The sequence below is a fragment of the Phalacrocorax carbo genome, chromosome 8 (genome assembly GCF_963921805.1).
Source record: "Phalacrocorax carbo chromosome 8, bPhaCar2.1, whole genome shotgun sequence".
NCBI lineage: Eukaryota > Metazoa > Chordata > Aves > Suliformes > Phalacrocoracidae > Phalacrocorax > Phalacrocorax carbo.
Genome location: NC_087520.1, coordinates 20356100 through 20500278, shown reverse-complemented (window position 1 = coordinate 20500278; position 144179 = coordinate 20356100). Strand labels below are relative to the sequence as shown.

At 37.2% G+C, this 144179-nt stretch overlaps 1 protein-coding gene across 2 annotated transcripts; it reads left to right on the top strand.

Moving 5' to 3' along the window:
* Positions 1-43817: 43817 nt before the first annotated feature.
* Positions 43818-114084, top strand: GABRG2 (gamma-aminobutyric acid type A receptor subunit gamma2). 2 transcript variants are annotated; one of them, XM_064458962.1, is made up of 10 exons: positions 43818-43936; positions 67818-67966; positions 69607-69674; positions 70653-70873; positions 75246-75328; positions 76029-76166; positions 107042-107194; positions 109237-109442; positions 111260-111283; positions 112768-114084. In XM_064458962.1, exons 1-10 carry the CDS (start codon positions 43830-43832, stop codon positions 113041-113043), a joined length of 1425 nt encoding a protein of 474 aa, XP_064315032.1. In that variant the 5' UTR covers positions 43818-43829; the 3' UTR covers positions 113044-114084. The 2 variants fall into 2 exon arrangements, with proteins under 2 accessions (XP_064315032.1, XP_064315033.1); XM_064458963.1 differs by lacking the exon at positions 111260-111283 and having other exon boundaries at positions 43880-43936.
* Positions 114085-144179: the final 30095 nt, after the last annotated feature.

Here is a 144179-nt window from a genome sequence, read left to right as displayed (position 1 = left end):
CTGCATAAAGATTTTGGGAATACCCAAGACACAAATGAGTATGACTTATTTCAAAATGACAACATTTCGTATTTTAAACTAAAGTTCAACCATACTTAAGGTAAAATCTTGCTTTTCAGTTTATTGTTTTTCTTCCTACTTGGATATTTTAGTAAAATTTTTCCCAACAATAAAACAGAATATTGTATGAGCTAGCCCCAAGCATCATGCGTGGCACTGAGAAGCCTACATCTTGCATTACTTTGGCTGTACTTGTTCTTCCATCACAAATTCCTGCTGCATTTGTGACTGGCAGTAGGAATGGCAGAATACCAGAAAACTGGCAGCATTATGATCATTGTTCCCAGCCAAGTTGTAGTATGGGTGTGGGACTGTGTCAGCTAACTTGCTGATGCTTGTTCAAGCTCTCAAGACTTAGAAAAAAGGCTCAGCAAGTAAAAAAGCCCACAGGGTGCCATGGAAAGAAGAGAGCAGATATGCAGCCTATCTTTAGAGGGTTATAATTTCCCTGGCGACCCCAGAGGTTCAAGTTGGACAGAATTTGCTTTAACCAAGAAAGCCACCAACTTAGCAGTCTGAATGTAAGTCTGAAGAAGACATACTTAAAAGGTATAATGAATGGGTGTATGCAAAAAGATAAGCCTTATGTGTATTATGTCTCACTCCAAGTTCTGTTTCTAGAAGTTTTTTTCGCTACTCTGAAAAAAACCTCGGTTTTGAAGCCTACATGCCATTTTGGTCATTCTGAGTTGCTCACTGCAGAAGATAAAATCTAGGGATTCTGACTCAGACCTCTATTCAAATTCAATCTTAGCACAGACACTTTATCATTAAACTTGGCAATCTTATAAAATTTGGCATTGATAAGACTTTGTGTTGTGGAATAACAGATATGTCTTGAAATGTGAAGACAAGGCAAGCTCATGAAAGCACACCACAAACATTTAGTTTTTAGGAGTTGAGTTAGACTAAGACAAACTGGAATGATGTTATGCTACTTGCTATACGAACACCCAGTTAGAGTTCCAGCTTTAGACTGGCTAGATAAGTGAAAGCAAAGGGTAGTGTGTGAATAGATGAACAGAAAACTGATCTGGACACGTCTCAGTAGAGCAAGTGGAAAGGGAGAACTCAGTGCATGGTGCCTTTATCCCCATTCATTGCTCTAACCTAGGTTGCCTTTTACACTATGGACAAAAACCAACAATAAAACCAAGGAGTCTGACAGGCTGACTCAAGTAACAAGTTGAGCAGCTTTCAACTATGCTTCCAGTTCTCTATTTTTGGCACTATCTGCTATGGACAGAAACAAAAATACTCAGCTGAGAGTTACGTCAAAAATTTCTGCCTGTACATCTCACTTTTAGACACATTGGGTGAAGCAGGACTCATTTAAAGGGGAGTAGGGTGTGAGGTGGAATCACCTCCAAAAGTGACCAAAGTAGAGTAAAATGAAATGAAATAAAAGTGCAAATCTAATCACAACATGAGTACATGGTAAGCTGCAGACTTGTGAGGAGTTATTGATGCAGACTTGGAGTCTTTAAAAGGTTCACTGCTTTTGTCAAGCTAATGGCACAATTAAGTAAAAGTGTTTCTATAGATATGAAACAATTTCATCAGCTTATGCTTTCTGAAGAATCAATTAGACAATGTGGGTTTTGTTCAGAAGTCTAAAACATAGCATATTGCACTGCCCTTTGAAAGCCAAGCCCACCTCATCTCGTTCTTGCAGACATTTCTACTAAATTAAATGAGGGAGAAAAGTTCGGTAGAAATCACACTGCATAAAATGCTCTTTCAGCAAAAGATTTTCTCCAAAATACTTTGAGTCAAAGTTTTCAGCTTTATTTCTACCACACTGAAAACAGAAACAACAGCCAGCCTGGTTCAGGCCACTATTTATAAAATGATACAGCAGTGACACTTAGACCTTAAGTGTTGTTTATTGTCATGCAGGAGGTGATTATACAGCAAATACCTTGTCTTGACACTGCTTGTGGGAATTGGAAGATTCTGCTTGTCTCAGCTTCTTTCTAGTTGAATTCTATTCTTTATAGAACAGAAAAGCCTAAAGCCAGTCTGGCTGCAGTCAGGATGCTAGTTGAGGAAAGACACCGTTACCTACAGGGTACACTGGAAAGAATAATATTCTCTTTACAGAATGTTAACTGTTGTTGGAAGAGTCATCAACAGCCATGTTTTCTTATGCTTGTTCAGCTCTAAATGCAAAGTCTGGAGTGGCATTTGTGGACCAGTTTTTCCTCAATCTTTGCTGCAAGGTTCTGAGAATCAGTTGTACAAGTGCTTTGAAAATGGGCAGAAATAATTGATGCTTGGTAAAGAGGAAGGTGACAAAGGGAGAACAAAGATGGATTACCGAGTCAAAAGGGCAGACTAGGAAAAGGTCCTTTGCCCAAATGGAGAACAGAAGAGCACAAAGAAAACTGTCCTAATAAGAAATAAAAAACACCCCTTGCTTTTTATGCTGCTCAGTAGAAGATACAAAGATTGTTATAGGATGAACTGGCACGTGAGCAGTACATGATAATTAAGTATTGATGGAAGTTTGTAATTAGTAGATCCCACTCTAAGACTAGTTTTGAAACGAAAGTCATCTGCTTTGTTCTAGAATTGGTTGAAGTGACCCTTTTCAGTACTAGAATTAGACAAGTTAATTGTAGCAAATATTAGTTCAATTAATTCTTTTAAATTAATTTAATAGATTAATTAATTGAACTTACATCTAAGCTATACAAATTTGCTCATTTTAAATTTAGCAGGTGGTTTATGTACCATAATTACACTGAATGAAAGGTAAACATTTAAGTTCATCATCTAGACACCTTGGATATATTGACTTTGTAAACAGAATGACACAAATGTACCCTAATTCTGTTGGTAGTGGTATTCTCCTAAAATGCCTGGAGAGGAAGCATCTGTGCCTTTCAAATTGAGATGACTAAAATTAAACAAATAAATTCTACTGTAAGTCACTCCCTTCAAGAACAGATATGGAAGAGGCTCTCCATTCCTCATTTAGGCAATCTAGCAAGTTGTAAGGCCTAAAACTTGGTATGAATAAACATTAAGGAAACACATATCAGTTGTACCACACCCTTGTTCAATGCTAGAAAAATTATACTTCATGACTATCCTTTACTGCATTTCTGACTCAGAAAAATGTATTATCACTACTTCTCAAAAACAGAGCTGTGGTTGTTGAAAAACCATGTGTTGATGGAATGGTGTAATCTGCCTGGTCTGGATTTAGTCCTTCCTTCACCTTGTCCTCTTATTTAAGTATTAGACCATTAGAGAGCCAGCCAGACCATGAGCTGCTGTAGCTCAGTCAGTTCTCTGGATTTCAAAGAAAATGAAAGTAGAATTTGGCCTACTGTGTCTTAGCTGAAAATCACCAGCTGTCTTCAAACCCTGACGTTAGCAACATATGCCATTTTTATTTATCACAGCCACCCTTCTGGAATATGCCAGAATGAAACACATGAAGACATTTTGGCCAGGGAGTTAAAGACAGCCATGGAAAAAGTTAGTGAACAGATTTGGCTTGTGTTAAATCTGCTTTTTACCTTGCACATCTCATTATGCAACCTAGTTGGTGATTATCTAAATAATGATATACATCACAGGATTCCAAAAAGGGTGGAGAATCTCAATATAAAGCCATACACGCTTCTTTTGACAGCTTTCAACACTGAGACATCAGGTACAAGCAGCTTTGTGATAATGTCCATCTGTTAAAATAGCCCCTCAGAGATTAGCACAGCTGGATGTGAAACAGCAGTCCCCAGGGAGCTTTTATTTACACCTGTGACTGAAGTGCCCAGCAGTAACATTGTGATAGAAAACTGCTTTTGCCATAACTGCCATCTGTTTCTTTGCCAAGTGTCGTTCCAGTGATTCAAATGGATCTAAAACTTTCCATACTTTTGTACAAAATATGAAAGTCTTTAGTTACAGCTTGTAGAAATAAATTAATGATATTTCATTAGATTACAATAACTATTTTAACAAGCTGTTTAAAGATGACTCCTCTATATTAAAAAGAAAGAAACCAAAGAAATAGAATAAAAGCCTAACAGTCTCTCCCTATCAACATGCTACAGGCTGCTGTACCCAGCCAACCCATTCTTTTATTGGTGACAGCTTGAATTAAAACACGTTCATCTGTTTGTTGAGAACATTTTGTCAGCTTAGATTAAGATTCTGTTTTGTCATCCTTACCCAGACCAGTGAGTACAGGCATGCATTCAGCTGAAGAGGTGAAATAGGACTGGGATCTACAGGACTGGAATCTGTAGGACTTCATTGTAAGTCAAATACTGAATTCAGCCCAGCCATCTTTTCACGGTGTAAATACTCACTGCATACAGATTTGACTTTGCAAAAAAGAGTAGTTTTGTGCCTAAGTTACTGCATAGTAATGTAGTCAGAAAGAAGATACATTTGTGATCAGCTTAGTATGTCACTCAGTCTTTCCCCCGAGACACCCACTCAAAGGAAAATTGCATCAGCTTTAACAAACACCTGAAGAGCATTAGAATACTTTTTTCTGGGTATCCAAGTATGGTTCTCACTCTGTAAAATTATTTGCAGAAGAAATTCAACTTGTCTCTGCAACATTCTAAAGTTCATGCAGATAAATACGTCCCAAAGTTTTTCAGTAATATGGTGACATCATTCAAATAAGGAAACACAGAACAACAAATGCAGGGAAATTTCCCTGTACCTCTTTTCCAACTTTTTGGTTTGTTTTTTTTTTTTTTTTTTTTTTTTCTTTTCTTTTCTCTTTCTGTTCACTCCATTAGGAGGAGCTCTTGCAGTATTTGGCCTAGACGGCTCTCTGGTTTACCTAGTAACATTCTAACTAATCATTACCCAGTAGAAAGGAACATACTCAGCTTTAAATGTTCAAGTGAACACGTTTCAAGAAGCTTGACTTAAACCATACAGCTGCCATTAATATTACCCACAGATAATAGTTTGACCAGTAAAAAGCAAAACCCCTATAACAAATAGTACTGCTAATATCTCTGTGTTTCAGGGCATATGCACACCTTCAAACATTCCCACAACATACCAGCCTTAAAGCATCATCATATATATATATATATATATACACACACTGGGAACACACAAAAATGCTAAATTATGAAATATAGGCAAGTCACTCATGAGCCACATGTGACCACGGTGAAAATGTATCTTCACTGAAAAGTCATGACGCGTCCTGGCATTGCAACAAATACTATGGCATTGCATGGTCATTTCTGGTACCTGTTCTAACTGTCATATTCCTTGATGGCATTAATTCACAAAGTTTAATGGACAACAATATAAAGGTGGTTCTGAGAGGTGAAATGGAATTAATCCAACTCTTACCAAACAAAGCACTGGAACATAAGTGCAAAGACTAATTCCTGCACACACTAAGCATAACACAGGGGATCACTACAGAGTGAATGTGGTGACAAGACAACATTCAGTACCAGAACAGATGATTTCAGTACTACTGACATCAGTAGACTTAAATTAAGTAATGGGTACTGCTACCCCGTGTATCTTCTACTTATTTGACTGACAAAATCTGTCATTTCACAAAGAAGGAAAACCCCCCAAAATATTAAGCTTTGAGCACCTACTGCAAGGTACTTTGGATGGATAACTTATGTAAATCAAAGGACAAAAGCTAGAAGCCTAATTCCTTTAACAGTCAACTGAGACATGTAAATGCCAAAGCACACACTTTATTGCTACAGAATGACTTAAATTCCCTAAGGAAGGGAGCGTAATCCTCCTTTTGAGCCCAAACTACAAAAGTTTTAGATGCAGCAGAAGATAAATTTGATTTAATGTTTTCAAAATAATTTTCATAAATAGTTCCACTTTGGGAGTAGTTATGTTCAATGGCACACCTCCATGGTGATTCTTTTAATGCAAACTCCACTTGACAGTCACACACCATTAGCTCTTTCAGTAAAGTAAGATTTACTGTACTGTTTGGAGAAAAATAGGATACAGTGTATCATAGACCTGTCCATTCTGATGAAAATGTCTAATAAGGTGACATCTCAGCTAGTGCTTGAGCTTTCAAAGTTTCTCATTTGAAGAAGCTTACATTTTAAGGTAGTCAAAATAAGGATCAATAATAAGGAAGAGTAGTGTTAAAAAATATTTTTCAGTGCTGGAAGCTTTTATACATAAGTTCCTAGGTTTCTCCCCCCCACCCCTCATGTCAATAGGTACTTTAATTTTAGCCTCAGATCTATGTTTCAGTATTTATGATGTGAAGGGAGAACCTTCATCCTGAGCTAGATTAGCAGAATGATGAATAAGTGGGGAAAATTGCAGGTGAAATTTGATCTAGCAGTGCAGTAGCCTTAATCATAGAACTATCATAGAATGCCCTGAGTTGGAAGGGACCCACAAGGATCAAGTCCAACTCCTGTCCCTGCACAGGACAACCCCAAATTCACACCACGTCTCTGAGGGTGTTGTCCAAGTTGTTCTTGAACAGCATTAGGCTTGGTGCCATGATACCACCCTGGGGAGCCTGTTCCAGGGCTCCACCACCCTCTGGGTGAAGAACCTCTTCCTAATATCCAACCTAACCCTCCCCTGGCACGTCTTTCTGCCATTCCTTTGGGTCCTGTCATTGGTCACCAGAGGGAAAAGATCAGCGCCTGCCCCTTCTCCTCCCCCTGTGAGGAAGCTGCAGACCGTGATGAAGTCTGCCCTCAGTCTCCTCTTCTCCAGGCTGAACAAACCAAGTGACTTTAGCTGCTCCTCGCATGGTTTCTCCTCTAAACCCTTCACCAACTCTGTGTCCCTTCTCTGGACACTCTCTAGTAGCTTTATATCCTTAATACACTGTGGCACCCAAACCTGCACACAGCACTTGAGGTGAGGCCGCACCAGCGCGGAGCAGAGCAGGACAATCCCCTCCCTCCACCGGCTACAATGCAGCGCTTGATGCACGCCAGGGCACGGTTGGCCCTCTTGGCTGCCAGGGCACGCTGGTGGCTCATGTTCAACTTGCCGTTGACCAGAACCCCCAGGTCCCTCCCTGCGGAGCTGCTCTGCAGCCTCTCGCTCCCCAGTCGATATGTACATCCAGGGTTGCCATGCCCCAGGTGCAAAATCCGGCACTGTGTGTGCTTTCATAACTAACATCTGATTCATTCACACAACTTTCCTGTGATTCTAGAGGAAACATTTCTAATAGTATTCTTACTTTTCCCTAATTGCAAAGGTATAATTTGATAAAGAAAGAACTGACAACTTTTGAATGGCCACATGATCTAGACAATTTCTTCTTAGATATTATTGGCTTACACATTGTGCAATACCATGTTGGGACTTTGAAATCCTTCTCTGTGTGCAGTGCAGGAAGGTCTATGTCTTATTCTTGCCAACAGCCCTTCCACACTACCTCAAATGATGCCTTAAATATTGTTCCTGGGAAATTTCTACAGGCTAAGATGGAGGAGGAAAAATTAGATCAAGTATCTCTCAGTGCTTTTCACCCTCTTCAGCTCCTGCCATCCAATGTATTTTACTAAACCTCCGAGGATTTCACAAATTTCAATGATTTAATCCAAAAAGAAATGCGATGGAGGGCAAAATTTTGTCAATCCCAGTCTCTGATTATGTTGTTCTTTTTTTCCTGATAGATGTATGGGTACATGGTGAATAAATTGTGGGTGTTCTTCTAATATATCTATAGGTTTTTTTACAGGCATTTTGATTGCATTTCTCCTTCTTCTACAGACTAAAGCAGAAGTAACATTTTCCAGCAAGGAAATTCTAAAAATGAAGTCCTCAATACTGAAGATATAATTTAAAGAGGCAAGAATGTTCATATTTTATCTGATCTCTAAACAATCCTGCAGAACACATATGAAAAGTTTTAAAAACAATAAAACTAAATCCTTTTTAAAGGGCTTCAGTTATTATCCTAGCAAGGACAAATAAAGAATTAGTTAAATTCTAACCCCCCTACTGAATTAATTTCCTCTTGTTGGTTCACAGCAAGTTTTAAATGAAATTTTAACATAAGTTTGTTGTCTAGTGATATAAATAACATTATGTACTTTCAGATGTCCCATTCATTTTAAATACTCTAAATACATTGGCTAGACATAAATTATTCATGCAATACAGTAATCTTAACATCATTTCTTGCATGAAAAGTTATGAAGAATGGGAATTGCCTAGGTGCTATTTTTCTCCTTGACTCAGTACTATTCCTTTAAAATCCAGGGTAATTTTATGCTTGATTTTTTTCAGGGCTAACATTTATATTAAATAAGTGTTTCACATGGACAAGTCTAATGAGAGATCATATCTTGAGAGACAACTTAAAAGAACAGCCCAGTCATTTCTGTAACCAGGGCTCTTCTCTAATTAGATTTATATATAGTGTATGTAGTGCCATTGTCAAACATCAAGTGCTATGGAAGTAAAAGGGCTAGCCATAGTAGCATTAGAATAATTACAATGTTCCGATTTATCAAAAATCCTCCAAGATGACGAGGACAATGATACACTGCTGCTTCTTGACAATTAAAGCTTTTGACAGAGAATGATAAACCATAGTATATTGAGAGCCTCCACAGAGGCTTATAAGAAAACAGTTTAGCAACTTACTGGAAACATTAGGACAATTCAATGACTCTCGAAGAGCAGAGGTGAAGACAGTTACAGATGATGTTTTAAAACTTAATTCAAAATAACTTTACATAATGGTACTTCATATTTCATCGGTTTTGAGTCTGAAATGTTTGAAGACAAGATAAGAGTGGGATAATATTACCCTGCAAGCTGCTCATCAGTAGTCACAGCATTTTAGGAAACCACTCTTGTGTTCTTGGTAACTATTTTGTGAAGAAAATTTCTCTCTTCAATAGCTTTCATACCTCAGAATTGATTTGGTAAAATTTAAAAATGAACATTTGATAGATTAATCCATCTTCAAGTATGTAAGAATTTGAACAATCATGCAAATATGAAAATATGAGGTTAGATAGAAGTGTGAGAAATCAAAGTGGTCTGCCTGAAGAACTAATTATGCAAATAACATCACACTCAACAAAATACCAGGAATACCAGGACAGTAGAAAGATGTCAGTGTTTTGTATTCAAATAATGATATTTATTGCTGAAAAATTACCTCCCAGAGACAATGATAGCCATTTAATAGTGCATTTGTTCAAATCTGTAGATTAAAGGCTGACATCACAGTGCAGGATGTGATGACTGATCTCTTGGTTCTGACTGACAGATTATGGAAAGGATGACTGCAAAGTGAAAATAGAGACAAGCATCTTATATTTGGTGAAAAGAGGAAGAAGCAGCAGATCAAGAAGTTACAAGGTAATGAAAGCAATTTGTGAGGCAAGCAACTTTTTACAGCAGTGTTCTGGATAACTCAAAGTATTTTAAGCCAAAGAAAAAGCAGATTACAGCAACCAGCTGCTAGAGGAAGAGTGGAGAAAAGCCTTACTGATTGCATAGATAAGAAAAGCCTATCTTACACATCTTTGATTATTATATCATTGTGATAACCTAAATATGAAGTCCTAGATATAAGTCTGAGTAAAAAAGTAATGCACAGGAGACAAATGAAAGAGCTGTAGTCTTTGAGAAAGGAGACAGCAAAAGGGAAAACATGTATGATTTTGCCTACAGAGGAGATGGATTCAACCGTGAGTAAAAGTCAGAAAAACATGTCATGATTTTACATTGAGCAGGTGGAATCATGTCTCACTGTCATTCTAGAGGTGGGTTGAAATGTTTGTGCTTGCAAATAAGAACCTTCAGAAATATGGCATGAAGCTAGAAAAGTAAAATAACAAAAGTTTGGGGAAATATGAAAAGAGATGCTAAGAAAATGAGTGACAGCAGACAAAGTCAGGAGAAGATGACTGAAAAATAGCACGATAAATTTTTATTACAAGGAACCAGAAGTAAATAAAAAATATTTTTCTCTGTCATATTCTTATACCAGGATGCCAGGAGAGTAAAGATGCTTATTTATGCTGATACTACACAAGTTGCTTCCTACCAACCAGCTTCATTTTTCTACTCCCTTCTTAATTATAATACTGAATGACACTTATTTCAAGCCAGGTCATCTAATTTCTGCAAAAATCTAATCAAAGGTTTTGACTTTAAGTTCTTTTGTTATATCAAATATTTTATGCTGTTTTATAGAAAACAGTGATGCAAAATATATCATCAGTCCCTGTGTGTACATTGGCAGTATCACAATTTATTCTAGTAGACATACATATGAGTTACTTACACCTATACAAGATGAGGAGACTTGCTCACAATAAATACACAGAAACCTTAAAACTAATTATTTCAAAACATTTTATTAAACCTAAACATTTATAATATTTTATAAGAAATAACTATCTGATAATTCTATTGAGTGCTTGTCTTCAAGTGCAAGAGAAGGGACATTGCCCAGGGGACTTTCATTGCAAATGAAATGGCAAGGGCTTGCAGTAGTAGACCAGGCTTAAAAAAACCAACCAACCAGAAAACACCCAAATCCCAACAAATCTGTTCATCCAAATTAATATTCACAGAGGGTCTTAACACATACTCCTATTTTGTGATTTCACATTCCTAAAAAACCCCAGCAAAACCATCCTGTATGACTTAGTATTTCATAGAAAGGTTTCCAGAATATTTTTAATGCTGTAGATCCAACGTATCCCTGACAAACTTTCGTTCATTAATTCAGTGGCAGATTCCAGAAGGCCAAAATGACATTAGTTGAAAGAGATGATTAGTCAAAATAAATGAGAACTGAAGAACTGAGTTCCATTAATGTCTGAACACTTGATACTCTGAAAAATATTTTGACATCTTTAGAGGTTTTTTGCTATTAAAAACATGGTAAATTCAATTGCCAGGTTAACGTAAAATAAAAGCGAAAACAGTATTACTCCAAGAAAAGTTCATGAACAATTGAATCCCATTATAGCAAAAATCTGGAAAGTCTTAGATACATGTATCTAAAACCATATAAAGACTTGAAATCTCTTGGAAGTCCCATTTGTTATAATCTTAGAGGTAGCCTATTTGAATTAGATCTCAAAATACTGAACTCAGTCTTGGAAAATGTAGGCCTCTTCAGACATTCAGATGTTTTTTGTAAAAACAGTGTTAACTGTTCTGGCAGCTGGACATAATCCTTTACAAATCTAATGGAGATGAATGGGATCAAATTGGATTCAGCTGAAGGGCTGCTTCTTCACCACTATGATCTCTAGGCACAAGTGATAGATCAGTATGAATTGTCTGGCTCTGGCTATACTACTCAGCATTTCCCTCATCCTAAACTTGACCCTGGTGGCAACATGTAAAGTTTTAGAAAATGATACTGGCCAGCTCATACACACACTAGATTTAAAACAGCGTGACAGAAAATGGGTTGGTCTCTTATAAAAATCTTATGCAGAGTCCAGTAATGACTATATGCATCCAGAGAAAGAAAGCAGAGTTACAGCACAACCATGAGCAGAAAGTAGTCAAAAAGGAAAACAGGCACAGCTCTACGCATTTAAGACAATCATGGTTAAAACATATCTGGCATCCAAGTTTTCAATATTTACTGTTTCCAAACCTACATATAGGGATATCATTTACAAATTTCAAACCTCATCTATTAATCAAAAGGAAAATTTTCTTAGTTTTCTATCTTTTTCTCAGATTTTCTTAAAAAGACGATCAGTTTGTGCTGTAGAGCAAATTATTTTTAGTTTTCCAGCTATTAAGTTCTGATAGAGAAGGTATGTGTTTTTCAGAAATGATTTAAAAACAGATTATGCATTCATGTAATTGTCTTATTTCTAATTTAATTCTAATTAAAAAGGCCTAAAATTAATCAAATATTCCTAAAACTGTTTTTCATTTGAATATTCCTGTTGCAATTGTTTTCAAATGGCATTCCAATAGATACATTATTAAATTTTGAAATTTCTTCCTTCTGGCTTGCACAGAGCACTTGGCAAACCACTGGGATACAGAATTTCCATTACATTCAATGATTGTATCATTGCTGGGTAATGCTGCCGCTGTACAGCCTTATAACAATTTTAAAGATTTAAATTTTTTTGCACGAGGCCTCAGATGGGTCCTATCATGTCCACTGTACCGATGACTAAACTAAACTAGTAGTAGTTTGTTGTGTTATTAAAGCTAACCAATGAGTTTAAGTTGGAGCTAAACGTGAACTTGGTGATCTTAATCCCACACTTCCACAGCCAACCACTCTTCCAGGAAATACATAACAGTAATGCAGCTCAGCATTTCTTCTAGTGCTGTTTCATACATTTCAATGCAATCACATACATTTCCTTCAAACATCCTACGTAAAAGCTTGTTGCAATGAAAAGGTTAGACCATTGAACACACCTTGGCAAGACACCTACTTTAAGCTTTACTTGAAAGTGAGTGCAAAAATAGGAATGGGAACAGGAAGCGTGTTGATTTAAATGCAAGTGTTGCCCATGGTGTTTACATCAAAAGTGACAGCAAAATTACTGAGTTACTTCAACATTCATGCATTTGGATATCTTCAGGGCAGTCAGTATAACAGAAACAATGCTTGTGCTAGGCAGTTTGTGTACAGATATTAATGTTCAAGTGATTCCTAAAGCAACAGTACATCTAGGGTTTTTTCCTGTAGTGTTTTTTTCAGTAGAGGAAAATGGATTTATAATAGAATACATTTTACAAGAATGGTAAGGTTGATAAAACTACAAGTCACTATTCTTATGGTCAGATCATAATGTACCTCAACCAAACCACGGTAAATCAATCACTTATGAAACTCAGGTAAAGTTTCCTTTATTTTTTATTAGATTGTGCTGCTGAATCCTTGAAGTAATATCACAAGTCTAATTTGCATCGGTATGCAAGGTATTGTCCCATTTCCCATCCCTTCAGCAAATACATTTGGCCATTGTTTTCAAACCAGAAGCTACAGAATTCTCCAAGAGCATTTTTATTTTTAAGCATTCTTTGATTTACTATATTAATGATAAAACTTGGATATTTTACTTTTTTAAGATTTATAATCATAAGCTTAAAGATAAGTCTAAAAAGCATTACAGAGGGAGTTGTTAGCCGTTGCTGATCGCCTGGTATTCCTTGCTAAGCAAAGGACTTGATATAACAAATGTATCCTGAATTTAGGTATTGAGAGCCACTTACCCTATTCCCCAGTCAGAAATGGCTGTCTAATATTCTTGTCTCAAGCTTATCTGCATTATTTTAAAATACAGGTGTACTGGGTGTAGATGTCAAAGGTTTGGCAGGAGGGGTGCCCTCCATGAGGAGGCCAGGCCAGTTCCATTGGGCTCCAGCAGAGCCCTGCGGGACACTGCAGAGCCAGTCTGCAGAGCTCCAGGGGTGCTGCAGCTGCCAGAGCTGTGGCTAGAAGTGGAAGCTTTTTACCTTTCTCACTACCTAAATCTATTTTAATGAGCAATAAATTTTCCCCAGGTTGAGTCTGCTTTGCCCATGACAGTAACATGGAAGCAGTCTCTCCATCTTTATCCTGACTTACAAACTTTTCCATCCTGTTTCACCCCATCCAGTTGGTGAGGAGGAAAAAGTGAGCAGTTGGGTGGACACAGTTTCTGGCCAAGGTCAACCCACCGCAGCAAGTCAGATTTTCTACTGCTTGATTGCACATAAGAGCCATGGCCTGACACCCTAGCATAACTACATTCAGTCATTGCACCATTTTTGTTTGGTCTTTTAAAATTTTGTCAACACGTAAATTACTGATCACAATGAGCAATGTTTTAACTACTACTACTGTAAGTTTAACAAACAATAGAGTGAGACTTCTTAGGAGGTCTAAACAATTCCACTTGCTTGCTATGGATCAGGAGAACAGCCTTCATTTGGGCTTCATCTCATAAGAGCAAGGAACACTAAGCATTCAGATATACTCTGAGTGCTTCCATATGAAATCTGAGGAGTAAGTGAATTCATAGTAGATTAGACACAGTTGAGAAAACTAAAAGAGATTAGAGATATTTGAAAGAGAATATTTGGGAAGATTTTTCATGATCTTCAGTAGTGAAAAAAAAGCTGTTTTAGCTATCATATCAGATTAGATTTCACCACAAAAAATACACAATACATAAACCAAGATAAGCACAGAATTACCTCTGAAATTATGTAATGAAGTTGTTTAATTTTTAAAATGTGAGAATGCACTTATGACTTCTATTAATTTAATCAGACTTTTTTTTTTCCTGTAATAGTAGCTTCAAGGAAACGATTTTGCCATTATTTAACATGGATCATACAGTTTCATTTTTGAAACTACAGTTTTGCTTTTTAACTACAGTCTGCATACTATTTATATTTTTCCCAAAAACCACTTTTGCCACAAAGGCTAGAGAGAAGAAGCTGACATAATATCTGTTTGTAAAAACTACAATCAAACTTCTCATGAAACAGAGGTAATTGGTTCCATCCACCAGTATAAGGTTTTTCAGCTGATCCCTGAAATACAATGCCTGTGTGTCTTCTGAATGCCTGTGTAATCAGGCTTTTTAACATGCAAACCTACTGCTATGATAATGACCACTTCTGTTCAACAGACTGGCTACTGCTTAACTAAGTAGCCCTGTGTAGCCACAGGTCCATAGAAAAGTGTTATTTGCTCACACTGTACTAGTTTCTCTGTAACACTGTATCAGTTTAAAAAGCTACAAATACCAAACTTTGCAAACAATTGCCAAAGAAACTAACTCTGCTGCCAGTTTTTTTTCAGAGATATGCTACCACTGAACCTTCTTTCATTAAGTCATAATAAACTAGGTAATTATCTTTAGAAAGCAAATTAAAGACAGATTTTTAAGAAACCAGTGAAGTGTAATACATCACTCTAAATAAGCCAGTCCGGATCAGAAGCATTAGCTGCCCTCTGTATGAAGGGAAAGAATAGACCTGTGAGCTAACTAAAAAAAAATAACACAATATAAGTAAAACATGTCAACAAAAAACTTTTTACTGTAGGCTCCTATAGTTTTCCCGATATGCTATTACTAACAAACATCGAATGACAACTGACCTTTGAACACTGGCATCCTTTTAACAGCCTCTAGCAAAGTTCCCCAAAGCCCCACACTGCATTCACAGCACTTATCTCTCTTCTCTTGGCAGCTAAACCCAGACATCCATTTATTCATGAGTTTGTTCTGGTACCAGTCTTTTATAGACTGTGATGATTTAGTTCACACCTGAGCACACGCTCCCCTTCACTGAGGAAACAGTCAACCAGCTGCAGACATGATCTTCTGATTAGACACTACTACTTAGAGGTCAGCCTCTGTTTTCCACAAGTATTTCTATAAACCAGAGCTCTACAGAAGTTAGTTCTATTGCAAATGATCACAGACTGGATTTCAAAGGTATTTGGGAGTCTGAACACATATATATATATATTTAGTGCACTTTCCAAAGTTCTTTCCCCCACCTGCTGCATCGTCAATTAAGTTAGCAGTAAACTGAAGGACCCAGTTAGTGTAGCTAACTGCAAACAAGTGGTACTAATGTAAGGTCCTTTTCAAGACCTTAGAAACAAAAGAAAAGCTCATATTTATTTCATACTGACCTTATAATTCAACAAGAAGGAGTAGATACTCTGTGACCTGAGCAAATTCAATTCATGAGACGTTGAAAGGAAAGCAGTAGTTACAGTATTAGTGAAAAGGTGTCAATTTATCTGCTCTTCCTTTTGGTGAATTCTATACAACATCTCCATGTTTTGAATCTGAATATCTCTATCCCCTCTAATGATGGTTTGTTTAAAGAGCTACCCTTACTTTTCTTCTTCTTTATTCAAATCTACATGCTAGAGAATAAAAAGAGTTTCAGCTGGTCAAATTCAAGATAGCCTTAAATGTGTAAAAAAGAACTCTACTGGTTTCACCATAGTTTTCTTTGCTTATAGCGCTTCAACGTTTGGCTTGCAGTAATTTTTCAGGGTAAAACACATGTGGAGAAAGGCTGTATTATCCACTGCTGAACTAAAAATCTTTGTCATCTCTGTTTTAAGAGAAAATAAGATGAAATGGCTGCTATTAACTTTGTTGACATCAGCAGCCTCATGGACTATGGCTGGAAACTTTCAGAGCTAATGTAAGAAGTAGTTAAACTTTCCACTGGTGAGAGAACATAAAGAGCAATCTGAGGATAGAGTTCATTCTGATATTCAGTGAATACCACCACTGATGTTTCTTTACTGTTTACACATTAGCACCAAATAAGTAAATAAATAACAACTGTAAATAGAGTAAAATCTATGTCTTTCTGAAGTGAATTAAGAAATGGCTTCCTGGGAAATGTGGTAAGGGCAAATCCTGATATAACAAAGAGCAAATATTCAAACTTGCCTTGGCATAGAATGTTCAATAAATTTTATTTCAGCAGGTGAGGGGCAATTCAAAAGTGGAAGGCTTGAAAATTTATTTTCAGCACAGTGGATCCAGTGCTGTTCTCATTCGTGGTATTTTTATTACAAGCCTTTCAATTGACTCAGATGCAGAAGAGAATCCACTCTAAGAAGGAAGTTATGCCCAGTGTATTTGTGTCCATGTCTTTTCCATGTGACTAGCATAGCAATAATAAATAAACAATGAATTTGTCCCATACTGTTCATGACAGGAACTCACCATGAATTGAAATTGTAGACTTTAAAGAATAAATTTTCAGGACAAAATATTTTCTTCCTGTAATACTCAATTATTTATCCCTTCTTGAATTTCTTTATTATTAAACATTATTTCTTAAATCACATCCTTAACCATAAAAATACATTTCTTGAATGTTTCTCAGCCTTATTGAACCTTTTCCTACCTTTGGACCATTTCCATGCTAAGTGGCAGATAAAAGTATTTTTTTCCCACAAGTCTTCTGCTTAAGTTCAGTAAATAATTTAATCCAAAGTATCCTAGAGGAGCACTTATGCAAGTTGTCTTATAAATACGTACTATTTAGTTATTGATACTTGTAACTTTTGGTCACTATATTATAAGAATTATATGGAAAAGACAAGAAAAATTCCAAAGTGCAAGCAGTCACTGGACAAAAACAATTCTTCAGGAAGTGACCTTTAATATCTAACAATAATCCCCCCCAAAGGAAGCTAAACTTCAATTTAAAAGTTAAAGAAAAATGGATTACAATTCAAAGAATTGTCTCATTGCACGCATGGCTTTATTCTACCAAGAAAAAGTTTTGCCAATGGAATGAATGAATCAGGCAGATGCAGAAATCAAAATAATCTTTTGGATGTCTATTATTTAATAGAGTGGAATGTTCTTTCGTCAAGGTCACCTAACTGTTGTATATCATTGCTGAAGGGGAACATTAATTAAAATCACTGATGATGAATACTGCATCTTTAGATGTTAATAAATTAAACTAAATGCTTGTTAGATTTTCCAGAAGTCAATCACAGCTTTAAATTAAATATCACACTAAATACCCCAAACTGGAACACAGTGCTTTACTGAGACCAGTACTAGAATACAAATTCAACAGAGTAGTAGATTAATACATCATTCTAAGATGATTTTTTAAACTTATTTTTCTCTCTTCATTGGGATAACTCTATTTTATTTTTTTCCTTTCATACAAAAGAGTCATCAGTATTATCAATGTTTCCCATTAATCACATATCTAATGAATGGTATATCCTTGTTACCCTTGGGAACAATACTGTCATGTGTTTTGTGATATTGCTATGGAACACCACAGTTTCCATTTATGCCCCCTGCCCTTGGAACAATTAGTTTTAAAGCCAGCACATTTTGTCCTCATGTCTCTTTCTACTAGAGTGAAGATCGTGGGATCCTTCTGGTTACTTGGTGTTTTTTTTTTGTTTGGGGGTTTTTTGGTATTTTTTGCTAAGATATGAGACATGCAGCAGGGTTCATTTAATTCAACTATTCAATTTTTCATTCAGTACTCTATTGTGATAAGCACAGGATTTAATTTTCTAGAGCATAAGTCGTTTTCTTGCACTTACTGCCATATGTGCAAGCCCAACAACCAGGGAGTGACAACCACACTGAACTAAGCAACATGCCCTAACATAAAACCACCAGACATGAATACTATAAAGATTTAGAGGTTGTGTATGTTCCCACTAGTAATAAATAGCATCTTTCTCACATGCTAAGACTGCTTCACTCCAGTTTTGCTGTTTAGATGTCAGAGAAAAAGGCCAAAAGTCAGGTTATTAGTTTATGCCTTGAGGAGCCTGATTTCAATTACATTCTCTGCTGTTGACTTCCTGGTGACTGAAGGCAAGACACCGGCCCCAAATATCCAGTATTAATCTGTTGCCTAGCTCCTATTGATTTCGGCAGATGAATAGACTATTAGATGGTAGTATCTTCGTGAATATGGAGCTAAGATCAAAAATGTCCTGTTTTTTGCTGTGTGTCGTGGTTTAGCCGGCAGCTCAACCCCACACAGCCGCTCGCTCACTCCCCCACCGGTAGATGGGGGAGAGAATCAGAAGGGTAACGCTCGTGGGTTGGGATAAGTTTAATAATTAAAATTAAAAGAAACAACAACAGAAATGCAATGTAAAGGAGAACAACGAGCAGCGCAAAACCCCGGGGAAGGGGGATGAACCACCAAAACAAATGGCACACGATGCAGCCGCCCGCCGACCCGATGCCGTGCCACTCCCGAGCTGCCACTGCCCCCCCTCAATATACTGGTCATGGTGTCACGTGGTATGGAATGAACCTGCCATTGGCCAGCCGGGGTCAGCCGCCCCCGCCATGGCCCCACCCCTCCCAGCCCCCCCCCCACCACGCGGCAGAGTGCGGGAAGCTGGAAAGGTCCCCGACCCCCCACGGTGAGGAGAATTAACCCCTTCTCAGCCAAAACCAGCACACTTGTTATAGCCAGTATATCCCATCTGCACATAGAATTTATTAGAGTATTGGAGCCCCGGTGAATGTTACAGGTAGTTACTTTCCCAGTTTTTTTTTTTTCATGTTCTGTTAGTACCTGGGATCTAAAGTAAAATCTTAATTCCAAGTCCAAAGCAGTGAAAGAGCATAACAAAAGCCAGGTTCTGCCTTAACAGGGAGGTATCATGAACTGAAAAGATTTTACTAAGCTTTAGGAACTTTAAGTGTCTCAGGTACTTAGATTTCCTAAGTAACTTCCAGTGTATCACTTTGTTCATTGAGGTTATTATGCAATGAAATAAAAATAGGGTCTATTTCTAATTTCCCATCCTCCTCAACCCTAAATACTGGCTGTAAATCAGTCAGGCTCACCTTCTTCATTCATGTGCCTTACCTCTTGGCTATTCAGCCTCCCTTCTCATTTTGTTAGTTGTAATTTTTTTTGTTTTATCCTAATGATATCGTTTTAGTATTTTAATATTTTTCCCTCTTCTTTCTCTTAATGAGAAAAAGAAGTATCATTTACCTAGTGGTATCAAAGAACATACAGTTAAGAGAATTACCTGCAATTTAAAGAACAGAGTAATTAATTACCTGATTCTACATTTGTCTTCCTTGTACATCACCTCCAAAGTTCAAGCAAGATTGAAGATCGTCTGAGTGCAGTACAGCTGGGCAAGTACTCAGGCAACAAGGGCATCACTGAGAGCAAGAACAGCTATATAGGATATGATGGAATTCCAACTTCTGTGCACTGGATATGTTTCAGAGCATTGTGAAAATTTCAGAACTCCTTGTTAAAGATTTCAAAGATCTGAAATCTCAGCTAGAAAACCTCACTAATGTTTTTTATTAGAGAGTGGGATTTTTAAGAAAGTACTCAGGAGTAAACTCGGAAGCAATCAAAGTTAATGAGTTTTGCCAATTCCTTCCATAGCTGTGCTCAGTTCTGAAAAGTTTATCCCTACTTCAGGGCTTCAATTTTCAGCTACATAAAATTTCCTGTCACCTTTTACTACTATCATACTATTTTACTGTATTAGACCTCTGGCATCTGTGGCAACTAATAGTGCTGGTCCTATACTTCTTAGAAATTAAAAAAAAACTTTTCCAACAACAAGAGTTGGAAAATTAAAAAAAGAAAAGAGGGAAGCTGGGGAGAGGCAAAAATAAGGTCAGTTGTCAGATAGAGCCTCTTTTTTCCCCTCCATCCTTTGCATGGTCCCCTGAACCATTGTTTGGGATGCTGTAACAGGCCTTGCATAGAAGCATGTTTTCCTTACTGAACCGCAAACTTCTGATCTTGTCAATGTTTGCTGAATGATGTGCTATTGAATTTTGTACCAGCCAGGCTCAGCTCATCTCTACTCTCAGCTAGAGGTCTCCTAATAACTCAGAACTTGAAAGTCTTTGTGCATTCAACCTATTCTGTCTTCCCATCCACCAGAAGCTCAAACTATCCCCATGAATTCCTGCCCAAGGACAGGGCAAAGCAACAAGTACATGTCAAATCTCTTCGTTTCCTCGTTCACTGCATAAGAAGAAAGATAGTAAGACAGGAAGACCTCAAATTGTTCATAAATAGAAATCTGATAGAAACAAATTAATGTGATTTTCAGTAACTTATCTAAGTCCTCAGATAAGTCACTGACCATCTGGCACTTGGCAACATAACAACTCATGAAACTACTTTGGTGAAGCTGTGGATTGAAATATTACATTCTTTCTCTCTTTTCCTTTTAACTGACTCATAAAGCTGAACAGCTTACAAATTCCGTCACAACAAATGCAATAATGACTCCTATCCTCGTCACCTTCTTAAATTCATTTTTATAATAGTACTTTTCAGCAATCCACAGTGACATGTTGTAGGTGGGCTAGTAGCTCAGAATAATTTTGCATATCTTCTGATTTCATGAAGCATTTGAAATAGAAGCCTGTAGGAGGGAAAACCCTTTGCGGATACATTATTTGCAGGTCATGCTGTATATGCCCCTATATAATTGCAAGATGACAATGTTAACAGTGCTAAAATTAGGGATAACATTTAGAAAAAAAAAATCTGCATAAGAGGTTTAGCAGTTTCAGCTTTCCAGAGTATCATGTGCTTGGCAGTTGATACCAAGAATACAGCAGATAATTTTAAACATAATCTAAAATTGAACTTGAGCTACAAAAAGAACAATCAAGAAACATACTGCTGCAGACATTTGAACAATAATACTATGTTCCCAGCCAACAGAACAGATTTTTTAATATGTATGTATTTCTCTAATTTTTAAAAGAACTGATGAAGTTAGGTATTGACTAGTCAGTTCTGAAGACGTAGACTTAATAAAGCACTTAGAATTGATAGAAATTTTCTCTGATGAGTATGACAGCACTTGTCATTTTGAAATTCCTTCCATAATTTTTGGAGTTTTCCAAAAGCTTGTGTTGAAATACATTATTAAAAATAAAATAAAATTGTCTTTAAGGGAAAAAGCAACAAAGGTTGAGTAAGCAACAGAAAAACAAACATATTGTAATTGAAATGTATAAACGGGAGTAAAGATGTGCAGACTAATAGATAATTTAGGAATATGTGATAAAAAAGGAAAAGTCTCACTGGTAAGCAGAATACCTCACATGTTTTCTTAAATTAATAAAATTTTATGTATTTATAACATTATATACGTATTTTCCTTCAATTCTTTATTAGGCTGGCTGAATTGCTCTCTTGTGTGCAAGTCTTTGACCTAGTAAAGCTGGAATTCCTCCCTACTCTACTTCTGGGTTAGGAAAGCTCCACTTACAGACTACCAGTCCTCTGCTTGCCCACTTGACAGTTTCGCTACCGTCCCCCAAGAGTGAAGCATTTCATTCATCTTCCCTGATGGATGCACAATCCGATACGTTGTCAGCTTTTGGTCTCCACCTGCAGATACTGGGAGTCAGTACTGCTGTCATGATCACAATTGTCTTTGTAAATGTTCTTGTAACCTGTGACTGGTATCTTAGATACCTAGAAAAGGGGCAACGAATGACACTGAAGTCAAACTCCTGCTAGTGCAAACAAGGCCACGATGTTACTCCACATACTCCATTGTTTTTTTTTTTTTTTAGTAGGAAGTACCTCACATAAGCCTGACTCTTATTTTAATATAAATACTGAATGACAGACACAAACCTAGGTTTCTGAATGTTGCAAATGTTATTGCTACAGGCATGAACATTTAAGATTTAGAGTTCTGAAAAATATAGTACAAACAGCTTCCTAGCATTTTTGTAGGTAGGTTACCCTCATATGATAGCAATCAGTTCTCAAATTGACTCGAGAATTTGAAAGAAGTTCCTTGTATAATACCAGAAATTCTAGTCTTTTCAGCAAAGAACAAAATAAACATCTACAAAACAGGAATACAGTGCTCAAAGATCATAAAATGTATACAGATGAAGCTATGAATATGGTTCCCTGCTAACAAAATACTTCTCTGGTTTCCTTCCATGATTAAGTCTCACTTCTCAAATTAGTAGAGAGAATCTATCACTGTAGCAGCTAAAGCCTTTTATTTGCAGAAAGTAAAATTCAACACTTGTGCATCAAAGGAAAACAAATCCATGCTTGAAAAGTCCTTCATAAACTGAGTTGCTGCCATTTCTTACACATACTTATCACTAAGAGTGTTAAGAGACCATATATTTTGTGTTTAATGAAAATTAGTCATATAACAATTTATTAAAGGTGCCATAACATCAAATACTGCTTATGTTTTCTTAATGTCTTCAATCATATTGAACAAGAGTAGTAACAAGATAGACTTTCCTTACATTGAATGGCATTTAGATATAGTGTGAATAACATTTGAGTGGGAGGTCTGAGTGAAAAGAATAACGCTTCCATTTGCTCACATGAGGCTTGTAGAATAACTTCAAAAAATTGAGACACCACCTGATGTCACAATGATGGTTGACAACTCCAAAACAAGCCAATATGACCACTTGAATTCACCTTCCCATTTTACTAGCAAAAATAATTATTTGCACTTATTGTCAGGATTGCCTTTGGGAGCAAAAAGATTCCTGACTATCAAATAAAATAATGAAGAAAGATATACTACAAGTGATGGACACATTTAAGAAGCAGGTAGAGAAGGAAGTAAAACTGCAGACCGATTTTCATACACCTGGCATAGAAGCACCAAGTACAGAACTTCTGTCATTATGTCTTGATTTGTATTCTTCATGGAAAACAGAAAATTACATGCTTGTTGTGAAGAACAGCTCATTTAATCATCAAGATTACTTGTAAGTGTCACTTAATAATGCTACCAAACTGATAGAGGAAATGGTGATTTGATTATAAGTGGCAAATCTGCATCCAGTAACTCCTGTCATGATGTCATGGTTTTATTAAGAGGATCCAGCTTGATTTTGAGATAGAGAGAGGCCACTGTAATCCTAGGCACAAGAGGAAAACACAAATGGTTAACTAAGATTTCTCTAGCACTTAGAAGCCTAATCTGATTTAAATTCTTGCTAGTTAATTTGTCTGTATTGCACAGTGCTCACAGCTAAGAAGAGAGCTGGCACATGCAGTTCATGTGTACATCAAGAACTGGTTATTCTTCTGAGGTCTTACAATATTCTTTGAAAAAATAAAGAAAAACATGTTTTTAACTGTTTTACAGACAGGGAAATAAGACGTACAAAGTCTGTGGCAGACGAGGTAGCACCCAAGTTCCTACTTGTATATTATCTCCTTCGTCTGTTAGTCTTGGATCAAGCCTAGACGTAGAACATCTTTGTTTCTATTGATTAATATAATAAACTGGTATTTACCAGATACATTCACAGAAGGTAGGAGATTCAAGTTCTGTTAATTTTTCTAGATTTATCTGATTCAGTCTGGGTATTAGAAACAAAGAGATTGTCAGCAACACTACAGATCTGTTCTTCCTCGGTTTATTAATTGTTTAAAAGAATATACAACAATCAATAACAGCACACGGGAAATGGTGAGTGAGCACTTTACTCCATGTAACCCCACAACACACTGGTTAGAAGGCTTTTTTAGGTGCTGTAGGTTGAGATACCCTTATGCAGTAGAAGGAACTGAACCTAGGTGTTACACAATGCTGGATAAATCAGTTTTAGACATCCCTTTTTTTCTTTCTTTTTTTTTTTTTTTCCTTTTTCCCTGAAGAGAGAGAAAGGGTCTTCCCTGTGCTTTTGGCAATTTGTGATTTTAATTCTTCATTGACTTTGCTGTTGCTTCAAAAGTTTGATAATTTTTTTTTTTAAAAAAGGAAATATTCAGGTTATATGAAGATTTCATTTGGACTAAATCAAATTTTCTTATCTGTTAGATAGCTGAACTGAAACCATCACTTATTTATACAGTTTTACTAATAAACTTGTATACAAAGGAGTTCTCCATTCATTGAAAAAGTGACCAACTTCAAAAGAATATAAGCATAATCTGAAAGTAGGATAGATGAACAGGAAAAAAAATAAAGCAAATTATTTAACAGATTAATGTTTTATATCAACTCACATGTTCCTTTGTATTCATTGTGAATGTTTCATGTTAATATTCAAAGTTGGCTCATAAAATATTTTGATGCCTGTAATTCCTTCCAATAGTTTGGTTTTTTTCTTGAAGCATATGACTTGTCATGAAAATTCCAGTACCCAATTTCTATTCCCATTGCACATAATCTACATGTTTATTTATATTACTTTTTTTTTTTGAAATTGTAATTAATATAGGATACTTTGAAATGTTTAGAAACTTTCTATTCTTACCATCCTGCATAATATCAGTCATTTGCACCATAATTTCTAATGGCGCTCATGTAAAAACGGTAAATAATCATGGGGAAAAAAATCACCTTTTTGCTAAACTCCATTATACTAGACCAAAAAGAAAAATCCTTGTAGTTAATCCATGTCTTCCTTGTTCTCATTATTGAACCTTATTTTCCAAATAGTGGAAAAGAACCTATTTCTAATGTAACTTAATCAATACCAAGGGAAAATATAAAAGATGAGTGAGAAAATAAGCGAAAAGGTAGGAATTCAAACACAACTAGAGAAGTAAAACATTAGCAGTGTTATGAATCAATATCCAAGAATACGCAGACTCAGTACATTACTCTCACTTTTCTTGCTCATAGCAGACAGCCTAATCAACAAGTAATACATACAGAGCTATGCATATTTACTGTCATTGTGTTTACGAGCCCTTTAACCCATGATTAATATATTTACAGCTGTATGATTTCTCTTGGGTCAGTGCAAGCCTACAGGAAAAGAAAAAACTGGTTGATTTGGCACTAGAGATATTCCTGACTGGCAGCTACTTGATGTATATGGACACAGTAAAAATTTGAAAAGTTTCCAGAAACATAGGAACAGAAAATAGTACAGAAAACTTTCATGGCATGCTTTTTACCTGGTTTTATTTCACCAGTTTTCTTGTGATGTCCACTCAGCCAAGGGGAATAAACTTCATTAAAATTAAAGAATAGAGTATATGGTTCCTAAATTATAAGACATTTATAAAAGATCATGCATATTATTTTTGTATCATGATACCAATGGCCTATTACAATGAAGTACTTTTCTCGAGAAGCAAGATACAACTACGATAGCTAACACAATTTAGATAGTTACTGAATGGATGATAACTGACCATTTAAAGGCCTTTTTCCACTCAGACCTAATTCTAGGATCAGTAATATAATGGAAGACTCTTCACCTTGCCTTGAAGCTTGCTTATTGTATTTCCACAAGAGTTTCTCTCCCTCTGATAAGATTAGCATACATTGCTGGTTCAGCAGAGCCTGAAAGAAGCCTATGGGAACATTGCTATCAAAACCAGTTATATTTAACAGATAATGTTATTTACAGTTGGTTCAATTGATATGGGAAAATTATCAATTGACTTCAGTTTTTCCTTTCTACCACTAGCCTAAATAAGAATTATTTTGCAACAAAATAAAATTGTCCTCACTGGAAATGAGTCATTTACATTATTGTGGCCTTCTAGGAGGTAAGCATCTGTACATAAAAGTATAGTTGAAGATTTATATTTGTCTTAATTATGATATATTTCTCCTTCTAGTCTTATAAAACTATATAAAGAATAAAATAAAATAAATATTGCACAAAGACTAATAAATCAGGTCAGATTTAAGATACATTTAAGCCCTATACTAATTCATTATGGACAGATTTATTTATAGATTCATCTGCAATTTGATGAACTTGATCACTCATTCGGTGCACATAATTCTGGAATTGATACAGGCATCTTTCAGCTAAGCTAAGAGAAGTTAATAATCACATGGAAAACCAACATCACTTCCTTTAATCTACTCTGGGACACCATGGATAAAGAAGAGATATTTCAATGTTAAAGAGCACAGTATTGCCTAAGAAAGTGAGGGTGAGTATAGAAAAAACTTTCCAAAAAGCTGCAGAGAGAAAAAAACCTTTGGTTGAGTCTAGGCAGTGAGTTGTGTGCTTTTAAAGGTTCATTTCCTGAGGTCTTTCTTCCTATTATGCCTCTTATGCAACATAATTCCCCCCCAAATTAATGGTGTGCTTGATTTTATCAGGGTGGCTATGTTTTAGAGGTTCTTGCCTGGTCTTTAAACAACAGAATATTTACAGCAAGATTTAGGAAGACATTTAGAATTTATTGCAGGAATATAACCCAGTAAGGCTAGAGAGGTTGTTGAATGCACGTGAAAGTATAGCTCTTAAACTGGACTTACCAGCCGTACTCTGTCAGTGAGTAGGCAAGTAGGCCAACAAAATATATATAAGAAAGAGTATGGAGACTGTGAGAGACATCGAAAAACTGCTTGAAAATCTGAACAATCCTGCCGTTACAGTGTTAAGCTTACGAACACTAGAGGTTCAGCTGAAGTGAGGATCTGACTGCAGTCTGAGTATAGCACAGCTCTATTTTATAATGTACTTTATTTTAGCTCTTAATGTATCTAGTACATGAACCAATGAACTATACTTCATCTAGATAAACCCTTTGTCTATGTTTTGTCTGAATCAAGCTCTCATCCATGTTTGCCTATGCTTTTAAACAGATATTGTTGGCGTAAATGGAAGCGAATCCCGTGGAAAAGTTTTTTGATTTTTTTCCCGGTGCAGACAAAGCTTCTAAAAGTGGAGAGACAGTTTCTTTGGGCAGCTAAATCTGTCAATGATAAACCTCATTCACAGCACTGTTTAAAATCATGGTCCCTTAAGAAATGACATAATTTACTGATCCATTATCTATTTGAAAATACTTCTTTGAAGAAATACAATAAGAACATGACATTAAACATAACTTAAAAAACAACCATAAAATGACATAAATAAATAATTTACGCATTCATTCTCATTACACAGATGAACATGACCCACCATAGTTGCTCACAAAAGAGCTTTGATTCCTATGACATTTTGACTAGCATATTGAAAATGACATATTCTTTGAATGGCAGAGACATCAAAGGGTGAAGGAAAATGGCTATTTATAATGTAGGGGAGCATTACTTTGTTCAAAGCTGTGAATATAATGAAACTATCTGATTTTCCATATGAAATAGGCACAGTCATAAAGAGGTTGATGGCTATATTCTGAACAGCTGCTCAGGTCTTATCTAATTGGGAAGATGCACTGCAGCCAAAATAATTGGCTCAGTGAAATATATTTAATACTTGTATTAAAAATTGCTTTAGACAGGAATAGAGAGATAGCATGTCTTAGATGAATAAGTAAGAAAAGTTTCTTAGCTAATAAATTAGTAAAGAACATCTGACTTAACCAAATTTTATCATCTAAAGATGTAACTCATGTTGTGTTTTGGGCCTTAATGGACTCACTAAAACATTCAATCATTGGTAAGTAAATGCATATTTTAGAAATCCTTTTTCATTTTACCCTTTCTTCATCCTCTGTTCTTACTTATATCTTCAGTATATTTGTCCAGACTCAGAAAAGGATTCAAAGACCTAAAGGGAACTTTTGTTTTAGGTGTAGGCACCTGCGTTTCGATGTGTGATTCTTGACACCAGTCATTCAGCTTCTGTGTGACGTTGATGGGGCCCCCATGCTGTCAGTGAGACATTTTGTTTTTACCCCCGGTACCTGTTTTGACCATGCTGATCAGTTCTGTACCTAGTCTTCCTAAACATCATCAGAAGTAGTACACTTTCTGTTCTGCTCCTAGTCTCATCTTAGCTAATCAGGCTGGTAAATGTTTTTGCAGCATATGTAATAAGGATAATTTTGAAAAATTTCAGATATGGCTGATTTCTCCTTTAAATCAAGCGGGCCTGCATTTTTTTGTTTGAAAAAACAGCTTTAAAATATTAATTTCTGTTACAGGTTCAAGGCCCGCTTCTGCCTAAATAAACTCAAATCTACATTGCATACCTCCAAAGAGCATATCCTAAACCATTGCCTAAAAGCTAAGTACTTCAAAATACGTCAGTGTTTTGGATTGCAACTTTCTCAGGCATGGTACAATGATTAACCACTATCCCAGACCATTGTCAGAACAATTGCACCTCTGGTACTACTCTTTACATTTTAAACATGACCTACATTCTTTAAACTTATATGTATGACTGTGTTTTAAAATTATGCCAGTGACAATTTAATGATCACCTGAGGATCTGTCTGGTTTCCATTTTACATAATGACACAAAAAAGCCAGCTTTTGTCTAGTCCCAGATGCTATGTTGAATAACCTTTCACGGCGCAAAATATGCAAGTGAGTCTACTTTGGTTTTCTTTTCACACAATAAAATAAGAAGTGCTGTCAGAATTCAATTGGAAGTTTCTTGGCAATGTTACAAACTTTTGGGTAGTAACTGAGCTCCTAAATACAGAGTTAGATATTGGAGAAATCAAGCATGAAGTGTGGTAGACAGCTTCAAGCCAGAAACTGGAGACACTCCTCTTTCCTTTGGAGACACATTGTGGCAGAGTGTCTCTGATGGATATTACTGTGAATTTAACTTGCAAATGACTTGTTCAGATCTGGTCATGTAAAATCTTGTTCTTTCAAATAAATAAAAAAGTATTAAAAAACCTCAAAGATCAGATTCTCATAATTATTGTAGGTATCTTTGCAATTCCAATTTAACTAATTAGCAAGTTTAGTGCTGAAATTGGTAATATTTAGCAACGTGATTTCCAGTTTTCATATCCATACAATGCAGAGAGAATAACTACCATTTATTAAGGCTATCTAGTTACTTCATTACTGTAGATGAGCTTGGATAAGAGAGTATCAACAGAACATTTCTACTATTAAAAAGGTTCCTATTTACCTTTTTAGTTTCCCTCCTACCACTTTATATAATATAATATCTAAAAATGCTAACTTAGGCCATCTGTTCTTATTCATATTTCCAGCACACTTTTTTTTTTTCTGTTTCATTCCCCTAGTTTAACTTATTTTAGCAGTACTGGAGCTCGTTCTGTGACATTTTGCTACAGGGAAAATCCATGTTTATTTCCATACAGTTTAATAGACTCAATCAAACAATGAATATGCAAATTCCGGAAATAGCAAGACTTTTGAAAAAGAGAGCTGTGAAAAGAAAGAAAACTGTCTACTTATAAATACAGAACTGATATATTAGAAAGCAGCTGTAATGAATGTTATGACACAGAAGAGTATTATAATTAGCCTCTAGACACTACAGAGGAATATACAAGACACTGCCCAGATCAACAATTAGAATAAAGAAAATATGATTTCATTATACTAAAAAACAAATGGGACAGAACTAGAACTCTGTGAAGTTTTACAGATTAATAGTTTATTCTCTGGCAAAAGGAGAATGGAAGTGATGAGAAATATTTGCATATATGGATGCCATTTCAAGAAAAAAAAAAGGAGAATTTTCTATTTCAACATTTTGTTTTCTATGTTAGTGAGAAAAATGAAAGCAAGTGGCAAAAAAACCTGGCCTAAGCTTGGATAGCATTACCTTTGGGATCCTGACACCAAGAATTTCCCAGCTGCTTAAGCAAATTTCTGTCAATACTTTGAAGCAGTGTAAAAGAACCAGGGTTGTGAACATGATCTGATAGAACACGTGAAATTTCAGTTAAACGATCCATAAACAAAATGGAAGGAAGTAACTAAGCAAACATGTTGTTATGTATAAATAACTCTGGGTCCTTGTGCAGTTATTTGTGAGTTTAAAAGAGCCTAATTTATTTGTTTTCCCAGGATTTCCTTTCACAGATGCTGCAAAGATATTTTTTTCTCCTCTTTCTCTCTGCAGGATTGTGACTGCAATGTCCATTAGGGAGGATTATTTTGAGAAATAGTCTCCCCATCTGTTGTGTTAAGTAGTATTTTTCCTATATGCAAAAACTGCCCACATATTCCATTACTGCTGTGCAGCAGCCGCCTGGAATGAACACCTAGGAAATGCAACTGAGTGGAGCAAATAAGAGCAATGTTGTTTAACTGAAAGTAAGGATGGTCTTGCATTCACATAGAAAATTATACTCATAAAAACAAAGAGTGCCTCTATTAATGCGCTGTAACCTGTGGCTTAAATCCCTTCCTATCTCAACAAAGTGCTGAGCCTGCAAGAAATGCCACTTTTTCTTCTCCTCTCTGGTGAAGCCTTAGCGGGGATGAGTGGGAGCTGGCAGCACAAGGGCACAGTAGTGACCTTTCTCACCCTTCAGGGAGAAACTGTCCAAGAAGTGCTGGGGCAGCTGCATGTTTCCCTGCCTGGGTACTTCAAAGCCAAGCTCTGTGCAGTGAATCCTAGTTTCAATAATGGTGAAGGTGCCTACTGCTAAGCACCCAGATACAAAAGCAGCAGGTTAACCTTTATTCCTGGACCCACCCTGACATCACTGTTGTTGATGTCATCTGACAAAGATGAAAGTGTACAGGCCATTAGTTTTTTGGCTTGTTCTTTGGGAAAAGTATGAAAAATTACATCAATATTTGCTGATTGAAAAAGATCAAAAGTGTCAGGAAAATAAATCTTGGTTTATAGCTTCTGAGACACTATTCTAAAGAAAGAGGTGTGTAACATTTATCCAATAATTAAAAAGTACCTGAAAGGCTCCTTCTAATGTTTTCTTGCTGTATCAATTCACTAGTGAACTCACTACTGTGTCAGAGAACTGTACACTTCATTTCAAGTGGACAAATTTTCAGATTCACTCATTTTAATTTCTACCTGGTTCTATGTATCTGGCAGTGACAGTAGGTCCAGAGGTATTCAAAAGGAAGCTTTCTCATAGTGGTTAGTTTAATTTGATTTTTCTTGTTTTGCTTTATCTTTTATTAATATGTACATTAATATTCATTTTAGTCCAAGCCCCTGGAAAAATAGCACACACATATCAAGGCCTTCAAATTTCAAACTAGTCAATGCCACCTAATCATGACTATCACATGATCAATTTTAATAATAGCACAAGTGTTTAATAATTACCATTGCTAATAATAATCAGTAACCTAACATGACTAGACATTATAGTGCTTTCTACGTTTAAATTTGTTTGAATACACTTTTTTATTTATTTTTGCTTTAAAATGCAGTTTAATCTACTGAGGTTCTAATGGGATTGTGTTGAAGCATGAACTCATTAGTTGTAACAGCCCCACTGCTAATAAAGACTTTACTGTAAGAGAATGGGGAAACTCAAATAGCTTCCTTTGAAAATAAAGGCAGTTTACAGATTAATTTTTTTTTAACCATGAGAAGGTGCACAAAGCACCCAGCATACAAAGCGGGCACAAATAAATAAATAAATAAATAAATAAATAAATAAATAAATAAATATGCCTGGAAAGGTGCTACTGATGGTATTTTACAATTAATTTTATTAATTTTTTTTAAATGCAAAAGAAAAACTAATTATAGTTATTCTCTGGTTACATTTTACATTTTGTTGCTAATACAATTCTATACTACAGGAGACTGGCCACAGCACCATCAAGTTTGTGGACAACACTGAACTGGGGCGTGCTGTCGATGTGCTTGAGGGCAGGGCTCCCATTCAGAGAGGCTTCAATGAGCCAACAGGAATACTGTGAAATTCAGCAAGAACAGATGCAAAGTACTGCGTATGGGATTAACTAATCCCCCACCAAAGTAAGGACTGGGACCTGACTGCAGGGAAGCTGAAAGAAGTGGGCTTACTCTGTCCTGGCAGTGATGAAGGCACACAGTAAGGAGGTCATCATTTGCCTTTCCCTGGCCCTCATCAGACCACATCTGGAGCACTGTGTCCTTTGTGGGGGCCCCAATATGAGAAAGTTGTTGATAAACTTAAGTGAGCCCCCAGAGGGCCATGAAATTGGCTGCACACGGAGCAGCTCCCCAGAAGCCCCAGGGAGGTGGTTCAGAAGGCCGGAGAAAAGGGTCATTAATCAAAGCAGGGTGAAAAATAATTCACTATGAGCATAATTAAGGATTGGCATGAATTGCCCAGAGAGGTTCTGAAATCTCTATCCTTGAAGCTTTTCTAGACCTGGCCAGGCAAAGTCTGGTTTAAATTCAGCGAGTGCTGGCACTGCTTTTTTGGAGGCTGGATGAGAGGCCTCATGCAATCCCTTCCCACCTGTTTTCTGATTCTATGAGGACATCCCAACAGTGTACCAGGCCTCAGGATTCAGCCTGATGATAAGTTACATTTTTCTATGCCAGGTTTTAGAGAGATTCTGTGTTCTCAGTCCCAGTTCTGAGAGCTTTATAGTGCTGAAAATAGTCAAATAATAAATTCCTGCAATTTCTGTGCTTCCTGTCACTGTATGCCCTCAGAGCAGCTCCTGAAGCTCATTTCATCTGAGAAGACAAACTTTGGTAGCCAGTTAAAGGCAAAGATATAAGTATAAGCCTTTACAGCAGAGGAAATGTTTTTTTCAGTATACACTTGACTTACTAAGTGACATATATGCATGACACAGAATTACATTACATCATTTTCCTTTGATGAGTCACTGTTTAAAATATATTAGGAAGTTTCTATTTTGGGGCATTAGGATTCTTGAAAAATTAAAACCATAGAGAAACATTGAGACAGAAATCTGTTAACATAGGTAAAAGCTAGGACCTAGTTTGCAACTGAGATCATCACACATCTACACTTCAGTGGAGAAGGGATGATTCAGATCTCATTTTTCTGTTATTATATGGTCCATGTCACTTGGAGATGCAAAAGAGGACACTATAAGAGAATGATGCTACTCTTTAACATTTACAAAACAAACACACAAAAAAGATAAGCAGACAAACAGGAAAGAGGAATGAAAGCCTTACAGGTCTCTTGCAGTTGCAGCAACTTGAAGAGATTTTCAATGCAGTTACAGTTCTGAGGATGCTGTAAGTAATACACGACCAAACACAGAAAGTAATAAGGTTTTTCTTATGAATATTTTCCTGAAAGTCATTACTTAGCGGTGGACTTCCATGTCAGAAAACTGAACTTGAGAGACAGACATGAAAAGAGGCTATAAACTTTATATAACATCCTTGGAAATCACTTTCTTTTCCTTCATTTTCTTTTGATCTTGTAAGAAATACTCCTAATTTCCCATTACCTTTTCTCCATTTGCTTTTTAAGTCACATGCCTGATTTCTCATTACCTTTAATATGTGTGGTTTTCCTCATTATTTTTTTCTTATCCAAATCATGAAAAATGCATGCATTTATTTTTGTGGCATCAGACGTTTTCATTGCCCTTTAACCTATTTAATGAATGAATTTCTATCAGTTCTTACTGACAAAAAGATACGTAGGAGATTGCCTTTTGACTTTTGTGTTTAAAAGCTCAACTGAACAATTCTCTGTTTAATTTCAGCCCACTATTTAACATACATAGCGCTTATCTGTCAGTCATAGAAAGCAACATTGAAGGGACCTCATTTACATATTTGACCTCAGCAAACTGTTCAAGTGCTCTGGGATTCCTACCATAGAAAATTTTTCCTAGTTATCCAAAGATAATTAATCTAAGAAGCTGTGATAAATCTCTACCATCCTACAAAACAGAAATACCTGCTATTCCCTTCCTCCTTCCACCAGTACATATTTGAAAACTTGGCGTAACTCCTCCCGGGCTAAACTGCATTTTTCCCATTTCTTCACTTTTCCTTTGAAAACATTTTTCAAGACTTCTGATCATTCTTTCTGGATGTTCTGAGATCCACTTCTATTTTCTTAAAGGTCTAACCCTATTCCTTACAATGCTCAACACCATCCTGCCTCTGGCTTGACATCCTTACAGAATATAGTAAGGACATTATTTATACTATCACCCAGATCATTAATTCATTTATTTAGTAATAAAAAGTGCAGAATAAATGCCTGATGGATCCTACTCATTGCCCACCTGCATTTTAAAAGCAAACCATTGAAAATAACTGAGAACAAATTTCTAGAACTAGCTGATATATACCTAGTTTGCTCATGAGAATATCATACACAATATCAAAAGTCCAGAGTCAAAATGTGTGCCTGCGAGCACACATGGACTGTTAGCAGGTATAATTTCCAATGTGTATCTGCATCTGCTGTATGGAATGTGATCCATCAAAATGCTGAAAGTTTGTTTACAGAGATTAAAAAAGCTTGCCCTGAACAGAAAACATGGTCATACTATGAGACTTCTTCTTCAGCATTATATAAAGGCAAAAACATGAACAAAAAATATGTCAACCTTCTAACTCAAACATAGACATGGAAACAAGATGTTGAATACTGTATTGATAACTATTTATACTGTTGTTTATGATTACTCTTGTATAATTAATATAATGCTTTAGAACAGATGTTTTCTGTTTTCTCTTCTTTCTTAAAAGGAGAGAATTGACCGTGTTCTTTCTGCAGGAAAACCATTCTTTGTGGCCTACTACTTCCATTAATGTTTTGGAGGAAGTTATCAAAAACCATTTGTAATGAGTGGACAGGATGGATGTAACATTCTCTTGGCAAGGCTGTCTGTAAGACTTTCACAGCATAGGCTGCACAGACCTCAGCACTCTGGAGCCGTTCCTGATGCAGGCATTCCTGCTCCACTCAACCCGCACAAAAACATTTGTGCCCAAATGTGTTCTTACACAAATGGCAGGAAGTCCTTCTTCACATTTACTTGGGGAGGAGATATTTCTGTGCTGATGGGAATAGACTTTGAATATTGCATATGACATTGCAAATAATGATACATCAAAATAGATCTTAAGATTATGTAAACTGTCTAAAGGAAATACTGAATCTGGCATGGAAATAGAGATGTTTTAGCTCTGTGTTAGTGAACACTAAGTAAAATGTCAAACCTACATTGTATGTCAAATCAGATTTTTTATACAAAAGGGATGACAACCACAGAAATAGTCAATGAGTCTGATAGAAAAAGTGGCATGCTCTGAATATTTGCTGTAATACAGATGTTGGAGACCAGTGTCTTAAAATACTCACTGATGAACAAAGTCAGGTCTTGCATTGCTAAATCTCACCTCTTTACTTTTAGATTTTACCCTTCTGGTATGCAAGAAAATCAGAAACAACCAAAATTCTGTTTGAATTATTTGTCTGAAACAAAAAAGTTGTCTTTACTGAGAAAATAATGATTACAATTTTTAAAACTGACATTCCGTGGTTGAACTGTTTCCTGTCAAGTAGTGGTCTTTTCTTGCATTAATAAAAAAAAAGCTGCATCTCCTTGTGCAAAGTCAGACCTGAACTTAGATAACCATGATGTTATAGACAGCATTTAAACATGCTCTTAATTCTCATCAAAGTTTGTGAGACTTGAGCTTGGGCTTTATTCTAAGCATATTCTAAGCTTTCTGTGGCTTCTTGCTAGGAATTTGCAGACTTCACTCTTCTGAAAATTATATATATTTATGGAAAAACCAATAAAATACTTTCTGAAAGAAGTAACCACTCTTAAGACACCTGAGGTCTTTTTCTTGCGCAGAAACCAAGTATCTGGTGTTGATATTGTTCTTATTGTATTATGGCTTGGGGAAAACTAATAAGTGAATGAACCATGTACACCTGTGTGCTGGTTTTGGCTGAGAAGGGGTTAATTCTCCTCACTGTGGGGGTCGGCTACCTTTCCAGCTTCCCGCGCTCTGCCGCGTGGCGGGGGGGGCTGGGAGGGGCGGGGCCATGGTGGGGGCGGCTGACCCCGAGTGGCCAATGGCAGGTTCATTCCATACCACGTGACACCATGGCCAATATATTGAGGTGGGGGCAGTTGCAGCGCGAGCGCGGAGGCGGCGCGGCGTCGGGTCGGCGGGCGGCGCGCGGCTGCGGCGCGGGCAGTTTGTTCCGGCGGTTCGTTCCCCCTCTCCCCTCCCTTCCCCCCTCCCCCGGGGCTTTGCGCCTCTCGTTGTTCTCCTTTACATTGCATTTCTACTGTTGTTTTCTTTTAATTTTAATTATTAAACTGTTCTTATCCCAACCCACGAGCGTTACCCTTCTGATTCTCTCCCCCATCTACCGGTGGGGGAGTGAGCGAGTGACTGTGTGGGGCTGAGCTGCCGCTAAACCACGACAACCTGGTCTACAAGAATTTTCATTCTACATCTGGAAATAAAAATAATACTGCAGGTGCATATTTTAAATGAACAGATTTAGCATCCTGAAGAGTGATTTTTTTCTTTTTTGTAAGATTAAATAAGAAAAAGTCTTAATTTTTAAATTTCCCAACAGCATAAAAAATACTGCTTTATAAGGAAAACTTAAAGATTGAACAACTAAAGAAAAAATTCAGGACTCTATTTCTCACTTTATCACTCACCTATACCTTAACATAAAATAGAGTGATAATAGATGCTTTTAATAAAATGGCAAAGCGGACGTTAGCAGTATGAAATAACTCAGTGTCAATAGCTCTCTGTTATATATACAGTGCTTTAGAACATTAAAAAATAATTTATGGAGCACATTAATCCTGCCCATTGTGAGTGTACACAGATGAAAATACATTTGCAAGCATATTGATCCATCAACTGTGCTGTTTCTTAGACGATTTCAAGAATACCCCTTTGGTTTCATTCCAATACACATATATTCAAGTACCAGAATATAGTTATTGAAATGTACCTTTTCAAAATTATTTCCTCAAATTTCTAATGTGTCTTTCCCTTTGGTATTCCATACTGCTTCTGTACACATTGTATTTCTTCCTTTCTGATGGCTAAATAGAGAATATACACAAGTACATGTTTAGTTATGCCATGCAAGTACTGAAAGTTAACTTCCAAAAGAAGTATGCAACTAGGTTGAATGACTACTGGTCATAATCATACTTGAAACAATTGAACTGAACTCGTCCCACTGAAAGTACATATATGTGAATAGGGTTCCCTCATTCCTCCATGTAAAGATTCTGGCATCATCCCAGAAGTGACAACAGCATTGCCTCTCTGCTGTCCCTCACTCTCTACTGCCACAAGTGAGAGACGGACAACTCTAGCATTCTCCTTTCCCCTCCAGTTTGGGGCTTGACTACAGGAAGCAGAGACTGCCTTGCTGGGATGGTTTCAAAAGCCCCTGGTCTTAAACTTAGAGATTTAGCACAAGGTATGGGGAGAAAGGTATAGTTTGAACACAGGGTTTTGACCTAAGCTCTTTATACAGTATAAACACATTCAAAATACTGTGCACAAGAAACACGGCTAAATATATATGAATATATATCAATATACGGCTCCTGAAAAACATGCTTTTTTGAAACTCTTGCTGAGTAGGGACTTCTCTTAGGCGTTAATAAAACCGTTCAGAAAACAACCATTATTTTGTTCCTCGGAAAGTATCTTAGTATGGTCATTTCTTCACATAAGAATTTAATGTAATGTAACTGGGTCCTCCGGGTTATACTACAGGATAAGAAAGCTTTCTCAGGTCAGTAGCAGGGAGATGCGGAATGCAGTTTGCTGAAAGAGCTTTATGATAAGAGAATCCTAGAGTTTGCAGCACAAAATAGCATTTGTTAAGTCTGCTGCTGGCAGGAGCTTGTAAATCTAAGTACAGTGAGAGAGCTCCTAGCCAAAAACTTGTGTTCTTTACTGTTTTAGCACAAGATCAAAGCATGTAAACAAACTCAATATTTGGGGTTGCGTTTTGGTTGTATTTAGGCTACCAGCATTTTTCCTGTAAGACAAATACTCAGTGATTGCTTGGAACAGAAACCTGATGAAACAGTTTAAATAAAAAATCTTTCTGAAAAAATTCTCATTTTGCATAAAACCATGAAATACCACTGTATGCATATTGTAGGAAAGAATTCCTATTTTTTTTATTGCTAAGCTCCAAAAAAACCTTTAAAAATTATCTCCCAAGCAGCACAAGATTTTGGCTTTTTAAAAAATGCAGTAGGTTGATTGCTCTAAGAAGTTGGCTTCAGATTGATGGCTTTCTTGAAAGAACTATTATTTTTTCCTTTTTAGTCTTATTTTTTCTTTTATTCTGACAGCTCAGATGAAACATCTTAATTATAATAAATAGCACTGAAACAATGCTTAAATGATACTTTTTCAGTTAAATAATACAAACCATTGGAGTCCTACTTTGCCAGTGTAGAATATCTAGACAAAAAAAAAAAAAAAAAAAGAGATAGGCAATTTGACGGACTCCTTCATCCAATGTTTACCAGGGAAGACTAGCACTGAGATTCGATATTAAGAAATGACTACTTTTAGTTATATAGCAATAAATAATTAGATTTCAGTTACATTGGCCAAAATAGACAGGCCTGTATTTGAATACATATGCACTACAGTTCTGAGTTCATCTACTTAGTACAGATATGAATGTATAAATTCATGCAGTTGCAATAATGTTCAGTTAGACTTGATTAAAAAAACTCTTTGAAAGGCCCAGCTTTTCTGACTAAGACATCAATAATCCTCTCTAAACTATGATTTTAGTCTAGCACTAAAAACTACTTTCTACTCAGCCCACCTCCATACCACTCCTTCACAAAATATCTCTATTTTGTGTGCATGAATTAAAAGAAATCTAGACGTCTGGGTCTTCTAAATGAAATGTCCACCCACAGTCCCTTGACTTGGCAGTAAATGTCAGACCTGGCAGTTCCTGCTCTGGTACAGAATTTGCTTTATCAGTGAGATAAGAAACTAATAAACTAAGAGGAAAACACACACACCCTCCCATACATAACCACAAACACAAATGTTCATTAATAAGTGTAGAAAAACATGAGCTACCTTTCTTCTAGGAGTTTTGCAAGATTCACTTCTAGTTGTTTCCGTTTTTTAATATACATTTATACCCCTACTGATGAGCAGAAACTGTATTAGAAGATCGGCCATGGGAAAAGTGAGAGATTGTATTTAATCCTAGAATTCCATCTAAGAAATGTTTTATATTTGATGCCATTTTCCTCAGGAATTCAGCATTAAAATAATCCCCAGGGCTATAATATGCTGGGAGAATCTTGGAGGAAACAAAAATGTTGCCAATAATATTACTACCACTATAAATCCTATATTTATATATTGCTATAAACAAGCTATTTTAAAAAATATGTGGATTCATGCAATTCAAAAGGCTTTATTTTTATAACCAGGATATTTTAGTTCTGGATTAAAAAAATCTGAAATATTTAATGTATTTTTCTAAGCATCAAAACATTACTTGATATGTAATTAACAGTCTCCTAAGTCATCACTAGAGAATTTAGCTACCTAAACGTTTCCTTCTTTTGCCTTTAAGAAACCATTCTTAACAGGACCCATAAGAACCAGTTACCTCTTACCCAAATCTTCTGCCATTTGAGAGACAGTGAAATTAACATTTCATTTTTTTGGTTTTTTTTTTGTCGAAGGCAACACAACGAATTACAAGCTGAAACAGAAAGAACTTCCAGATACGAACATGTTTTTTTAAAAAAAGTAATCTTTTAGTGGATAACTTGGCAACATATTGACATTGACAGTGTTCTTTTTTTTACATTATCTATCTTTTATATTACTTCTATTTTTGAATTTGCTTTTTCACATGTATCTTCTGTCCTCTTTGTTAGTGTATGACATAATTTTGATACACAGGAAAAAATAATTTTAGAGTAAGGGAGAGCGATGTTTTTGGGGGGCTTAAAGATACAGACACCTACAGAGATCAATGGGAGCTGAGAACCTGCTTGTAAATGGACAAGCTGTCTCCTGGAGTGTAGTAAGATACTCTTGTAAATATTATTCTGGTCTGATATTGAATGCATGTTTCTGGAACAATCACTTCTGTGTTCAACTGTTCTTCATAAGACACTTTCTCCATAAGAAAACTTTGAGTCATCGGTTGTGAAGATACCACATTGGTGCTCAGGGGCAAATTACTATGTGGGATTGGTTTATCATACAAAAGGTGTCAGGAAAATATTTCACACTAGGCCATGTCCTCATGTAAATTTGGTTCTTTATGATAATTTATTATGATGGCATTCTAAAGCACCACTATCTGTTCTGAGCTTGTGAGCACAAAAAGCAGAACCCTGTGCTTCAAGGTAATGCATTCAAATAGAAAATGGCCAGTTGGATTTTTGTTTTCTGTAGCAGATATATCTCCTACAGACAAATAAAATTTTTCCCCAGCAAGGTTATCATCATAACCAGAGATTATAGTATTGAAATGCGTTAAACATAAACCTGGTTTTGCTTTCTCTTCCTTCAGGCCATGGTTGCAAAGGACTGCAAGGGCAATTTCACATTTGAAATTACTTACAGCCAAATTGCTATTACTCGATTATTAGTGGATAAGTTTTACGTATCATGGTCAAGTATTTTGATATCTAAACGGTGTTAGCTCTGGTATCTACCATCTTGGAGCACCGAAAAACCTGACTTGGCCTTTCTGTGGTCCACTGACTGTATCTAAGGCTGGAGGTCCTAATTCCTTCTACCTAAGGTGATGCCTAAATGCCAGTTGCACACATCTGAAAATAAAATTAAAGTAGATGCATCCGAGGTGGAAAATTGATGATAAAGTGATGAGGCAAGTTTTAATACGCAGAACTAGCCACACATTCATCAGTGTACGCTTGTCCATCAAAACTCACTGATATCCAGTTAACAATGTGAAAAAAAGGAACAGCTAATAAAATACCTACATGAATAATATTTTCAATGTGTTATGTCTCTGTACATCTTAATGAACTCTGCACATACCCGCTACTTGATAAGAAGCCTAGAAAAAAACTCTTAAAATGTGACACCAGCAGGTTTTTCTTCTATTGCAGACCTCTTGCCTCTCTCAACAAGAACAATGAGTGGAACCTCTGGAGTGAAACTGCACAACAATTCTGGAGGAAGCCCAGGAACAACCTACAGACAAGAAGGCTGTGAAACATTTTGTTATGGGACAAATTTCAGTAAACAAAGTGCAGCGTAAAGCTGATATTCCCTATGTTACAGCAGACATAGTTGCTGCAGCTAAGGCACTAACTATTTACACAGTTCAAATTCTTAGCTATCAACAATTTTGATTCCCTCACCAAAATATACACAGTATTTTTAAGCTTCAAAGGAATGTTTTGATAATTGATGAGACAGATAACAGCAATAAACTTTTTACAAGGGCATGTAGTGATAGGACAAGAGGTGATGGCTTTAAACTGAAACGGGGTAGATTTAGATTAGAGATAAGGAAGAAATTCTTCACTGTGAGGGTGGTGAGGCACTGGAACTGGTTGCCCAGAGAAGTTGTGGATGTCTCATCCCTGGCAGTGTTCAAGGCCAGCTTGGATAGGTCTTTGAGCAGCCTGGCCTAGTGGAAGGTGCCCCTGCCCATGGCAGGGGGTTGGAACTGGATGATCTTTAAGGTCCCTTTCAGCTCAAGCCATTCTATGATTTTATGATAAAATCACAAAAGTGTCATGTTCACAGATAATGAAGTGAACCACGAGCAAATGTAGATATTTGAATATGCATACGCACATATATACACACAAACTGAGAGAGAGAGATACAGGGAGATAATTTGGAATATTTTATAGCTTTTTACCTCTGAAGTGTCTGTATTTCACAAGTTGGTGAAATGATGTAATTAATTATAGGACTATTGACTGGGAATATTAAGAACTAGGATCATATGTTGTTACTTTGTTTGGAAACACTGTCAAAAATATAGTGACAGTGTAAGACATGGGCTCAAATTATCACAGAACTATCCAGAGGCTAAGATGTATTTCTTTCAACTACTAACATTATTGTTGTAGTTAAATATATTGTGATTGGAAATGAAAAAAATATTATCTTGGCAGCTGAAGGCTGTATCTATGGGGTTTTTTTTTTGTAAATCTGGGATAGCAGCTACTGTAACTACCTATTTTTGATGGATAAATTTCATTCTGCATTTGGACATTCGGAATTACCAGACTGGCCTGGGTATTGGCAGGTTTGAGCAGAATTCAAGTGCCAAATTTGGTTCAGACTAGACTCAGTCCAGAGGGAAATGCTGATGTTTTTATTCTATTAGAAGCATTTCACTTTCCAATTAAATATTCTTTAGGAGAATTATTTCTTTATTTCTCCCTTGAGTTTTAGAAAGATGGGTGTTGAACTGAAACAGTGTCAGGTCACATCACCCAGTTCCTGATGATTATGTTTGCACATCAACCTCCCAGTTTCTAAACAGCACTAGGAAGGCTTGATGTTTTCTATATTTGCTTTGGGTTTAGGCAGAAAAAATTGGGGTGGGCATAAAAAAATTTATTATTGTAGGTCATAGTCCAAGTACCTATTTTAGACTGAGGTGCTCTTACTTTGGGAACTCATAAGATTCCCTGAATTTTTTGCTTCACTAGTGCATTTTTTGACAATGGAACTTGGGATTCCGGTTCCAAAATTTGGCAAGGTCCAGCTTTTATAGCCATCTAGTGCTTCCCCCCTGGCCAGGAAGCATTTCCTGTGTCTGTGTAGCCTGATTTTATTAGGGGGAGGGGAGATAAAGACCTTGCATAGTCCCCCTAATCCTATCACACACTAAATCACCTCATTCATTCTGACTCCACCAATGCTGCTTTCCCCATTTCCTGAGTTACTTAGCAACAACCATCCCTCCCTCTTCCACTCCCCCATCGATCCTTTCATTTTTTTTCCCTTTGCAATCACGATTTCCAGGCTGTTTAGAAAAATGAGGATGCTCAGCAGCATAGGGCAAGCTTTTCCTTCCAACCTCCCTTTTTATGCCTGCCAAATCCTTCTCGCCTCCAAAATGAAAACCCAGGCTGCCTGCATATGTGTAATCAAAGGTTAAAAAGCACCCCGGCTGACACCACGCATGTGTTAATCTGTGCTGCAGCAGAGTGCATCATTTCCACTTTGACCTCAGAGTTAATCTGCGTTCAGGCAGAAGCTCCATTGCTTTATTCTTTCTTTTCTTTTTTTTTTCCTCTCATTTACTCCTTCTATTGCTTTTTTGGATTTTGTTGCATGTGTGTGAGTGGTTCCATAAATGTGTGCATATGTATGTGTTTCTTCTTTCCTTGACTGTTTTATTCTATGACTGTCTGTGGTTTTGGTTATTTTTTTTTCTTTTCTCCCAGTTATATTATTCTCCTGGATTTGGAAGCTGCTGCCTGCTGCCTGAGCTGACGTTCTCTGATTATATCTGCAAAGGGCTTGTGCAGATCTAATTTCTGTCCCCCTGCATATTAATTCCCGCAGCTGGGCGCAATGTATCATCCCACTGACGGGACCTGGTAGGGAGGGGGAGAGAACCACTACCAAAAAAAATTAAAGAAGGGGACGGATCCATCTGCAACCAAGAAGAAAGGGGAAAAAAACTGGGGGGGGGGGGGGGGGAAGAGAGAAAAAGAGATGATTCCTCCAAATCCAACAAGCCTGGGGAGCACTGCATTTTTGAATCCTGCATTTTCTCTCAAAATGATGGTGTGGGCACTTCTGTTCCTCTCTCTCATCCAGTGGTAAGATGTGCTTTCTGATTCTGTTGGGGGGGGGGGTGGGGAGGGAGGGCTGGGGGTGAAGAATCTGTTTGCAAATTTGCAGAGCTGTGGTGAGAATGCCAGAGGTTCGGATAGTGGCATTACGTTCATCTATCTCCTGGCAGCTGAGATCTTACAATGTTTTATTTCTCTTACAATTGTTGTCGCTCTGAAATGGACAGGGAGGGTAAGCAGCGGGTGTGTGTGACGGCGGTACACGCTGAGTGTTTCATAGAAATAGATGCCATATTCACGAAGCCTTTTATCTCTGAATTATTGTTTGCTACAACGCATGGAGTTATAATACAGCTGTGTTCTGTGGGCAGAATGTCAGTGCATCCATGCTTGTTTCCACCTAAGCAGCCACATCATGGCTGTGCCTGGGCTATGGGCTCCGAAGCGCCGTACGGTTATTCCATCCATAAGGAGCCAGTGCAAGGATTTAGGACCAAGGACAGAGATGCAGATCTCTGCACAACCCTCCCAAGGCAGGCAGGGAGGTGCTGCCTGCATTCCCCACTTACTGAAATGCTTTTAATGCTGACGGAACAAGCAACGGGATGCAATAGCGTTCACTGATCATATGAGCTGAATGTTTACAACACCGTTTACCCCCCCCACTCTGACACACATACTGTTTGAGGACAACCTGTGTATGCTGCATGTGTATTGTATGCATAAATGTAAAGAAGTAAAAATCTTAACAGCAGAGGAAGGAGTTTGTATGTGGATGAGTAGAAAGTGGAGGGGGGGAGTGAGTATTCTGCAGTGCCAAGCGTTACACTGAAACAGTCATTCCTGCAAAAATTTGTGGACTGTACATTTAACAGGTTAGAGGAGAAAGCAGCACTGCATTAGAAAGCCCCTGGCATTTCAGGTGGTAACAGACTTTTCCTCACAGCTGCATTAGCCATGTTGTCATTGATACATTAGAGAAGTTAGTGCCCACTCTCTTTTCTACTATAAATGCTGTGTTCATACAGGCTCCTTATTCAAATTTACCTTCTTTCTCTCCTCTTCTTTTACCTAGACACTGCCATTCTAAAAAGTGGGTTCTTTCTGTTTGCCTTTTTATTTGTTTGTTTAAGAAAAATCAGATTTTGTAGCTGCAGTGGTAGGATTTTAGTTCTAAGCAAAATAAAAGGCCAAAATTATTGGTCAGGGAAATTAAAAGTTGCTGGGGTTTAGAGTAACTTTCTTCTCACAAAAGGACTTTGTGAAGAATTCCTGTGAAAAGAAACTTAAAATGGTTGAAAATGGAGTAGAAAGTGAAATAAAACTTGGTGAGTCTACCATGAGGGATACTTTGTTATTGGGAATAAGGCAGGTGCAAGGTACCTCTGACTCTTACAGAATGGTTTATTATTACTATGTGAATACAGCAATGGAAAATGAGCTTTTACAGGATTTCATGTACACAGGGTCTCAGATTATTTTGACGTAAAGCTTCCACTAAAATAATCCTGGATATTTATTTCAACACACTTCCTTCTTTTCACTCATCTTTCAGAATACCATAGCCTGAGAGGAATTTTGCCAAAATTATTTCATAAGATTTAAAGGAAACTCTTCATAATTAAAGTTAACTCAAATTAAAGTTTTATCTCAGCAAAACGTGCCATTTTCTGTTCATAGCCATCTGATAGCCAAGATGGTTTCCTCTGACAGCTTCCTGACCTCATAATTTTAAAGAATGAATAATAAGCAGAGAAATAATATTAAAAAGCTAAAAGGGAAAAATTATCCCTATAGCTTTATGAAAATATTTTAAATTAGTCAACATGCAAATATGATTTTAATTCTAATATTCAGGACACTTTTCTCCTTCTGTGGTGGAAGAAAACTTACTATTAGTTTTGGAAACTCATGGACCAAGACAGAGTTACAAAAGTTGGACTTAGATACTGTTAATTTATAACCAGGATAAAAGTTTTTCTTGGTTAAAAACTCATCAAACACTTCAGAAGAGGGGAATACCATTGTGTTGCTTGTTTTGGACATTGACATTCTTAAAGGCCAACACAACTGGACGCTAACGTATGTGCTCTACGTTATGCATGTGAATAAATATGTTGACATCAATCAGCATACACACAACAGTTTAAGCATTTGCAAAACCTGATCAGAGTAATTTAGCACATAAAAATTGGTTACCAATCTCATGCAGAAGTTTTCCCTTGTTAATACAAAAAATTACTATATAGAGAAATTAATTGTTGCACAACTGTTGATAGAAGGTTAAAGAAGAGGAAAGGCATCATTCAGGGATTAATGGAAGTAGCTAAAATTCTGGCATTTACTTCAGCAAAACATGATTTGAATGAATTCAGAACAAATGTCATTACAGCGCTGCAGTATTTTACCTTTTCAATAATTTTATGTATGCGTTTTATTACATGCACAGAGTACAATTGTGCACACTGAAGTTTTAGGAAGTGCTTTCTTCCAATTTGTTTCTTGACGTTCATAACTGTACTGCAAACTTCTTGCATAAAGCTCCCCCATCATCTTATCCCTCAGACTAGTGTAACAGCATTGACTGAAGCTGTGTTTCAGTGAAAATGGACCAAACCAAACTCCAAATTTCTGACAACTGTGCATCAAAATCTTGGGGGTTAGAAACACTTTAAAAATATAAATAAGATTGTTTAATATTTGCACACCTCAATATGGGGTTTAATTGGAACTAATTATTTGATTACCTTATTGGACATATAATTGGCCATTAACGCATTACATGTAATGAAGCTCACTCACCAGCAAAGTTACAGATAGATTTAAAGCTATACCCTGCACACTATTTATATATAGGTTTTATTAGTTATTTTTGCACAGTCCTTAGCTTTAACTTGTCTGCAGAAATCAGATGAACACAGTGCAAAGTAATGGCCAGATGTGAAATGTTAGACACTAGCTACTTTTATTTTTTCACCTGGTCGTGCCCAAGTAGTGTCATGGCTGCAGCTAGATACCTGAAACTGAAAACTGTCAAGACCAATCAGCAAAAAACATAAATAAAGCAATAATTTTAAAACCAAAATAGTTTGGTGCATATGTGTATATGTGTATTTTTACTAGTAAGTTACTGAACATGGGAGTAAATAAAATTGTTTTGTTCTTGTAAAGCACTAGCAATGTCAGTTGGGTTCTTGCACTGTGTGGTAAGTAAGAACATTGATTAAAAGCAGCATGAATATCCCTGAGCTGAACAGCCATTTAGAATTACTGTAAAGGTAGCTAACATCAGTTTGGTATTAATCCTGCAGCTGTAGTTACTCATACAGTAGCTTCCAACACTTTCACACAGTGTATAGCTCTAATATTAAGTCAGAGGTCCCATTGAAGTCACTTGGAGCATTACTGGAATAAGATGTTGCTCAGCAAGAGGCAATTTCTCAACTAATAGGGAATGGCCCCTTTTAAAGAAGTGTCACAAGAGAAGATGTGAATCTAGGTGCTGTTAAATGATTACTTTATCCTGACTATGAAATTGAATATTTAGTGCTGACTGGCCTATATACTACAGTGTTTGTCTCAGCAGAGCTGAGGCTGCATAGACAGAATACCTGCACTCCGCTTAAACATTTCAGGGGTAACAAGGAGGGTGAGATTGGCTTTGAGTTTTTCATAGCCATGCCGCATTCCTGACTGCTATCAGCTCTAATGCTGGGATACAAACTGGGATACAAACTGGATTATTGTAATAAAAATACGACCAAAGCCACTGATCTAAAGTGGATTTGAACAATTAAGTAAAAGTCTCACCATCTCATTGTTAATAACTTGATGGAGCAAAAAATCTATAGAAACTATCTACAGTAAAAACAGCTTGGGAAATGAATCTACTCTTTAATGTAGTATTTCCCATATGATTCATGTCATATGTCTTCTTCATGGCCATCCAAATCATGCTTTTGGGTCTTAAGTTTAAACTGTTCTTGATTAGTGCTGGTCTGGAAAAATATCTTGTTGATTTGGATTGTTTTAAGGTCAATACACCTGACTGGCACTGTCCTGCCATGTGGACATGCACTAGCTCATTTGAAGCTAGCTCAGTGCCCTGTTCTATATATTCCTAGATACAGAGATTGTATTAGGGTGTTAATCTGATTTTTTTTTGAACATTCAACAGAATAACTAGAGTGTACTACGGTTCTCTGCTTCATTGGTACAGTCAAATGGCTGCTTTACAAACTATTGTACCTGCAGCCCCACCCACAGTCTTACAGACAAAAACAGGTAGATTATGTGAGAATGGCAGTGAAGAATACAATGCTACCTGGGGGCTTGCTTAATTTGGGCTTAGAAAATCTACACATAAAAAATGATTGACATCAGGATGTTAGAACAGAAGTTTTGGGTTTTTTTTTAAATTTTTATGTTGCATAGCCTATCTAGTCCTGTACTTTTTCTATGGACATTTACTGCAATATAAATTCCCTTTAACACAGATGGTAAGGTTCAATTGTCCATCTTCCCAGTTATGTCTACTAAGAATTGAACCCCCTATCCTATACCTAAAGCTGAAAATCTCAGCAGTTTTAGGAATCTCCTCACATGATGGGCCTAGTTTTATCTTCTCAGTAATCACTGACCCACTGAAGACAGTCTGTTGCTGAGGGAAAAGCCAGGACCTACACCTATATCAGGACCAGGACCTATAGTTATGTGTTCATAAGTAAGAACTGGGAAATATCCCAAAGTTAACTTATAACTCAGTAAGAATCTTGAAGAAGTGTTCCTTACACTGCATAATGCTTTTACGTTTTGCAGAACACTCTCAACCTACATTCCAGCTAAATCATTTACAATACGTCTAAAACCTTTTTTTCTTCATGCTTTCTTTTTAATTCTGTATTGAAGATCATCTTAAAATTTGCACTCCACTTCAGGCCGCAGACTGTAATGTAGATTGATCTGAAGTAACACATAGCTTTTGTCCTGGCCCTCGTGGATGTCAAGAACTTTCTCCATTCAAGAACAGAGCTTGTTTTCTGCAAATGGAAGTTCTGAAAAAGAACTAGGGAGATTTTGTGGCAGTAAAAGAAAAAAAAAGACGTTTATTTTTTTTTAGAAAAGATAGGTCAACTGCTGACAGAAATAGACATCCAGGTAACTTCACTGGAAGTAGAGGTATGCTTCTGGGCTGAAAGGTGAAAGCTGTTTACTTAGAACAAGATACATTTATTATATGATGAATAAAAAGGCTGCAGAAGAAAAAGTCCATCTCCATAGTCAGGTAACTATAATTATTATTAGGTAAGGAAGAGCCTATTTCATAGAATGAGACTAAAAACAAACTTGTTGAGCACTAATGAAATTATGGACTGCAATTGCCCCTCATGAATATATCCAAAGCACAGAAAGAAGGTTGAAGAGCTATTTTTTTTTTCATTCTAAATGTACTGATTTTTTTAAACTTTAGCCTCAATAGGATGAGTGACTTCTGATGACTTAAAACTTAACATTCATTGCATGTTCCATTTTGATACTGGATTACGGTCCAAGTTGTCATGACACTAACAAAAAGCATACCATAAAAGTCTGAATTCACCTGGTGTGTACACCTGGAGAGGTGTGTTGTCTTTACAGGCATTTTATTTAGGTGAGCTCCTGGCTCAGAAGAGCTCTGGTGCAGTAAGAAGGAACTTTGCTGTTGCTTGAATTGGGCCCAGTTTTCCATTTGTGATGTCCAGAAGTAACCTGCTGATTTGATTCTTCCAACTAAGAAGAAATTTAGCTTTGCACTAAGCCAGAAGGTGGAAAAAACAGCATTTAATATTTTTTTAATTGGAAACAAGAAAATAATATTACTTGCTTTTAAACTTGCCGTATGAAATAGTTAGAAATTCGTTTATATCAGAATGTGTAACCATCTCCTTCAATGTGAGAAATTTACAAAAAACTGTATTTTTTTTTCATCCATATGAAAAAAGAGTAGGAAGAGGGAGGTAGTGGGTACATATCTTCACAAGTCCCAGCACCTGCCAACTGGCTGAGACGAACTGATGTAAAAGAGGGGCGAAGGTGGTAGGTTGAAGAAAGCTATTGAGAGAACAGTGAGGATTACATCTAGTGTGATTCTGGGGTATTTGTATAGTTGTGACAGGAAATTAATATGCAAGTCTTGTCAGACTGAATATTGGGTATTCAGTCTGACACATGGTGATATCCTCTTATTTATATAACTGGGTAATATTTTTAACACAACTACTGTCAAAAAAAAAAAAAAAAAGGAGGCTTTAATGCTGCTGAAAACCACCAGTGACTGCATAAGCAGAAGAGAAATGTAGCAAACACCTGTCCGTGTAAATTGCTACCTCAGCTGCATAATGCTTTTTCATGTGATGTCCTGAGAAACATGGAAAAAAGTTGGCTACAGAAGCATTACTTATTTTCTTTAACATAAAAGGGCATAGAGCACCCAATGCAATTATCATTGGCTGCCTGAAAACTTATGAAAATGGTTTGCTTTCTAATCAGTGAGGTAATGCAGAGCCCAAAGATTTATATTGATTCAAAAAGAAGAAAAATACTTCAAAGTCCATTAAACTCAGTGGTAACATTTCATTATAGGAAATCTCTAGCTGCATGTTTCTGGAAGCGGAGAGATTTTACCAGGGAAGCATCGTTATATTCTTGCCCTGACCTTTTGCTCTTAGCTTCTGCTATTGGCATCTGCCAGATGCAAAATACATGGCACAATATATAGCTGATGTGCCCCAAGTAATCATTACATTATGATTACTGCAAAGTGATAGCAGGTGTCAGAATTTCTTCAGTAATTTATACAAGAATCACAATGCAGCAAATTATTATCATTAAGGAAGAAAATCACTAATGTCTAAGTCAGACTTTCTTGTCTCCAGGATCAGTTATATTTTTTCAGATTTAGTGGAAGGACAGTTACACACATATTCAGTAAAGCACAGCACAATGTGTAGGCCTAGCTGTGAAATCCAGCCATTGTATATGAAACTAAATATTACACTTATAAGGCAGAACTTTCATTTGTTTGCAGACAGACAGCAAAACATCAAAGAAATAGCATTTTTGCAAAACCTAAGCCAACATATACAGATTATTACCAGAAATAAAACATCAATATATGGAAAAAAAGAAACCTATTTCAAAGAAATGAAGGAAAATAACAAGCATTTGGAAGGAATGGAACGAGAAGAAGGTATCTACTTTTTATGTTTGCATTAGCTCTTTCCAAATGATGCAGGTAATCATGTATGAAATTATATTCTTTATTGAATATCATCCTGGACTTCGGTGTGAACCCCTGAGATGAAAGACCAGCTTTTTTCTGAGCTATTTATCTTCTAAGCTTTTTGAATACTCCATGTTCTACAGAAAAATGCTTATGGTTCTATACATTGATGAGAAATGCATCTTAAAGAGGATCTCATGCATACCCAAAATAACCTTCTGACAGAATTCCCTGGAAAACAGTGGGTGATATCAGACGATGAATATTTGCCTTCAGTGGTGATTCAAAGTTATATTGTGTAACACAAATAGCATGTTCTGGTCATATGAAGCTTTTGTTAATCTGTAGTAAGATATCTTCAGATCCAAGCAGAAATCTGCCTGCTGTGACAGATTGAGGATTATCTACTCAATACCACTTTCATCTAATTCCCTTAGATTATTTTTCAAGAGAGAAAAAGATATAGGAGAAAGAATGAGAAAAAGAACAATTAAGAACAATTAATATGAATTAGATAATGCTAGAAAGCCTTACTAAACTAATCAATATATTATTCAATATATTATTACTTGATAATGCACTTCTGGGACCTACTGATCCGTGCATTTGTTTGATAAAGCTGGAGAAAGTGTGTCACTGACCAGAACGAGCATGAGAATACTCACAATGGTCAGATAAGGAGATCAGTCATCTCATGGCCATTTCGTGTACATCCTATGAAAGGGTGGTATAGGATGCACTCTGCATCCTGAAGAGGAAAATCTCCAAAACCAGATGAAGACACAAAAAACTTCACACTGTAGATTAACATTTAAAAAGGTTTCAATCAGGAACAGTTCATCAAGGAGCCTGCAATCCATCGTCTTTCCCCCTCTGCTATCCTGAACAACATTTCTGGTTTCTATTTTTGTGGCCTAAGAGCCATTCTTCAAAAATTTAGGCATTCAAGGTGCCTCTATGTGCAGAAAAGTAATCACCTGACCCCTCAAAAATCAATAATATAATTCTATACACAGATCGTTAGCTCATGCTTATTTGTGGTAATAGCCAATATTTTCAAAACAGTTGTGAAACCATTGCCCGAACAGATACCCCACCAAAATAAACAAGCACACAAATGTCAGTGAATGAAGAATGCCACCAAATAATTGCTATATAATTAAAATTACAGTCATCTTGACCTTCTATGGACGAATCACTGATAGCTCTTAGAGTTACATACTACGGAGGGTAAGGACTTCAGTTATGAGCCCAGAAAGGGTGTACAGTTACCGTGAATAGGAGGCAGAACTGAAGGAGATATGGAAGTGAATTATGATGGCTTGAATTATACAGCATTTTTAACATAGTGACAAGAAGCCTGCTATTCCTTCAAATAGAAAACCAGTGCAGGGATTCAGAACGAGGGGTTATTATGATCATTTTAACAAAGGTGATAAATGCAGGACAACGTTTTTCATTAAGTGATGATAGCCTGTGTATATGTTTTGGAAGTTAGAGGCCAGGGAAATGCCACACTCAAATAAGAACACAAGCGAGAATGCAGGTAGCAGCTCTCAGCTATGCAGTAAAAGGAGAGAGAAGCAACTCCCTTACTACGATAAGTAACTTTGGCTGGAGGAGTTGTCATGCTGTAAGATGGCTTGGAAAAGAAGATGAGGTGTGTGATCCATGTAATAATATCTACACTGCCAAGAACTGTCTAGTAGCTGAACTTGAAGACCAAAAAGACACCTTTTGGCTTCTGTATACATAACTGAAATTATGGATTTTGCTCCTACAGCCTGTGAGGGCTGTGAACCCAAATATGTTTGAATATTACAATTTTGTTTTATAACACAGTAAAGAAATAACTATTTTCTTGAAAGGTAAGGATTTAGAAGAGGGGAAGGTTACCAGCAGTAAAATACTTGGAGGACCATAGAATACAATCACAAATATTGTTGATCTTCTCTTGGACGAAAATAATTAACTAGTATCAAAGACTGCATTGTACTGAATAAATGTATGGGATATTTGTGAGCTCCTGGGGGCAAGGACAATCAACATTACATTAATAATGCCTTTTTTTTTCATTTTATTTCCCTAGTTTCTAAGGGAAATGCTAAAAAACTCACTAAGCTACTTTAAAGACTTAAAGCATGCACTTAAAATGACTTAAAACCTTAATAAAGCTCTAATGCAGCACATGAGATTAAAGTTCACAGTATCACAGAATCACAGAATCACAGAAACACAGGTTGGAAGGGCCCTCAGAGATCATCTAGTCAAGGCCAAATTCTTAACTTCAAAGTCCAGCATAAGTAATGAGACTCTGAACACCATATTTAAGATGCAATGGTGAGCAACCTGAAAATATTGTTCTCTGCCACTGGTTGTTGTGATATAGATCCACAACTCTGCCTCCTTGATGTCAAAAGGCTGTAAAACTAAGAGACCTGTGTTTTGGCCAGGCAAGGACAATGTTTCTTTCCTCTCACAACAAGCCACCACTGCCTCTAGAGAGAGTTCATTTCTCAGAAATGAAATTAAGCAATTCCAAATTATTTGCTATTAATATCAACCACTTTGAACCACTTTTATACCCACTTAATACACTTTAACCACATAATATCCTATCACTTTTACTCTTAGTATATTTCTTAATAAGGATTATTTCTATAATGAGTTCCAGAATTTACTATTCAGTCATCTAGGGATTATATGTGTGAAAACAAACCCTATATAGATTTGATTTTAAAAGGGAATAATTTTATCCTTACAGATTTCAAAAAGTGAGTTTTATTTTAAGCTTTGAAGTAAAATTAATCTTTGGCCAGAAACCAAGAATTTTAGCTCACATGGTAACTTTGAAAAAGTTCTGAGTATGTGAAGGCTTTTGGAGAGTATTAGAAGAGAAAATTGTTTGCAGCTTTAATTATACAATTTGTTAAGGAAGAAGGAAAAAAAGGAAACACACTATATCTGTAAAAGCAATTCTTCTGTTATGGTCCCCAAAGCTCTTATCTACTGTCTCTATAGTAGATAAGCAGCAGAGGTGATTCAATTCAATGCAATATATAGTCAGATTAAAAATGAGAAACATTTGTTATTTGCAAATGTTACCTGCATATGCAATGTTCTGAGCTCCTTGATAAGGTAGTAATGAGAAGATTTAATTAAAAAAACCCAGAAGATTAGTAGTCAAATTATGTCCAATCATAAATAGTACATGTTTTAAATAGGACTTCTCATTTCAGTTTACCTGAAAGAATTCCAAACAGCATGTGAACAACATATTTCTTCAACAGAGAAATCATGTCTGCATTGATACCTTGGGACACCTGCTGAGACACCTAAACTGGGGTTCCATTCTGCAAGGATTTAAGCATTTGAGCCTTCATCCAGAAAAGCACTTTCACTCCTGTTTAAATGTTTACCAACATGGTTTTCTGCACTGGGATCAGAATACTAAGCAGCTGGCAGTATGAAAAGCATAATTCTGGAAACTCTGACAGATATAAGCTGAAAATTCCAACATTGCCAGCAAATCTATTCCAGTTATGTCCTCTCTCCTAAACTATTTTACTGGTAATGTCTCCTGTAAAACTGTAGTGCTTGGAATAGCACCTGTTCTTTATTTAATAAATTATTTTGAGGTGTGTTTGCCAAATTCTCCAGGGTTTCAGGAGAATAAATCGCATGTAGAAGTTTTGCTTCAGTGGCTTCCAGTGGTATTTCTTCTTATCAGTACTCTGCCAGTTATTCTGCATAAATCTGTAGCTAATAAAAAGCTGCTGGATATCTAGCAAGGGAAACTGAAGATGAATTTTTCCATGGGGAAGACATGCTGTGATTAGTAAAACATCTTTATGCTTCCTTAGCTTCTGCTCATGTTCCATTAATTTCAGGGATTTGCCTTCTTTCCAAGATTTCAGGTCTCCATCTTCACCTGACGGTCCCATCTGGCATCTGCTTGAGTCACGAAAAGACTCTTCCTGTTTTTAAAAAGTTCCTGATTATGCAGTTTGGATAAGATCCACAAAGGGCCAGCAATATTGGTGAAGCATCATGGTGCTTTCTCTATATGCATAGAAAATGGGGTATGAAACCATCTACATTTCACCAATTAGCTTATTCTTAGTTGCCATGATGCTTTGTGTTGCTACTCTGAATATCTCCATGAATCTTGCTTCAGTGCTTACAAACAGTACAATCTCTATAAACGACACCACACGTAGCTGGTGCTCACATCTCCTAAATGGAGCCCCCACAGCTGGGGATGGACTAGCTCAGAATGACCTAGTAATGTCAGGTGGTAGCAGCTGCCTCTTACTACTTGGTCTTTTATTGATTCACCTTTAAAGTTCATTGCTGTTGTACCACGGTGGATGCTCCATAGAGCTCTGAGAAAGGGCCAAGGAAACCTGCTGGGGATCTGGACATTGTGGCCTGAAAATATGGACATTTTAGTTTACAGCTGAAACAGTCTCTGCAGCACATTTAGTGGGCCCTTTGTTTTAGCCACAGTATAGAGCTGCAGAGAAGACAAGAAAAAAATCCTCTTACATAACCTTTCAAACCGAAGGAAACATTTCCGCCTCTGTCTTTCAATACTTTGTATCTTTCTCTGTAGTATCTTCTGTACTCTATATTATTCCATTGCTAAACATATTTTGAAACTCTAGTTGCATGAGTCTACATCTCCTAGACCTTAATGTGGCTTCTCCCCTCCAGGAATTTCAGAAATAAATTGGTAAAAGTTATACCTTATAAATGTGGTTCCCAATGCAGTTTTTCAAAGTAATGTTTTTGGAGTATGTTTATGGCTACCGCTACTGCTATTTCTGACCCTTGTAGCCATTTCCACACATTAATCAAACCCACTCTTAGCTTCTGCTCCTCCGTTATTGTTCTGATTCTTGCCCTCTTTTTGAGTTATGAGGCATCCATCTTTCTCCATCCCTGAATACCATCTACTTATAAAATGAGGTTCCAGTAGCTTTCCCTTTAAGTTTCTTTCCTTTTACAAAGACAAACTTCTCTGATCATAATCAGAACAACGACAATTTATAAAATAAAATTCTACTATATTGATGAGAGGTAGTAAAAAAGGTATGCTAAAATATTTCTGGAAGAAAAAGAAAAGTCTGGGAAATACATGTTTGTATGTGTGTGAACTAGAAATTGCTCCTATTTTCCTGGTGTTTTGACTAGCTTTAATAGTCACATTTAAATATAAGGGATAGGAAGATAGTCTTTGCAGTGATCATTATGCCTAGCCCACTCAAATGTCAAAAATTTCAGAGCTAGGTAGAATTTGCATGTTATGTGCCTTACATTTTGCTTATTAGTGACTGACAGAAAGGCAAAAAAAAAAAACAAAAGAGAAATAAGGTAGTGAACTCATACAGAGTTTCTTCTCATTAAAATGAAGTTGCAGAGTCACAATATTATTTATTACTTAGCACCATTAAAATGATTTACCATTTTTTCAGAAAGAGATTTTGAAGTTCTGGCATAAAAAGGTGAATATGCTTAATAGTGAGGCTTTCTTTCTATGGAATAGATATCCACAGTATGTGTTTTACAACTTTTTCTGTACCCTGGAATTTCTTTTTGAAATTTTGTTCCAAAACATTTGTCATAGTGGGGCATAAATAGGAGAGGAAGATGTAGCAGCTTTGCATCAACATCTACCTTGGAAGGAACATTTGTGGGTTGTAGCATGTAGCCCTGCAATACAGCATGGCCATTGCTAATGACAGGCCATAATCTTTGCGCTGAGCTTGCAAAGCCTCAGGACAGAGGCTCGTCAGGCCTGCTGGGTCTAAACTTTTCTTGACCTGCCCACAGCTTTGTTTTACTTGATCTAACTACCACAGCAATTTGTCTAATGGACCAGGCATCTATGGCTTATTTGTTTGACTTTTCGGTCATGGTACAACCATAGTTTTATATGTACAATAGTAACAAGCAGTGACTCTATGAAGACTGTGTTATTTACATAGTTATACAGTGCAGAGAAATGCAAGCCTAGTATGACAGCAGAGGCCTTGAGAAGTGGACATGGGAAGCAGCATAGAGGGCTACAGGCATGGGGTGGCTTTGCTGTTGAATTACCCTGCCTGTGTGCATATTACAGCAGAGGTGCTAACGATCCTCATCCAGAAGCTAGGATGTTCATATGCCCCACAGAATTAAGGACACCCTGACCTAAAACTATCACGACAGTACCAAACACCAATGAAAGCCCGCCAGAATTACACAACAAAACCAAGCAAGGTCATTTCATCAAAATAAATAAATTCCTTACGGGTAATTCAGGTACACTTGTTGACAATTTTCCTACTCAGCTGACATAGGGACATTAGCTTGCCACTTACATTCTTAATGTATCACACATCTACCCTGTTATCAGAACTAAATTCCACATCCACCCCTGCACAGTCTGTTTTATGAGCATGAGTGCAAACAGCGTCTTGCATGATATAAGACAGTTTATGTGGGAACACTTGGGTTACTATTGGTTACCATGCATTAAAAATGAAGTTAAATCAGAAGCATTGTTTAAAAAACCCCAACAAAAATCAGTTTAATTTTCACCATTTGCTTACACTCATTTTTGTGAATGAGTTAGCTTCACTATGAGTTAGACATGTATGTCAAGCAACTATTTTCTGTTCATTCAGCTCTTTCTTCAAGACATATTTCTATCTAATAAACATTTCAGTGATGATACCTCCATGATCTGAAAGAAGCAATAATTAAGAAAATACTCAGAATAAGTCTACATTGGTTTTAGATTTGACTGGCTCCCTAATCATTCAGGGTTTGTACAACCTAATTGGTTTTTCCAAAGATATGGACTATAACATTGCTGATAAGTGTACTGGAAGTGTGATTCCCAGCTATGCAAAGTCATTTCCTAAGCATGGTTAGTGACTGTTTCTTCCTCCATAATGAGATGGTTTACCATCATGCCTAGTCTTCACCAAACAAAAGTAATAAGGCATATTTATGCGCCTATTTATGGTATAAAAGTGGTTTACATTTACATGCAGAGCTGATATAACTTGGCTGATCATAGCAAGTAGAAGGACACTAGTCCTTTAACTGGGGTAAGCTTTAAATGTTCCTGACTGCCAGCCCAACACTGGGAAACACCACATTTCAGTGCTTTGCTGTGTACAGGGACATAGAAGACAAGAATGAAAACATTCCCTGACAGATTTAATTCTAATGAGGATTTATATTCAGTTTAACTTGAATTTTAAAGCTCACGTCTGTAGATGAAAAAAGGTATTCTAAATCTCAAAAAAATGCTCAGGAGGGTTATTCAATAAACAAAACTGCTGACTCTTCTAGCACCTCACCTGTTTGTTTTTAAACATTGATAGATAGTGATGTGAAGACGACTACATTATGAATGATTGATTCCAGAAATTACTTCCTTCTGGGTGAAATTACCAGACAAAATATAGAAAAAAAATCTGTGCAAGTATTCTGAAAAGTCATGAATATGAGTACCTCGTGGGGTATTACAGAACAAGAATCTTTATTCTTTCATTTTTCAAATCTAATTGAGCAACAGGATTGGGGTTTTTTAAGAAAATTTTGTTTAAATAGGTGGCTAGAGGACATCCATGTTTTCCTAATCTTACTCACTGAGAAAAGAATTAAGCTTTTTGCTCCTTTTGTTAGTTTATAGTGAGATTTTAGACCAATGTTTTGTAAAAGCAACGTACCTTATTGGGGAAATTACATATAATAGTAACAGATTACAATTACATACAATAAAACACAGCCAGAAAAAATTAAGAGAGCTCACACTAAAAAAGACCTACTTGGATCACATTTCAGTAATGGCCATTAGCTTTACTCCCTCTCTTGAGCTCTCCCAGCTATAGTGGAAATCTGCAGGAACTGAGTAATAGCAACAGGCAAAATCATACCCCAAGTGCCTTAGATTTCACATGCAGGGATGTATTACATTTAAGAAATGTAATATGAGGATAGAAGGAGCTGGGATGGAAGTGGAGAGAGGTAGAGAGGAAGATAAACCAAAAAATAAGCCTTCTGAGGTTCACAGAATTCCAAGGTTACACCTTTTACAATTAGATATAGGTAGATAATTTCAAGTAAAGTACAAGATCAGCTAAAGCTAACCCAATGATGGAGAAGAATATCTGAACCATTTTCTCCTCTTTCTGTTTGTGTCTAGCTAATGCTTTCCTTCAGTTGCCACTAAAATGAGTAGCCATAACTGCAGTAAAAAAGACAAATGAGTAGATTATATAACCTCCAGTAAACTAAGTGTAAGGAAACATATTCATCCAAAATTCCAGCTCAAAAAAAATTTTGAAATAATCATCTTAAGTTATGGAGGCTTATCCGAATCATCTGATTACATCTTAGACTCCTCCAGAGTTCTCATAAGTATAAATGCTGCACTTCAAGTTCAGGGTGTTCAAAATTAGTGATGTGTGCTTGTCTCTATAATTATCTCTCTTGTTTGTTACTGGCTATACAAGTTTGTTTCATTGCTCTATATTTTGCTATCCTCCCTGGGGGTTTCATGTATTTCCTCTCCCTGCCCACATGCTTTACGTTGTGGTGCAGTTCAGTTGGTCAGTCACATCGATCTGTTCTGATAGGTCTGAAGATGGAAATCCTTCATCAGTGTATTTAACCAATGTGCTCCAACTTTTTGCTGGAGGAACAGATTCTAGACTGGGTGCTACTTTTCAGCTTTTGGTGCTTTGTCAGGACTGCTAACACTGGTCCTTGTTTCTGGTAATTTTGGTGACAACTGGCCGTTAGCCTATTTTGTTGGTACTAGAAATATTTTTAAAGGGACAATAACCCTCATGCTCACTCACAACTTGAATCCAATCAGTTGTGCAATGCAAAAATTACACTGCAGTGAACTAAACTAAAACACAGCAGATACTACAAAACAGAGGTTTTATTGGTATCACTCTCGATAAATGCACTCCAAAGGGCTTTTTTAAAAAGCATTTTCACAGAATTACAGGAAGGAAGCAAAACTTAAACCAAGTTAAATTTTTCATTTTCAACCTTTCTGTGTAAACAGTTGCTGTAGCCACATTCAGCTGAATCTGCAAATACGGAAAATAGATGCTTTAACTGTAAGTACAAAGGGCTAAAATTTATTATATGATAAGGTGTGGTAGCTAATGTGAGCGCGCGTCTTGGGGAAGATGTAGATTGACTGTAAGATAAACTAGTCTATCATGATTGGCAGTTTTATAGTGACTAATACAAAAACAACATTGCCATATAATATTTTAAAAGTCTGTGAAGAGGTTTAAGAATTGGACTGCTTTACTCGAAATGGCTGACAAATACCAGTGAGGATACTGTGAGCTGCTGAATGACTAGAAGGTGGCCTATAAAATCCACAGCATACTTAGATGCTGTGTTGCCAGGTATCATCTCTTTTAGTGGAAAGCAGTGTAAATGTTCACAGGAATGTGGCTGGCCTTTAAGTCTCGATGTAGGCGCAGTTTTCAGAAATGACTGTATGATTGCTGGCGCTCTAGGGCCTTCCTGTACTATAAAGATGACTTAAAAGTCATCTGTTGGGAGTACTCATCTGTGCTACTCTAGTGATTTCTGGGTCTTGAATACACATTTTGATACTTGTGTGCTCAGTCCCTACTTAATCCTAGTGTTTCAGCTATAACAGTTTATTTATGAGAATTGTAGTCTTACTATAGTAGGGTTTTTTTCTTGTACACTTCAGTACTTTTGTGACTTAGGAATGACAGAAAAACTCAGCTTTTTTTGTTTTTAAGCACTGATCATTTCAGGAAAATTTTTTAAATACTTCACATGATTTGGATAGTTCATGGAACGATAGCTGTGGCAGTAGCCACTGCCTAGGAAATTAACTATCTTCTACAAGTGAACTACCTAAAATCCAACCTACCCAAACCATTACGTAGAGGTGAAAACTATTTTATTTCTCCCTGTGAACTTCCTCAGCCTCCCTCACTACCTGACTACGTCAAATGGCCACAATACAGTTAATACTCCCAAGTGGCAAAGTCTGAAACAAGGTTTTCTGGAAACACTGTGAATCTAGTATTTCAGGCTCTTCTGAAACAAAGCTCCACCCAGGTACCAGAATTGCAGTCTCACCAGCATCACAGTTCTAGGTGGAGGGAGCAGGACAACAAGACACTTCCTCTGTGATTTTTCAGTTCAGATTTCTCAACACGGTCTCCATTTCCTTTTATGGAATTTCTGATAACTGATTGGATCTCTTCTTTTCCTCTCTAAGCAAAACATTCTGAGTTTCCATCTCTGATGCGGGAATTGACTTGGGACAAGATTAATCTTCACATTATATGATTTGCAAGCCTAAGAGAAGTGAAGTTTGGGTATCGTGATGAACATCTAGAAGTAAAAGAGAAAATAGGTACCATTTTTGTGATAAAGATAGGAGCATGGTCCTGGGTACAGAATTAGGATTTAAACAATACAAATGGAAAGAATAGAAATATGAACAGGAGAGAGAATACAGGATCAGCTTTATGAAAACATTTTCTATTTCAACTGAGATAGCTTTACTTAAAATAATATTGGCTCTCAACAAGAGAAAATATAGATACAGTTAGATTTCCACAGACACTGTAATCTCCGGCAATACATTATTCTCTATGTACACATATGTTGCATCTGCTTTCAACATCTCTGTATCCATAGTGGGAACTTGCAACATGTCCTTCCCTCACAGTGACCATATTATCACCATGAATAATGTATGACCTATAGATTAGGGTAATTTTTTATGCACATCAGAGAATTAATTTAGCTTGACTATTCATAAAGTTAAACAGTGCTGTTAGGTAAAATAGCAAGCTTTTGTTCAGTCCTCCACTGAGAGGCAGAAAATATTGGTGCTTTAAGTGGAAGACTCACCATATGTGTGAGCAGTTTATTAAATCTTTGCTGTAGGCTCTGTAGCTTCTATAGACTACTTGCTATGGTCAGATATTTTTTTGCAAATAAACTCAATTTTTTAATTAGAGTTAAACTGATTAGGTTTTGGCTATTCAGCACTGCTACAGGGCTTTTTCTTTAGGCACTTTGTGGCTGCTCTGATTCTGCTTGCAAACAGCAAAGCACTAGCAGGCAGATTCCAGCAGGGATAATTGACCCTTGTGTGAAGTTTTGTAATTGAACACTCAGAAATAGTTAAAATCCATTTTCTGTATTTAGGAAAGTTGAAGGAAAGAGCCACACCAGCCACAAATTGGCATACCTTATTTAAAGTCACTGGAATTATAGAGATTTTGACCAGCTCAGTATACAACCTCATATCTGAATGGTGAGAGACTGAGCAGTCATGGTAGGTTTTGGTATCAGAGAAGAGTATAATTTCCCTTCTACTACTTGTAACAAATTGTGGAAATCATGTTCCTGCAGATTAGGAAATATTTACCTTATTTCAAAGGTATATCCTTCATGAGTTATTGCTCACTAATGAAATAAGATGTGCCCAATCTGTCCCTCATTTTGGACTAAAAGTTTATTGCTGCTGCCTGTGATTTTTAATAATGTATGGTGTAGCTTTACCAACATATGGTAGTGTCTTTCCAAGAAATGCTACGTATGATTCTTCTGGAAGTTACATTAGAGTGTCTTTGATATAGAGATGCCATGGAACAGCAGAGACCATCAAAAGTTATAGTGCTGACTTTATGTTAGCAATTAACTAAAACACAGTGGTTTTGAAATAGATAATCTATCCTTTATTTTTAATTTTGAACTAAAGAATTTAAGCCAAAGGGATTGAAACTATAATAATATAAGACAGCTAAATGACATTAATATAATTATTTGCTAAATTTTACTAAAGTGATGATTATTTTTATGGAGGTATCAATCTTGATTCTGCAGAAATAAAAGCAAAAAAGAAAAGAAATCACACTAAATCTATTAAAAAGAGGAATAAATTCCCAAACTGTAATGTGGGCTTTCACAGTTTTGGTCTGCCAAAAGAAGAGTATATCAGCACCTCAACGAAACCTTTGACTAATGGGTTTTGCTGTGTCTTCTGGAAAAGGTTTAGAAAAGAAGATTGGAAAAAAATGATTTTCCTAACACATCAGTGATTTCTCAGCAAAGATATCCTATGGGACGGACTGAACTAATCTTCTACGATCTCAACATATTCCAGTACAGAAATAAGGCCTTTAGTGCTAAGAGGTCTGCAAAGGAAGCTGTGCCAGTGAAATAGAGCATCTTTTCATTAGTTCTTTATCCCTTGTTTGGTGAACCTGGTTTTACCTGCAGAAGGTACCTCTGCCCACAGAGGTTACACTTGATCTGTGAATGATTAAATTTGCCCAGATGGTATTGCAAAAAACTTATGGGTGATGTGCACTGGCAAAGATCTGGAGAACCCAGTCCTGAATGTCTGGTGTGCTGAAGTTACACCTCACCAATGAAAACCCAAAAGAGCTATATAAATGTTACAAACCAAGTAAAAACTTTTTTAATGCAGAATTAGGATTCGTTTGTGTATTTTATAGTGAAGAAGATAAGAAACATGAGTTAAAACTCTTTTTAGCCCCTGCCATGGTAAAAACCTCATTGGCAGAATGAGGTTTGTGTGTAATTGTAGACTGAGATACCAGTTCATAGATCTTTGCACATTTTATAAAAATAAATTTTAAAAATGACTCAGTCTTGTGCTGTAATCCCTCCCAAATATTTATGTAGTCCAAATTAATGCACTTTCTGATCTATATTAATAACTGTTTATTAACATGTAGTGATTTCTGCCCTCCATCTGCTTTGTAAAGAGGTATTTCAAGTAATTTGAGACATAGAAAGAGCCCCCCTGAATGTTAGACACACTCACGGTTATATATATATATATGTAAGTAATTACAATCATAGCTACCTCATGCAGGTTTAGGGGGCAAACTGAGCAGGGATTGGATGAGATGACCTCCAAAAGCACCTTCTAACTCTAATTACTCTATGACTTGAAATTTCAGGTTTGGGTTCTGACCCTCTTAAGCCATCTCTTTTCCAAACAGGGAAACTGGATTTATGTGGAGCAGTCTTGCAGACATCTTCCAAGAGCGCTAACATCGGGAGTGGGAATGTCTTAAACAGTGAGATTTTGTATCAGTGTCTGAAACATTAACTTCCAAAAAATTATACTGTAATATGCAAATAGGTAAATATGTGTTTCTTTGCATACTTGTATTACCAGAGTTGAAAACTTCTAGCAGTCATAAAAATAAAAACAGATTTCAATATACATTTGGGAATAATCTGGGCTTTATTGAATTTGTTCTGGACATTAAAAGCACTTGTAAAATTTAGTCATATAATCAGAAAGACTGATCTGGAAGCCTTAAGGAAATGAAAAGGGCTTTGTCATTATGACTTTCATTAGTATTAATGGCACTGCACAGCTAAAGCCCTACTCATCTGGATAGAAATGTACCTCTGATTGTTCTGGCTGGTATGCAGTTTCCACAGAATCACCGAATGGTGGGGGTTGGAAGGGACCTCTGGAGATCATCCTGTCCAACCCCCCTGCTTGAGCAGGCACACCTAGAGCAGGGGGCACAGGAATGCATCCACGTGGGTTTTTAATGTCTCCAGGGAAGGAGAATCCACAACCTCCCTGGGCAGCCTGTGCCACTGCACTGTCACCCTCACAGGAAAGAAGTTTTTTCTCACGTTTAGCTGGAACTTCCTGTGCTCCAACTTGTGCCCATTGCCCCTTGTCCGGTCATTGGGCACCACTGAAAAGAGTCCAGTCCCATCCTCTTGACACCCACCCTTCAGATATTTATAAGCACTGATGAGATCCCCCCTCAGGCTTCTCTTCTCCAGGCTGAACAAACCCAAGTCTCTCAGCCTTTCCTCATAAGGGAGATGCTCCAGCCCCCTGATCATCTTGGTAGCTCTCTGCTGGACTTGGTTGAGCAGTTCCCTGTCCTTCTTGAACTGGGGGGCCCAGAACTGGACACAGCACTCCAAATGTGGTCTCACTAAGATAGAGTAGAGGGGGAGGATAACCTCTCCTGACCTGCTGGCCACACTCCTTTTTATGCAGCCCTTTTACACAGACAGACATTTAAAAGACAACTGGATACCAATGGTAACCCATGATCACTTGGAATTCATATAAAAGCTGGAATTCAGTGGCCTTTTTCCCTAGTTACATTGGCTGTGCTCCCTCTTCTCTCTCTCACACTAATCTCGTAAAACATTTGCTGTTTTTTGAGATTTGGAGTGCTAAAATGTCTTGAAATGGCAGATGAGCAAACAAATAGCTATTTCTTTCCTACAAATAATTACCAAGAGGAAATGGAAGTTTTAGTGACTGTGGGCTGCTTTTCAATAAGGTTGTTCTAGATTTGAGACAAGTCCTAGACAAACATACTTTTTCATGCTCTAATCTTGCACTGGCCAGTACACCAGACTCTATTAACTAGCTGTTTGACTTTTGAAGTTTTCTCATCACAATATTCAGGAACACATTGCTTTTGTGAAAAGAATGTATTTGATTTAGTTTTTCAGAAAAAACTATTATTTTTGGAGAATGGGTGTTTCACTGGTTATAAAACAGGAATATGTCTTTTCATACATGAAGTTAGGGTTTTTTCATTCACTTTGCACAGACTGAAAACCTATAATCTAGTTTCTTCTGCTTGCAAAGACTATATAGAAGGATTTCCTTTCCTCCAGAATGGAGAACCTTGCTTCAGTTACGTTCCTTTGAATTCCAATTAGACCCTTGAATTCCAGACAGCTGAATAAACAAATTGCCCCCACTAATTTAATTATCTTGGCCTGTTTGTCAGTACCAGCAGAATACTATGGAGCACATTGCCAAGTAAATCTCCACTTTCAATTACCAGTAAAGCACTACAGGTCCAGGCCTGTGTAGCCAGAGAGAGGAGCTTGGATTGCCTATTCTTGATCTGTGGCACTGAAGCTCCCAGATGTATATTGCTGGTGCAAGGTGGGTTAGGTGGTGCCTGGAGGCTGCAGTGAGTGGTACTCAGTACATGTCATGAAGGCATAGAGTAACCCAGCTTCACTAGCAGCTTCCAAACTCAATTCAATGCAATGCAAGACTGGCTCTCTAGTACATGCTATACATTCCTAGTTGCCACAGTCCTATGTGCAGTCTCAGGCTGCTTCAGATTTCACTGTACCTTCAGCACCTCCTGGCAAGCGGAGTCTGACACAGATAGGCATAGATGTGTTGTGGCTCTTTCCTGCTAAGCTGTGTCCACGGGGAAGAAGGAAGCTGAAGCCTCTTTCATAGTTAAGTTGTATTTCTGTGGTTGGCTAACAGCTCCCAGATGCCCGACACAGGAAAGCCTTCAGGCCGTCCACTCTGGATAGGTATAAGCAGGATCCAGCAGGATAGCACTGTAGGGGTGAGTGGGCAAGACCTCAGCTGAGTGAGAATCTGTGTTAACAGAATGGCTTTTTCAGACTCTGGGACCCGTTATCCCTTCACTATTGCACCCATGACCATGGTCAGCTGTGTCTGCTTGCAACTTTGTATGCCAAGCATGAGTTCCAGCCCCCACGAAAATCTACTTCTTTGTGTTCTTTCCCACTTTTGTACAGATTCTAGCTGAAACAGGAAAATAATTACATTTTCTGCCTTTGACCCATTCATATCCAAACTCCACTGACTGGCTTAAGACATCTTTAGTATCATTAAGAATTTCTTATCCAGCAGTGTTCAAACTTTGTCACAGAAACAAGCAAGTCGGGAAAGAAGGGCACGGTCATATTATGCAAAAACCACAGTTGCCTAGCACCATTTGGCTGATTACCACTGACATTCTCAAATGAAAATATCTGATGATGTATTCTAAAGTAGTTTCTATATTCTCCTCTAGAACCGGAGGCACATATTTTAAGAAAACAAAACATCCATTAAGGCTAGGCTACACATTCCTGATTCCTAACTTGCCCTTTTTAGCGTGCTAAGCAGGTTGAATTATATTAGATCTGCTGTGATACTGCTCAGTATCAGAAAAAAGAAATGGTAGATAGACTTTTTATTCTCTCCAGGTTCTGGTTAGCAAAAGTGAAAATGAAAACCATTGGCAACAATATGTGCTGAACTTTCCAAATGCACAATAAGCTCAAGTTCACCAGACTGGAGAAAAGCTGTGTGACAGTTTGTTTGAATGAATCTAATTATTGGTCTTGTCAGTGATGTGTTGCATCAAATTGTTCTCTCAAAGAGAAGTAATGCAACAACACTGTGTACATACTAAGTGATATTTTGGTGGAGAGTTGCATAAGCTAAGTGACAATTAGATTTGTTTCATAACAGGTCCCACCTGAGTCAGTGAGAGAAAAAATAAGCTTGCCAAAAGTGATAAGCACTGATGTTCATTTGAATAAATACCATATGATCTCAACTGTACAAAAGGAAATGTTGCTAAAATGAACTGTAACCTCAACCGTTATGTGACATCTTTACTGTGAGTCTCCTTTTTTAAAGCAGGCAATTTTTCAGTGTTTTGTAGAGTACTATGAAAACCTGGATTACGAATGTATTGTCTCTGAGGAGGTTGCCTACAAATTCCCATTTTTTTCAAGGCTTTCCATTCTTCATTTTTATTTCTTTAACAGTTCCACCCAAAAGGGAGATGATGATTATGAAGATTACACTTCAAATAAGACCTGGGTTTTGACTCCCAAAGTTCATGAGAGTGATGTCACTCTTATTTTAAATGGCTTGCTGGAAGGATATGACAACAAGTTAAGACCCGACATAGGAGGTATGCTGGTTTTCTTTTTAGAAGACTTTTGATTTAGTGGTGAAAAGAAAAATTTTTCGTACCATATTATGCTACTCAGGAAGCAGAATCCATTCAAAGTAGTTATGAAAACAAAATACAATGTAGTAAAACATCAGTGGCACAAAGAGTAGTCATCATTTGGAAGCTGACATAAATTAAAATTGCTAAATCTATCCTGAGACATAAAATAAGATTCTTGTGATTTGCTGAATCGGGCTGCTTGTAATGACGCACCTGCAGAGGAAGTTTAGAATTTAACTTCTGGGGAATGAAAAAACAAGTTTTTCTCTTTGCATATCTAAGGGTGTTAGAGAATCACAAATAATATATTGGAAACGAAGGCCAAAATGAGGATAATGCAGTCTGATCCTTGTGTGATATGATGGACAGAGACAAAGCCTCTAACAGCAGCAGGTCTGCATTGACTGATGTAGCATGGGCCCTCACTTGCACAGCAGGGCAAGAAGTGGCTGGGGAATGCAGCACAGAGAAAGAAGTTCACAAAAGATAACTGCAGTCAAGAAAGGCCAACCTCACTGGATTTTTTCCACACCCAACATAAGTATATAGTCTCAAGCCTGGACTCATAACTGAAGCATTATTTGACTGAATCACCTTCTGCAGGAATCTTACTCTCCACTGATAACTGAGGGAGCTCGAAGAGATAAATCTTCCTGAGTTGCTGCATGTCAGTTTGTGAAGGCTCCATGTGGGCACAGAACAGGCAGACAATACTTCTGTAGAAGAGGATACAGCAGTAAAAGATTAATGAAAAACACAGGGTATTCATGGATGAGGCAGGCAGAGGAAAGCAGGGAGCAGCAAGGTTAATGAAGCTGTTTCTAGCAAGTTTATAGAGGCTTATAAACTGAGAAATTTTTCACAGTGAGGGATGAGTATTTAACTTTCAGTGTATGTATGTAGTGTAAACGAGCAGAGGAATTTGTCTTATTCTCATGATCTAAGACTTTTGAGAACAGAAAGAAATTAAGCATTCATAAAAGCTTCTTGGAAAAAACAATCATGTTTTAGTCAAGGTGTATGAGAATAATAAAGCTACAATAGAGTAATTTCAAAATAAATTAATCTAACAACGGTTTTCGTTTCTCTTTTAGAGCCTTGAGTATTATTTTTGCTTTGGGCTCATGAAATTGTTACTTACCTACAGCCGTCTCTGCAGGCAACAGCAGTCATGTTGCATTTGGCATTATAATGTAAAACAAGTGATGCAAGACATCATAAGAAGAAGAAGTTTGCTTTTGTTGATAGTGTTTTGCCAGATGCGTTGCTGTGACTTGACACAAAATATACATACTCTCAGTCAGATATGACTCACTCTAAGGTAATGACGACGGTCGGAACAGTATTTGTTCTCACAGCATACGTGAATTTGTTCTGACAGAATAAACAATATAAGAATTTGTCTCAAAGTGTCTCCAGCTAATTTTAAACTGGAGACACTGCTGCAAATTTATATTTATTGTATACATGCACATTTAAATGTGATGCAACTATAGCCATACAAGAGAGGTACTATAATAATCTTGCTTGTGTTTGACTTTCATGTGGTTGATTTTGACCTTCACTCATGTTACTGATTCTTGTTGTTTCTCTTCCAGTTAAACCAACAGTAATACACACTGACATGTACGTAAATAGCATTGGACCTGTGAATGCTATCAATATGGTAGGTAAATGATTGCCAACGTTCCTACAACGTTCACTTTGTTAGAAAGCCTCCATCATTTTTGACATTACAAACCTTCCATTAGTTTTAGTGTTGTGCTATACCTATATTATGTTAAAAATCTCATTATTATTATTATTATGGATGCGAGGACTATACAAGCTATGACTCTTTACATGACAGGGAAACTGAGCTTTATGCTGGAAAAAATGTAACAATAGTTTTAACATATCCTTACAGTCTTACGTGCTCTACTTTCAAGTGCTTTGTGACAGTTTAACTCCTGTAAAACTGAGCTTCTAGATTGCTACAAAATAAGGAAAACCATTCACCAGTGATATTACCACTTCTGCCATCAAGAAATAAAATTTAGAAAAGCCTAGATCCTCTCTCCCCTCCTCTTTCCAAAATTCTTAGAGAAAATTTTAATTATACCTTCATACAAGTGCCAGAAAATAGTCTAGTCCTGGCACAATATCTACTTCATTCTTGTAATTTTCATGTGTAGAAAGAAATCTCAGATTGCTCTTTCCCATTCTCTAATTCCCTTTGCAGCTCCTGCCTGCTCTGTGGTGCCAGGGAAAGTGAGACTTCACCACTTGTGATATTAACTGGGGGGCACAGGCAATTATGGCAGCCAAGTCAGCTCAAAACTTTCCTGTCCTAGATCCAAGGGATTAAGTAATTGTTCTCTGACCTGATCAGGCATGGATTGAGGTGTGGGGACCCAGAATTAAAGGTGCATATGCCACTCAATTGCATCTTTGTTTCACCTGTCAATAGGAAAAAAACCAGAATAAATTGTTTTTAAACAATAATCTTCTGTAAACCATGGTTTGTAAAACATGGTTTTATCAGTTCTTGTATCACCTTCTGTAGGTCACATTTTTTTTCATATGAAATTAAGGAAAGCATATCAGGAGTTATGTGAAACGCTGAGTGCTATGTTTTCATTAGTATTTCTGGTTAACACAACAGGAATATACAATTGATATATTTTTCGCCCAAACGTGGTATGACAGACGTCTGAAGTTCAACAGCACTATAAAAGTGCTCAGATTAAACAGCAACATGGTTGGGAAGATCTGGATACCAGATACATTCTTCCGAAATTCCAAGAAAGCTGATGCTCATTGGATAACAACTCCTAATAGGATGCTCAGAATCTGGAATGACGGCAGAGTGTTGTACACATTGAGGTATTTATACATGACCTTAATTTCAGTTTCTCTAGGGAAAGCCAAGGGGAAAGGTCCTGTGAATTCAGGTCATTTGGCATTAATCTAAAGGGAAAAACATTGGTTTTTTCATATTCACTTAGCATAAACCCCTGAAAAGAAAATGTTTAGAAGATATTACTTGCATGCTTATATTGACACAGTATAGAGTTTTGACACATTTCTTATATTGACACAGTAAAGAGTTTCATTACTTCCTATAGATTGTACTGTCTTGCTCCACAATAGTCATGTTCCTATACTAAAATGAATATAAACATTGTTATAGTAATTATCTTCATTTCCAGGTATGTTTTATTGTTTGCCACTGGTTTGGTCCATATTGCCTTTTGCCTTTTTATTGGATTAAACTGATGATTTTGAAATATCCTTGAGTTAAGTAGATGGTATAAAGGAGGTATTACATGCATCAAAGGCCTCTTATTCTGATTTGATTACAATCCAAGATGAAGGTCTACCCTGCAAAAGCATTTCATTCCTCAAATAGCTCATGAAAATAAGGATTATAATTTCAGCTTTGGTCATTCACAGTTTGATCCCAAACCTACAGATATGGCCTGTTCCACTAAAATTTTCATTAATCTGAACTTGATATGCTCATATCCCAATTTCTCAGGCACATGTACAGCTTTTCTTCTGAGACAGACTACCTTTAAAAACTATCTTTTCAATAATTAAGTTATGCATATGCCTACATTTAAGTGTAACATATGCAACATGTAACAACTCAAATATCATATTCCCAATGACTGTAACACACTTCCTAAATGTGAAAATCTTAAGTGTATTTTTTTTCACTTTTTTTATATGTAATATAATAATTGGTCCTATGTAAAATGTAAAGACAGCATTTGTTCAAGAGAATTTATAATTCAAATAGGAGTACAGAATCAAAGATGTTTGTTAGACAGAAGACCATTTGAGTTTTAGACTGCATGTTTTTCAAAGCGTTTTTTTCTGCTTTTGGTTTATTGGGTGCTAAAAATAAAGTTTTGAAGAAAAGTACACTCATTACAATTTTAATGAATAGAACTGAAGCTTTGGTAAGGACAATCTTTTAATGTTGCAACTGTCTGAATTACAAAAAGGAGTTTTATTTCATAGTTATTTTACATTCATAACATATTACATCACCAGAAGAGATAAGAGAATGATCGGAATTGAAGTCCAGTGCAAAACAAAGTCAGTCTGATAAAGAAGATCCTATGTCCACTTTTGAAATGCTAAATTTGGACTTAGCTGCACACTACTGTCTCTTTGGATTTTGTTACCTTTCTTTTAAAACCCCTCAGTTTCTTTACAAAAGCTATCTCTGATAGAACTTTGAAACAGTCATCTGTTATTAGTGTATACTTAGGTGTTCTAGTGAGTCACCACAAGCACCAGTAAGGATTCGACCTGGATTAACCCAGAAGCGAAATGTGATAGTATCATCATAGATCTGGGATTCTGCCCTGAAAAGAAGAGGTCTCCAGAAAAGCTGGTTGCTTTTCTCAATTGCCTCCCCCTGCATTCAAGAACAGTCCATCCTGACCAGTAGGAAATCAAGCAAAGGTAGCTGGTAGTCTGCATGGATCAACGCAAAGCTCCTGACAGAACTCAAATGTGAAAAGAAAATGTACTAAAGGTGGAAGTAGGGACAGGTGACTCAGGAGGAATACAGAGATGCTGTCTGAGCACTCAGGGACAGGGTTAGAAAAGCCAAAGCTCATCTGCAGTCAAATCTGACCAGAGAAATGAAAGCACAGCTTTCTAAACACACATCCTTAGCAAAATGAAGAATAGGGAAAATGTGGGTACATTGCTGAATGGGAATGGGGACCTTGTCACAAAGGACACCAAAAGGTCAAGGTACATAATGTCTTTTTGCCTCAATCTTCACTGGCAAAGCCTTGCCTTCAGCAATCCCAGGTCCCTGAAACCAGGAGAAAAGTGGAGCAGGGAAGATTTGGTGGAAGAGGATCAAGTATGGGCTAAATAAGTGGACATTGAGATGTATTGAATATGCCTGAACTCCCAGGCTTAAAGGGCTGGGATCGGTGGCATGAAGGCCAACTGGAAAGCAGTCACCAGTGGTGTACTGCCCAGTTTTGTACTGGGCCAACATCTTCACATCTTCATTAATGACCTGGAAAATGAGACAGTGTGCAGTCTCAGCATGTCCACAGATAATACAAAACTGTGAGGAGTGATTGGCATATCATAAGGTTATGCTACCACTCAGAGGGACTGCAACGTGCTGGAGAGGCGGGCCAAGAGGAATCTCATGGAGTTCAACAAAGGAAAATGTCATCCTGAACCAGGGGTTTCATGCAGCAGTACAGGGTGGGGGCTGACCAGCTGAAAATCACCTTGCAGGAAAAGACCTGGGGATCCTGGTGGATGTTCACCATAAACCAGCAAAGTGCCCCTGAAGAAAAGGCAAACAGCATCTTGGACTGCATTAGGAAGACTGTTGCCAACAGGTTGATGGAGATGATCTTTCTCCTCTGCTCAGAACTAGTGACACACATCTGGAGTGCAGGGTGCAGTGCTAGGCTCCCCAGTACAACAAGGATCTCAGCTTGCTGGAGCAAGCGCAGCGAAGGCCCACTAAGATGCTGAAAGGCTGGGAGTGTCCAATGTGCCAGGAGAGGCTGAGGGAGCCAGGACTGTTCAGCCTAGAGAAGAAAAGGCTCAGGGGATCTTACCAATGTGTGTAATGTGTGTGGGGGTAAAGAAGGCAGGGGATGGAAGGGGTAAAGAAGGCAGAGACATAATCTTATCAGTGGTATCCAGTGACAGGACAGGAGGCAATGGGCACAAACTGAAGTACAGGAAATCCTGTTTAAACCTAAGAAGACACTTTTTAACTGTGAGAATGGTCAAACAGTGGAACAGGTTGCCCAGAAAACCCACGCTTGGACATGTTCAAAGCCTGGATTGTGCTTTGTGCTGGGGAATGAGATCTATTCAATTCCATAGAGAAAACAAATGAAAACAGCAGTAAATCTGAGCCTACCCCAACTTCAAATAGTGTTAAATATATTCACCATAGAAAAGGCGATATCGAAGAAAGAACTTAATAATTTTTTGGATCCATATCATGATTATCTTGAAGTGAAACTGAAGGCAATGGAAATGAGAAGAGAAAGAAAATCAATAATATTAGCACACAATCAGCTCTCCTTCTGTGTCACAAACAGAACTTCCCTTAGTTACAAAGGAAATTAGATGTTCCTAAATCCTTAATGCAGAAAAGTTTCCTTTTGTCTTCATTAACTTGATGGCTAGTGGTCACAGCATTCCTCTGCATCCCACAGCATGAGACTCAGGGATTCATTTGCATGCAGCACCTATATTTAGGAGACCAACCCAGGCCACAGGGTTGCTCACTTCGATGCCCAGGAATCAGCAAAGACCAGAAACCTACAGTTTTCCTAGAGACTCATGGAACACATAAACATCCCTATGCTCTTTTTTTTCTCCTCGTTTCCTTTTTTCCGCTCTCACGTCATCTCCTCCCTCCTTTTCCAAAGTCCAAGTATCATGCAGCTCACGGCAGGGGTGGGGCTACATAGTGGCTAGAAACAATTAAAGGACTGAATGAAAAATGGTAGAGTTTTAGCCGGCACATCAGGGGATACATCTCACCTAATTTTGGATTTCTGAAAGTACATGTCTCTGCCTGATCTGTAACACCTATGCCACCTGAGTTATCATGGAGACTCTCCTGATGCTCAGTGGAAGAAAACACCTTTCGGTACATTCTTCTTCTGATTTGATTTAAATGTCTTACTTTGGAATGAAATGAAGCATACCCTCAAAGTGCCTTTCCACTAGCTATGAAGGTAGTTTAGACAGCTGTCTTGGCTGCAGATGTCTAAATTTGGACTCCCATCCATCATTTCTGAAACAGAATTTTTGTCACGTAAAATATATTTCCCTAGTGCATTATGACATGTTGTGACACAGACGTTTGCCACTGCTCATGAGATGACCTGTATATCTCTCATGGATTTGCCAGTCATGAGTAATGATGCCATTTCAGATGCATAGGAACAGAACTTTAATACCTTCTTCTATCACACAGTCCAGAAAGTAGATCATCAGGACTTATGTAACCAAAAAAGAAACACTGCTTATCAGTAACCATGATGTCTTTGTATGCTTGGAATATCCAAATTAATACACACAGATCAATAGTTTACTTTTGCTTTCTCTCTTTATATATATTTATATAGTTCATAGGCAGGTTCCACACTAGTAAGAATCTCATTTTGCTTGCCATGATGTAGCTTTCAGGACAAACTTCTCAGGTGCATTCTGTATATCCTGATCTCTTTCTCTTCAGGCTGACAATTGATGCTGAGTGTCAGCTACAGTTACACAACTTCCCAATGGATGCCCATTCCTGCCCCCTGGAATTTTCAAGCTGTAAGTAACATGCTTAGAAATATCCCTTTTCTGACCCACACTGAACCACTTATTATGAATTTATATTTATATACTTACAGTTAGCAAGTGTTATGTTCTTAACTGGACATAGTCCAATGGTTTTCAGTTTTATTTTGACCTTGTTTTCAAGTACATGAATCATATATGTCAACAAATATAACTGAGGAATGCTATATAAAGAATGACATAATTTCTGGGACCTATGTGATTAATTTATGCTTATATCTTAGCATAACAGTAGAAATTCTTACTTTGAACATCAAAGTCTCATGGCCTGATACTTTCTCTCTGTGCAAGGGAGTTTTACTATTGCAATAGCTGGAGTCAAGGGTTAGACATTTTTCAGTCAGATCAAGGTGTAAACTCCTGGTCCAGCTGTGGACTTTTTGGCCATAATTGAAGGATGGGCAAAATCCCATCCTATTGGTTCCACAGAAGTGGAAAACTAGTTTTTGAAAAAATTTATCTCAAGTGCTATTTTAACTTACAATAAATAAAATGTGACATTAAGTAAAAGGCACTACTAAGTAACTTGAGAAAAACTTACCTGTAATTTACTTGCAATATGCTTCTCCAGTTTTTTCCAGAAATAGAAAATAGCATTTTTACTCCCCAAAGTACACTAAAATCCTAACAATGACTATGAAACAAAGCATTCTGTATTTTCCATTGCAATAAGATGGCTACCCAAGAGAAGAGATCATTTACCAGTGGAAGCGCAGCTCAGTGGAGGTGGGGGACACCAGGTCCTGGAGGCTTTACCAGTTCTCCTTTACAGGATTAAGAAATACAACTGAGGTGGTGAAGACTACTTCAGGTAAGACAACTGATCTCTTTACCTTCAGATTCATTTATGATTTTATTAACAGAAAGAAAAAAAGAAAGTTATCTCTGTTTAGAACTTAGCATTGGCACTTCAGTGAACAATTACAGGCTTTTAAATACCTGTGGAACCATCCAGGCTTTAGTATTTCTGAAGAACTCCTCACAGGAAGAAAAAATAAGTTGTTGCCTACTTTCAATTCTTGTCCTCCAAGACATACCTAAAACTGTCAGAGAAAGCCACTACTACAAAGGGTGGGTGGGCAAGGGGACTTCCTATCCTGCTTCAGTGTAGAAAACAGCAGTAGAAAACAGCTGAGACACTAAATGATAACCTGATACTGATTTGGATATTTTGCAATCCCCTTCCAACTTCCAGAAGCAGAAAGTAAGCCTGCACGGAAATTATATTCTAAGTCCCAACCTCTTTACAACAGCAGCTCCAAGTTTATTTTGTTCCTTAAAAGGGGGCACGTTCAACTCTCATTAAAGAGAACAGCCTTACAAATCAGAGTCTCAGATGATTTTCCTGCTTATTTCTATCTCCTTGGAAACAAGTAATAGAATTTAAAATTATAAATGAGGAAGTACTCAGCATTTAATAAAAATAGCAATTTTAACCCTACTAACTAAAAAGAAAAAGCCATTCTTCTAGACGTATGTATTGTTTTATTTCTCAGTGGAATGAAAATCGGTGAATATGAGAAAGGACATAAAGAGGAATTGCATATTAACATTCTTGTATGTGCATGATACCCCTTGTCTTTGATTTCTTACTTTCAGAAAGAACAGTGAAATGAAAGCAGTTTTTCTTTTCAGGTTGCTTTTGATTTTTAACTTATTTTATTGTTCTGGCAAATATATTGATTTAAAATCAGACATCTGTGTTAATTCTGACTTCATAGATATCCCCATCCATTTTATTTCTAAAAGGTCAGCATTGCTGTTATGTTCAAAAGGAGGGTGAGATACACTAGAGTTGAGAGGAGCCTGCTGTGCATTACACTGGAGAGCAAACAAAGAGGTGAAGAATTGATTCAAGTTCCAACTCCTGAATCACTGGACATTAAGCACCAATGACATGTTTAGTCTTATGAGTAGGGCAAAAATGGAATGAAGCCTCCCAGCTGTAGCCACATTTGCCTTATGGCATCTTCTGCCATTTTAGCTGAAGAAGGTATTTAGTCAGCTATTCAAGAAAGCATTTGACCTTTCTCATTTTCCCAGGAAAAGAAAAATAAAGGTGCAAAAGAGGACAAGATAGCAGCATGTGTATGAGCCATAGCTGCTGATAACCACCATTACACATGACATGGTGGAATTGATCTCAAAGCAAATATATAAAATGCAATACATCTCACCTCACACTGCTCGTGCAACAGGCAAGCACAAAAGGCAGCAGCATACCCAACTGTGGTCTAAGGTCTCTTCCTGCCCAGGTTGGAAACCGAATGTATTTCAGCCTTAACTTCAGGGTTTTTTATTTGCTCTTTTTCTTTCCTTTTCTGCTTGACCTCTAATAAACTTGACTCTAATAAACTAAGATACTTTCACCTGCAAAGACACCCTTTCCTTTTTTTTCAGGGGATAGCCATTCAAGCTTGTAGTACTCACCTGGAGTACTGCCATAATGCTGATTCTGTGGTTTTTAATATGATGACACACCAGCCCTTTTAATTTGCTTTAAAAAAAGGGTAATTAGCAGCTAGCGTGCACTTTAAAGCAGCAGTCACTCTAGTCATCTCTCGATTCTTAAGAAGAAATGCTTCCTAAAGCTACTTAGCCTGCTGAGCTGCTTTAAAGACCTGCTGAGTATAAAAACTTGGGAAAATGTCCTGTGGATATATTTCTTCTGCTGCAGTTATTTTATGTTTGATTTTCCTTGCTCCTCTTCTTTTTAGGACCACAGGTATGCAAGAAAATAGGATTTGATTTTGATCTAGGTGCAGTATCTAAATAATTAGAAGGTGGGAAAAAAGAAAACCCCAAAATAGGGATTGTCGTGAATCTGGTCTATCTCCTACTTATATTTTGCTAAAGCTGGCAGATCCTAAAGAGTGTTCATTGTTTACCTAAGTGCCATATTAGAATGCTGGGAACTACATTAACTCCAATATTTCACAGCCAGGCCCATACTTTACTCTCTTATATACACACACATATTTTTAATAGTTTCCCCAAAAGAAAAAGCAAGAAAAATATTCCAAGCTTATAGATTTATTAGCAACCCATGTGTAGCCTTGAGCACACAAGTTAAATGTCTGAATGCCCATATAGCCAAAACAAGTCTTAAGATTTTATGCAACTAATTGCAATGCTGCATATAACAGAGTTTAGGTACAAACTAATGTCAGTACCACTGCCAATGCCTCGGTGGGGATATGAGCCGAGCTACAGTGGAGGAGGCAACAGAAATATTAGTGAGATGTTGGAAAGAGGACTATACTATACTTCTGAGAACTCTTCCCCAAAACTAAATTTAAATGATAACAGAAACCAGCGAAACCTGAACACAAGAAGGAGGAATTAAAGAATATGAGATTGACCAGTTACAGAACAGAAGGAGGCTGGGAGTAGCATTGAGGCATTTGAAACTGGAATAAACGTTCCATATCTGCATTTACTCCATTTCAAAACAAACTCTCGTTTCCAGCTTCATGCCTCCCAGTGACTAACACGTTCTAGTCCTTGAGGGGTATGCTTGCTTGGTGACTGGAGCAGATAAGAGAATCAGAAAGGATGGCTGAGACTTGGTTATTACAAAATCTGTTACCTCTCTTTCTGTCATGCCATAGCTGAACATTTGAGATCTGGGCTGAATTATGGGCAGAGAAAGACACGGATTGCTTGAGAGCAAGCTTCCTAAGATCTGATGGACTTGCTGAAGTGACTACATTTATCTGCTTCTCTTCCTTTGCATGCACTGCAGAAATGTAAGATTAGCTGAAAGGGCCAGGTGTTGGAATTCTGTCCCTGCTCAGTTAGCAAATCCCAATAACAGCAGAAAAAAGCAACTGGAATATTACAAACCATCCTGTCTTTTTCTTATCTGAGGTGAGTCATCCTGAGCTGTCAGCTTGTTTCTCTCCAAACTGAACATTCACATGTAACTCTAATTTTCTTTGAAAGTCACAGACCAAGCAATAGGAAATGACTTAGCTAATATAATCCACTGTCCATTAATAGCAGGACTGGTAAGAAAATTTAACTCTCAACCTTCTGCCCTATGAACATTTTATCAAAATGACTAACTAATCTGTACATTTAATAATATATTACCTGTATATGGTTTTTTTGCCTTTTCACTGCAACCTATGCTGTGTATACAGCAGTGGTTTAGTGCAGATTATTTGCAATAAAGTGCACGTTAAGATATAATATCATCTGAGTTATATAAACTACTACAGTCGATGTCACACACTTATAAACTGAGATGGGCTTAAGATTTATTGCACTACTGAAGCATGTTCATAATCACTGCACCTCAGCAGTGCAAATCTTGGTCATTATTAAGAAACTACCATTTCTCTTGTGTGACCTCTTTGCTCACAGTGTAAGGCCCCATCCACTGAAGGGTAGTGAGATTCTTCAGTAAAAAGGGGATGAACTAAGGGAAAAGTCTAGATAATAAAAATTCACCAACTTCTGAAATTTGGATGGACGCTGCCATGAGTAGTCCTTACAAAGAAAGCATGAGATTTACCAAACCCTACTTCAAGCGTAATACTGAGGTTGCAGAGCAAAGCCAGCTGCTTTAGTGACGTGTTCAGAGCTCATGTTATGCTTATAATGTCTTTAGTTATTAAAGGGTGTGTGATTTATTAGACATATGATCTATACGTGGGACCAATGTAAAACTCTGGCAAATGTGGCAGAAAGTGGACAAAAAGAAAGAGAGTTTTATCATAAAACAAGCAGCAATAATAAAGAGAATAAAACAAAAAATGACTGCTCTATCACAAGGAATACTCTTCCATCCTCCATTCTCCCAAGTTTACACACAACACTGGGTGATGCATCCCAGAAAAGGTGTTTTTTTGCAACAGTAACGAATTCTCTGTCCTTGTGTGTTTGTGGACTACTACAGTCCCCAGAATTTTTTTACACAAATACTGATCTTTTTACATTTGTGCCTTTGACTTGGGAGAAATAGCCACTGTTCTACTTTGAAAAACTGATGTCAAACAGTTGCTGCATTCTGTTCGATTAAAAAAAAGGTTCGCTTTTATGTGCAATATTTTAAGAAAGACAGGGGAGCAAAGGAGAGTGTAATAAGTAAAGGTTTAGAAAACATGACCTATGGATGTATTTGGAAGTATGGAACCAGCCTGTAAGTAAATATAACTGGTGCTCAAAGGAGTAAAACAAACATCCTGGTTTTAAACCATAACAATAATTAGCACTGGCACATATTATTTAGGGAGATTGTAGAAACCCTAAAATCAGAGGTTTTATGAAATCATACCTCCGACTAAGAGGAAAGAACTAGCTTATACCTTGAAATTATTTCCATCAGTAAGTTTCTATGAATTTCATAAAATTACTAGACAAACTGCATTTCTACTTACTATTCCAGTGTTTTTGAACATACAAAATGTTGTACTATGCAAAATGGCTTGTGAATGTGTAATTATTCAGGACAGACAGAGCTTCTGCTATTCCCAGTTCATTTCTTTGACTGGGTAGTTCCTTTTTTAGACCAGACGTTGTCTATTGCTTAATCACAGGGCCTATCCTGAATTTTTAATTCAATGCAAAGGCATTATAAGACTAACCAATAAATAGCAATTCAACAAGCTGCACAGGATCCACAAGACTGGTGAGCCAATATCTTTAAATTTATTTTAATTTTCTTCCTGTTCTGTGTTTTACAGAGCTAATCGGAGCTGTGCAGTAGAGCAGTCTATTGCTCATAATTGGTAAACAGTGTCAAATTGATAATTAAATATTTATCTTGCTATGCAACTATTAAGCCACAGAAATAGATCTGGGTCTGGTTTCTGTTTTATCAGGAAAATGTGGTCAAGGCTATTATTTGTGGAAGAGGATGTATTCACAGACTTCTATACTTCATTTTAAATCTCTGTCATAATGAATTGAACAGTTGGCAGGCATGCAGTCCCCAGAGGTTTCATAATGCTCAAAAAAAGCAGGAGTCTTCACCCTATGCTTCTTTATTAAGTCAAAATATGACAGGTGCAGATCCTGTTTGAAGATCTGTGTTGGGAAATAGGCCTAGTATTAAAAAATGGCCATGGGTGGATTGCCACTGTGCCTAGAAATCCCTGATAGCCCCATACAGAGCTCTGAGTCCTCCTATGAGCTGATTATAGCATATGGCATTGTCAGGGAGATCCGTCTGAGAACTGAAAACATTCCCTGTCTGAAGAATTTGATCTAGTGAATAGGTACAAGATACTAGTACCTGCATTTTGCTTTTGGCAGAACTTAAACATTCTTTGGATCCACTTTGCAGAGGAACAAATGATGACACAAGCTTTAAGTAAGAAAACTCAGCCTACTATTAAATTGTTCCGTGTGCCTTTATTGTTCTCTTTATTGTTTAGGAGGGTTTTTCTTTCAATATCCTTTTTTTTTTTTTGAAAAGCTATATTAAATTATTATTTTAAACATACTTGCTAAAAGAATACTGTCTCTGTAAGACAGTGAAACATTTAAAGCTGTAGGCAGACACAACCGACCAAAAGGCCTACTTTTATGTTTGCTGCTTCAAAGGAAATCCTTAGCTCTAAGGCAGTATACTTAAGATAACCCTAAAATATGTTAATAGCGATACCTTGATATTTTACTCCTAATATAAATATTCTTTTCACCTGTCCAGAAAAAGAGCACCAGGGAATACTTTTGCTTGTAAATTTTTTTTTCATGTAAACTCTCCCTTATTTTAACTCACATGAACCACTTTTTAACATTGCTGCACCCAACATAACATTATTTGAAAGAAAATACAGGAGGAGTTGAGTTATTTAACTTTCATACACCACCATTATGAAGAGTTACAGACAATTTTGTGAGCAGGAGGAGGATTTTGTTATGGTAGTATCTTACAATAGTTTGATATAGCTGTCAGGGAATAAAACCAGTCTAAGGTAACTACTCCTGCATAATTTTTTGAAGGATAATGAATAACAAACATTTATCACATATCAATAAAAATATTTTCTCAAATAATCCAGATACTCATATCTGTTCAGTCATTCATCAAACCACGGCAATCAATGAACATTTGCTGAAGTTATATCTGTTGAAAAGTTTGTTCATTGAAAATAATTAGGCTACATTTCAGGATCGTGTCTTCAAAGGGTAAAGATGTAGTACAACTTCCTCCCTCCCATACCTGTTGTATACTCCACATTTTCTCATCTAATTTGGTTGTGTGGCAAATGAGTATTTATAGATTAATTCACATGCTTGCATAAATGAACTAATTCAGTAAGCAGGCTTTTTAGTTCCTCTCTGTCATGCAGATGTCCAAGATCCGTGTACACTCACCTTTTCAGAACTGCAAAATCAGAACCCCTTAGAACCATTTATCCTTGCATAATCCCTGTGAGACAGACGAGACGACAGGGACAAGCTGAAGGCTTCTTGAGAAACTGGACAATGAGTTGCAGACAAGAGGGACAGAGGCTGGGAAGGACTCGAGTCAACTGCATTTGGGTCTCTTCTGTACTGGCTGCTTCAGCCCTTAGCAGCATCCCAAAAGACCTGAGAAAACCTGCACAGTTGTCTTCCCACTTTCTTTATTCATCCAGACACCTCTCTGCTTGTCATCTGGTCTGTAGTTGGTTTTGAAATCACTATGGACCCATTCCTCTGGCAGCAGAGCAATAGGAAAATCCATGCCACCTGAACAGTATAAGCCAAGGAGCTTTTAATGCAAATGACACATCTAACAAGAAAGCCTGTGGATCCAATGGATCCAAGTAATACATACAACTAATAGCTAGTTTTGGCCTGTTTTTCTGCTCCATGCTCAGTTATGACCACGATAAAAAGGATCTTTCTTGTTTATGTGGAAAGCATAGTTGCAGTCATGTGAAATATGTTTCCATGATGTTGTTAGATGCTGTAAGACTCCTTGGAAATAGCTTGATGGTGAGCAGTGAGAACTGCCAAGCCACGGCAGCAGTGGCGGGGCTGTGACTGAGGATTGAAGGGCCATCACCAATTTGGTATTAATGCAAAAAAGCATCCAATGCACAAAGACTCCCTAACTTTGCTATCTCTTTCACAGTGACAGGCTAGATCTTTGTGGTTTAATGGGCAGGAAAACCCCCCACTATTCCTGGGGAATCAATATGTTTAAAATTCTTACAGATAGAAAGAATCTGACTTCTCTCTTCAGGTTTGCATCTGTACAGCTTCAGGTTTAGGCATTCCAGTTCAACTGCTTCTAATCATATAAAGAGGTGAAAGCCTCTTTAATGATTATTTTTTTTTCTTTTGAGAAGGGTTAAGGGCTTTTTTGAAATTCTAGTGACAGTAAATCAGCCCTGTTTTACTGTCAGTTTTTCCTAGACTCACTGTCAGCTGAGTCACCCAGCAAAGTGAAATCATGACTGTCCCTGAAGAAAAGGGTTGTGGGGCCCTGAAACCTCTTTCAACCCACCCCAGTAAGACTTCACAACTGAACAGACTCTTGCGGGTCAAGTTTAGTTTTCCTTGTTTTTCTGAAGGTTTGCCATTTCTGGAAGCATGTTTTGTTACACTTTAAACCGAGCTTTAGAAGGTCAGGTAAGGATAAAAAGGATTAATATACAAGTAACCAGAGAATAAGGGACAATGTGGAATCTTATGAGCATTTCCACTGAAACTAATGCAGGGTAATTGCAAAAGCACAGACATTAAAGGCAAGATTGGTTTTGTAATAAATATAGTTTTGTGGATAAAACAGAACAGTGGCTTTAAGAAATAATATTTGTTCATTTTATAGCAAGAAAATAATTAGATCTTCTAGGACATTTGAATTATTTAAAAACAAACAAACCCACCATAATTATGAATGTTTTAAATTTTATGGAAAAAAATCAGGAAATTAAGAGTTATTCTATGTTTAGAGTCTTTCCTGCAAATAACTAAGCATACAAATTTTTATGATACCTCTAATGCCTTTATGGATATATTGTCTTTTTTTGAGACACAAAGCGTATTAATATCCCAACTTCTTTTTTTTAATTCCTGTCTGGTAATGAAGTCATCATACTCCACCCACTGATTGACTTTCACAGAAACCGTTGCAATATCACAAGAGAAAATCAGTGTTATTCCACTCTTTTCAACTGGAGCTAGATTTAATTATAATGAATAGTGGTGAGAGATCTTTGATTCAAAAGGATTAGACACAATGGTTTAGTATTTAAAGAACAATGTATATTCACAAATATTTTAGCATGAAAAGAAGTCTGAATATTAAATGTTTTTAGAATAGTTTTTTTCCATAGTGAATAAGTATGTTTAAATTATTGATTTAAATAAATAAATGTTTTATGGTGTTGCTGTTTAAATAATTAAACTTCAAGGAATCCTGTGATAAATTGGAGGGTTCCTGAACACTTCAGCCTTTCAGCTGTAGACTCACAAGGTAATCTTTGTAACTTGGAAACTGATCAGCACAGCACTGATGTTTCACTTCCAGGCCCTTTTTGTGTTCAAAAAATATGGTTGTAATACAATTATTTTAAGATTCTTTCTTTCACATTTTTTTCCCTTGGTCTTATCTGACTTATCATCTTCCTGCTTTTTCAGTGGAGAGAAACAAATTTGTTAAGGATGTTTGAAGGTGATGAGAGCTTAATGTTCGTTATGTGTATAGCGCAGGGATAGTTCATATGAAATAAGTTTGGATTTGCCTGGGGCACATATATGTCCTAAATAATAAACATATGCCTCTAAGGCTGTTCTTACACAGTTAAATCCCTTCAGGTTGCAGGTGCAATTTCTAGCTTCTCAGTCTCATGTCATTACATAGCATTTTTAGTAACCTTCTTATCTAAGATGCTGTTTTGTTGGGGGAGTTTGTCACTGTATTTGAACAGATATAATTGAAAGGCTGAGTGGAAGTAAGACACGCAAGTCTGCAAAACAAGAGTATCTGAGTCAGGCAGCATTGAAGGGAGCTAATAACACTCAAATTCAGCCAAATATCACATGTAAAAAGCAAATGAAACTAATTTAACACCACTAAGTTTAAAGAGACCTTCCCAGTGAGCTTTGATTTTTAAATTTTTTTGGTGGCAAATGAAACAGGAGAAACAAAAAGGAAATAGACTAGGTTGTTAAATAAAAATGTGTAGAGTATGTACAAATTCATAAAACTCTCTGCAGTACCTTGTGATTGTAAAATGTTCCACTTACATTTTTAGATACGTGTTATCTATAATTCCATAAAACCATCCTATAATGTTGACAACACTTTCTCACATAGTAGCATAATGTTAAGCATGGTAGTAATGTTCAATTATTTGTCATTATCATTTTATGTTTCACAAACATTAACTCCCTCATTTTTATTGTTAAAACAAATTCTTAACTGTACATTGCATGTGCTTTAATGTGGCCTTTTTAAACAAGGCATAATCGTCCTCATTTTGATATACATTATAGAAGCTATAAATATGCCACTTATCTCAAAAAGTGATACAGTCTATTTAAGTGAGTTCTTTGCTACTCTCAAGAAGACTGCATAATTAAAGCTAAAGAGCTGCAGGATAAAATTTATGTAATAATACTTTCTTGTATCATGCCCTAGATAAGACAATTTAAAAATATTTTTCAAGATTTAATGCATAAAGTACCACAACACCCTTTGTGTATCTTAATGCTGGTGGCTAGAAGGGATCATGAAACTAGTCAGCAAATTGTTATTTGTTCTTTCTCAATTCTAAGAACTGAGAAAACCATCAAAAAACTTGACTATCATGTTCTTGTTGATTGTACTGCTCTCTTTTAATCTTGAGAATATGAGTTTGAAGAGGAAGTACAGTCATCCTGTACTGTTAAAAAAAAACAACAAACCCAAACAATTCTTTTCCCTTGCCCCCCTCCAAAAACCCTAAAATGAGTTCACACCCTGTCCATGCCTGTCCATTCAAATTACAGATAGCAATAACTACTTGACTGTACTTAACATCCCTTCTCTAGTTATGCAAAATAGAAAAATATACAGTCAGTAAAGAACTGGTAGTGATTTCTTAGATAATTTTCTGCTGTTATCCAGTAACATTTATTTAAAAATGAAATAAAACAAGTTTGAATACTTCCAACCACCCTTGTAGGTCATCAACATTTCCTATCACTGTAGCAAACTACTAGTCTGGAACTATTAGATTGTTCCAGTTGCACAATCATGATGTGAAACAGCAATGTCTTGGAACTTTGGTTGTACAAGTGCAGTAGCAATAACCAGGGCAATTCATGACAGCATATTGCCACTCCGCTAAGGATTTGAGCTATGAAGTAAGAATTTTCTGATAACTCACATAATTTATTTTCAATCTGGGAAAAGCAAGAATGTTATTGAGTATGAAGAAAATAAATTACTTTATTATTATTTCTAAAAAATAATCATTGTCAAAACCCGTATGACTAGATTTAGCAATACTGCAGAAAAAAGAAGTAGACTTTCAAGTATAGGTATAGAAAATCTATGCTTTCCTTCAGTTCTGAGAAAGACATACTGTATCTCTGTTGACAAGAAAAGCAAAGAATTTCACCAGGAGAATTTATTACTAGCAAATAGTGCGAATATTGAAAACCCATTATCGCTCTATAAGTCAGAGAAGAAAAGTGAAAGGGAAAAGATCAACTTCTGAACACTGGAATATGGGAACACGACATTTCTCTGAACTAATGAGCTGGTTCATTTTATGTGCAGATCCCACCAGTGCCCCAGACAGGAAAGGTCCCACATAACCTCCCACAGAGGGTATGGCGATTTGTTTTAGAATGTAGTCCCATTGGTCATGGTAGCATTATTTCAGGGCTTTGTATTGACTGAGACTGTTGATGTTGAGCTTCCTACCAGCCAGCTGATCTAGGATAACCCAGCTTGCATGTCATTAGATGTGGTAGTGCCTATTCTGTGCAGGAGGATGAGTCATTTTATACTAACAATAGTCGTCACAGAATCACAGAATGGCAGGGGTTGGAAGGGACCTCTGGAGACCATCTTGTCCAGCCCCCCTGCTTGAGCAGGCACACCTAGAGCAGGGGGCACAGGAATGCATCCAGGTGGGTTTTGGATGTCTCCAGGGAAGGAGACTCCACAACCTTCTGGGCAGCCTGTGCCACTGCTCTGTCACCCTTAACAGCTCTGGTTACATTCTGAAACATATATAAAAGCAACCACAAGCAGACATTCTCCTGCTGAGTTTGCCAGCTTTGGTGCCCACCTTTTCTTAAGTAGCTTTACAATAAACCATAGCCCCAAATCATAATGCTGTGCTGATGAGGCTCATGAGTTGGGAGGAAAAAAATCTCTACCTCTTATCTCATTCTCTCTGGACCACCTCATTCCTAGTGCCACATCCTTAAAGATTTAAACTGGATTTTTGTTTCCTGGTGTGATAAGAGATTTTGTATAGGGAGAATTAAGTAAGAAAAATGAATAGTACTGTGAGCAGAAGGGCTGATTTCTTACAGATTTGCATCTCATGACAGAATTCCCTACTGTCTAATGAACATGTAAATGACAGTTTAAGATTTTTCAGCAGCTGAAGCATTCCTCACAGGTGTTCTCCAAGTAATTTCTCTGGAGTCTAACAGGAACCAAATTCATGCCTTAACTTTTCTTGGGAGAAAGAGTGTATGGAGTGGCTGATGTTGTGGAAAGCAATAGGGTAGCATTATATGACAGTCCCTCAAATCCCTCTACCTGTCTTTTTATCACTTTGCAACTTCTGTCTTAACTGTTATAATTGATCAATATATTCAGAATTATAAACAAGGAGGGCCTGAGATAATATAACCTTGATTCATCTTAGAGGAACAGGGTAGGAAGCAATACACTCCTCTAAGTTTTAACAAAAGCTTAATACCAGTTTTGAGGCTTATAGAAAAGGGCTATTCATTATTTCTTTCATTTTTCATTACATTTCACAAGCCATTGTAATTCCGACCTCCGGATGTTACTCAAGCTCTACAAGACAAAATATCCCAACGAGAATATTGGGAATTAAACTGAAATCAGGAAACAATGGAAATAATATGAACAGTGTTCAGCTTAATATTTGTAGGTTGAAGAATGGCAATTATTTTATGTGCAATTCAATTAAACAGTTTGGATTTGGTGTGTGGGATTAAAGAGATTTTCTAATATATAGTGAACTTTTGTATGAAGATTCTTTAGCAGATTTGAGAACAAAAATTTTACATAGAAATGTTCTTAAATTAATATTTGACTCTAGCACCTCTGAAAATGAGGAAATTCAGCCCAAGCTGAAGTTCTTCATATATAAAGGCCACACTTCAGACTAGGTGAGTTAAATAGGGTGCTTTATTCCACCTGTACTAGCTAAAATCAAACATAAATGTATGATAATTGTTATTATGCCTATCTGAATGCAGTGCCACAGGTCCTACCCATGCACAAAACTTAAAATAAAATGTAAAAATAAATTTAAAGGAAAAAGTAGCTTTTCAGAGAAGGGCAATGAGCAATATTATTTTCGATATGGCAAAGCTGTAGTTCTATAATTCACTTAGTTGGGGAATGCGAACTTGAGGGACACAGTCTCTTTTTTCTTCTAGATATAATTGCTATGATAGTGAAATTTTAATCCAAGAGTGGGGCTGCTAGCTGATGGTAATACAACTAAACAACAAATAAGTTGTTTCATGTTGAGAGCTGCTTGGAAAACTTTGTTTACACCTGTGTTCATATTTTCAGACACTCACTTTGCTTAAAGAGGTGTTCACATGGAGCTGTTAGGATCAAGAAACAGGAAGGAATCTACATCAGTAAAATGTATTTTTCAGAAACTACCATCAGTGGTTTTCTTTTAAACTTATTCTGCTTCCAGAAATAATAAAATAAAATCCATCTCTCCATCTGGCTGGGAGCTGTTGGGATACAATTTGAGAACACTGCTGTCATTTCCATGGTAAAACCTGAAAGTCATTACAAGAAAAACAAACTTCCAACTTTTTCACTCTACTGAAGTATTTCAAATGCTGTTTTGGCTCTGACAACTCTTTCTCTCCCACCTGCCGTATGTGCATATGAATGGCAAAGTGCTAGGGAATGGGGCCAGCAGAGCTGAACCAGAAGAGAGGCCTGCTGCTGGGCACAGTGCTGTGGAGGAGTGCTGCGTTTGCCTGGTGGGAATGTTGGTGTCTTGAAGGAAACTGGGTGACATTTCCATATCCACATCCCTTCTAGGAAATTCATGAGCTCCTTCAAAGCAAATATTGTTTTGTTGGGTGTAAGAAGTTATTGCTTGCATTTTTATTGCTTTGCCTCTTGGGTTTTGAGTACATTTCTCTCTTATGGCATCTGAGGTAACATCACGACTGACTTTGTCTCACAGAGAATCTCTATAACAAGCTACGCCTGCAAGATATGAATGGACCACTGCATCATTTCTGCATCCAACATACTATCCCAACCCTGAAGTATTTTATGATAGCAACCTGAGCAGAAAGATAAATGCAAAAAGCATTGGATTATTCATTTGAGCTTATTAACCGTTTCTGGTACCAAGCACCAGTTGCAGCCTTATCTCTCTGTGGAGTTACAAATACAGCAGCTGGACTTCTATAAAACAATGTAGGAGACCTTACAGAAATTTAGCTTCCAGTAACTTCATATTACCTATGTGTAGGGTACACTCCATCCTACGTGGTAAAGCTCACTCCACAATTTCCTTGCCACAGTGCTGTGGGACTCCAAATGCATCCTCCTCTGTATAGCACACTGTGTTTCTGATCCAGAACTGCCCTTTTATTTTTAAAAGCTTTCCAGGACATAACATTTTCAAATGTTAAAAGAGGAAAGTCTTAAAAAAATGTAACCCATGGGATTCACAGTGTTATAGCCTCACTTTTAAGAACAGATTAAAAGGTTGTAATTCCTGGCCTGAAAACATACAATGTGATGGTATTCACCCTGCAACATGGAATGGAGACTCATAGGGAACCTGTCCTGTAGTAGCTGTGAACATTGTTGTGAATATGTCTATTTGAAAAATAAATAGTTCTTCAAAGGTCTTCTCTTGAAAAGGGTGAGCCATTTAAATACTTTGTAGGATTTGGACTAGTGTGATTACATATACTTAGAAGCTCTACACTTACTCCTGTGAAGCTGGTAACTGAAACTTGAGGATGGTATCTGTATTCTTTAAAGAAGTTTTTTACATCCTAAGGTTGATCTGTTTGACTTCAAATTACAATACTTGTTATAAATTATTCATGATTCATAGCTGTCTCTTCCGAGACAGATCTTCAAACTAAGCACCCTCCTAATCTCTATCCTTCCCTTTAGGTCTGTTGCATGCAGGCCTGTGGCCTGTCTCACTGTTGCTCTTTGTATTAAGTATCATTTTAGAACATCATCTCATTGTTTTCCATTTTTCATAGTTTCTCTTTCACTATCTCTGACACCGTTCACATTTTTAACTCTACATTTATTTACCATTTTAACCATAAGCTAGTTCCTTCTGCTTTGGTGCCTTTATTTGTTCTTGTTCTCTGATTTTAAAACTAATTTTTCACCACTTCTAATAGGTAAAGAGATTCTGGGTTTGACAGCTTCTTTTTCTTTCCTCCAATGATTTTACTTTCTACCTGATGTCAATAATATCCTCCTAGAAAGCTCAAGAGGTTAAAAATACACCCAAACACATCTGCCATCTCCTTCTTTGCATACAACTGTTCTATTAGAGGTAGTTTTTTCCATGTCATTTCCTCACCAATCACACCTCAGTCTATTTTGCAACACCTACTTTTGCTAGTGGATGTTTCTGCTGTTACATGTTAGCTGTGATTGTGAACAAGATTAATTTGCACATTGCTGAAGGTTTGCACGTGGCTTCTACATGACAAAATACTTAAGAATCCAGAAACAATTTGGAATCTGCACACAGAGCAGGCATTGTCCTCAGGCAAACCAGTAGCAGGAGAATGAGGATACAATTTAACTCTCAGACATTAGTCCATAATAACCTTTTCCAGAGGAATGTCTCAAACTGGAAAACAAATACATTTGTGATATTTTTGTTTCTAGGTAGTTATAAAAACCCACAAGTATGATTCAGAATATCTTATTTTTAATAGCCATAGATGTGAACTCTGGAGGAGTCTTTTCCAGGTAATTTGGCAGTCTCTTACAGCAATATAATGGATTTATCTACTTAAGAATATGGAACAAAATGCCTCTGAAATTCTTCCACATTTCTCATTGGAAAAATACAGTTTCTAGAGGTAAATGGCTTGCCTTGATGTTATAGTTTCAAAGTATGGTTCTAAGAAATTTTAGATGTTTACAATAAAAAAAGTTACTCTCAAACAAGTGAACCTAAATACAGTAACAGATTCTTCTCATGAAAATCATTCTAAGCTTTCGTGTGTAGGATTTGTGGTATTTTTAAAGCTTTTTTAAAGTCAGGTATGTATGACTGTGTGTAATATAGTCTTGTATGTAATATTTATTTATGTAATATACATGACTTCATATCATGTATATTACATAAATAAATGACCTTTTATTAAGCTCAGTTCATGGCAAACTGTAACTCGAGAGCTCTAAATCCTAGCAGTCACCAACTATCTTGAGGCAGATGCATACCTTCCTGAAACATGCACGTTAACGGGAGTAACCTGCTCCAGTATTGCCATTTGTATGTACAGCAGGAGAAAAGTACAGCTCACGTGGGAGAGAATGTACTTGTGCGAGACAGCACGTACTGCTCAGAATGTAGGCAGGCAACAGATATATATTCACTGAGACAGAGGCGGCTGTTCTTCCCATGCCTTGAAGAGACCATGCAACATAAAGAAAAATGCTTTGTTTTTTCGAGCAATGTAGACCTCTGTAATAGCCAAATGCAGCATATTTTTCAGGATTTATGTATTTCAGATTAGAAAACTGATTTCTTTTGAGTCACCCTCATTCCCTTAGGTCAAAAGGTGCTCTTCCAATCAGTCCAAACTGTGTTTTCTCTGCTATGGAGGAACTTTACAAGCCAAAATTCTGGTTAGGACCTATGAAACAAGCTTAAATACATATATACAGACATGCATAAATGGGCAAAATCTAACATATATTCTCCAGAATGACCAAACTCTGAGCACGGGTTAACCATGGGTTATTTTAATTCCTGGTTTTAACTGAGTTAAATGCAACTGAACACAACTTACTTGTAGAAGTTAAATGCAACTATCTCAGCTTCAATTCCAGACAGCCACTTACTAACAATTAGAGAAAAAAAAAAAAAGTACACATTTGTCCAGCTTTAAAAAGATCCTAACACAATCTACATAGGTCTATTGCTATTGTCATCATGAAACACTTCAGGGAGGGACTCAAAACTGAAGTAACTTTATAGGTTCCTGGTGGGAAACTGCCTTGAACTTGATAACCTAAGAAACCTGTAGTTCTGTCAGGCAACTGTTTCTAAGGAGCATTCTACCAGTGTCCATATCACAAAAAAAGGTAACCATCCGTTCGTAAACAATAACATGGCATTAGATGTAAGCAGAAAAGAAAAATTACCTAGCCCATGAGTAGCAGTGATGCTGGGATCCCTGACAGCAGCTACATTTGGCTGCAGGTTCAGAAGGGTGTCATGCAATGTCAGCAGAAGATATACAGGGCTCACTTTCCTAGCATAAATGTGGACCATACAGCACCACATACAGATAGTGAGATTACCATGCTAATCACAATTTTAAAAATTGATGAATACAAAAACTTCACAAATAGTTACAAAAAATGTATTCTTCTTCTCCTTTCTTCTTTTCACCTTATGTATAATACACACACAGAGACATGTTCAAGACTAACCCAAACAGCAACTCCTCCTGGTGTAACCAATTACATGTTCATCTGCTAATGCAGGTAAATACTAAGATATGAACTGGAATTCCTACAAAAGTACTAGTAAATCTTAAAAAAGAAGTTAGTGAGAGAGCTCCCTGTAACAAAGTGTGTGAACATCCTTTCTTCCTACCTGTGTATCTGGGTAAACAACAGGTTTCTGAAAATAACTTAACATGTCCACAAGTAGAATTGGAAAGCTGACTGGGAGGATTCCCTGCAGAACTCTGCAAGCTTTTCAACATTGAAAGTCTTTATAATAAAACCATGAATTCTTAAGCAATAAAATTATCTTTTGCTCTGTAATTTCACTTTAAATCAATATTCAACAGAGGCAAATAATGAAAGTTTAAAATGCATTTATATATTGCTGCCAGCTGTGTCTGTCATCGATAAATGAAACCAAAAGTTGTGGAATGTTTCTCTCAATGGCATAATTGCTACCTGGTTTATGCACATACTTACATTTTAATTAACCAAATTATTTAGTTATCCTTCAGCTACATAGGGGTATCCTGTAAGAATCAGGTGTATCAGGAAGTTCAGAATTACCATAATCATTCACAAACTGATATCATTTAGTGGTTAGCAAGATTCTGAATTTGGACAAGTCTTTCAGTGAAAGGTGCAGGGAGCCAATCCTAGATGACAACCTTAAATTTAACTCTCATGCATGTGTCACCTTTAATATTGTTATTTTTTGTAAGCCCCAGGCCATAAGAGTTTTTATTCTTTTCCAAAATTCTGTTTTCTGAATTTTCTTATCATCTATAGGTGTTGCCTTGTTTCCATGTCGTATAAAAAACTTTTTCAAAGCATACAGCCTGCTTTTTTCTGGCAACCCAGAAACATGACGAGACATGAACATGACAAAACTGAATGAAGTTTGGTTTTTCCCTTTGTATTTTAAGAAAAAATGTTTGGAAAAACGCTAATAGTTTCAGATCAATCCTTATAGCACTGATTACAGGCTCTGCTTTTAAATCAGAAGATTTGTGGGTTTCGTTTATTTTCCTTCTTTGAATGACCATGTCTACATTTGGACTTTTTAGCATTACCAGAAACAGAATAATAGTAAAATATTTTTGAGTTTTCTTTTGTGTGAGAAGCCAAAGAAAAATTGTAATAAGTATAAACATAAGTCATAAATACTATGTAACATAAAATATTTATTTTATCTTTTTGACGAATTGCATTAAATATTTCCATGTAAGTTTAGAGCAGAATCTGCCAGACTTTGTTGAAGCACATAGAAAGCACATGTTCCAAAGAACCTCCATGGGAGGAAAGACAGGTTGGGAGAAGAGAAATAGCTGTCGCTCTACAGATGTTCAGTGGGAGAGCTGGGACTAGACCTGAGATACCTTGTCTGCTGCTTCAGTGTCCTAATCAATAATCCACGCTGCTTCTTCAAGATATTTTTGGGTTATGCTATTTCCAGCAAGCCAGTTTACTTTTTATTACGTATCTTGGTTGGGTTCTTATGCTCACTCATCTTCTTTTATTACTGAGCTGCCCTAGCTCTCTGAAGCCCATGACATTTGGTAGCTGATCCCACTGAGCTGTGAAGAAATTTGGGTTTGATCTGTACTACTTTTGCTCCTTGATGTTTTGCCTTCCAGGATTTCATACCCAGATGAGTTCTAGTCTTTTCTTGGTTACTTAGATTGGTTTCCTGGGGGTTTAAAACTAAGTATTCACTCATGAAATCTTCTAAAATATTTAAAGAAAGCCAAAAATAAATTGAATTGACGTCCTAAAAAAAAAAGAAATTAGTGCTGGAAGTCAAGCAATAAAGCATGTTGTATTCCTCCTAGCATCCTTCAGGCTCTTTGTTTATGGCACTGTCTTTCCAGTAATCTCCCTGTGCATTCAGTGGAAGTGAGATGCTGGTGTTTGAGTGGTACTTTCTTATATAAATATTTCTTCTGCTGGGGGCTTCAGACAGAATGAATCTGTGAAAACTGTAGCTCCCCTGCAGAACATTGCCTCCATGCAGCCATGCCTTCTCTCATCTGGAGAGGAAGTAGAAGAAAACATCAAGTTTTATTGCAGCCTCAGGTTATGTAATACTGTCTCCTGGCTCTGAAAATAACTGAAAACATCAAGGTCAAAGATTAAATGTACTGTATCCTCAAATTCCTCTTCTCTCAGAATGAAAGGCTTTCTGAGGAATTACAGAATGACCTTTGCCATGCAAGACAATTTATAAAGATGTCAAAGCAAATCTGAGAAGTGGTGTTTTATGAACTGCATTAGCCCTGTGCAGTTTTTTAACAACTAGGACATGCGCAAATGTCATTAAACTGTACTCATTTCAAGGGAACGTTTTAACATGTCTGTAAGTCTGATGTTGTTCAGACCAAAAATATTAAATATTTTCATTTCTTCTGTATTTAATTTTTAACCACTTCTGAAATTTTAGGAAGCCTAAAGTAGAGTCCATAAAAGGCATGTCGGTCTCTTGTTCAGCCAGTATGGGAGCGGTTCTGTCCACAGATTCATCCATTGCCTGCAAACAGAGCCCTGATGTCTAGTATCAGATTAGCTGAGATGACACTATGAAGGGAATTGGTCCACTTAAGATCTCCCTTTGGGAGTTGTCTGTCCCTTTTGATTGACCTTTTGCTTTTAACTTTGTTATTTCAGGTACTTAATTTTAGCAGTTTTTAACCTAGGCCTCAAAGTGCCACCTTTAACTTCATTCCCATTTTTACATCTTACTTTTATCTTATTGCCGCTGGAGTTGCCCACACTCCCTTTTCACACAACTCCTTTGCACAGTTGTCTAGGAAGTCCAAATATGTTGACCCGTGATATAGTATAAATGATGTGCTTCACCACCCCTGTAAAATAAAATCAGTCACCATTTTGTGCTTTTTTCCTTGATGTAAACTGCTGAAAATTTCAACATGATAAAATTTACGTAACTTTGGCAATTCTTATTTCATGCAGTTTCTTAATCCTGACAATGTGTTTGATCTAAAGTACAAGGGATGTAGTGTGCTTCATGCTTTGAAGATGGAAACAAACCAGCTATTTCCAATTGTCCCTTAATGTAAGAGCAGGCAGGGTTGGATGTTGCCAGGAAGTGGGTATACCATCTGGATACCTTGAAATGAATTAAATATAATAAAATATATGTATTATTTGCTCATATTAGTGGTTTCACCATATCACAAAACCCTTATTATTATAAAGATAATAGATCAAATATTCAAAATCAATCAAGTAATTTCTTTAAGTATGCACCTTAGCTATAGATGCGTAATTTTTCTGAAGCAGACAGCTTTTCTTTAGGTATTCAGATAATAACCAGACTTCCAAAAGGACACAGGATGCCTGACTGTGTTAGGCACAGCAAGATTTCTAACAGAACAGCACCCCAGCTGGTTGTGTTGCCTGGAAATTGTAGCCCTCTACTTTCTCACATTACTTGAGATTTCTGTCATCCTCACATTTTCTCATCCCTTTGTTCCAATTTTCTATCACAGAAAGTCAAACAGGTTATCTAGAAACCTAACCATTCCTAAGCATTCAGAAATGAGATGCTGAGCTTTTGTCCTGGGTTGATGCTTCCTAGGCATGAGGGGAGTGGGAAAGGGAGCAGGAGGTCCTATAATTTGCAGATTGTTTACACATCGGAGCATAATGGTTCACTCACAGCAGTTACAACCTATTATATTGTGCCGCTGCCACATCTGAACACTAATCCTGCGTGCTAGAAATCCTCCTGTGTTTGCTAATGCTAGTGTAGTAGCTTAGCTGCCTTCAAAAACAAACAAAAAAAGGTCAGTTGCTTGTAATTATGTCCCAAACTAGGAAAAAAACATGTAACTATATAGGGTCAGTAATGTTTATTTTCCCTTTGAACTTCTAGTATTCACAGATGGAACTTAGAAGGTAAACACACCTAAGTTTGCCTTCAATCCCTCAATACTTTTCCACATACTGACACTTTTTAGCAACAGAAAAATCTTAGAGTGAATCTTGTCTCTGTGAATTCAAAGAGAAGGTGGGAACAACAGTAATAGATTTTAATTACTGTCTAGTGTTATTACCTTCTTTCTTCCTATAATTAAAATCTAATGAGAAGTGGACCACATCCTGTCAAATGAACTGAGAAAACGGCACTTCAAGTGGGATGAGTGGCCAAGGACCAAACAAAATCTAGAACCATTGGGCAAAAAGTCATGTCATACATAAATAAATTTCATTTGCTTGGATGGCTGTAATGATTCATCTCATTTGCAGGAGTTTCATCAGCTGTGGTTGTCATTTCACACAAACATAAACTAATTCGCATTCTCTTCCCCCTGATTCCACAGGAAATCAAGGTGTTTGATGTCAGACACATTCACACACAGATGTACATGTTACTCTTTAAGAACAGAAAAAAGAGAAAAACTCCCATCCCCTGCCCTCCTCCCTGCTGTGCAATCTAGTTAGGATTCATTCTTTGGAATGTAAATTGAAAACCAGGCTTGCAGCTATCTGAATCCCAGAGATAATCTTACATAAATGGACTATAGTGTAAGCTTTGTCAAAGTCTTCATACTGTTTTGCTTCATTACATAATCAGGCTATAATCATAGCTTAGAAATGGATATTTAGAATTGGGGTGAAATCCCTTAGTAAAGTTGCTGTGCTCTATCAACAATGACCATGAATTACCCCATTCTTTATGTAATGCCCAGACAGGGCAAGTGCCAACAGTCAGGTAGAGAACGGCTCCGCTTCCAAGTGCTTCAAGCCTGTTGCAAGCAAATATCTACTATGCCATGGCAGATTTTCTTTCTTTCTTTGCCCTAAAGGCTAAACATTCACTGTGTTTTATTTCACATCATGACTTCCCTATGACACAATAGTGGTATTTTGCTGCTAAACCTCAGAGGGAAAGAGATTGTTGAACATTTTTGAAAAGGAAGAGACTTAAATATTTTTTTTTAATGTCTGGCCTTTATACAGTCTAAATATAAGTCAATGAGAGAAAAAAAGAACTGGGAAGGACAGAAATAATGAAAAGGGCAAAGGATGAGATAATGAGAAGGTCTCATGGTCAGATATCTAGGGGACAGTGTTCTTTCTGATTGTGCTTTTTCCCCAGACTTTTAATTTCTGGCTGTGGACACCAATAAATCTCATAAATACCAGCTTATGATCAGCACTGTGATCAAATTTCTGTCCTACCTTTATGAAAATTCACTCATGTGCCCAGTGATCAAATACTTCAGCTGAAATAATTTTCCTGTGGCATATGTAAAAACATATTGCCCTGGAGGAGCTAATATCATCTCATCATGTGATAAATGACCAATTTTAGAAGTACTGTTTCATTAGTACTGAACTAGTCAGGCTTAAGAACTTTCTGATATATTGGAAGAAGAAAGAAACCCATCAAAAATAGGTCACTTTAGATTATATACAAAAGAATAATTTGAATAAGTTAAATCTGAATCCTCACAGAAAATCGTGTGTTTAAAAAAGTATTATGTTTCCCTCATACCACCCTAACAGTGCAAGACACCTTACTGAAATGCATTTTCAGGCTGACTCAGTACACTCACCAAGACAGCAAATGCCAGCAGAGTTCCAAATACAGACCCTGTCAAGGCAAGAAAAGAGATGGGGACAAAAGCCAAATGAAGATGGATCAGGACAAACACACAAATCTTAAACTATTTGCATGATTTTCCATCCAAGGTTAGAGCTCCACTGTACAATGCAGTCCATATCTGACACTGGCATGATTTGGGAGAGAGAGGTTTGACTCCGGTCTCCCCTTCTTCCCTTTTCCTGCCTTTCCTGGGGCAGTAATCTGCATCCAGCCACTGCTGAGCAGAGCATATGCCAAAGCTCTGGACCATCACCTGTTTTGACATGAATGAGAAAAAGATTTGTCCATATTTTACCATTCCTTGTTATTTTACTTCTCCACTTGTAACAGTTTTTGGGTAACCCTCCTGCCTTCCACTTGTGCCAGAAGTGGAGGAAAGGCACACAATGTGAAGGAAATCGGTTGTTTTACAGGCATTGCCTGACAAACTTACCAACTAGTTATTATTTATTATTACAGAATATCTGTATAAAAATGGCACCAAGCCTGGCTCTTTTTTAAAGAAGAAGGATCCACTTAGAATCCTTTTAGTCCCATTTGCTATGATTTTCGTAGTCAGTACTGGTCCAGTAGGTTGGCATTTTAAAAGCTAAAGAAAATTAAAAGTTCATCTGAATTCAGTAGGATTTGGGTGTGTAGCTTCAGCCCAGAAATGTAAGGCACTGAACTAATACACAGCAAGATGTAATAACGTCGGATGTAGAAGAATAACAGATGTTTTTCACATGTTCTAGAAATGTGAATATTGCAGACTTAGCCAATAAACCCTTTGGGTCTGGGTTCATCTGGTTTTATGTGTGGGTACATCATGAAACAAACTGGTCAATGATTAAAGCCTTTCAGTCCTGTTATAATATTTTAGACATTTTTAAAAATAAAAGGTTTTGTCTTCTTTTTTTTTCAAATGATTAATTCAGAGTGAGAGTTTACTTAGAGTACTGACAACAATGAACTTAGGACAAAGTTCCTACCTTAAAGGAATTGTAAAGGTTTTGTAGAAATCATATGTTACTATATTAATGGTATTTCCATGTACCGTGACTAAAACCAAGAAAACACACCTTTTATATAAAACTGCTATTCACCTGTTCATTTAAAAAAAAAAAAAAGCCTCCCAAACAACAGTTGTGATCTCTGCCTAACAGAAAATGAGACTGTTGGCCATGTTAATGGTAAAAGACAGAGAGAACAAGGATGTATCCATTAGTTATTTATGAGGAAAAGAAGATAAATTCTGCTACCATAGTTGTTCTTCATTAAAAATTTATGCAGTTTATACTCATTACTTGTAGCACAAAGGTGATGTTAGTTTGGTAAAATTTCTATCACACAAAAGTCAGGTTAGTTCCTATGAGCGCTCCCCTATTAACAGAGCCATAGAAGTCAGTTACACCATTTGAGTCTTTGTATAAACACTCCATGGGGAGAAGAATTAGAAATTTTTAAGATTTGGTTTTCTGCTGGCAGACTTGCAATCGTTTCTCATTTTTGTTCTGAGGTGACAGTGCCCTCCTGTGGAAAGATTTTTTTAATTTGTTTTTTTTCCTGTGTATGCTCTGTCCAGAAAGATGAACTTTGAACAGATGAGCTATGGCTTTCCCACATATACACAAGTTATTATTTTATGTACTTGTTTATATTAGTTAATTTCGAGAAAAGGTTCAATTTCTATCTATATTTTCAAAGCGTTCTCTAAAAAATTCTTTTAAGAGTTCTTGCTCTTTTCTGTATGGTTTCTGTGTAAAATTAGGAGAGAAAAACCCCTTGGAAATCCGGACAGCTGGTGCTGCCTTGGTTTGTATAAACCATGAGGATGCTATTGGCCATGCTAAAAAAATTGCACCTATTATTATGATATAAAGAGTGATCTACATTAATCCTAGTTGCCAGTCATTTGATCGGTCCTTAAAGAACAAATGATAGCCTGAAATTTTGGGAGAGTTTGACTCATACATTACTCTTCTCCTGTGTTTGATTTTTTTTTCTCAGTAGCTTCACAAATCCACCTAGTAAAGGAAAACTTCAAGTTTTAAAAAGATATTGTAAAGATATTCAGTAGTGTTTTTCTGCCAATTATTGATTCATCATCACTATTCTCCTATATAATTTATTTTCTCCACAGAATTTTACATTTTAGGCATACAACATGCTAAATTATAAAGATTATCAGAATTACTAAAACAGGCATTGATTTTAATCCTCCTTAAACACTGGCAAAAAATAGTTAAGGTAATCAAAATCCTGTTCAGACCCTGGGATAGAACACATACAGTTCCTGGGGGAGAAGAACTCCACAATTAAGCTCCCTGACACCATGGAGTCAGCATGAGGTGAAGAGCTCACGTGCTGTATACTTTCAGCACACAGAGACATTCTGGACATTTTAGGTAGCTGACTGTATAATGGAACAAATGAAGTTTAAGAACAAAGCTGCCTTCACCATCCCTCTGGTTTTGCTGTGACCTTCAGAGTGGTGTGTAGCTTTGTAAGAAACAGAGGTAGCACGGGGCTAGTCAGAAGAAAGTCTTCCTACAAACTCTCAAACAATGTCTTACGCCTATGGATAGACTTCCATGCACACATTGGTTGTTTTCCAAAGCATGAACCTGAAAGATTCTCACAGAAATGTCAACATGTAAAAAGGCCAGCCCTTCGCCTAATTGAATTTCCCTGTTCAAAACTCCATATATTCAACAGAAATGAAACACTAAATTTTCTCCACTCCAAAACTATCTATGAGAATAAACTGAAATGAGACATAGAAATAATTTGACCAGGTGGCCAACCATTTTTGAAGCTCTTCTGCAGTTTTTTAAAATTATTTAAATCTGGCAGTGTTTTAAACAACAGAAAACAGAATCTTATAATAGTAAGTGTGAGACAATCTCAGCTATGAGTGTTGCTACCTGAACTATAATTAAGACACCAATTTCCTATGATGTTAGAAAGCTGTTCTTTTCTCTAGCATTTGTAGTATCTTCCAAATAACTTCTGAGTACAAATTAAAGCCTTGTTTCCCCAGTACCTTACACTTTACACAGTCACTTAAACATGCATAAAGAGAGTACTAATGGGTATAATTTCCCATTCAGTTCGCACAGGTATAAATGATTCCACAACCGGGAAGCAATGAAGGATCACACCCACTGTGCTGATTAAATCAGTTAAGTGCAGCGTACATTCCCCCTGGCTATGATTTCTGGCATGACTAATTCCTTCTATTGAACCATTGGGACTTAGGCCAGGACATATGCACAGATGGTTCCTCAAATCAGGAATTCACTTTCCCTACTACCTAAGAGAGCCTGAATCCTGGTATTCAAATCACTATATCACACAAGCGTACGGTAGGAAGAGCTTTGCAATTTCCAAAGTTCACATAGACTTCTTTGAGTCCGTGTAAATCAGGATGGCACAGGACTGTAAGAAATAAAACCTTTTGTAAGGGCTTACTAAAGCTATGATCACTGGATACTGATGGTATATATCTCCTTTTCAAAATATCTCCTACTCTAGAAGTGACTTAAGGCTCACATGTTTTCTCTGTGTGCAGCAGGGATTATTGCCACCAACAGAAAGCTTCCTAGACAGAGTAGCAGTATTAAGATGGTGTGGCTCAAGTCAGAACTTGCCGTGTGTCTCATGATCTTCCAAACATAATTGGCAGGAGTGTGCACTTAGTAAAAAAAATTATATAAATATTCATATGTGAGGATAAACATGACCTGCATAGCATTTTCCCGAGAGACTGCATTCTGCTTTAAATATATGTCACTGAAGAAACTGATTAACTGGTTATCATATCTTCAGATGAAGAAGGCTATGTCTACCTATTTATATATACAAACATAGATGAGTACAGAGGAATGGGGGGGAGGGGGCCAGAGAAGGGAGGAGGGAGAGAGGGAAGGGGAGAGAGAGAGGGAGGGAGGGATTAGGTCTAAATATATTAAGGATGACTTACTATGCTCTTCAATGTAATAAGATTATTTTTTCCAGTGAAATTTTGTATTTCTTTAAAAATTAAAAATTATCTAGGTGTTATTTTCTAGACATATGTAATAGTTATATTTACCTTAGAATGGGTGGCAGGACTGTGAGTTCTCTGGTAAAAGGCTAAGTAATCCAAAATCTTCTAATTAGGGTGCCAAATGTTAAGTACTTAAGTATGTTGTCTTACAAAGGTACTGCCAGGTTCCATTATCATTCACTTCTAGAAAAATCCAAAAGTATATTAGCCCTTAAAAAAGCAGTCTGGCACTCTGAGAAGCTTTCTTGCTGCAGTAGGCAATATTGGACAAACAAGAGCCAGAGCTCAGGGAAAGAAGATGAAGTAATAATGAAAAGATTATCAGTTTGCCAAGTGAGGGCTAATGAATGACACTGTGCTAAGGATCAAGTGTGGCCATTTTTTACTAAAATAATGTCTTAGTTTGACAGCTTCATGCAGGCATCACACCAGGAGTGAAAAATCACCTCAGGTACAGAGATAATCTGAAAATAACAGAGAGTATTTAAGCTGGTTCCAGCTGAAGAGCAGAGAAGTCCATAAACAGAGTCAGAATAAACAGTTGTGGATAAAACCAGGGCTGGGGCAAGATTCCATCATGAAAGGTGTGATTAAAGCAAAGTGCTGTCAAGTCCATGTTCCACAGAGGACTTAATGCATTTTATGGTTTGGATGTACATATTATGACAACTCATACTAGGTCCTAAATTGTGCATCTCTGGTCTTGCATTAATTTGTGTGCTCAGAGTACTTTTCTTATTCAAAATCTCAGAAGGCCTGCTGGTATAGCATTCCAACATCATTTAGGTAAACTAGGCAATACCAGCAAGATGTTTCCCTGGACCATCCCACCACTTAGTCCTGCCTTCCTTAATGTTTTATTCTCAGTTGTTCATATTACTTCAAGGCTAGAAGTAATTCAATACATTTCAGAATCATTGGATTGCCTTGTCTTGGCACTTCCTGACATATTTGTTAGTTTCACTCTTACATTGAAAAAAAATCATCAGTACATCCCACTTCCCAAAACTCTAACCAAGCAAGGTAAGAAATAAAAAAACCCACCTCTCTGTGGTATTTACTTTATTCCTTTCCTTAGCAAGATTCTCTGAAATAGTGGAATTTACTCCACAACAAAACAGCGTCCGCAGCACCAGCAGGCTTTCCAATTAGAAAGCAACATGTAATTTAAAAGAATTCATGCATCCTTGATTGATTCTTCAGACTGCTCAACTCCACACTGCCACAACTGCAAGTTACAGTTGACACTGAAGTTTTTACTTCCTCTGTTTTAACTTCTCCATTAATAGAAAACTTAAAGCCCATATAATGTACATATTGTCTCTTATTTCCTTAAGCTTTCAGTAAAATGTTTCCAATTCTAGAAGGCACGAGAAATAAGGTCTGCCAGAATAATTCTGTGGACTTTGTCTATAAATATCGGGACCTGATACAATGTTTCCTATGGATCACCCTGGGGTGGGTTTGATTTTCTTACACATATATCCATTAGGAAAGAAAGTCTTTGCATAAAGGAAGGTACAATAACATTTGGGAGGATTGAACAAAATCTAGAACAATTACATCACTTTTCAACTTTTTGGAACATGTTAGCAGCAATGTGCTATTTCTAAACATAGACACTTAAGAAGTAGAGTATTAAAAAAAAAAAAGCAGAAGGAATTGTGCTCAATTAGATACAAAACACTTCCACCTGGAGTGCCTCAGTTTGTGTAGAAAATGCTCTGTGATAGGACACTGCTTTTACTCTATGGAAATGGATTGTCCTCTGAAGTGCATCTTTAGGATGACAGAGAATTCAAGTAATGTTTCATTGCTGCTGAATGGACCGAGGCTTTTACAAGTTAGTTAACACTTTAAAAGCTCTTATGCATTACACTTTGACAAAAAAAAAAAAAAAATTATGTTAAAATAATGCATAAAATATTGAAAGAATATTATTGTAATAACTTACCATATAAAAACCTCTCCTTGTGTTAAGGAAAAAGTCCAAACAAGTCTCCACAGAGACCAGATGATCACCACTAAACTTTCTAGAAGAACACAATAAAACAATGCACGTGGAAATGGACTATAAAATGGAAGGACTGAGTCTAGTCTCTCTGTATACACATATATGTATATATTCGTACGTTATCCACACCACCATTTGGCTTGGTTTGCATACAGTGTTAATGAACAAAGACACTGCATGAAGTCTTTGCAGTATGCCTTGGTCTAGGTCATCTGCATTTATCTGTGTATTTTCACAGGCCAGGATGTGGATTTGACTCAAATAAAAAAAATAAAAGATCCTACAAGGCTAGAACTACCAAAGCAGTTGGGCAAAAAGAACTCTCCAAGTACAGGACAAAAAATATGGACGAAGTAGTTACCTAGGATCTGATCTATCTGTACAGCTACTGCAAAAGAGTGTACAGCAGTTGCAGCTTCAGAAAAGGCAGTAATAACAGAAAGAAGACATCTGATTTTTTAATTTCCATTCTGAGCTAATCTTTTGTACCTTTTTATGTTTTCGTCTATGTTCAGGTTTATATTTCACCTCTTCTGGTAATTTTTTGTCTCATTGAAGTAATATAATAACACTGAGCTTGGAAGCAGCCTTCTCCTTAAAACTGTTTGCATGGAAGCAATACAGCTCGCTCCTCCTTCAAGTAATCTCTACCATAGTACAGCAGGAAACAAACCCCAAATTTTGAAATACCAAAATTGACAAGATAATCACTTCTCAGAAAGTTAATACATGATCCAGAGAGATGAAGAATGAGTCATACTGTAGTTTTGTGACTTTAGTTTTACAGTGTTCCTGATCATTGGTGGTTTTTTGCTTCTGGTTTGTTTTGTATATGAAGGACATACACATATATAATGTAAACTTATCTGTGAATTAAGGGTATAATCAGACTGTAGTTATTAAAATTGGTTGCTTGTATTCAGCCATATCCCCTTATAAACCACACATATATAATTTGTTTTTAAGTTTTTGGTTTAAATATAACATAATATAATTAAATTAAAACCAATTAATCCCTGGTATATGGAAGTTCACATTGAAAAATATAACAAAGAAGCACCAGCTGAAAAGTGATCTATGAAATTTCTTCTGTGACCAGGTTCAAAGGGATTATTCTGAAGGAAATTAAAATTTTAATTATGCCTGAAAACAGAGAACTCAATGTTAACTAAAGGTACTGATCTAAGCAGAATACACATTAGCCACAGAGTCTCTTTGATAACGCTGGCAAACTATCTCACTCTAAATTTGCAAATCCTATTCTGTTTCAGTTTGAGACTTCTCTGAACTGCATTTCGCTGAATTGTGATGAAGTCTTTTGTAGCCTGGGGGTCTGTAGTTCTTTTGCAATCAAGATTTCCCAGGAGTGCTGCAATCTGAAGTAAAGATGAGAACTAGGGTTTTTTAGTTTAGAAAAAATACATCAAAACCTGAAGCTTTGCTGTACTCTTGAATCCAGATGGAATTTACTTAATACTTTTAGAGAGGAAAAAGCCCGGAAAAAAGATCACAAAACTATTGAATGGGAATGATGTGTTATGCACACTAGAGTAACATATAGCCTGGCTTTTTGGGGCACTTAGGAGGTGTGGGTTCAAATTCTTTTAGAGGAAATAATACAACAGAAGATCTGCAAGCAACTAAAAAATTAATTATTGACACAGTCCAGCCCTGAAGAATAGTTGAGAGCATGAATAATTTAGAAAGTACATCTAAAAACATGCATTATTTGAGAACAGAGCTGAAAGCATGCTAGCAGGGACAGCATGGTGACTGGAGGTTTGCTGGACCACCACTACTCACTCAATTGGTGCAGGAGGACTATACCAGGTATTTGCAAGTTATGAGGAATCACTTGGGTAGAAAGAAGCCTGTTGTGCTGTGCGAGGGTGGTTACCCTTGAAATCTCAAAGTACTAGTCACCTAAGTGAACCTGCAAGACCGTTTACTTTCATGGTGTGGAAAATTCACCAGTTCTTGAGCTATATCGGTGTTGAAGAAGAGATATGCATGTATTTGCCATCAGTATATCTGGTGAATCAGTTTAATATATGTTCCCCAGACATAGAATAGGAAAATACTAGCTATTACATAGAAATTCTATGTTAGGTTTTTAACATATTATTCTATCTCCATATGCTTTTATTTTACAGGAGACTATGTAGTCATGTCTGTTTACTTTAACCTGAGCAGGAGAATGGGTTATTTCACTATTCAGACCTACATTCCGTGCACACTCATTGTTGTGTTGTCCTGGGTCTCATTCTGGATTAATAAGGATGCAGTTCCAGCCAGAACATCACTGGGTGAGCTGTTTTTTCTTCCTGTTTTTATTCAGGCATTATGATGTTTAACTGACATCTCTGCGGATCGCCAGTTTGTAAATATAAGAGGAGCAACAATTTCACATGAGCTCCTCTCGTTTAGAAGGATATAGTAATTTCCAGCACAGCCTAAACCATGTTTGCATCTTTTCCCTCTTACTATGTCAGATCCTAACTCCGACTATTGTAGATTTCTTATAATAAAAACTTTTGCATCCTTTCTGACAACATCAATATTTTTGACAACATCAAGGATGGGGAACATTGCTGGATTAGAGGCAGGGGTGCATTAGTTTTATTTGCTCTACTTCCATATCACGGTGACTAGAAATACAAATTAAATAAATACCAAGAAGGAATCAATCTTTCTGGCTGTCTGTGTGCTGTAGTGGTAAAAAGGGGAGAATGTAGTACCCTGACTTCTACTTTAGGGACCAACAATCAAATGTAGCCTTCAGGCCACAAAATCAACTGAATTTGGCGGTATCTAAAATCCTATACATGAAAATGCGATATGCAATTAATCAGAATTAGCAATTTCTACACATTTAGCAACTGTTCCACAAATAAACTAAAAGAGGTACCAAATATAACTTTGCTTCTGCAAAGAATCTGTAGCTGTAAGAATTGGCAAAGTAGAAACATTCAACTAGAGAAAGTTAAACATAGTTTCAACTTCTGCATTAAATACACACAAGTGAGAATAATTTTAGTTTTTCCTTCTGCATTTTCATTTCTTCACAGAACTACAGCACAGAGCACTGGAGTGCAAAATTAGGGACAGCTTTTTCATTCCAGAACTCCCTTGAAGGAAACACAGGAATAGAGGACCAGTGGCTCCCATGACAATGTTTTAAGCTTTTAATTTCCTTTTTCACTTCCTTTCTAAAATGATGTTATAAAATCTGCTTTAAAGTAGAAAATTAATAAAGGCATTCAACTGTTATTTTAAATTTTACTTAGATGTACAAAACAGACTAGTCCCACTGTTGAGTGTTAGTCTATTTGTACCACTGAGGAAGTAAAATCAGTGGTATGAGATTTGCCGTATAAAATGTGATGATCATAACTGTTCTGATGTATTTTTAACGTCCTTCACATCATATACAGGGAATGATGTTCTGAAAGGAGAAGGGATGGTGAGGCATGTCACAGTACTTCTCGGTTATAAACAAAAGTCACTTATGAAGGCCAGAAGAGATACTGCTCTGGCACAGAGAATCTGACCTCACAGTGTTACAATTATAAGGAGCCCTGGGAGACAATCCCTTCCAGCTTTATATGCAAGAAATCACCTAAACGATGAGCAGCAGATAATTTTTGCGGGGCTAGCATCTTTTGCACACAACTAGAATGCATTCAGGCAAGAGAAAGGAAACAGTTTTATTTCTTTATGTAGCATGCATACAAATCTACACGCATTTTGTCCTAAAGTTCCTGCTGGGTAACATGCTTTTAAAAGAATTTTCATTAATTTCTACCTCATATAATGGCTGCAAGTGGGTCTTTCACTGACCCTGGTATCATTACCCTGCAAATAAAAATAAGCAAAATTTATCCCAACAGCACAAAAAGTTTGAGATTGGTCTTGAGGTTACTTTGAAGAATGGAGTAAAGCTATTTTTGTTCTCACTCTGACACAAGTTCTCTTCTCTCTAGGTCTGTTTAAGGGTTTGAACACTCAAACCCTAAAACTAATTTCAAATTAAAAATAAGTAAAAGCCCCCTAGAAGCAAACTGCAAAATAGAAAACTAAATTAAATTTCTTAGAATTAGAATCTATCTAATCAAAGCTTTCTGCAGAGCAGTGCTTGCAGCGGCCGTGTAAAAATGTTTCATACCCCATGTTAATCGCCGAAGTTCTCACTGAATTCACATTTCACTGCTGGGATGTGCTCTTTAACATCTTTGCTATATGTTTGAACCCCAGGCATACTTCAAAACCAGTCAGAGAGAGATAACTGGCAAAATCAGTTTGTAACTTGAAGTAATAATATTTTTGTTGTTTTCTGTTTATCTTCCAGGTATTACAACTGTCCTGACAATGACCACGCTAAGTACAATTGCTCGTAAATCTCTTCCCAAAGTCTCCTATGTGACAGCAATGGATCTTTTTGTGTCAGTCTGCTTTATTTTTGTTTTCTCTGCACTGGTGGAATATGGAACTTTGCACTATTTTGTCAGCAACAGAAAGCCAAGCAAGGATAAAGACAAAAAGAAGAAAAATCCAGTATGTATCTTCCCACCAGCAAAGTCTATAATTCAATTAAGTTTTCTGAGAGAGCAGTTAAATCCCTCTTTATGCTTGCACTTTCTTTTCAGACTTTGCTATTACATATATATTCTTCCTTTGTATTAATAAGAATGCAAACATTCACCTTGAGAATGAAAAGCTCATCTATTACAGTTGTCTGGATGCCAGAGAAACTAATTTCTTAGGATAAGGATCCTTTTAACCAAAATGTTCTGCAAATCACAACTAATACCAAAGCCATTATTTATGTAGCAGAGTGAGCTCTTGCCTTGACCTTTATGGAAGAACTGCCTGTTTCACTGTCTTAGCTTCAGCAATATTCTCTGCCATTAACTTGTGTCCGTATTATTGAAATGACTGTTTTTCTTAGTATCAGGACTATGGTTAAACTTTTGTATACAAACTATGGAGTGTGTTTTTTCTAATTTCCCCTTAAGCATCTCTTTCCTTTTCATTGTTTCCTTATCTTCTTTTTCTTCTATTTCTTATCTCCTTTATCTACTTCTCTCCCTTAGAAAGTGATTTGGCTAGCAGTTTACTATGTTACTTATGGATGCATACTACTCAAAAATAAAAGAAAATTATATAGTAGCCACAATAAAAAAAATCCTGGAAATACCCTCAGTAGGGGTTTGGGGTTTTGCCCAGATAGGGAAAAATTTTGTTGCATATTTTGTCCAGGACAGATTTCTTCTTGCCTTTTGCAACTGAGCTGAAAAGTCTGTTGTCTATAATCTCTGAGGTGAAAAGAATTAGTGTAAAATCTTAGAGGGAAGAGTGGCCTAATCATCTTCAAAAAAACCCCAATATCCCTGTGAAAGATGTGAAGAACAAGCGTTTAACATTAATAGAGACTATTTTCAAATAGTCCCTTTTAGTTATAGCATATAGCACTAAAAGAATACAGAAAAATTTGTAATTAAAGAACCATTTATTGCACATTATTTCTGCAATTTCAATTTTAAAAGCTGTTGAGAAGTAGACTCTGGGAAATAAAAAAAAAAAAAAGATGTACTCTGTCATTAATAAACAGCCTGAAAAACATCTGTAAGACTACAGAGGAGGAATTCTCACCTAACTTTAGGTATGCTAAAGTTGGATTTGATCACAGGCCTCTCTTTAGTCAAAAGAAAGAAGGAAGCACTTCCGGTGGTGATGCGTCCTGGCCTGTCTTAGGCCGAAATAAAAGGCTGGCTGTGTGCACAGGTGTCTTGCACGGTCAGTTAAAGGTGTAAAGATTAACTACTTCATATTTAGTTTTTCTCACTTCAAGATGTCCATATAATGGCTGATTACTTGTTCTTTACATTACTCGTCTGTGAGTATTTGGGGACAAAGAGAACTATAAATGATTGCCTGGATCCTAATCAGAGAGTCTAAAAAACTTAAAAGTAGAGTGTTCATGACCCAGTCTGCAGGTAAAATTTTTTTTTAAAAAGTGTTTTTATAAACTGTGAATGGTTTCCTTTGAAACAGTTCAACATAAAAGATTGGAATCCCCTGGGAATATGAAAGGATCTAAATGGAGTTTGATGTCTTATGTTTTTGGCCCAGGTGTAGCTACAAGACAGTGACAAGTCAAAAATGGGGGGGGGGGGGGGGGGTGTTTCTATTACAGATACTTATTTCAATTGCTATTATCCCAACCTTTCTATAAATTTAGTTCTTTTGACTTACTATGTTTTAGAAACATATTTTTAATTTACATTATTTTTGTCTCTTTCTTTCTTTCCTTTCTTTCTTTAATTTAAAACAAACCCCTCTGATTCTCTTTTCTGTCTACAAAATGAAAGCTTCTTCGGATGTTTTCCTTCAAGGTATAATGTTTTTTGGAATAGAAATTCACTGCATGCGACTGCTGAATTTAACTGTTAGAGCTTATATGATAGTGGTGTTTTGTTGTTTGTTTTGTTTTGTTTTGTTTTGTTTTTTAATGAGACATCTAAGCATTCTACTCCAGGTAACTTCCTAATTAAGTAGAATGGTTACATATTTCTAAACAATTTGTAGAGTTGAATCAGCAGTCCAAATACTGATTCACACTAGTTCTGAACTTATGTAAGTTCAAAAGTGACCAACATGATTGGATCACATGAATTAAGAGAGTTTAATGTTAAAATGTTTCTGCTCCTCTCTTTCTCAATTTGCCATGGGATCCAACAGCACCAGCTACACCAGAAACCCGCAATACACCCTTTTAGAACTCAGCTCTGATCTCGCCTTTTAACCTTTGTGATTTCACTCCAAATTATAAAACCAAATCTGTTCTGATGTTGACATGAGCAAAACTGAATGGTCATCATTACTCAAATGCTGTTACTTGTGCCAAAAATCAGAGTTTTGAAAGGGTTTAAGATGCATATATATTTTTAACGCTGTCACTGGATCAATCCACTCTTAGCAAATTAGCAAATATATCTAGCTCTGTTCCGCATCTAAACCTTATCTTCATTCAGAAATGCAGAGATTTTGTGGGGAGAGGAAAAAAAGAAAGCCCACCAGGGAAAAATGAAACCACATAAAATAAAAGCCAAGAACTGTGCATACTTATAAAATGGAATTGTTGTAATAACTATCAGCAGGAAATTCAAATGCCTGTCATCCTTCTGTTTGCCAAGTGCTCAAATATGTTTAAATGCTTAATTTGGTCAATTCATTCCAAATATATACGTGTATATATATATGTACAGCTACTATATAAAATTTGGCATGTGTTGAACCTTCTAGTTGGTGAACATTAGAAGATGGTGAGCTGCATATATTCAAACAATTGGAGAGTCTTATAGAGATTCTCCTAACCTTAATTCAAAAGACCCAGTTTTTGCCTTTTTTCCTGTATATAAATACTTGCTCCTGCCTCAACACAAACCAGCCCTATATTAAAATCCTGCATTTCCAATTGATTATTTCAGTTCCCTCCAGGGGTAACACACAAACTGTCTTCAGATATCAAGCAGCTACGTAAAATATAAAACACAAAAGAAATTCAAAATACCATCAGTTACAGCTGTGAATGTTTCCTTTAACCTCTAATGTTTCCTTAGTTTGGCTTTATAGCTAATTGTCCACAGCTGTTAAGTTTTATTGATTGGTGCTGCTTTCCTGTAAAGTTAAAGAGTATGATGTAATTGATTTTAATAAGTTCAGGTAATATTACCATTAGAACTCCTCAGCAGTTTCCCATGTACCTCACACAGAACCATCATTCGCATTTTGACCATTAGTCTCTATCTCCCTGTTGGTCTGGTGACAATAACAGTCTCTCCCTCCTGCCATCTTCTTCTTTGCCACTCCACCGTAGGCACCTACAATTGACATCCGGCCTCGATCAGCTACTATTCAAATGAACAATGCTACACACCTCCAAGAAAGGGATGAAGAATATGGGTATGAGTGTCTTGATGGCAAGGACTGTGCCAGTTTTTTTTGCTGCTTTGAGGATTGTCGAACGGGAGCATGGAGGCATGGAAGAATACATATCCGCATTGCCAAAATGGACTCCTATGCCCGCATCTTCTTCCCAACTGCCTTCTGTTTGTTTAACCTGGTGTATTGGGTATCATATCTTTACCTTTAAAAGCAGAACGAAATCAGTGATATGAGCCTTACTCACTGAATTTCTTAGAGAGATGGTTTCCTAAGTCCACTTGAAGTATTTATGATGCGCTTTATAGTGGTCTGAATTCTCTAGTGCCATAACCCAGTAAATATCAATCATATCATTTGTCCAGAAATTGTCATCAGGTTATTGTGAATTAAATGTCCATTCAAAATGCCAAAATAATTTGAAATAAAAATCATATAAACAGGTAATACACAGCTATACCTGCTGGAATAGAGAGAAACAGAGCAGTCAGGGCTAGGGGAGCATGGCAACATCACTTGATAGTTGGTACTGCTACTTAACACAGGAGTGAGGGAGAGGAGAATTCCCAGGTAAAGTGCTGTTCAGTTTGTTAACATTGGCTATAATTATGCTATAGCTTTATTCTCTGTGGGCTTTTCTTTTTGGAAGAGTCATCTCTCACTTTGAATAGGTATTATTAAGCTAAGAAAGTAACTTTACTCCCACCAAGATAAAAATAGACCTTTCTCTTTGCCATCCCTTTAAGAGCACATGTACAATGCTGTAAATATTTCAATACATTGTAGTACATAAAGTCTAGTGCATGCATCCTCTGGGGGCCAAAACAAATGAAACAAAGGTACCATAAAGTTTTGTCTTTTATTTTGTGTCTCTGGATGTGCTATTGTAATTGAAATGTGGACATTTTTTTTCCTTGAAAAATGACCCCTTTTCCTCATGCATGGAAGATCCAAGCAGACAGCACTTTCATGTAAGACATTAGAGAAGCCTTAAGGATTCAAATAAATAACATGTAGACAAATCTGTATGGCCAATATAATAGCTCATAAAGTATACTGTATGTGTCTGCTGCAGTTGTAGCCTTCATTTTCCATTGATAATGTTACTATATTTCAACTGAATTTCCAGTAATTATACATTGCAAGATCAGCTTCTGAATTTAATCCACATGCTTCTATTGTTCTTTTCCCATGTTGAGCTCTACTTTTTTCCTTACACAAGTGTTTGTGGAGGGTTTTTAATTCTTTAATCCAGTCCAGGAAATAGCTTTTATTCTAGACATCATTTCTACATAAGAGCTTCAAGTTAATTTTGAAACATCAGATTTTGTATGATATATACACATACCATTCTCTGCCCATTCATGTCCTTGATCAGCAATAGTTGTTGTCAGCGCAGCTTTTCACTCGTTGAGTACCTTTGCTAAAACAAACCTTTACCATGGCTAGCACACAGTTTATAGATAGCCTTGAAAATAAAAGGGAACAAAGGTATCTTGGCTACTAAATTACACGTATGCAGTTTATGTGTATTTAAAACCTTCAACCCACCTGGGTGAATCTTGAAAACCATTTATCCATTGGTTTTCAGAACCTGTATAATGCTCAGTTATGCAACCTTAAGCACATGTAAATATGACTGACCATTTTTTTTAATTGTCAATGATGTAAAATGTCACCTCCAGGAATGTGGGCTTGCAGATTGAAAATGGAGATATCTAACTTATCATTACAGAATTATTAGTAGCTAAAATTGAGGAAAAGGAAAGTTTTCCAATGTTTGTATAGTTTTGGAAATAAAAATATATATAAAAAAAGGAATAAATCTTGATCATCAATTGTTCCTTGTCCAATGTGTTTGAAAACATTTTAATAAAGGAATTGCACACACCTGTGGACTTTTTCAATAAAACTGCTGCACTCAATTCCAGTTTTCTTGTGATTAATTTGTTAAAAGTATGCTTCAAGGACCAGACTGCTTGACTAATTTGATTCATCAGTGATTATAATCCTCATAACCCTCTGCATTTTCTCATTTTGTAGTCAAATGGCTCACCCACATAACTTTCAAGGCTGGAGACTAAAACTTGAAAATCATTTTGAAGATTATCTTATTCTTAAAAGAAAAACAAATCACTGAACTGGAACTCTCCTAATGCAGAGATATAACCTTTCTTTGACTATGTAGAGTGTCTCCACTCCCTGAATCACATTTCACATAGAAATGTGTTTCGGATGGTGCCAGACAGACCGCTAATTTTTTTGTTTTGGTTTAGGTTTTTGTTTGTTTGTTTGTTTGTTTCTTTTCCAGTGGTCAGTTATATAAAGCTTTCTATTAGTTCCTTGAAGTTAATAAGAGTGGCTGTTCTTATACATTAAAGGTTTCAATTTTTACCAGGATCTTTTCCCTGCTACCAAATCGGTTTTATACAGATCATTAAAAATCTCAGCCCAAACAGCCCTTTAGTTCCCTCAGTCCAAGTTAACATATTTATATTTTTTTTGCCAAGGTCTGTGAAATTAAGAATTCGGTGACACCGAGCACTTTACCATAGCTCAACCATCAGATTATATGTACCTATAGAAAGCCTGTGACACTGAAGAACTGGATGCAATAATGAGGAACAAACTATCAGATCCCTCACTTGTGCAAGCTGGCTTTCTCCTTCCAGCAAGGGAAGAGTTTAGTTAAAGATTGATATACCTCCATCTCAATAATGCAAACCACACAAAATAGAAGAGCATACCATGCCTGCAGCTAAGGACTTGAGTGAACTTTTATCACCCTATATCACTACACAAAGTAAAGGAAATATGCCCTTAATCAGTCATTACCCAACACCTTTTCTCCTGCCACACTTATTTAGGTGATTTTTCATTTCTTCCTGGGGAAAATGGCTGAGATTCAAAAGGACGGTTCTTGGAGAAACATGTAATTCTCAGTGAGAAAATGACACCGAAGGACAATCTAGTGCTAACTAAACAAAAAAGACAGTGTTCCTCTGAATAGAGATTATATTAGCTATTCAACACAGAATCAAAAGATGACCTTTGCATTGTAAAGCTGTATTGCCACCACAGCAAACAAAATAGCAAGTGAAATACCAATTGGGTATGATGAAGGTTATTATTCAGAAGGAGACTGCTCAGAAACCTATCTATGTAGACATATTCACATATACATATTATATAAAATTTTCTACTAATATATACATTATCCATATTAACTCTTCCAGTTGCATTCTAGGGAAGAAGCTCACTCTTGGTGGAACAGACTTGTTAAAATATTTTCAAGCTTGTCACATTGTCACATTGCAGATAGCTATTACTGCTCTGGGATATGTCTGAGGATGTTCAGACGGTCATTAAGAGTTTTGTCAAGTATACACTAGTGGCACAATTATTTACTTGCTGTTGATATTCCAAGAGTATGCAGATGTCCTGACCGAGACAAGGCATTGTTGCCCCAGAGATGATATCATATATATATATATATATATATATATATATATATATATATATAAACAAAGAATACCTTTAAAGCATTTATAAATCTTTATACATTTATATCATTTACAAACCCCGGTTTGTAAATAAAGAGCTGGTTACAGAGAGATAACGTGACTCAACAATAGTTTTCTAATTTTCAGTGCTAGGCAGCCACAAAGGACTGTATTTTAACTAGCCAGTATTGAATAATGTTTGCCTCCATGCAATACGAAATGCTAAAGCTCTTAAGGGTGCCATTCCCAGCACAGATTATACACACACACCAGGAGGAAGAAAAAAAAAAAAAAAGCAGCAAGTCATCTTTTTAATCCAGGCATTTCTACCTCATTTTTCCGCAGTCACATAAAACTATTTAACATGAATAGACAGGTCAAATATACTATGTGTATCATTTTCAATGACGCAGCTATAGCAGCAAGTATTGGCATATATTGGAGGTCCAAATATTTGGACGTCCTTCCTCCTGTCCCCCCAAAGCCCTTCAGTCTAAAAACAGGTAGAAAAAGGAAAAAGAATAGTTATAAAATACTAAAGCAAATGGATAATGTGAGAAATGGAACAAGAAAGCTCTGTTAACTGCCCAAATTTTAGTAGATACCACTACTTTACATGAAACAAACAAAAAAAAAAGAATTGGGAAAATGTAGTTTTAGATTGTGTGTCTTACCACAAAATTTGGGTTTTGTAAGATCATGGTAGAGATGAGCTGTAAATTGGGATTTGAAAGAGGATAAGGAAGGTTCTTTTCAGGTTTGCTGAAGTGTTCCACATGCTGCAGAGGAAAGGCAGGACTAGGTATGAAAGTCTTTGTGGGAGAAGCCTGTGGCTGAGGACTGAAACTAAGGCATGACTAAGACCCAGAAGCCGAAGTCAATATCGAGCTAATCTGCTCTATTCAGCCTGCAGCTGAGAAATGAATTAGAGAAGCAAACCAGAGAATTTGCTGAATTATATAAGAATTATGTATGTTAATGGACTAAAGAGGTAGCCCAAAGCAACAAGCTAAGAAGAATTCCGAGGCAATATGACCCATAGAAAATACAGTAATTGTCAAGGCTGCAACAATGAAGGTTGCAGTTCCCTGAACTGAACAGAGCGCATTTAAGGTTCAGGCTTCATCTACATGGATGAAGAACCAAATTTTGGTGATGCCGTGGCAGAAAGTTAATGTTTTTTGGAAATGAATTGCTAGGTCCAAGATAAGGACTTAGTGAAAAATAAAGCCTGTTCGCAGGCTTCTGCATCTGGAAGAATAAAGTCTGTTATTTTAAGCTACAGGATCCAAGGAAGAATCCAATAGTAAGCATGAACACAAGAAGAAAAGTAAAAATATAAAGAAGCTGTCTAAATAAAACTTAATTGCAGCCCAGGGGAAAAAAAAAGACATTTTAAAATGCAAGTGTTGTCTTTCAAACAAAATTTCAGTTGCTATGTCAAGAGAATATAATTAAATTTTACAAAAATCTTCACAGTCAGTTTATTATACCCATGACAGATCTATTGTTCCATTTATAAAAATTAAAAGCTAGTGTACTTTCTCTCCTTATTTAGAAGGATCCTGTGGATAAAAAGTTTTGGAATTCCTACTTACACATTACTGTGTTTTTGGTTTTAAAGCCAAGGTTTACAATGAAATACATATCTCTTGAATATGTAAAAGAAAGTTCATGACCTTTAAAAGATCTTGAACAACAGACATGAACTGAAAGCTTTGCTTATAAGTCAGCAAATCCATTTGAATAATTCATTCCAGAATACTGAATTAATTCAGAACAAAAACATATTAAAAAGGGTTTCCTTTCTTGTAGGGAAAAAAAAGGCACAGTATGATAAGACCAGATAAGAGTTTTTCATCTGGACTCCCATAAAATGAATATTGATTATCAAAATGAGAAAAAGGAAAATAAGAAATGAGAAAATATTAATATAGTTTTAATTCAACCAGTATGAAAGAGATTAGCAATATTGATCTTTCCACCAGACACATGCTTTTTGTTACTGGCATATTGAATCTATATCTGATGAGGTCTAATCAGCCATCCCACTCTTTAGAATTTTCAGGTATATGCTATAAGCCTCACTATAGATTCAGTGATTTTGCTTGAGAAGCCTAACCTTAATTTACCCACAGGAAGGAGAGAAAAAGACCAACAGCAACAACAAAACAACCAAAAAACCTGTCCCCGAAAACCCCTTCCAAACCAAGACTTCTCATTTCATTCCTAAAATGAGACACAAGCACATAGAGACATCTATGCAGCTAATATATTTACAAGATGTCTATAAAAATAGTAGATGAGGCTCTAAGCTGCTTGAAAGTCAGGTAAACCTGTTAGAGAGGGTTTAGCATACCTGGATACTTTGTTGTATTAAAGAAGAAAAAAAAAACATGTAAATTTATCATTGCTTTAATTTTAAAAAGGAAAAAAGTCTACATGTTTGTATTGACAAAACAACCCATATTCATAAATTCCCTGAATTCATTTCAGTGTTTCCCTTAAGACTAGAAGTGAAGGACTGGACCAACAATTTCAGCAATTCTATAATCCCACAAATCTATTCTGAATTCACAGGTTTTTCTGCCTCTCATTCTTGTTCTACTTATATCAGTGCTCTTTAACCTGATGCCACAGTGAGATTTCTTGTAGAAAAAGGCATTTTCTGTTTGTTCTTTCCAAGTCTTTTGCCCTCACTGAATATTCACCTGAATTTGATAGCTTTCCTGCTGATCTAGCAGCTCTGGATCTTTCTTGCATGTACAATGCTTCTGTTCCATAAATCATCATCCTCACAGCTTCAACCAAATTTGTGATTCCTTTTCAATGCTGAAAAATTACTATAATTTGAAAAATATAACTTTTAAAGAAACTGCAGGTGAGCTTGTAAAGTTAATGCACTCAATACTAGGAAGCTAAAAAGAGATAAGACAGACCTATTGCTAACTGCAAGCTTGCCTTTATTTTACTTGTTTTCAGGAGTGCTGATGCCAGCTCTTGTTAAGAACCAGTCTCTCTACACTGATTTGTAATAGCCCAGAGTATCCATATTCACACAATCTGCAAACCCTGACAACATCTAGGTGTGGCATAAATCTCACCAAAGCCATATCCTCCCCATATAGCAGCACTCCTGCTGGTTTCAAGTGCCAGAGGATGTTGTCTACAGCTGCCAAAGCTCCTCAAATGTTTCTGGAAAGCAAAGACAATGGTCACGCTGAAACAGCTGTCATTAATTCATTCTCAAGTGAAACTTCATGAACATTTTTCGCTGCCCTCCCTGGTTCCAGTAGCTTTGCTGGTTTCTTAGGAGTCTTCAGCAGCTCTTTTGGAAAGATAAGCACTGGCTGAGCACACCCTGGATGGCCCTTAGGGGGGTCTCAATGTCAGAGAATCACAGGTACAGGCTATACAGGGATGAGAGAAGGTAGTTTACAAAATATTATAATATTTGAATCAAAACAAAATATTTGTTCTTCAGCTCAAACATTTGGTATATAGAAGAAGAAATATCAAGTCTGAAAAACAAAAACACTCAACAAAATGATACTGCAACTGCAGCCTAAGAAATGGTCATTTAGTTATAAAAGTGGTTTTTTCCCTTTATTTCTACAGATTGTTTTGCAAAAATTCCACAGCAAAAAGAAGGAAAAGAAAAAGCTATTATTAAAATAAACTACTAAGAATAACAAGGATGCCTCTAATTTTGATTTGTCAGAATAATTTGTTTACTTTTAAATTTACTGTAGAAACATCTTAAGTTAGACTTTGTTACAAAGGTGAGTGAGCAACAGGGAGCATGACTGTCTATTTGTTCTGCTCACCTCTAGCTCCCATGGAGCATTTGGACAGCCAGGTCCAAACCACCAAAAGTGGAGAGAATGCTATGTTGGGAAACACATTCACTCAAATCACAAATCTATCTGAAATTTGTACAGTAGAAAGCAAAACTGTGCCAAAGAAACCACCTTGCAAACTCCTAATATGCATGGAGAGATTTGTTTCAAACTGCTTTGCATGATCTGCCATAGCTGATCAGAACTTTCTCTGTTTGAAGACTCATCTTGTTCTAGTACATTAGTCTGTGTTTTAATAAAGTAACATCTTCAGGTGCTGGAAGCCTCTTCTGCCCTTTGGAGCATCCGCTTAAAGAAAAGGTAGGCCAGTTGTTGTTGGCCTCATACCCTATCCCTTGTGGACAAAGAAACAAACTGAAGTCCCAAATATATCCGACAGTAGGACCGAACAGAAACAAAAAAAATTTGTGAGATTCTTTTAACCAAAATCATAGTTTTCTTCCAAAATCCTCTAAGGAGCCTTCTCACCTACCTGTGAAGGATTTTAAAGGATGGAAAAATTATTCTCATGAAGTGTGCTGCAGCTTGTGCAAGCAGCTGTGTGCTCCACTAGCTTATCCGGTCTGTTGCCTTACTGAATAATTTATTACTCAAGCGCTACTGATGCCTCCTCACTCGTGTTTGCTGTCCAGTGTTCTGCAACCAATGCTGTGACACAAGTTCGAGCAGCATGTAAAAGAATAATGTGGAAAAGTAATGTGGTTAGGATGGTACAGTATCAATGATTAACAGGAGAATTTATTAACAATTCACTGCTATTATCTATTAAAAGTTATTTGTAAACTGATGTTTGTTTCTATACATAATCTTAAGGGTCATAAGTTTTTGTTAATTACTCTACACTGCTCTTGCTTAGCTCCTGGCTGCTCCTTTTAGTAACAGTATCAGCTGGGACTAAAAACTGTCAAGTGTAAATGGTAAAATACATCTTCTCTATAATTGCATATTTTAGAGCTATTGTGAAGCGAACAAAAATACAGGGTGCCTGCCCAGTAATCTTTAAGTGATTAGCTCTGCTCAAGATTTCTGAAATTTGAGAATCATTTAATCCACTTTATTTTTGTGTGATTTTGTCCTCTACATGGAAGTTATGGATAAACACTGATCTTTCCAAAAATTCACCCCAAACCTGAAATAAGATATGCTATAGTAATATTTCCTAGGGGATGAGCTGGACACAAGCTCATATTGTAAACATATAATTTAGTCTCCAGAGTTTATTCTTCCTGCCTGTTCAAAGAGGAACAACCAATAATGCTGAGCAATTAATGCAGACACATGGGCTTTGATTATGTAAACAGGTTGAGGTTCACATCCCATGCACATTTGAGATAACTGTAAAAATTCTTCTGAGGATTTTGCCAAAGAAATGCTAAGTATTACGTTGTTGTGCCTTCTACCCTCCCTCCCACTCTCCCTGGCACCTAGGCAGAGCAGGAGCTAGCCCTCGGTACACTTGAATTCATATGTGGTGCAAAGGAGAACAATGTGAGGAGATAATCCTTTTCAAAGCTGCCCCTATTTTAACCCTGTGTTTTAGGGAAAAAGAAAACAAAACCAACCGCAGAAATGAAAAGTGGTATTTGGGGAATTTTTAAAATAGAAAAACTTTAACTCTGCAATCAAGTTTTCTAGGTAAAGAAAGAGAAAAGCAATGGCAGCATAGTTCCTATTCTTTATTTCTCTTACTAAAAATTCTTAGAAAAATAAGAAGCTAGTAATTTAGAAAGCTAAGCTTGGTAGACTAAGACAATCATGACCAATCCTGCAAGAAGTACACTAGATCCCTACATCATTTTGAGTACTAGCACAATTAAATAACTCTACCCTATCTGAATAATTTGTCACTGTTCCAATAAAATGATTGTTAGTTAGAAAATATGTTCAGTGAACATTTTGAAACAGAAAGGAAAAGTACCAGTTTTTCAATTTTAGTAACAAAATTCTTATTAAGTTTTAAAGCTCTGCTTAACTCATAGGCAGCAGGCAAAATACTAATCAAAATGCTAATCAAAATCATTCACGGTATAGTAGAATAGAATGCATTTTATTCTAAACAACAACAACCAGTTTCTAAAGATGTTCAGCAATTATTATCAGTTATGAGGAATAATATGCTTTTCAAGGAGTTATAATACAAAATAAGTCCTTTACTTATTAATAAAACAATGAAAATAATTACATAGGAAATAAAAGTTAAATGAAAGCAGGTGAAAGAACTATATCTCTGAAAATACGGTAAAATAATGGAACCCATAAATTTAAAAACTCACTAGCTACATTTCTAAGAGTTAACACACTTGAGAAAGTTTATATTCTTATTTTCCAATAATTTGAAATATATTACCATTCAAAAGTCAGAACCATTGGAGAGTTATGCCACAGCTGTCAATGAATACATCCCCACCTGAAAGTAAGTTAGCAGCTGTACTTAGCTCTGTAAATCTTTATTGTTATTTAGTTTTATCTTGTTCAGAAAGAGACATCAATCTTCTCTCTAAAGCTTTCCTAAAACATAAATTTTATTTTGTTTAAAAGGAGTCTCATTTTACCTGTTCCTTAGTATGCTTAGACAACCGAAATTTAAGAAGTTAGAACAAAACCCATGTAACTTGGAGAGTTACCACTTAGTCACCTATATGAACTTCAGAATTCATATTTTCACATTTTCTCCAGAGCTTCTACAGAGAAAACACTGACATTTCATTGCCATATCTTGGAAAACTGCTAAGATCTACCATACAAACATACAGCTGCAGAAGAATATTCTAACCTGTGTTAGCAAAATGGTCCCCAAAACTCCAGAACCATCTGCTTGTTCTGACTTGTTGCATTTTGTCAGGGATTTTGCTGACTACAACCAAAATCACAGAGATATATAGATGGCAACAGAGATACATAGATTAGCATAAAAATAGAAATGTAGGAGACAGTTACAAGGTTCTTTGTAAGTTAGTGCGTTTTTTCTCCTCTTCTCAGATTGTTGGAAAGGTATGTACAGAATTAAAAAACTATCAGTTCAGTCATACATTCTGTCTGCCACATTTCCTTATATAAAGCTGAATATAACGATGCATAAAAAGGCAACAGTACTCATTAGTGCGTGTCTCCCTCATACCTTTAAAGTGTTTGCTTTACCACTTAACATTAAAAAATATCATTTGGCTATGCCTTCTTCTTAAGTAATCTTCAGTTTTATTGTACTACATATTTTGCAGTAAATATTGAAAACAAGAAAGTGTTCTGTTTTATGAGATTCATAAACATTACCCAAATATTACCTGTGAAATATCATGCTACCTGGGTATGTTCTGAGAGTAGATGAAGCATTGCCTTACATCTTCAAACTGTCTAGCAAACTGCCTAACCCCATTAAGGAGGAAAGCACTATGAATGTGCTCGAGACAGCAGCAGCCCTACTCTCCTCAAGTAATTTTTGGTTTAGTTTTTTTTTTTCCCAGGTTGGGGGATGACATATAAAGATATAGTGCATTATTTGTTCTCTTTTAAATCTAAAAACCCCTTTATTTCATGGTAACAAAACCTATAGCAACCTATAGCCTACATCCAGGCTCTTTTGTCTTATTTATTACTCTTAAAAATAATGACCTTAATTGTTGGCTGCTAGCAGGCAAGTGTGATCTTGCATGTCAGAACAACACACCCATGGGCAGTGAAAAATCCCAAGGCTTAGTCTCCATGGTCTCATAACAATTCCTTAATCATTGACTAATACTGTCACATAAAAATAAGATTTTTCTGTTTCAAGAAACAATAGCTAAAATGAGAATCCTCCCTTAAGTGCTCACACTTAGCTAATAACACAAATTCTACCTTGAATTAACTTGTATAGGTGTCATGGATTGTCCCCAGCTGGCAACTTAGCCCCACACAGCCACTGACTCACTCCCCCTGGGTTGGGTGGGGGAGACAATCAGAAGAGTAGAAGAGAGAAAACTCGTGGGCTGAGATAAAGGCAGATTAACAGATAAAGCAAAAACTGCACATGCCAGCAAAGCAAACCAAGGAATTCATTCACCCCTTCCCCTCGGCAGGCAGGTGTTCAGCCATCTCCAGGAAAGCAGGGCTCCATCATGTGTAACGGCAACTTGGGAAGACAAACGCCATCACTCCCAACGTCCCCCCCTTCCTCCTTCTTCCCCAGCTGTATATGCTGTATGGTGTGGGACATCCTTTCGGTCAGCTGGGGTCAGCTGTCCAGGCTGTGTCCCCTCCCAGCTTCTTGTGCACCCAGCAGTGCATGGGAAGCTGAAAAAATCCTTGACTAGTGCGAGCATACTTAGCAACAACTAAAACATCTCCACATTATCACCACTGTTGGGAAGACAAACACCATCACTCCCAACATCTTGTCCCTCTTCGTCTTCTTCCCCCAGCTCTATATGCCGAGCATGACGCCATATGGTGTGGGACACCCCTTGGGTCAGTTTGGGTCAGCTGTCCCGGCTGTGTCCCCTCCCAACCCCTTGTGCCCCCCAGCCCCTTGTGGGTGGGGTGGGGTGAGGGGCAGGAAAGGCCTTGGCTCTGTGTAAGCCCTGCTCAGCAGGAACAAAAACATCCCTGAGTTATCACCACTATTTCCAGCACAAATCCAAAACACAACCCCATACTAGCTATGTGGAGAAAATAAACTCTATCCCAGCCCAAACCAGCACAACAGGCAATCTTCTAAGAAATTCCTTTTGCTACCGTAGAAACCAAGGATGTGTACTCTACAGCTGATATGGAACTTTTTATTCATGTCCCCTGACTCTGCTTGTTTTGAGACTGAAAAGAATATTTGGATGCAATGATGAACAGAAGATGTGCTTCTGAAAGCTTTTTCAAAGGGGAATAAAAATATGAAATTAATGTAAACCCACTGGACAATAGGAGGATGACTCTGTTCCTATACCTTCTAAGACGAAATGACAAAGGAATCAGGGAGACAGCAATTGCAGCAATTCTGTACAACGGCACAGAACTTTCCTCTCATATTCCTATATAGACTATGATCTGCAGTCAAAAATTGGAAAAAGTGGTTCACACTGCCAAGCAATTCTTCCTACCAATAACTTTTCTGATCATTCTTCTCTTGGGGAAGTGGTAAACATGTTCAAACCTCTTCTTGCTTCTCTTTTTCCATTATTTTGGTTGATTCTTATCCTGCTGGGTCTATTTTACAGACTCTGGATGAATCACAAAATCACAGATTGCCGGGTTGGAAGGAACCTCAGGGGTCCTCTAGTCCAACCTTTCTAGGAAGAGCGCAGTCTAGACAAGATGGCCCAGCACCCTGCCCAGCTGAGTCTTAAAAGTGTCCAATATGGTGGAGTCAACCACTTCCCTGGGGAGATTATTCCAATGGTTGACTGTTCTCACAGTGAAAAATTTCCCTTTTGTGTCTAATTGGAATCTGCCCAAGAGCAACTTGTGTCCATTCCCCTTTGTCCTATCAATGAAGTGGGAGGAAGTGAAATGACGTGAATGAAGAGAAATACCAACTTGAGACATTGCTCTCCTTTACTATAGATATTCAAATTTTAAGTGATATGAGATGGCTTTCCAGGAGCCATTTAAAGGTGACTAATGTGTAATTAAAAACCCAGTTGCTAGTTTCATCAGGGTGGGGGGCTGGGGAATGGAATCTGTTTCTTTTTGCCAAGCCATCACAAATTCACTTTTTTTTCCTGGTGCAGAAATCTTCACTTGACTGATACTGTAAGTCTAGTAGACTGAATAGTGTGAATGCTTACACATCTTCCCAATGCACAAAAGTTAGGCTAAAATAAAACAAGGCATGTTACTCTTAGCTGACAAGGAAACTGGCTTCATGATGAACAGCATAAAAGTCAGATGAGATATAAAGCCACAACAACTAAACGTGAACGTCAAAATAAATTGTCTTTATATCAGATAACATGAGTAAAAAATAATAGCTTCTAATAAGAACTTTTTAAAGATATGGATATGCATTTCAAATTCTATCAAAGATGCCCTTGAAATATCCACTGCTGTCTGTGCAGTATGAAAAAGATGAATATTCATTTGTGCTTATAGTTCAGAGTTAGCAACACCCTGAAATATAAACATATCCCCATCCTTCTCACAGTACTGAAGAGAAATTTGTTTAAAGTTTGTACTATGCAGATTTGATATTGCTAATAGACACATTGTTTGGTACATTTAATTTCTCTGAAAACAACCCTACGTTACCCTTCTTCTGCCTCAGTTCAGGTGAGTGTATGGAGACATACACTGAGCGTGCTCTTAGTCTGACTCTCCAAAGGGATTAGACACATGCACAACTGCATTCCTGAACTGGAGTCACGGTATAACATTTATCAGGCCTAAATTTCAGATTATAACCAAGTTAATAGTTCTGGTGCAAAAGACAGCATTTTTGAGATTACAACATCTAAATAGATAGAGGAATGCTATCATTACAGAGAAGAGGGAAAGAAAGAAAGAATACCGCCAATGTGAAGCCTAAACCGACACCCGTACAAAGTTTATATCAAAAGATATAAACTGAACTAGAATCCTTTGAGACCCAATCTATGCCTTAAGCACAAATCTGTCCTTTCTATGCCATAAAATGAAACATCTCTCCACCTGACTGTCAGCCAGTGACAGCATTATAAGAGGATTAAAGATGAAAGGTTTTACAGAGGTTTTTAAACTGCAGATCTTACAGATTCTTTGCTTTCTCTCTCATGAAGATTTTATATTTGTTCTCATTTTGTATTTCAGTTTTCCTAATCTAAAATGAAAGACATTGAGACTGAAATGTATGTTTTGCTCTTTATGCACCCAAAACACAGCAAAGAAAGCTGTCAGTGAAGATCAAGCTGTGAAAAACAACAAACTGCTTAGAGAGAGCAAAGAGAAGGTGTGAAAAGGATTCTTGCATAAGAAATAGAAATAATTGAAAAGAGCAAAAAGAATATGCAACCAAGCAAGCAAGCACACCAGCCTATTATGCAAACATGGAAGTTTTCAGTTTAATTAAAAGTATGTGAAAAATTTCATTATCCCTCACAGAGGAGCGGTTAATATTTTCTGCAAATGCTCCTGAATAAATGAGTGGTTTTTAACAGATTCTGCAGCCCTTGTAATTTTCCCTGGGACTACTCGTGGGATAAAGAATGAAACAATGTAAGTCCTAAAATTATTCACAATGATATCAGCTAGGCAGTGCAAGTTCATTTCCCTTTCTTTAGTATCTTGAAGTCACACAGAGCTCCAATAAAGTTTGTGGGAGGGGGTCAGTGGGGTAAACAAAGCTTTATTGTGGATAAAAGCATGTTAGAACACCCCATGTCTGAATGTGCAAATCTGGAGGTGAAGTATCTTAAAGGCTATGTGATACAGAGCCTTGTACGTCAACTAATACGCTTAAAAGCTACGAGGAACTCCCATATATGTTAGAACATAATTGTCTTTCACAATGCATGGAAACCCAAGAGATCGCACTTCTGCCACAAGTTATGTTCTTACCAGACCTGCTCATAGCGAACTTCAACCCTGCACGTACCTTAGGTCAGAATGGAATCATACTAAATCTCACTAACAGTAGAAAACAGATCACTTTATAGCGTATGTTCACCAGCAAAAATCCCTGATATGTTTTTTGCTCAAAATCACCTTGAAGCTTGGAAGATGCAGTGGAACATTAGCAGTTGTGTACTGTGGTCACACAGTATAGAAGGTGAGCTGTCTCAAGCCAACATTTACTGTTTGTCTACAATAATTTTGATTGTTTCATTTCCAGTTGTAGATCCTGTTGGTTGCTTCTCCACTTCACAGTATGGGTGCTAAAAAACCCTAGGGGTGTTGAGAGATGGCATCCATTTTGATTCTTCTGGATCTCATGGCTCTGTTTTCTTAATATTTCATAGCTGTTGCCTGAGATTGGATGGAACATATCCTCCTATTTCTTACACTGGGATTTAGATAAGATGTTGCACTACGGTATTCATCTGTTTGGGGTGACAACCTCCTACAACTGGGAGAAAACCTCATGTTACCCACCACTGTCTCCTTTTGCAGAAATATGAAGAATCATTTTGACAATGATAGTTCCAAAGACCCCAAGATCATACTGTGGCTTTGTTTTACATCTTTCTCTATATATATTTCCGCAACTCCCTGAAGCTTTAGACATCAGTTTCTAACATTACGGATATATTTGTTTTCAGTTTTCTCTTGAACAAAATGTCAGTAGGTCATAGCCATTGCTCCATTGTACTGTCATTTAACAGTACTAAGTATAGAGCAGTCTGATTTTACACGCCTTTCTACTCCAAGGTCTCTGGCTGAAGTAGTATGCTGAAACATCATCCTGCACACAGAGCACCCTCTAACAGTCTAAGACATCTGAAGTTTATCATGGGCTAATCTGACTCTAACTAAAAGATAGCTTCTGCTAGAAATGTCTGAACTAGTCAAAGTTATCTAGACTGGAAAACAGCAAACCCCAATACAGAAATACAATACCTATTAAATTCAGGATTAGGACTTCATTATCCATCCCCAAACTGTAATTCAGCTATTGACTCCCCATGTCTTTCTATTGTAACAGCTGTTTGGAAACTTAATAAAAAGAGGTATGGCTGTAGGGACTCCAAGTAGTCTTGAAACAAAAAAAACCACCCCTCATTTTTAACACTTAGTTTTTAAAAAATAACAAAAAACCTACTTCATAAAAGCCAACAGGGAACCTTTTACAACTTTTGTAACAAAGCAGTTTGCCCAAATCCCAAAGATTTTTTTTTCTTATGATTAACCAGGTTGAAAGTATGCAAATTGTAATCATAGCCAAATGCAACAGGTAGAGAAGTATTGTCTCTGTCTATGATCTGTAAATTATTTACAGTAGGTTCTTCTACATAATGTGTAATCTTAGATGTCTGGTATGTGTGAGTAATAAATATTTTGTATACATACTTTTATCTGTTTCAAAGCACTAATGAAAATAAACAAAAAGTTCATTTTAATTTTCTTCAGAAGAAAGATTTGTAATGTTTCTTTTTGAAAATGTTGATGTTTTTCTATTTTTTTTATATATTCTTAGTTTCCTTAAGCCAGAAGATAGGAAACAATTTTTCCCTTCTTGAAAAAATTTTTATGCCAAATTTATTAATGAATTAATTTATGAAAAGGACCTGATTGCATTTGTAGGCTCACTGAGGTCCTTTCTGCTCTTAAAATCTACTAATCTTGAATTAACTGGGGAAAAACCCCCACCCAAATATCAGGGATTGATTTAGAGTGGAGAAGTGCAAGACATGGATTTACTGAGAATTCATAATTCACAGCCTCACAGTAGCAGCATTGACTTACACCAAGATCATAGGGTTATTCAAGGATTTCACTCATCAGTGAGGAAAAGCTTATGCTGGGAAATTCTCCTCTTTGGTTCTCTCTATCTCTAACTATCTCTGAAAATTTCTTTTTCCCACTCCAGAGACTACAGCTGCTTAGGAAGCGTTGAAATCATCACACAGTAAATAGGCACTGACTTAGGCTATGTTAATGTACTGTGTGTGTTGCAAACAGTGCAGTTCTTACACAAACAGTTGAGTCCCCTCAGTACAATGGAGATGGGAATCTCAGCAGGTAAGTGGAAATGCAGTGCAAGAAAAAAACCTCTGACAGCCATCATGAGGTGTCTTACAGCCATCATCACCTCTCATAGGACTGAGCTTCCTCTAGAAACAAGCGGGGCTATGACTTTTACCAAAACTTATGGTTTGGAAACTTGCTTTCATTTCTGTTGTTGTCAGAGCAAAATCTGCCCAAAATTTCGAGAAGAAAAATGGTCAGATTTCTTAGCTATGTCCCCATACTCCCAATCCCATGAAAGTGCATTGAGATTCTACAATAGGTCTTTCAAAAGCTTGTTGCTGGAACCTTAATTAATACTTCTGTCAGAAGCCTTAGCCTCAGTGGACCAGCATTATGTTTAAATACAAAACAAACTGTAGGGAGTAGCCAATTCAGTCTTCTCTCTCCAAAATATTATCTTATTATGTAAGTATATACAACTGAACACAAATATACTATGCTTTTCTTCTCCATTTTCAAGCCAAAAATTATACTCAAAAAGGTTTTAACCATATTACCTCCCTAATTCCTACTACAGACAAAGTGTTTGGTGACACAAGACATGATGCTATATTAACTCTGCTGGCCCAAAGTTGTCTCACACGGTGTGAGTATTTCAAACTTGAAGGCCACTTTTCCCTAGAATATAGAATAAAATAAGTCTAGCTGCATTGCAGAGTCTGACTCTTAGACTTCTGAAAGATAATGGAGATACATGGTAAGCACTGCTCCAGGCAAGTTGGCTGTATTTGAATTTGCAGTGAGACTAAATTAGCACTATCATTAGAAAAAGTAGGACTGAAAAGCATAAGACATTTAATTAACCTTTCATTCCAAAGGACTGATCCTCCATGTCAGGGTTCATGTAAGCTGGTCCTATAGAAATTGGCACGGCTACCATCTGCTCTGTGGATGAACAGCAAACTTCACAGTCCTCACCTTTTGGGAGCAAAAAGTTCAGATACATATGGAAAAGTGGTTTTCAGAAAGATTTAGACTATGGCTGTAGTCCAGGAAAATGGCCCTTTGGAATTAGCTGTGAATAAATCCATTAGAGAGAGACTGAAAGTCACAAGTTACTCAGCTGTCAGTGACCTAGAAAGGGCAGGAGAGTATTGACAGGTCTGCTGGTGCCTTGCCTGGACCTGGCACTACAAAACGGGCTGTAGTCAGAAAGACAAGTCACTGCAGTGTTTCTCGGAGACAAAGTCGAAATTCTTTTTGAAGATGAAAGCCTGAGAAGGCTGTGTTCAAACTAGCTAATTTTGTCTTCATTTTTCATAGCTTCTGAGCCCCATAGCTTCTACTGCCTTCAGATTTGAAATTCGGGTAACTAAAAGTGATCGAAAGACATTTTGGGCCAACTGCCCAGTAACAGGTATTAAAAATTATTGCTGATGCAGGATAGAAGAAAAGGACCTGCTGGAGAAATTATCACTAATAAGCACTGCCAAAAAAATCTAAAAGATATCTGGAAATTTGCCTAAAATACTTTTATAATGGAATGGATATGAATGCAAAACTATTGGATGAAAAGAATGTGATTTTGTGTGATCCATGTGAAAAGAATGTATGATTTTGTGGGGAAAAGAAAAGAAGACATGAGAATATTTAAAGAAAAAAATTCTAAAATCCCAGAAGATTGGTTTTGAACCATGTTGCCTTGACCGATTAAGTACAATGCCCTTGCACATAAGCACAAATGCACTAAAGACTATACATTGCTGACAAGACAAGGGCTTGTAGACCTAAATGGAAGTTCAGCAAAAAATATTGACTTAATAAAGACACAGAACTACTGCAAATAACATAACAAGACAGTTTTCTAACTTATTTTTCAAGTTCCCTTTTCAACCATTTTCCCAGAACTAGCATAAGCAAATGAAACAGAGATTTAACACCACATCCTGTAGAGTATGTATTTTTTAATGTTTGATTTTGAGGAGGGAGGCATATTTAGATGTCTACCTCATTGCACTGCTACTCTTTGAGTATTTTCAATTCAAGCATCACTTCTTACTCCTACTTTCACAGACAAAAATACTGTGTACTGAAAAATGATACTAAATTCAACACCTTGACCAAAACTCTGATGATTTTACTAGAGCTACCTTCTCAAAAAGTATAGTTTGCTGCTCCTGGACCTCCTCCTACCAGCGTCCTTGCCCACTTATGTCTACTCTGTTTTTTAAGTCTCCTAAGAAAGCAAAAAATAAGAAAAAGATACCAGCTTCCCAGCTCCAACCCTTTATCTGTTATTACTTTTGCTGACACCCGAAAAGATTTTGTTCTCTTGAAGGTGACAAAGTATACAAGCCAGTCTAATTCTCAAAAGGTGTTTTTCAAAGAGATTTATTAAAACCAGCAATAAATAGAGAGAAAGTGGCAGCTGTGTATGAGTAACGGTTGACAGAAAATATCAGTTCTGAAACCCCTCACAGAGAAAGCGTTCAGTAAGGCAGTGACTGAGTTCTAGAAAGAGGTGTCCATTCTCAAACTGGGGTTTGGTTCTTTTTGGACATTATCTTTTAGACTTTCATTCCTTTCCATGTTGTCAGTTCTTGTTCCTCTGTGTGCCCAGACCTATTTTTCAACCCCCTTGTCAGGGATTTAGTTCCTTTGATGTGCTTGGCTTGTTTTCAGTCCAGACAACTCCACAGAAAGGCATTTTCCCAAGCTGTTACACTTCATTACCATAAAAGATAGCTTTTTGCTAGCTCACTCATACATCTTCCCACATAGCACCAGGATGACCATAGCTAGTACAGTATATTGGTAGACAGATGTAGCTGCCAACTTCAGAGCAGTTATGTTCACACTAAAATTCACTTATTGGCAAACAGACATACCGGGAAAAAGAGCCTAAACATCTTTACTTCCATTGCCTCATAAATATCACTATCCATTTGGGAGAAAGAGGATCTTTGGGAATACCAATCATCTCCTTCCAATCCATCTACATTTTTGTACAATACATAACCTGATCAGCAGCATGTATTATCCTTTGATATTAGATTACTTCTGCTGACATATACCAAACCTCAGTTAAAGTTTATTAGAAACATGCCTCCTTTAAGATGCAGAGAAATCATTTAATTATTTTGATAAAGAATAAAGCAAAGCAAAGGAGGAAAACACCCCAATGTCTTTCCCCTCATTTGGGTGGACCAGAACAATGACAACAAAATCAACATTAGTCATAACATGGCAAAAAAAGAAAGGGAAGAAGGGATTGCTTTAAGTTATATAGTCTATTCTCCTGCCTCAAGGTAGACTTAGCTATACCTAGCCATGTACTTCCAATAAATTATTATCTAATTTGTTCTTAAAGATTGGCAGTGATGGAGAATCCAAAGACACTGCATTTTTATACTTCATATTTTTTTGTCTTAAAAAAAAATTTCCCTTATCAGATCTGAAACTCTACTTCCATATTCTAACCTCATAACTCCCTCTGACTCTGGAGAATTTGACATCTTAATCTTTAGGTTGAAAAAAATTCCTTACTCTTTGATTTAGTCAATTCCATTTGTAGGGGTGAGGTTTTTAGCTTTTGGTTTTCTTGAGGTCTAAGATCTCTCCTAGACCTCTGCACTTGCTCTGTGTCTTCCCTGACGGACAGTAGCTAAATGCAGATATGGTCCTCAGACTGAGAGACTGACAGCTAGTGATAATACAGGCTGCCCGGTCACAGAGAAGACCAAGTCTTTCCCTATCCCTAATCACAGGTCAAAATCCAAATCAGTTCTCAGAGCTTCAAGCATGAGGGTAAAGAATAGTAGAAGCAGTACAAAGGAAAGAAGGAAAAAAAAATAGAGAGTGGATTCTGCTTGCCTCCTTCCTTATCAAGCAAAAAGGCATGATCACTGGCAGAGGTTTGGCTGGCTGTCTCTCCTCCCTCCTGCCAGAGCATTTTTATATATGTATCTAGTGCCTAATGATAGGAAAAAAAAAGTTGTTAGCAGCCACCACAGCCTAATGTGGGGTTTGAAGTCCCATGGCAAATTTTAATTTTATGTTTGCCTACATCAAATAGATTCTCCTACAGAACAAGCATAGTTAGCCAGCGTTTAGCTTGTAAATTCTAAATTCTAAATAATTTTCTTGGGAGCTGTTATGAACTATAGTCAGTTACTTTTTCCTCTTTTCATTCTCAAGCTGCCAGTGATTTCCTTTATCAATTGAAATATTTGATCCTATCCCTTAGCAAACAATCTCATTCAGAGTAGTTATCATGACTGCTTCATTTTCAAAATATATATGAGGTGTCAGTAAGCTAAATAATGCAATGTCATTTTTTAAATTTCTGATTAGGTCCTTCAATAACAAATACTACTCAAAGTGAGAGCGGTCTCTTTGCTGCAAATTACATTTCAATTGCAAATGCATTTCTGTGGACTTTTCACTTAGCATATAGATCTAATGAGTATACGTAAAGTAAGTTTCTTATCTTGAATGTTAGAGAAAAGTTAACAGAAAAAGAAGCAGTAGGCAAGCACTGAAAGTATAGGGAAGTATTGCTGGTTTTGTTTCTCTTTCCAGGTAAGTTCCCAGTTCTTCTTATTTAGGAACACAAGATTGTTAAAATCCAATGGTTGGTTTCTTAATGTTTAGTTCGCTTTCTGAGAGGGCTGGGGTGGCTCACTTCCAGGTGGGATGATGCCCTGAATCTCCTTGCAGGAACCGCAGTTATGTGTTGGGGCAAAGTTCTCAGCATCCTGTGTTAACAAAAAGTACCCGTGAAACAGGGAGTACTGTGGCAAATTCCCAGTTACTAATATCCACTCAGCCACTGCCTTCAGTAATGACTCATCTTTGGCACTGTTGACTTCTGTTCCTGAGAAAGATAAAAGTAATTCTAAAGAGTAATAATTTTGCCTCTGGAAAATGCCATGTGCCAGGAAATTTCCAGGGGAGAATGCTGTTAAATTACAGAGTTTGATCCGGGACAACATTATTTCTAGCAAGTAGCAACTAATATTAGTTTAAATGCCATCTGGTGCACCTTCACTTCAGTTTTTGGTTATGAGAAAGCATATCAACATATTCGGGAAATCAAATCAAATTGAGTCCCCAGTCACCCTGTCACAATACAAACTCCTATCCCATGAGAGATTAAGATTGCCTAAAGAGGCTTTCCTGCTAGGAATCTCCTATTTAAATGTGAATGATACCAACAGTATTAACAAGGTGATGAGTTTAGCAGCGCAGATCAGCATTACAGAATCACCGAATGGTAGGGGTTGGAAGGGACCTCTGGAGATCATCTTGTCCAACCCCCCTGCTTGAGCAGGCACACATAGAGCAGGGGGCACAGGGATGCATCCACGTGGGTTTTTAATGTCTCCAGAGAAGGAGACTCCACAGCCTCCCTGGGCAGCCTGTGCCACTGCTCTGTCACCCTCACAGGAAAGAAGTTTTTTCTCACATTTAGCTGGAATTTCCTGTCTTCCAACTTGTGCCCATTGCCCCTTGTCCAGTCATTGGGCACCACTGAAAAGAGTCCAGTCCCATCCTCTTGACACCCACCCTTCAGATATTTATAAGCACTGATGAGATCCCCCCTCAGGCTTCTCTTCTCCAGGCTGAACAAACCCAAGTCTCTCAGCCTTTCCTCATAAGGGAGATGCTCCAGCCCCCTGATCATCTTGGTAGCTCTCTGCTGGACTTGGTTGAGCAGTTCCCTGTCCTTCTTAAACTGGGGGCCCAGAACTGGACACAGCACTCCAGATGTGGTCTCACTAGGGTAGAGTAGAGGGGGTTATACTTATGAATGAATGAATGAAAAGAGGTTATCCTTAACCTCTCCTGACCTGCTGGCCACACTCCTTTTAATGCATTCCAGGATACCGTTGGTCTTCCTGGCCACAAGGGAAGAGTACTGGCTCAGGGTCACCTTGCTGCCCACCAACAGTCCAAGATACTTCTCAACAGAGCCGCCTTCCAGCAGGTCAACCCCCAACATGTACCGGTGTCTGGGGTTGTTCCTTCCCAGGGGCAGGACCATATACTTGTATTATTAAAAGCCATATCCTGATTAGAATAAATGTCTTTTCAATCTACTGTTTCATATCCTTCACCTTTCATTGTCTCTTAGTGCAATGCTATTGCATTTCTTCCTTCCCACTCCCTGCTGCAGTGCCTTCAGCCCGTTGACAAAGATGAGTTTTTCAGTCTTTACTAATCTCTGAATTTTTGTTAATGCACTATAATGGGAAAGGATAGCTCTCTACTCTCCTCTGGAGACTGCTATCATGAATGGACTTCAGAAGCTTCCTACCCTGCATATTTGAGGAAATTTCTTTTACTTTGGGAGGACCTATATGAAAATATTAATGAGAACATCTGCCTTTTGTATAAACCAAGCTTAATTATATGCAATAAAATAAGCATTTATATTATCTATCATGGGCACTGGAGTAAACCCAACTAGATTCCATCATTAGTAGTACATTCAGCTAAGGTATTAAGAAAAAAAAACATTAAAAAGGAAAAGAAAAAGAGGAGCTTCCTGTTCCTGGAAAGGTACGAACTCTTGTATAGAGTAGTTTTTTCAGTTAAGAATTTTTTTTCTTAAATTGAGATAGTAATATCAGTATAACCCTTAACCCCAGATAAAATTGCATTATTATAATAGGACATATGATTTATTCCCCTTCCTCCCCTTATTATTGATAAATGCTGTTTTTTAAGCTTTTACTGTAGTGTAGTAGCCTCCCACTAAAATGATTGACTTTTACGTGTTTTCTTGGCTATAGGTAGTCATGGATCTGATTTCCATCTTAGCTTGAAGAGCCAGCATGGCATGACCTCTAAATCACAAAATTTTTTATTTCTCATATGTAATGTATGTTACTGAAAGACTCCAATCCCTCTGTCACAGTACTCTATTTAGAATGTGGTTTGGGTCTTTTTGTTTTTTTCTCAGTCGGAAACCTACTTCCACTTGAAATCCAGCTGTAATAGCAGCCCCACAGCATTCCTACTGCACACCATTGTGTTCTGTCTATTTATCCTCCTCACTTGCTCTACTTTTTCCTTATAATCTGTAGTTTATGAATCAGCAGAAGTTTCAAAAATGAGGAGGAAATGAGTTTCTATGTGCTTCAGAATAATCTTCAGTGTTGTGCTATGAAAATACTAGACTTTATCTGCCACTCTTGCTGATACCCATTATGAAAAGAGCATAGCCAAGCTATTCATTCATCACCAAATATTTACTCTGACACAAAGTCGGTAAGTCTATAAATCTCTTTAGGACATAGGAGGGTCCTGATAGAGCAGCATTAACAACATAAACCTACAAAATCATAAAACTAACAGCTAAGAAATATTTTATAACAATATTAAACTTTTTTGGCATGTCTAGGTACTACTATCTTCATAAATGCATGTTCTCTGGAACTGTTTTACTGTTAAATAAGTTTATGCTAGTATTAAAGGACTTTTAGGAAAATTGCCCTAAATAATGTCTGCAAGATCTGAAACACAATAAACATTTAGTTACAAGATATGGAATGCAAAAACTTTAGATATAAAAATATTTCCCTGTAACTTGTTCTGACATTTCTCTTGGATCAGATCAAACCACAATACTTAAGTGTTTCCATGTACTCTCCCCTACTTAATAAAAATGTGGATAGAAAACTTATCATGGATTAGTGCTTCTTATATGTAAGTAGATTTTGTCAAAATCTACTTAATATTCTACATTCATTTCACATCAAGACTCCCTGGATATTCTTTGTGTGAGTATTTACTTCTGAGCTGCCTTGCAATGATCTAGCCCATGTGACGCAATAAGCCGCTACCCCATTGCTCAGAATCCCGTATTTTTCCTGTGCCATTTGGGAAAATAATATTAGGAAAGTAGTCATTGCATTTTATTTTTAGTGTTGTAGTCTACAACACTTTATACTTCTTCAGTACCATCACTTCTAGCTCACTGTTTCTACCAGTGTTTCTTCCTCTCTTTCTGCTTTGTTGAACACTGGGAAGAAGAATACTGGGAAAAAGAAGAGTTATTTGAAAGTACTTATAAATATATAATTATTCCTGCTTTAACAACTAGTACAGGTTGAACTTGACTTTTAGAGATGATGTTCTGCTGTTCCCTTTTCCTCTCAACTACATTACTGAGCTGCAGCTTTCACCCATATGACAAATGATGGTTTCCTTCACAGCTGTAGTTCAGTCTGTTCCATAACCAGACCAGCAGCTCAGACTGTAAAAGCGAGTAGAAACGAATTCTTCATATTAGGAACAGACAAACAACTCTTCTGTCACCCAAAGAAATACTACGTTTGGGAAACAGATCAGCAGAATTCAAATGCCAGGATTCCTTTGTATTTTTTTAATCACAACCCATAAATATAGCATTTTATTGAATTTCCATGATGCCATTCTTTCATAAAATAAGGAAGAAAACATACAAGAAAAAGCTGTGCAAATAAAGAGAGATCTACCTTATGCTGGGCAGGAGCCAATATTTATTTTTAATGAAAACTGATTGCTAAAACTGAGATGTAGCTCCAATTGTTCTAATTTTCATTATTCTCTGTAAATGTCAATACAGCTTGCACTTCTGCAAACTAAAGAAATTTACAGAGTGTTGTATTCTTGCGAAAAAAAAGTGTCAGAAAGACACATAGGTGATATAAAATCTACACAAAGCATGACATTTGCTGTGAAGCTGTATTCAGAAAGTTGCTAATTGCCTAATTTCAAATATTATCAAAATATCGTGGTTTAACATGGATATTGAACGAAACTACTGAAAAGAGCTATTGACTAATTCTAAAACCTTCTCAACCTTTGAGGCAAAAGACAACCCTTCTGAAAGACACTTTTTACAAACAAATATAATTCTATCGCTAAGTCCTTGAAGGTGTCTTTCACCGTTTTAGGAGTAGGCTATAGAAAAAGCAGAAAATGAGCCAGAAAGGAGTCAAGTTTCATGAGGCAACAGCAACCCTACTGATTCCAGGTGACTGCCCAATGCTCACCATAGCAGACTATTTAGTAATGTAAGGGTGTTTCTAGACCGCTGTGAAATGGCATCCTCTCCAAGGCATTCTTTGTGAGGCTGTACAATCTATTCAGTTTTATGCTGCTTATTCAACACGATTTATTTAATAAAACCTTTGATCTGAATAACTAGCCAAATATTTGGAGTATTGGAATTTTTTTCTAAATGAAAGGAATCTATTTCCAATGTTTAAAAATGCAATATCAAGTCCAACATCATTTCTTGCTTGTTTATCTTTAGATGGCGCATAACAAAAATCTTTGTTGCCAGCCCAGTGCCATACCTGAGGGACTGTTAAAGGCTGTGTAATTGCTAGACCTACCAGAATAACATATGATGTGGTATTTTAATATCTCCCTTATTCGTACTTTTTGTAACATAAATATTTAAGAATTTACAGAAGGCCATGACCTATTCTTAACCTTTATCTTTTTTTCCCAGTAAAAACTGTTTTTGTCTTTAAACTCATCCTCTTATATGTTCCAAATAGAAAAAAGGATTTTTGTGATCTACGCTTACCAGACTGCAGGGTTATGCCTGAGAATTTTGGATTCTGTTTTCAGGTATCTATGCTAAAGTGCAGTGGCATTCCCTGGCGCTCTAAGCAGATCTTGCTCCCAAAAGCTGCAGCATGGCTTGGGTGCTGTCAGGCTCTGAATGTCATCATAACTTCCCTAGTCATGGCCAGCAAAAGTCAATGTAATAGCGCTTACTTCCACTCAGGATCCTCAGAAAGACCTGCACAATGCAGCTGCCTGCATAATTGTGGTTTAACCCTGTCCAGCAATGAAGCACCACATAGCCTCTCGCTTGTTCCCCCTGCAGCAGGATGGGAGGAACAACTGGAAGGGTGGGCTGAGATAAAGGCAATTTTACGGGTAAAGCAAAAGCCACACATACCAGCAAAGCAAAATAAGAAATTCATTCAGTCCTTCCCCTCTGCAGGCAGGTGTTCAGCCACCTCCAGGAAAGCAGGGCTCTATCATGCCTAATGGTGACTTGGGAAGACAAATGCCATCACTCCCAACAACTCCCCCTTCCTCCTTCTTCCCCAGCTCTATATGCTGAGCTTGGCGCCATATGGTGTGGGACACCCCTTGGGTCAGTTGGAGTCAGCTTATGAACAGATAATATCTGGACATGCCAAATGAATTTTATGGCGCTACAAAATATCTCATGATTTAACATGATTTAACAGAACTTAGATATCACTGATACCCTGAGTTAGAATATCTGGGTGCCTGCTGCTTGTAGAAACAGCTACTTGCAAGTCCTTTTAGAAGGAGCATGATAAGCAAATTCACATTCAGATGCATTGGTCACAGAAAATTAATCTGATGTTGTTTTTCTCTAACTAAACTGTTCGGGGCAACTGAACTAGAGGCTGTGGTTGCCTGGGAGAAACTTGGTTGCCAACAAGGCTCCCAATTGCAAACTCATTATAAAACACCTGCAAACATCAAGTCAATGCATCTTTACCCTCTTACTCCTTGTGCTGTCTGAAAAAAAAACCAAACAGTACCTTCTTAATCTCTGTTTGGACTGATGAGGAAGGAAATTCTGGAGACAACACTCTTTGATACTGATTTTGCAATAGTTTTATACCTCTATTAATTACATTAGACTAACCTAAGAGGTAGCGTGCATAACAGTCTGTGAGAACATCTGTACACTGCCATTTATAATCCATCTGGAAGACAGAGCAACCTAGATAAGCACAATAAATTCCAAATTAGAGAGAAACTATTACAAAGTTTGCTGACCTTCACAGTCATAAATCCTGTTTGGTCAGGACCGTGCCTATTTTGTAATATATCTGCCACATGAAAACTGCTGTGCCATTTGAGGCCATTTATATCCCAGCCCATTACTTCTGTAAATAATTTTTAGAATTTATTCTAGGCAACTATAAGATAATCTTATTTTTAAAAGAAAATACAGTTCAAAGGACAGTTCCTCTTTGTAAAAGAGTAAGGATCTGTCTATGCAAGTATAAATAGACCACTTACAATTAACTCCCTAACAGAACTGCTATCACTACCAGATAACAGGTACCTTTTCTTCCTCAGCTGCCTTATAGTGGTGTAGTTTTGGGTGGTTTTGACATTGCAAGCTTTAAGGCTTTTTTTTTTTTTTTTCTTTTCTTTTAATCTTCTGTGAACAAATAAAAGCTTCAGTCACTTTTCTAGCACCTTACACTAACACAACTTAAAAGATTATGTTTATGTTATATTTTCTAGTTTAGCTTATACATCCGTCAATCTTAGTTCTATGTGGGGGATGAATTTGCAAGTAACTTAGCACTGTTTGACATGTCCTTGAACTGAAGCAAGGCAGCAGTAAAGAAGAGAGACAGGAGCATGGGAATGCCAAGAAGAATTTAAGTAAGCAAAAACAAATGAGGTAGCACAAACAGAACAGCCTATTAGAATGTAGCATAAGGCACGTGCTTAAAGGTAGCTGACGAATAACAGAAACTGTTTGCATGCATGATCGTGTGAAGAATGTGTCGAAAGATATATAAGCAGTGAAAATCTGGCAATAAAGGTCTTCTGTGGAACATCTGTCAGGAGTCCGTGACATTCATCCCTGCAAATGGTGACCCCCGACGTGGGAGAGCAACGCTGAGGAGCAGCGTCCGCAGGGACCCCAGCTGGACGCATCAAACTGACAGCAGGACCGCAGCTCTAATCCTGGGACATCACCTTAATATTACAGGTGAGTGGCTGGGGCAGTAACCATGGGAGCTAATCTCTCTGCCGAAGAAGAGGTGATTGTTAAGTTACTGAATCAGTTATTGAGCAAACGAGGCATTAAATATGATACCTTTAAAGTAAAGTTATTACTGAAATTCCTGCAAAAGCATGGGGTTCCATCAACAGTCTCAGCAGTGTTCAATGTTAAAACATGGGAAGAAGCAGGGACAATAGTATGGGAGGCCGCCTCCCAGGGGTATGAGACTGCCAAGGAGGTGATGACTACCTGGTGGCTGGTGTTGGAAACATTAAAGTCCTGGCAAGCAGAGAAAAGTGTGGAAACCATATCTGCGCAGACAGGGACCAGAGGTGTGGACAGGGCGGTGAGACTCCCTGTAGGAAGTCCCTGCCAGAAAATGATGTAGTAGATTTAGACGCAGACAGCGAGCCTTTGCTGTCACCCCTGTTAAAACCAATGGCTCCCCATCCATACCACCCGTGACAGCTGTTTTACAGCTGCCAACATCCTTCGATCCCCGGGACTGGTGGAAACAACTGCAATGAGATGCAATAAAGGAGGAAGGGGCAGCAGGACTAGTCTTTCCAGTATTGATCAGAGATGGAGGACCCAATGACTGGAGCCTTTTTCAATGGGATCTAATAAAAGAATTAAGAAAAACAGTAACTACCTATGGGCTTGCAGCTCCATTTTCCCAATCTTTGCTTGAAAATGTGATGACAGGGCAGTTATTGTGTCCCTATGATTTACGAACATTAGAGGCTATGATATTAAACCCAACGCAGAAGTTGTTGTGGGAGCAAAAATGGAAGGAACTTTGTGAACAAGCTGCCCTTCAAAATTTAGAGCAACAGCAAGAAGACCCTCTCTTAGAGGAAGGCATATCACAGTTAATGGGCACAGATTCCACAGCAGACCCTTGCCTACAGACGCAGTTGGATGAGAATATACTCCGACAGCCTGCCACTCTTGCTCTTCAAGCTATGTTAAAAATTCTGGAAGCTGAAAAGCCATCTCTATCATTTACTCGAGTCCAGCAGCAGCCAACCAAACCCTATATGCAGTTTGTGGATCGCTTGCGGGATGCATTAGACAAGCAGGTAGACAACAGAAAAGCAAAAGAAGCACTGCTGTTGAAATTAGTGGTAAAAAATGCAAATACCGATTGTAAAAAGATATTACAAATGCTGTGAATCAATGCTAACCTAGTGTAAATGATAGAGGCTTGCAACCGTGTAGGCTCTATTGCTCATCAGTGTCCTTAGCATCAGCCTTTGCAGCAGCTTTAACAATGAATAAGGAAACAAAGAAGCGGTGCTACCACTGTGGAAGCCCAGACCACTTAGTTATTGAGCACCCTCAACAAAGACAAGGAGGAGGAGCCCCTAGCGCACCCGCCGCGCTGTCCACGCTTTGCCCAAGGTGTGGTAAAGGACACCATTGAGTGAGCCAGTGCAGATCCAAATATAACACAGATGGACAGCCCCTGCCAGCGCGGCAGGGAAACGGGAGGCGGAGCGTGGTGCGAGGTCGGGCAATGACACAAGCTCCCTCGTCACAAGAACCAAAGCAGGGTACCCCGATGGGAACAGCGTCACATGTAATGGTTGCACAAATCTCCAACTCCACCTGGAATGCAACCACCCCTCTTGCCACCGTGGGCACCCTCTCCGCCAGCACCCAAGGGAGGGCCGGACTGTATGTCGCCACAGGAGAAGACTCAACTCTCTGGGGCACACATGCACATCGCATTCCACTGAATGTGAAGGGGCCAGTTTGGGGAGGGTGTAGTGCACTGTTGCTAGGTCATTCCAGTACCACCATGGCAGGCCTGTTTGTCGTCCCCAGAGTAATTGATGCTGATTATAGTGGCCGAATACAAGCTATGGTTTGGACACCGGCCCTACCACTGTCAGTTCCGAAAGGAACCCGGATCGCACAATTAATGCTTTTTCGAGCAATAGTACCGACAGCCAGTGAAAAAAGCCTGCAGTTCTGTGACGGCACAGCTGGAATGGAGTTGGTCTAAATCTGTCCCTCATGTAGTGCCCATACCCATCACAGATTTGAGGGTAACCTTACTGTAAATCTTACTTATAAGACTTATCTATGTTATAAGTACATTAAATTAAAACATTTTGTAATCAAATTTAAAAAAAAAATTAAAATAGTATCCCATTTAAGAAGACAAGTAAAATAGAATCATCTAATCTGAATTGGGTAAATCTGCCTGGAGATACTTCATACTAGCACACAACTACTTAAAAACTTATTTAAACTTTCTTTCCTTAAAAGTCTTTCATTAAATCTGGGTGCCAGTGCTACAGTCAGCACATTTTGATTTGACTGCAGAGCCAAGTTCTCATTTTCTCAATAATGGGACTGAACTTTGCCACTATAAAAATCTCTCTTTGGTGCTTACAGTTGTTTGCCTGCTTAAAGGAATATTTCTTGTAGTAAACTTGTGTCCAGGTCAATTACGAAAGAGGAAACATTTTATAAAAATGTTGAAGCCCTCCTGCCCACCATGTTTCACCTTGAATTCAGAAAATCTGTTTGTTTAAAACTGACAGATGCTTTAGAATATTTTTTATGCATACTTTTAATCTACCATACACAGCCCAATTATCTG

What these genes read in the sequence shown, in the direction of transcription:
- GABRG2 (XM_064458962.1), top strand. Translation starts at nt 43,830, where the DNA reads ATGATTCCTCCAAATCCAACAAGCCTGGGGAGCACTGCATTTTTGAAT. An exon ending in CCCCCTGGAATTTTCAAGCT is followed by an intron (nt 75,329 to 76,028) that starts GTAAGTAACATG and finishes CATTGCAATAAG; the next exon opens with ATGGCTACCCAAGAGAAGAG. An exon ending in TCCAGCCAGAACATCACTGG is followed by an intron (nt 107,195 to 109,236) that starts GTGAGCTGTTTT and finishes TTTATCTTCCAG; the next exon opens with GTATTACAACTGTCCTGACA.